The sequence below is a fragment of the Archocentrus centrarchus genome, chromosome 14, assembly GCF_007364275.1.
Source record: "Archocentrus centrarchus isolate MPI-CPG fArcCen1 chromosome 14, fArcCen1, whole genome shotgun sequence".
NCBI lineage: Eukaryota > Metazoa > Chordata > Actinopteri > Cichliformes > Cichlidae > Archocentrus > Archocentrus centrarchus.
Window position 1 is genome coordinate 21,038,334 of NC_044359.1, and position 102,977 is coordinate 21,141,310.

A 102,977-nucleotide genomic window follows, 5' to 3' on the forward strand; every position below is an offset into this window, starting at 1 on the left:
TTCTTCTGGTACAGATAATGAAAAGTGTGGGCTTAGACAGAACAAAAAAAATCAGTCACAGAAAAACAGCATAATATTCATGCTCATCATGTAAATGAGGAGAAAATATACATCTTAAAACCAAAAAGAAAAACCCCAACAAAAAAAAAAAACCTTTCATTGCCTGTGCAACACCCACACGCACAAAGGCACACACACACTTACACATGCACATGCTGTTAAAAATATATCATGCTAGAAGAAGCAAAGAGAAACACCTCTCCCCATGGACGCGTTTGAATACTGAGAGCATTTCCACTGATGTACATCCACAAACCTCCATTATAATAGTCCTTTAATAAGACTTAAAAAAGCACTCACCCAGAAATATGTCGTCTCCATCCTGCTGTGCTGCTCAGCTTAAAGTCTTTTGGATCTATGGTATGCCTCTGACCAAAAGTAGGCCAAGGACAAGCACTGGTCATCTAAACAGGCTAAACCCAGGCAGAACATCCAGATCATGGGGCTGCTGTTTGGACAGTCGCCAGATCTACTTCTAGTCAGAGGGCAATGGAATATTTTTTCATGAGGTCATCTTTATTCAAGTTAGAGTGTATTTTTCATGCAATTTGCTGCAGTATTTTTTTCTGTTGGCTAGGTAATAATATACATTATAGAATATAATAATATTCTTACTGTAATCTCAAACATTTCACATTCAAGAATCTATACAGAGACTCTTTTAAACGTTAATATCAGTCAAGTGATGTAGGCTTTGTTTTGCTTTCATATTACAATGTAAAACTTGTGATTTGCTGGCTTTTCTCTTGCCAAATCTCCCTGTCTCTGCCGAAAAACATTCAGCTGACTTGAAAACCGAAACCCTAGCTGTCAAAAACATGAGACACCCACAGGTGGCTTAAAACTTACACAGGGAAGTGTCATTTTGGGGGTTATTTATGGCCATCATTGTGACTGCTGGGCCTGTCTGCTCTCACTTTGACTGCAGCTTCCCTAAAGTATAATATCTGTACTGCAGTCGATGTGCACAATGCACCATGTGTGCGTTCCTCGGGAAGTAGGCTGCAGTTTGGATTCTGGGATTTTTGCATGTCCCAAGGCAGCTGTTCAGCAATTTGGCTGATGTCTGCAACATTTGCTTCTGATGGAAACTGTCACACTCAGATTGCGTTTGCATGGCCTGTGCGGGTACATGATAGTGAGTTTTAGGGTTTATAAGACAGTGTAGGTACTTTACACCTTTCAAGCTTCAACAGAGGTGAAAATGAAAGTCTGAGTCTGCACTCACAAGAAACACATTTATTTCTACTGGTGTTAGTGCAAAAAAATTTGGATTAAACAAGCTGTACTTTTTCAAAAGCTAGAGGCTTTTTAGGGCATAGTGTACTTCTTTTTTTCTGTCTTTCTTTTTTTTTTTGCTGCTTGTGACATTTTGAAAAGGGAGATTTAAAGACCTAATGAATAATGATTTACAAAAAGGTGTTTACTGTGGGAAAGAATTGCATAATGTCTTTGCAACTCAAGATTTGAACTTTAAATATTTCTCATATGTAAATCATTTATTCATTAATTATTGTTTAACTTTGTTTGGAAGTATGAAACATTTGTATTAATAGTTTAAAACTCAAAAGCTCATCCAGTCGTCTTTGTTAGGACTGTGGTGAACACATTTCTGATGTACAGCATCTGTCAAACACATAGACAGTATGAAACATGAATATAAAGTAACTTCAAGGTTAGTAAAATTAAGCAGTACAGAAGTGCCTTAAACTTACATTCTATCTGAAGGCCACCAGATGGCAATACCTGTGGTTACAGAAAGACTTCAGGTCCTATAGAAGTGGATTGGAAAAGAGCTTTCTGACATGACCTCTGTAAACACTTTCCTGGTGAGCTAATGGGCTCAGTCACTCATTTTGGGCCATATAGAGAGAAAAAAGTCTTGTTTGTGAATATTTGTGATACTGTTTCAGAAGAGAGGATTATCTGTGGCATGCTCACTGGTTAACTATTTGGGATCGACAAGTTGCCAGCCAGTGAGCAAGCGGATTTCACAGTCAGACCCACCCCTCCTCATCATATCCGGTTTTATCTCGAGGCTTCAGAAGCTAGTGGATGACACAAAGGTGCTTAAAGTGGACCTAAGTAAACTTTTTCCTTATTTTTTAATTTATACAGTTACAGTGATGGATGCTTATATTAAATATGTGTGAAGTTTCAGATAATGAGGTCAGGGTAAATAATTACATAAGCAATAGGGATTATGAGTAATTTCAGTAAATGAACTGGTTCTTACATAGCGTTGTTTGACTCTACATGAGTACTATACAGCATGTCTCATTCGCCCATTCACACACACATTCATACAAGCACTTTCTAAGTGTTTTCTAACTAGCATTCACACACATTCACGGTCTGATGAATATACTGAAGATACTAAAACCTCGGGGTTTAGTATCTTGCCCAAGAACAATTTGGAGCAGCCAGGGATCGAACTACTAACCTTCAGATTAGTAGATGACCTGCTCCACCTCCTGAGCCACAAAGCTCCAGCTTCAGACTGTAAAGACTTGGTTTTTTTTTATTCTTATCTCTGTATGATGTCACTGAGAGCAGGTATCCTTAAAATGCTCATCTGAGGCACATAGCTCAGGCTGTGAGCACAGAAGGCCCACCCACCCGTTCTGCAAACCTTCTGTTTACAAGGGTCAGCCAATTACAAAAAAGTTTTAAGGGATAGTTGACCCTAAGGGTGGTAAAACAGCTTGTTTTAGACTTTGGATGAACTGAGTGGCTGCAGCATGTTTGGGTATAAGACAAGGGTTAATTTGAACTGTGATGCATGCAAAGGTATTCTAGTAGAGTCCAAGAATAAAGATCTAAAGAAAGAGCTACCATTTTCCAGTTCAGCCCCAGACACTTGAAACTAGAACCCAGTAATTAAACACCAGTAAAGAAATTCCTTTAAATAAAACTATTATAACTTTGGCAGAAGAGGTATTCATGTAGGTCATCATTGCTCAGAGTAAGCTTATTGTGAAAATTAGTTTTCATGGCCTAAAGGTCCCAATTAAAGGAAAATATTGCTGCTAATTATGTGGACACATTGTACCACTGGTCTCTGTAGTCTACTGAGGGTACAGTACGATGAAATGCACACTATCATTTGCCATCCAGGCAGAGAATTATTTGTTCTCCAGCTCAGTCTGTCTCACACTGCCTACATGTACCAGCATGCATCACACTTTAGTGAGGAGTCAGTTGTGAGTCATCATACCTTTTTTTAAAAAAAAAATCAAAGTTGCTACCATTGCTTAACATGTTTCAGGATGTATAATTAAGTGATGCATGTGGATGCATATATTTGTGTGTGTGTGTGTGTGTGTGTGTGTGTGTGTGTGTGTGTGTGTGTGTGTGTGTGTGTGTGTGTGTGTGTGTGTGTGTGTGTGTGTGCTTCTAATCACTCTTGGTGTGTTGAGCTGTGTTTGTGAGAAGCCACTTCTTTGTCATCTTGTTGATTTAGTTACTCAGAGTAAGTAGTTCAAAAGAAAAACTCTTCATCATCATTGCTTACTTAGCACTGCTCATAGTGCCACTGAGTGGTAGAATGACTCTCAGCCCCTCTTTATTGTGTTTTCTCAACGATGGATCTGCGACTTTGACAGCATGTTATATACTTGCAAATATTCTGTAATTTTCTCCCCTGCCTATAAGCAGAGAAGCTGTCTGACAATCAAACTGCTCTGTGATACCACCAGGCGGAATGAAAATGAAACTCAAACCGTCCCTGTAGTCCTTGAGACATCAGTGGCTGGTGGAAGTCAACCAGGCTGCTACAGAGAACATTGGCACAGTGTTGTGGGCGTTATATGCATGCCAGCGCCATGACTAATACATGAAAATAAGCCTAAAAAATCACTGGAGGAATTTATCGTTTACGTTTCAGGGTCTTTGCTCATCTGCCTGTGAAATACGCCCAACAGAATACAAACAAAACAATCATACGTGTATTCACAATTTGAAGCCAGATAGCTCAGTAAGCAGAAAGCACATTTCAAATACCTCACAACAACACTGCTGTATGATTAGCCAACACTTCCACTTGTCGGTGCATGCCGTCTGCTTAGTGGCCAGCCTGGTTAAATGGCATTTGGCACACTGATAAAGCAAAACCAGACACACATTGAACAAGGCACTTCCCTGACTAACACTAGCATAGCTTGCTAGCTTGCAGTAACCTTTTCTTGCTGATAATTCCCACCAGCCCACAGCTTGCTAATTAATAAGCAGCTGGGGAATTCTAGGGGTGCTAATGCATTCACTTGTCCACTGCAGCATGTAATGATATAGCTCACATTCCCCCTCTTGGCATATGAGCCTGAGTAACAGAGCTGGTAGTGGGAGTAAAACCCTAATGTTAATCTGAAAAATACTGTACACACGACAATAGAAAGTGACTGGGATATAGAGCCTTGTGGGAAAAAATGGATTTTGGTTGGTTAGGTGGGAAGCTTGCATGCATTAATTATACCCACAAAGTTGGATAGATAGACAGACAGACCTACAGATAGATAGATAGATAGATAGATGTTACTTTTCAAGGCTCTTTAAAATGTTACCTAATACCCAGCTGTATTTGATAATTTGGTGTCTTATTACACGGAGTTGAACACCATCTGCTGGTAAAATTCTGTAGTACTACTACTAAGAAATCAGCCTGAAGTACATGTTACATATATGCCACATGTTTGGGAAACAAATTACTGTAAGTGCTAATATGGCACCACATTATGAACTGGCTATGTGACGGGCTTTTCCCTGTCTTTTGTGGAAAAAAGTGCCTACTTGCGCAATAAGCACAGTGACATTTGACATGTTTGTTCTGACAGTGTCAGTGGTCAGGAACACAATCAGTAATAAGGAAAGAACAGTAATAACTAAATGTATCCTGCAGATGACATTCTACCCTTATTTATTAGTTGGGCGCTAATATCATCCGATACTGAGTTTAACTTTGTGCCCATGTGAAACTTGCCCTCAAATTTTGTGCTTGGATTGCCCGTGTGCAGAAATAGAAAGCATTCTCCCTTTCAAAGCCCCCAGCAGTTGACAGCAGGACAAATGGGGGATGTCAAACTCTGAGCTTTGAGAGCTCTGACATTCCTTCTTGTGCCCACTACCACCTGCCATGGCTTTGACTGCCAGTCGGTCACCTGTATGGTCATTCAAGGTCTTGGCCAAGCTTCTGACGGAGCAGTCATTGAAGGATGAATGTCCGCGCCTCCTAGGGAGAGGCCAAATTATTCAGACACTTTTTTGACGCCAATACTTGGAATTTGGTCACTTGAAGAATAGTCGTGTCCAGCTGAGGAGCTTCCCAAGGCCTTCAGAGACTCAGCTGCAGCTCTGTATTGGGGTACTTATCATCATCAGCTCATCTGTGAAAGCTCTAAAGAGACTACTGAAAGACGGACGTCACCGGGAGTGGGGGATATCATGGCATATAATTAACATCTATGAATGAAAACAAATCAGCACAACGACTAACCTCTTTCATGGAACTAAACCTCCCATTTTGTTGATTGCGATGTGCCTCCAGGCATCTTAAAGCAGTCTGCGTGTAATAATCATGGGAGCGAAAGACTTTTCAACATAACAGAAGGGCTAAAGTCGTCACTATCTTATAACATTTTTTTGAGTCACTACTTTGCTCCGCTGGTGGCAAATAGAGGTGAGATGAAATATGAATCACAAAACAGAGAGTTGAGGGAGAATCTGTGGAGACCAGTGGCACGTTATTCTCATATCTCAGCTACAAGGCTGACACAGAGAGGGGCCCTTGAGAGCTGAAAGACAAGTAAAGAAGCCTATTAATCATTTATAACACTTGGACTGTGTTCTCGAAAAGACAGCATTGTGGTAACTCATTTATGTTACCTCAGCTGCCTTTCTGAGGCAAAAAGGGGACATGTGCAAGGCGCACGTTTAATGTGCTGTCTTTTGTTTGAGTTTGCCACAGGTTCGAGGTGAAAACAAGAAGAAATTTTGAAGATGATAACTGTTTGATTTTCCTTTACTGCTACATTATTTTTTGCTTCGGAATGACTAATACTCTACAAGCAGTGCTTGTTTTGGAAAGCCTGCGCTGCATCAGATCTCTACAGTTCTATCCAAACATGTAAATCTTAACAGCATGGTGTAGCACAGTACTGTCTATGCATGTATTGTAAGTGCACAAATATTTCCTCGCTTGTTCTGTCAAAGAAGAACAACTGCAGTGCTAGTAGCACTCCAGTAAGTGAGGCTAAATCATTGCTGGTAAAGGGTTAAACCAGAGGATAAATCTACTGATTTTAGACATTCTTCTTTTTCCCTTTTGTTTGGTTTAGTTTTTCTCTAAAAAATTGTTGTTGTATGACTCATGGAACAGTTGGTGCTTGCAAAGAGCAAGGAGGTACAGTATTTGCCTTGCCTCACACATGCAGCACAACCTGAATAAGTGCAGTTTTACAGTTTCTGCAGAATCTAATCACACCAAGCTAGAATCAGAGAGAAGCCCCAACCAAAAAGGAGTGAAAAAAAAAAAATCCACACTTGTTGTGATGTGAAGAGTCTTACTTTGTGTCACATCTGGTTTATCTCTGATCATATCTTGTGAGTTTCAATAAGACATGTAATTCTAATGTTGTCAGTGACATACTGGACTACTGAAAAAAGTTATTTTAGGCCCAGTAATTGACAAATTAAGACCAAAGACCAAATAACCAAAAGAAGAAGAGAAGAATAGCTAACAAAGAGATTTTATCGTCTGTACTTGTCAACAATCTGCCTGCAGCCAGTTTTGAAGATAAGAGGCGAGAAGCTTTCTGCAGTGCAAACTTACTGTGCATTACAAAACGATGCAAGCTTTGGGTAGCTTGTAAGTTATTTTAATTTTAATGGCCATTCATTTTCTCTACCAGAAACATAAAAACAGTACAAAAGACAAGACAAAGATATTGTCTTTGCTGTTGTGCCTTTAAAGCAGAAAATTTGTTAAGCATGGGGAAACAGAAAATTGACAAGGATCACCACAGCATGTCTGAAATTTGTTTAATTTATATAATGGTTTACTGTGCAACTGTTTAGAGGGCAAACTAGGTCAGTGGGTTCACTGTGGCTGTAAATCAAGTGCATTTCTATCAGATTCCAACAGTGGCAATGAACAGCGTGCATTCATGAATACTACATGCTTCCCTTTCTGAATAACTTGGAATTATTATACTGCTAAGAGACAAACTGCGACCGAGTACTCAATGCGTGTCTCACATCCATGCATGGACGGTAGACTGGCATTCACAGATGGGTCGTGGCACGATCTAGATTTTCAAGTAGCTTTATACAGCAGAAATAAAACAAATCTACTGTGAATTGCCCACATGATGTCACAGAACAATGATATTCTATGGTGCTAAATAGAGGTTGAGAGCGGTGTGACCTTGTTGACTAGTTTAAACAGGTAGTGCCTTGACAGTGAAGAAGTTCAGCAGCCGTACCACATATAAAAGGCTTAAATCTTTACTGTTCTTGTGAAAAGAAAAAAAGGGTTCATATACATGCACTCACTGGTCACCTAAGTACATCTGTTCAGCTGCTCCTTAAAAGCAAATATCTAATCAGCCATCTAATCAGCCAGGAAGAAACTCAGTGCATTTAAGAATGTAGACATGGTCAAGAGGATCTGCTGAAGTGCAAATCAATCATTGGAATAGGGTAGAAAGTCTATTTAAGTGACTTTGAACATGGCATAGTTGTTGCTGCCACTTGGACTGGTTTGATTATTTCACAAATTGTAGACCTATTATGATTTTCACACCCAACCATCTCAAAGAATGGTCCAAAAAAGAAATGCAAACAGCAGAGAAGAATGGCCAGACTGGTTGAAGCTGATTGAAAAGCAACAATGACTTAAATAACCAGTTATTACAACCAAGGTATGAGGAAGAACATCTCTGAATGTACAATAAGCTTTTTTCAAACATGAAAATTTATGAAAAATCAGTAAGAAAATGCTGGTGGCACGACGCAAGATGATCACATGCTAGCTGTGATGACTGTGTTCTTCTCACATATGAGTAAAGTAGTGCAGCTGGATATCACACAGGCTTTGAACTGAACTGAGGAGTGCAAAGGTTAAAGAGAGTTGTAGTTCATGATGTCAAAATTGTAGTTTCATGATGTGGTTGAAGAAATCCTTCGCCGACAGTCTTAATGTATAACATAGAGTTTATTTACAAAAAAGACAATGTCAACCGATGCTTTGTAGAGCCATCGGGGGACAGGAGGCCCAATCTTCCTAACTCCCTCGAACAAAGGAGCAACGGACATTATATAGTGTTAGCAACCCCCACATCCTGCCTTTCCATATATGGTTAAGAAAACAGCTCCAGCCTCCTAACCTATAGCTAAACATCTGGACAATCCCTTACATGGAAAGCCAGAGATCCTACAAGGACATTCTATACATTCCTTCTGTGGGGGAAGTTTAAATCACATCTCCTTTGCCTGAACCTTTAAGGAAAGAGACAATACATACATTCCAGTAAAGACTTTAAGAAAGAGAACACATATGCATACATAGAATTTTAGCATAGCAGTACAAACACCATATATAGTATTTTCTGAAAAACCAGGTATATCTTGTTTCCTGCATGTATGTGAGGTCATTCTCTTTTTTGGAGAGAAAGCAACAAAAGGTTACACTCTCATACCATTCACTGATCAAAGCAGCCCTGAACTCAAGGCCTTAATCCTAAAGAAGAAAACCTATACATAAATGCAGTTTAACACACAATTTAACACACAGATCGATCAGACACCACAGAGTTTAATTCCAATCTGACTGCACTGCATATTTGCATTTTCATACAGGGCAGGGTAATGCCTTCAAAAAGTTCAAGGCTGCTCTTGAAGCAAATGAGCTAGAAGCAGAAGACAAAGCCTATGTGTGCTCCTCCTTTCAGCACAGCCCATCAGAAGATTAAAGAGATGTTGTGTGGTCTGATGTGCCCCCGTTTATGCCACAGCATTTGTATGGTTGGGTCAAAATCAAGTGCAAACAACAAGAAAGCGTAGATCCATCTTACCTTGTATCAACAATTCAGACTGGTGGTGGCACCCCCCCCCCCCCCCCCCAACACACACACACACACACACACTCACACTTAAAAGCCGAGGCCTGTCTGAGAATTGTTCCTCAGCACATTTGTCTTTTCAAGCTTTAAGCAGAATAATATGCCATGTCAAAAAGTCAAAACATCTCAGGGTTATTTTGTGAACATCACAATGAGTTCACTGTTCTAAAATCGACTCCACAATCATCAGATCTCAATTGGAAAGTGGTAGAACAGGAAGTTTCCATCACTGAGGTACTTGCTAGCAGAACTGCCACAGCAACATGACACTATCACCTCAGTATAAACCAAAACACTCTGAGGAATGTTCACCACACCCTTTTAAATCTGTGACACAAAGGCTGTGGCACAGTCATTTTGAAGACACAAGGCATGTGAGCGGTGAATGCAAGGCCATTATAAAAAATGCTAGTCTCACTTAAGTGGGCTTAAGTTAGTGGACTAGTGGACTGCCTGTTCATTGTGTTTTTCCACACTATCTTGTTAGTGTTGGCGCTTGATAATATCTGTGACTACCTGAAATTACATTTGGACAAAAATGGTTTGCAGAGGTTGCAAACTGTTCAGTTTACAGCATATTGAGGATGTAAACACTTTTAAATAATGAGAAAGATTCCTGAGATGATGAGCCATTAACAGGTTTCTATTAGGTGGGTTTAAAAAGGAAGGCTTGGGAAGGTAATGATATTTTAATTGGACCACAACTAATTCCACCTATCCCAAATCAGTTTGCACATTGCCAGTTAAGATACAACCCATAATGAGTTGTCTAGACTGTCTGTAAAATGAATAGCCCGTGGCCCATTCATTTAGTGGAATGCATTAATGGAGAGCAAGAGATGCAAGGACAAGACTTGTGAGTGGACTTGTACAACACCATTTCTTGCAATACAAAGAAGTGTGAGAAATATTGATGTGCTTCCATGTTGGCTACTGAGAGACAATAACTTATCTTGCCATATTTTAAGTCACACATTACGAATCCAAACTTGTAAGATCAGCTGTCAGCTAACTGGTTACACAAAGCTGGTTTGTCAAAGGAACAAAGTTAGCAATTACGTTATTGTCTGACTACATACCACCATGAAATGGCAAAAAGGAAAGGTCATGTGCAAATGAGGTGGAATCTAAGGCTTAACTTCTATTTGAATAGGGAAAGAAGCACAAGAGATAAATAAAGGAATTAATGAATAACCAAATAATTGTCAAGTCAGAGTGCTGCCCTCTATTTGTGAAGCTGTGTGAGACCTGACCCGACCTTGTAAGAATATATAGTGTGCTCTTCTTTTACCCCAGATGACATTTTTAGTGTTCATGTTGATTTCATTGTACAATTTGTAGTACAATATTGTGGTTTTCAAAAGGTAAAGCTGAGGTTTAATCCAATCACAATTTAAAAGATGTAGTTTTCTCTAAATTATGCAGCCATTTATTTCAGTAATTTCAGACTTTTGTAAATATCTGTGGGGAAAGTGATGAGTATTCATCAGTAATGAGTTAAGGTCTTCAGGGGCTCAACAGATGTATTAACCTTGATCTTATTTAGTTGTGAAATTGGTCAAATTTCTTAACTAACACTATTAAGCAGGCTAAGTTAGCAGGTTTGGGAATTTCCACAAATAGTTTCAGGTTATTCATAATCCTCAGGGAAGCTCTAATGAACCAAATAGTTTTATTATTTTTTAAATTGTATTATACTTATTTATTTTAAAATCTACTCCTTACTACAACACGTAAACGCTTCTTAAGAATTTTTCTATTTCTTTGTCATGCATTATTTATTTAACATCAGGGATATTTTCAGTCATTTTTTACACTATCCTTCATTTTTTAAAAATGTACTTTTATATATAATATTTGATTTGTTATTAAACTGGTACAATAAGAGAAATTAGATGTATAATTGGACATTCCACGTTTAGATTTACTGGACTATATTTTAAGTTAAAAGCACGTGTTTTAACAAGCTTTACAAAATAGCTGCCATGCCATCAGGTTCCTCAGTTAATGCCAGTTTTTGTGTTAATTCCACAAACAGGAAACTACAAATAGACTAAGCACATTTCTCATTAGATTTCTCATTGTGGGACCAACCCTCTGCCGTGAAGGCAAGTCCGGTAAAATATGCAAAGCACTTAGAGCCACCCCAGAAACATCATGTTCTCCACGGTGAATCCTCCCTGCACGTGCTGCCGGCTGAGCCGTCGTGTTAATAAAGCGAGGTATCCTAAATACTGTTCCGGGATAGGCGTGCAGTGCACGGATGTGCAATTTGTTCAGTTTGTGATCTTAAAATGTGATCATTCTGATATTTAATCAATATTGAAGGCATTTTTGTTTTCGTGCTTCATTGTCGGATTGCAACCCATCGCATTAAGGCCGGTAGTGCTCTTCCTGGTTAATGTAGGTCAAAGCAGTGACGGAAGGGTGTCCTCCGTTGAACCCGCGGTATTAATCCACTTCGCAGTCCTGCAGATGGCGCGCACAGTCAACTGAGTGCCCTGGGTGCTCACCACGGTGCTCGCACAACAATATCCGTATGGAGCCTAACCAGCTTCCGAGATGGCGATTGTCTGAAGGAGCACCTCTGTCTCTCCTGTGCAGCTGGAGGGCTGTGTAAGCAAAGTTCAAGAGTGCAGCTTGGCTTAAAGAGAGTTTTTTTTTCTTTGTTTTGCTTTTTAAAAACATCCCTTTCACCCAGCAGCTCAGCTCCAGGACGCATGACGGTTTACCACAGGGGTTAACCTTAGTTGACCTCTTTGTCAAGTAAAAGCTTGTCTTTCAAGAAGGAGGGACGCTTACACTTACCACACTGTCCACTGCACACCCTAATCACACACATACATATTTTATGTAAAGTATCTGTTATACACTACCTTCTACGCGGTTCATTATTCTGATGTGAACTACAGACAAGCGTGTGCACACACACGCACACCTGTCACTGTCTAGACAGGGAGGGGGGCATTAAGGAGGTGGGTGCGGGGGGGATCCCACATGACCCATTACTGCTTTTTTTCTAAGGCAGCCAGAATATATCTCAAGGCACTGGATAATGACAAAAAAAAAAATCAACAACAACAAAAGGAAAAAAGCAGAGGCTCAACTAAATCTGATTGGCCGGCTGAACCGACACCGTTTTTTTCCCCCTGCTCGCAAACCCGAGGTCAGCTCGGGACGTTAAAAAATAAATAAATGAGAAAATAGAAATGCGTAGAAAGTAGAAGACACGGCAGACAATCTAGCTTGTTGGTGCTGGGGATGACTGACGGCGCCGCTGTCCAATGAGAGGCCGAGGCGCAGCTGGCTCACTGTACAGGCAGAGGCGGCGTCCAATGCAAAGTTCAGACGCGTGATGGACGTGTAACCGACAATTCCCCTGTCCTTTTGATTCAAAGTGGGGATTGATTTCAGAGTCCATTCACATTTGTGAGCACAGAGATTTTAAACTGTTGGCGCTGAAACCCACTTAATAAAAATGCATGAATTAAATTTGAAAAAGGGGGAGATTTATGGGTTAAGGAAGAGCTTCGCCTGGTTTGATCAACATTGCGAGCCTGTTTAACCCTCATCCTTTACAGGCACCGCTTAGTTTCGCAGCCTGACTTCCACTTATATAAACTGCCTTACTGCTGCCTAGGTAGTAGCAAATGAGTAGGTTGAACGTTATTAGCCCGCTACAACTACTATTACTACAACTCCTACCACTTCCAGAGAGCCATAATGGAGCCGGTTTGACCATCCCACTGCGCTCCCTGCGATTGGGGCGCAATAATGTTGACGGATTTCTGATCCAACCCAAGACAGTGCACTGTTCTTCCAATAGCAGCTTTAAGTGAAAAGGCGTGCCTGCCTGCTTGCCCCCCTCCCTCCCCTCCCTGCCTCCCTCCTCCACCACCACCACCACCCCTCAAAGTACTCGATGTATAGTTAAAAAATGGGAGGGCACACTTGAACCGAGCTGCTCTATGAAGGTAGGCTGCAGCGTGTGTTTATTGATGAGATGAAAAGAAGATGGAAGTGAGAAATGAAACAAAGTAAAGGAACATATTAAAAAAAAAAAAGAACAACAACTCAACGCGCTTCGTCGGGGGGGAGCCGTGGAAACGCTGTCGCCACTTTTTGAACGAGCTTCGAAGTGCAGGTAAGAAATTGAGAAAAGTAGGAAAAGGGATGGGTCTTTACAACATCTCTGCCGCTATTATTAGTAGGGGAGAAATACAAGGAATTTCCTCTGTCGGACATTAAAACATGCTCGCTGACTTCAGGGTAAAATGCACGAAATGCCACTGACTTCCATGTAGTTGTGGCTGGCTTTACCAACCAAATCTCCACAAAATTGTAAACTTCATTCTTTAGAGGGTCACGAACATTCAATAAACGTGATGCCAGCGTACGAAATGTAGCCTAATGTAACGAGTCCCTTGCGTTGGGGGCATGGGGGGGTGTGTATGTGTGGGGGGAAGAGATTCAGTTTTGGCTGCCAGGGGGTTTTGTTGTCCATCTATATTCGACTACCAAAACGCGCTGCCCCTGGCGTGACGCAAGTTTGCCATCTGTCATTATTCTGACTATGCCCCTTTACTTTTTTAGATTTACCCGTGAGCCGGACAGGGGGGACACTTGAGAACAATACTACTCCGGTCAAAGTGTGTTCACAGGTCTGTTTCTCTCAATCAGCGAAAGCCTGAGCGATGCTCGCAGGCTGCCTGCTCACATTTTACACACTGTGAGCCCGGAACAACTGTGGCAGGCGACGTGCGCATTTGGCTTTTAGGTCAGTTATTTGAGTCAGAGGAAACACGTTTCCTTATTGCAGTTTTACCGCTGTAACATACTCTCACTAGAAAGCTGTCTTAAATACATTTCAGTTTGTTGAACTTGCCGGAGAGATGGTTTCCACGTATGAAATCTATCCTTGGAGAAGCGGCTCACACGGAGACAGATGCCTAGCCTACATTTTTTTTTTTTTTTTTTTGTTCTGTGTGTGTGTGTGTGTGTGTGTGAATTAATATCATTACGGCGTTGCATTTATGAGAAGGAGTTACGTTAAGATATGCTCAGCAGGCGAAGGAAGGGCTGGCTAATATTGTGTCTGAAGGTAAAGCAATACAGCAGGTCCAGTTTTTGGGATAAATAAGAACTGAATCCAGTGGGACTCTGGTCTGGATTTTTGGTGCCATGTTTCTCCAAAAATAAAAGCTCACTTTAACTGCAACCTGCCTTTTAATTCGTACCCTACAGTAGGTAAAAAAAATAAAAAATATTTACGATGTGAGGCTCTTTTGGCAAAAGGGTGGCCTAGATATGAGGCCATGCTCTGGTGTAATTAAAGTTGCAAGAGAGGCTCTCTGTGTTCCTTTTGAGACATTTTGTTGCAAAATATTAATGGGCAACTCGTGATTCCTTCGCTCTTCCTTGTTAGATGGCAGCACAGCGGCGCTTCGCCTCTTGAATAAAGTCAAAATAGATGTAGTGTTTGCGCAATTAAAAAATAAAACATACATATATGTACACGTATACGGGTGAATTCACTAAAAGGGCCATGGAGAGTTCATCTTGAGCAACATGTCAGTCCTTTAGGGCTCTAACCGTGCTCGATCGTGAACGTGCACGCGTGTGTGTGACTGGGAGAGGGACAGGGGCAGAGAGCGTGCGTGCATGCGTGTGTGTGGCAAACAGATGTTGTCCCAAAGCGCTCGGCTTTGTCAGATAAAGAGAGTAATACAGCGTGTTCTTGTGTCTAATACGAGCGCCGTTGATAGTTTCTATAATACAGCACGTTCCGCGTCTGATTAATAGCCACAACCTCGGCTGTAGCCCAGGAGTTGTTCCCAGGTATAAAGCTTTGCGTCAACACATTAGTCATGTCACAGGTCGGTCTTGGCGTGGTCAGCGATGCTGTTTCAGTGAATAGCCGCAAATAAGAGACCGGTCCCGGGTTTGACAGGCGCGAGAGAAACGCTGCGTCCACGTCCATAAGCGCAGACTCGATCTGTGGATGTGCACCTGTGTGTGAGTGTATGTGTGCGAGAGCGTGTGTAGGATTTTACCATTCTGCGTTTATCTCTTTTTTTCACTTTTTGTTGTGATCACTTCCTCTCCCCGCCTTCATTCAGAATATGCCTCCACAATGTAAATGATTCGCTGTCTATAGGCTTGGTTACGCAATTGGTGGCAGCACTGGATCATTTGTTTTCTGAATGGACACATTTGGAAAACACAGAGCTGAGCGTGCAGCACACTGTAGCAGAAATGCAACATTTCCCCCTTGATGCCAGACTTCAGCCAGGCATAATTGCAAGTCTGTCCCATGAATTAGAGCACACTGATTTGACAGGTTGCATGTGGGTGAGGAAATGATGAGGAAGTAAAAATTATATTGTCATAATGTGTACGTTGATTTGAACACCCTTCATCTGAAAAGAAACTCCCCAAAATAATAATAATAATTAAAAAAAAAAAAAAAAAAGGTGTGCCACCTGCATTTCTGGACATTTTATTGTTTGATGAATTGGAGGGTACTTGTCTTGTCTGTAAGTGAGCTCTCACCACAGCTTGATGTCAAAAACTCTTGTTTGATCACCACAGAGGTGTACAGTAGCTGCTGAGAGACAGTAAACCATTATGTGCCTTGGGAGTGCTTGTACTCCGAGGATCAGGTGCCCAGTTTCATCTCAGTTAAGTCAGCAAAAAGTATATTTATATGTATAAATTCCACACACATTAATATTCACAGGGTTTGAGCCATCGCCATTTGTCCACTTTCTGTGTCATGGCCTAAACCCACCAATGACTAATGAATATTTAAGAGTATGTCTGCACATCGAGAAAAGTGGTTATTGTGTGAGAAAACCCAGCAGATAAACTGTACACCTATACTCATATGAAAGAAAGAGGGTGATGCTGGTGGGGTGATCAGTTAATACACATTCAGCAGTCAGTCCCAATTTTCTTTTTGCTTCACCATCCTTCACTCGTCTGCTGTAGCTTGTCACCGTCTCTTCACATTCGCCAGTTTATTATTATTGACTACCAAACTGGCACAATGTGTGCCCAGCATTCAGTTTTGAAGTGTTTTTGACTGATTTAGTCACGCTTTCACACATTTTCTCCCACCTGATTATTTGGGTTTACTCAAGTGGAAATGTGTAAGGGTACCATGCTGTACTAATGTAATAAGTGCTTCTTTGTAAGACGCATATAACTAAGGGAAAAAAAAACAACAAAAAACAATCATCTTGTACTGTACATGCACACAGATGGCAGGTCAGGTTTCCAAAAAAAATTTAAGTGCAGTAAAGGCACTGGTGCCCAAAAAGACAAGATAGAGACATCTTTCTGAAGCCTCCGCAATGCTTCATTGGTTGTTGGTATTCCCACGCCATTCAGCTATCTTCACCAGGCTGTTACCAGGTAAACGTGGTGGTCCCTAACTGACACGATTAAATTAATAAATATTTTAAAGAATTATATTGTTTCAGTGCAGTTGTCCTGAAATATTTTTAGGCCTTGGGAGCTACACTATGTAGTGGAAAGGACGGGAGAGGTGTGGGAGAGCATGTAGTACTGGTCATGAGAGGAATTCACCTCATTCGTTTATCCGTGTGCATACTGTATTTATCATTTTATTTTGGAAAGTCTACATTTGGCTGCAAATTTTGGCATGCACAGGCAATATAATGGTAATCAAATCAACTAACAAAAAAAAATTCTCCATGCAGTAGTGGTGCGCCTTTACAGATGAAGTAAAATCAATACTGTAATTTAAACTAAAATTTCAAGTCAGGTCTTTACCATCGTATGACAACAGACTTCCACTTGAGTCCATTGTGGCAGTTTGTCTGGCTCAGTTGAACATATTTGGCAGCCATTTTGGGAATGCAGCAGAGATCCATCGATATAACAAGCCACTTTGTGGATTGCATCCAGAATGTCACAGTGCTTGTTAACTGCTTGGCCTTTTTGTCTCAGGCAGAGTTTATCTTTTCCCAGCTTTTTTTTTTTTTTCCCCCTCCCTGTATGATACTCGTTAGATGAATATTCCCCCTTTGGAGTAAGGCTCATCTTTGATGTGATTGCCAACAGAGACCGTTTTCAGGTGCACATCTTAAAGTTAATAAGTCTTGTAATTAACTACAGAGTAGCCTTTAAGCCTTTAATAGACTTTAAGCTTAAGGATTTGGTTTTGTTTAAGAAGAACGTATAAAGTTTTGCACCTCATGTTTATTGGTGAGACTTCTGTTTTACAGCAGTTGCAGCTGTAATACAACATTTGAATCCTTAGCTGCCATGGTAACCTTAAAAAAGAAAAACAAAAAACTCAGGTACCTCTAAAGTACCCGTGAATAAATTATTTCTATTTCTATTTTCTTTGTATCCCTTGATCCTAGTAAAATATAATGACAGTTCTGCCTTGCTGGATTGTTGGATTATGTTTTGCGAACTAGAAATTGTTGGCAGGCTAGCTACCTCCTGGCTAACTGGCTTGGATCCTTCTACCCACAAATAACCCTTTCCACACATAACATGCTTCTCCTTATATTATATTATTTTTATCCCTGAAAATACAAATCAATCACAAAACCTATTGACAATCTGTACAGGCTGCCTTTGTCAGCAAGGAATGAATTTTCCCCTTAGCCGCATAATGTAGCACAAAAACACTGTTACAGTTTATGGGGATTTCCTCCCCAGCTATAAAGCAAGGATTTAACACAATATCACTTGTTTAAAGGGAGGAAAATTGTATATTGTTATTGAAGATGTGGCCAAGAAGGCATAAAAAATATTTTGGAATTAAACAGGAGGCTTTTATTTATTTATTTATTTATGTAAAACCACTGAGGATATATTATCCATAAATAATATTTCCGGAATGCTTACAGCTACAGACTGGCTCATTTCCCCCTCCTTTTTTTAAGAAAAATTCATTGGGGTGGATTTTTAAAAATGATTTTTTAATGTTTGGCCTTTTAGTTAACAGGCAGTCAGAACTTGCATTAAACCTTTACCAAACCTGGTCTGACTTTATGATCATGCAGCATGTATGAAGCATAAAAACTTTATGACGTGCTTTTCAGTTTTCAAAGGACTTTTGTTTTGGAATCTTCCCTCCCTGCAAGTATCACAGGAATGCGTAATGAAAGCACAAATTGAGCCTGAATAAGTATTTGCCGGTGTCACAGCAGCTTGTCAGTAAGCTTTTGTTCGGTTCTAAAACTTTATGAAGTCTTATGAAACGCACTTACTTATCATTACTTCCCGCATAGCTTCACGGCAAATGGTTTTTTAGATTTGAGTGTTTACTTTTTCCAAAATAAATCTAAATCTAAAATGAACATCCCACCGGGAGCAGCTCATCAGACACTTGGCATTGGATAGGACCGTTTTATTTTAATGTTTACACATGAATTTGGTACAGCACCAGAATTAATATTAGCCTCCTTACACAATTAAAAATATCGTTATTATTCTCAAGATTCTTTTGTCATTTAAAGTAAAAATTTTCAACATTTTGTTTTGGCACTTACGTTCCTGTTGTTTCATATGCACATACTACATACATTGCAAACACAAACCAATGGTGAATGTGACCATGTGTTTCCATTGCACACTGTTGATTCATGCTGTTGTTTTCAAAGCTTTTACGTTTGTGCTGCAAGATCCAAATATCATGTAAGAACTTGATCAGAAGTTATTTCACAACAAGCACGGAAGAGCTTTCTTTTCCTTTCTTTCTTTTTTGAAGTCTGCCCAAACTTCTTTAGAACTCATTTTAATAATGAATTATAGAAAAGTTGATTTTGTGGTTTGCATGACCAAAAACAAGCATTTAAACCTAATTAATGTTCTTTCTCTTTAAACACACAGGCAGGCCTAGGTATTCAACTCATGTGAAAAATGTATCCTGGATTCTAATAGCAAAGTTGTATGTTTGCCAAGGTGCATGTGTGTCCTCAGTTCACCCTGCTACCCATATGGTTTTCTACAAGTCATGGTGAGATCACTGCCTAGTTGAATGGGAAAGTATCTAAAGAGAGTATGAGGGGGAAAAGTAGTGGTGTCCTTTGTAACTTTTTCAGCTTTTTACACCAATTATAATCTCTGTAAGTTCTCAGCTTCGTTCTTGGCATTGAGGAGACTTTTTAAGCCTCGTGCCACTAAACTGCACTCACACCAGCCAAAATGTTAAGATTGTGCACACTCTCACTGTAGGTACATTGGTATGCACTGTGCTTTGGGTAAACTAAGGGGGGAATTATTTTATTTACACAATAGTATTTGTGTTGTGGTTTTATCAAATATTACGTTTGCTGAAACCTTAGAGTATTTCTACATAATCTAAAACTGTATTTTCTTTCTTTTTTTTTATTGAGTAAGTCATTTGGGTTTTTTTTCTTCCTTTTTTTAAATACAGCTTCAAGAAATCGCTGTCAGGCATTTTCACGTTTTAAAGAAAATCTTTAACAAAGGAATTTTCTCATGCAATTTTCATCTTTAAAAGGAATATCTGTTTTCATGCTGTTTATGTTACTCAATTTTACTCTTTTATAAAGACAGATTTCCAAAGTCAAGAAGCTGGAAGTAATTGCTAACTTCACTAACACCTTTCTCTTTTAATGACTACCAAAGTATTAATTGTCTTTTTTTTTTTTTTTTTTTAGAGTTTGATTCGGACTGTTGGTTTAGGTGACAAAGAGAATGCATGCCTAACATGTTCAACAACAAACAGATGGGAAGGCAAATGTTCAGCTTTATCTGAGTTGCTGGGTTTGTTTACAATAAGTTTGACATTTATCAAGTGACACAGTGGGATCGTTCTACTGGTGTTCATAAAACCTGTATTACATTTTGAACGCAGATGCAGCCCATGTGTCTCCATGAGATATTTGAGTGGTTAGAAAACCAGTGTAATGGTTGCTGGTTTTGGCAGCGGTGGGACAGTGCATCTCACTGCACTTGAGAACTTCCATAAACGACCTTGTGGCAGCTACTATGTAAACTCACGTTAAGCTTCTTTTTTTTTCTTTTTATATTTTCTGTGAACAGGTTAAATTACATAAATGCAAAATGTCTTTCAGAGCCTTTAGCTATAGTTTGCTTTGCTGCTGGCTAGTGTTTCAATAATCATTCATTCATTCATTCATTCATTCATCAGGTATGTTTCTTATTTATCCTCTTCTTTAGGCTCACTCCCAACATGCATTTCTTTAAAGGAAGGGAGGTTACACAAACAGAGAAAGACACTGACCTCACAGAGGTCACAGGAGCTAGCCATTATAGATAGTAGCAAACCCCTGTGCTATGTTTGGGAGACATGGGACATACATACATACACACGTACACTACAATCATTATAGCGTGATGCTATGATACGTTATATTGTGACATAACATTTCTAATCTGACACTCTGTTCCGTATTATGACATATAACTTGGTGCTCAGTTAATGTACAGTTAATGTACAAATATATATGTATATATGTAAATATATATGTGTGTGTGTGTGTGTGTGTGTTTGTGTGTGTGTGTGTGTGTGTATGTGTATATATATATATATATATATATATATATATATATATATATATATATATATATATATATATATATATATATATATATATATATGTATATGTGGGATTTGTATAAAATATTTGTTTACACCATACAGATGTCGGCACTCACAGTGCCCTGGGCACTGTTTGTGCAAAGTTTCATCAACATCGGTCCACTTGTCTAGGAGACCAACATACATACATACGCTATGATTGTTATAGTATGATGCTATTAACTTTATTTAACACACTGTCCCATGAGAGTGAAAAAAGCATATAGGTTTCTGAACCTCTCCATCTAACCATGGCACCACAAATGACGTAGAAGTGGCACATTTGTTACATGACCTGCCAAAAATACTCACAGGCCTGTGGCATGATTTTTATAGTAATGTTACCAGAAACAGCTGATCATCTTAGGTTACACTCTAGGGCTTATGAGATATAGATTGTTACCATCAAGGATAATAATTCTGCTGCATTCAAAAGACCACACTGACCAACAATTCATGAGCATTAGCAAGGCCAAAGGGCCAGAGGATTATCATAAATGGAGCTGATATTATCTCTGTGCTTTGTGCTGAGATGAGCATGTACTAACTCTGTTTTTCTGCATAAAATAGATCTGAGAGGACAAACTAGGCTACACTAACATGTAGAAATAACAATAGGAAGTGTAGCAATGGTTAATACGTAAATATCTTGTTGTGTTGATAGTGACACATTGCACAGCAACAATGCAAGCCATGTAAGGTAATGGAAATACGTTACAAGGCAAGTGTGGTTTGCTATAATTACAGCATTGTACAGCGACACTGTTTGTTGTCTTTGAAAACATAAAGGTGTCCAATGGAAAAGCAACATTCTCAGTGTCACTTAAATGCCTTTTAAATAAATTTCCCTGCTTTAAATATGACCAATCTTGGAAGAGAGACTTTAATGCTAATAGCATTTTGGGGGCACCAAGAAAGGAAACAGTAAATGGAAAGACCAGAAAATACTCAGTGTGTTAAAAAAATCTATTAAAAAAAAAACAAAATACAGTTACCACCTGCCCATGTAGTATCTTCACCATCTCAAGATGGTTCCGTGTATTACTATTGTTTGTGTTGTTGCTTTCTCATATGCAATATGAGAAAGCAACAACAGACTCAGAAGTGATGGCAAGGAAAATTATGTTAGGGCCACCAGTTAGTTTGGTTATACGGGTCTGATAGCATTTTATAGTTTGCGCATACATAATCATTGCTCAGTCCTTGCGTGTCTGCAAACATGCTTGTGTTTTGCTTGTGTGAATGAATGCTTGGATTCAGTGTTGATAAATGTGAATGCCATGATGCTTACAAGCTATGTTTTGTCACATGTCCAAGTTTGCATATATTTTTTAAACTCAAAAGGTGTATTCACCGAGTGAGAGGGCGTGGCTTTCAGTGTTCTTCCAGTATAGGCCGTAGTTTCTTAAAATGAATGTACTCATCATAAATGCCTGATGACAGCTGATGCTCTCTTTACACGAATGATCTTATTGTCCTTTCATTTTGAGTGTGTTGCGCTGAAATTTCAGTCAGCTCAAGTGTTAAGTGCTACTTTGAGATTAACACAAAGCTGAAAGGGTGGAAATCTTAAGTTTTTGGCCTGTCCCTAGATGCTTGTGAAATTCTGTAGTTGGCTTGCTTAACAAGTTGATCTTGCAACACACTACTGTATGGATACAATTTCTTAATATGGTTAGATTGCCACCCCTTGATGGATTACCAGAAAACCTTACCTGTGTGCCAACTTTTATTTAAGTCATTAGCTCTAAATCAGATCGCACAGCCTGCAGACCACCGGATCAGACCAGCACTTGGTCAAAGTGCGTTTAGGTGACACTTGTGGTCGGCAGTGTTTCAGTGAGTCAGCATAACACTTTTAGATGGGTCATATGTCAAATGATCTGATGAGACATATATAATCATCTGTATTTACTACACAACAGCTTGCCAAACTAAAAATAAACTAAACCTTCCTAACATCCATACAGCTTAAAATAAGGACAGCGTGCTCGCATTATGTCTTATGGATTATTCACATAATGAGGAAAATGAGTGTTTGAAGACTGTATGTCGAAGATATTGCTGGTTCACCTGAATAATGAGTCCTTTTTATTTCATCCCAGTGGCATTTGTATTGTTGTTGCTGTAGCTACAGGCTGAAGAAATATTTTGGATCATGAAACCTTTTTTTTTTTTAGCAATGACCGTTTTCACCATTTTTTTTTTTCTTTTGCCAGCATGCACCATGTTAGTACCTTTATTGTAGCCCGGTGAATCTTTTTGAATGGCAAACACTGAGCGCACCAGTTTCTAGGAGAGAGGCTAGGCTGCTGACCCTTGAAGCACAAAGCAGCTAGCGAAACAGCTGACCTGCTTAAAGCACCCTTGTGCAGTTGTGAAAGTTCAGCTCTGTGCTGGACCATCACGGCACTGGCTCGTGCACCCTCGTGCAGCTGCTGGGAAAACTCATGGCACATGGAGCTTCTGAAGTTGCTGACTTTTACATGCACACGTGGTTGAATAGTAATTTAAAATCACTGTTAGCAGTTCAATTATTAGTCAGGTTAACTTACAGGTTTAAATTTTACAGAGCAAAGTGTCATTGTAGAGACACTAACTGTAACTCTAACTGTTGAAAGAAGTCTTTACTGTTTAACCACAGCACGTATGTGCGCTGCCTTTGAGAGAGAGGACACCTTGAAAGCGCAGTATATGAAACCCAGCTTTACATAAAAGTTGTGTGAGCATCTTTTTTTCTGTTCTCCTAGCTCTAAATACATATGAATGTGTGGCTTCACTCTGTTTGGTCTCTCTAGTGACAAAGATAGTGTACTCTTAACCCTAAAGACATCCAGAGGCTGCTTTGTTCATTACAGTGTAAGAACTGCATGCTTGTTCACGAAGGTCCCACACCATCCCCTCATAATTCAGCACAAAACCACTTTCTTTTTTTTTTTCCTGGTTTGTCTCTTACGAATAGAAAGCCAGGAGATGCTTTATTTTCTTTAGAAGACATAAAAGTCTCCCTCTATACTACACAGTCCACTTTTTTGAGATCTTGCCTGCTTATATATTGTCCAGGCATGAAGAGAAACACATGAATAGAGACAAACACACTCATATTTCTTGACAAGCTGAATGTATTAACTGCTCTTTACCATGATACACTACTAATTTGACAGAGAGGTCCTATATGAGCAGCTGTGTAGGTTCGTGAAGATCTCTTAATGGCCCGTGAGGTCCTTTTTTTGGAGAGGCAAAATGTCCTTGACGTGTGTAGTAGCTGTAGAGAGGCAGTTGCATTGGACACTTGTGCCTAAATGATAACTCTTGAATTTAGCATTATCTGCTTCGGGGGTTAGAGGTGTTTTGGAGACTATCATATGAGTAGTCAGATGGTTCTTTTTGGTCAAATGCTCATTAACAAAAGCAGAGCCATTTGCCAATTCTGAGATTTTTTTTTTTTTTCTGTACTATCACCAAAGTGACTGCCGTCTTTAATTTTAATGGCTGTAAGCCAGCAGTGGCTGTTTGTTCCCCCACCCCCCTTCTCCACCCGCTCTTCATAAAATACAGTATGACAAAAAAAAAAAAAAAAAAAAAATACTGATAGCACTAATTCACAAGTGTTTGTGTGGACTTTGTGTGAAAAAAGTATATTAGAAGTAGATTATCCTCCCATCTGTAAGTGTACAATGGATCTGCTATGGATAACGGGTGGCAGTGGGTGTGTTTTTGACAGAAAGTGACGAAGTTGAACAAGCTGTCCTGTCAAAAAATACTTTAACTGTCCTCTACTTGAATTGCAGTGTTTATTGTTATTTATGTGCCAGAGGAATTTATTTGAAAGCCGCACATCCTGTCATGTTGAGTGGCTTTCTGTTGGACTGAATATGTTAACACATTAATATGCCGTGCTATTTGAGACATTTCAGTGGAACTAAACATTCACGGCCTGATGAAATTAAAGCGACTGTAAAGAGTTAACAGTGGTTCCAGTTAGTGTATGATGCATGGACATGTGTGAACAATACAGTCATTCAAGTCATTTCGACTGAAGAGAGGCTATAACATTAGAGTGGTGTAATTACTTCACAGTGCTTTGTCCAAGAAGGGAGGAATTTGGAGAAGAAAAAGTGTTATAAATTTTTGAAATGGTAATTTATAGTATTTACATATTTTTAAACTGTTCCTGGTGGTAAGCCTAAAATCGAAATTACAGCTGTGAAGGAAGAATCACTGGCACTCCTTTTTTTTTTTAGGTGAAGAGGCAGTTCAAAGTTCAGAAAGGCATGCCATTGTTTCTCATATCAGATCTATTTTAAACATGTTATAATTATCAGTAATTTGCACCTAGAAACACTCAGAGTATTTCATTGGTTCTGACATGTTGCAGTGTACAATTTCAGTCCAGAGAGAAGTAGAAACGAAAAAAAAAATGTTGTGTGAAAATCTTGGCTCAACTTGTCAACAGCCTCCGTGTTGCTTGTTGATGATTTTCAGTGACTGCAATAAAGCCAAATCAATTAAATCTTAAGGCTGGGATATGTTTTCCTGCAGCTTCTCCTGGACTGTATGGGAGTTGGGGTGCATTACTTACCTGTTAAGCACTCAAAGGTAACGAGAGACACGGCGCTCCTAATTGCTCTGATTTAATTAGCCGACACAACCGTGGTTGCCCAGACATTTTCTTTTTTTGTTTGTTTGTTTTTTAATCGCCACAATCAAACTGAACAATGACAAAATAGCGTTAATGGCTAGCATTTGATTTTTCAGAAAAGTTTCAGGTGTTGACTGATAACAGTGAGCTGTGTCTGTAAACCCGTTTTGTCAAAGAAGTGAAATGAACACACTTTGTCTTTATCAAATGCACCCCTTCAGTTATCTGTTGTCACACCGACACTTACCTCTCCATTATTGCTTAAAATTTTCCCAGTGTCCTTACTACATATTTACATTGTGAACTGAATTACATTAGATCCCATATCCAAACCGTACTATTAAAGCCTGATTTCTGGCAGTTTATATGCTAATGTGCTTGGGCGGAACGGATGATTGAAATTAATAATTACAATGGTGATTGTTAAGCAGCAGAGGTTTGAGACAGACTTACTGTTAATAAGGTGTAACACAAAACACTCTCGATAAGTGCAGATCTGCAGCAGATCCATCAAGATGCTATATGCACGAGCACGGACATGAGCTTTTCATAATGCCCCGCGGCCCTTTTGTCTCCAGACTGAAATGTACCAAGGGCCTTGAATGTATGCTTGTAGTGTGTATTGTAAGTAGTATTTGCATATTCAAGATGTACATTATTCAAATGGCTGATACTACTTCTTTCATAGCCTCTTATGTCTGTTCTCAACCCCATCCCCCATTCTCACCATTTTACCCCCACCCCGCCAACACCCTCTCGCCCCACCTTGATTAACTAATGTCCAATTTGATGCAGCGTATTTCATGAGCTTGTCTCCTAACGCAGTCAGCTGATTAACCTGGAGTCTGGCTGGTGAAGTTGCAACCCTCGTCTCCCCCGTCTTAATTTCTCCTTTTTTTTTTTTTTTCCTTGCTCCCCTCTCCCTCCTCCTCCACCCCTCCCCGGTCTTTGTTGTGGCGGCAGCAGCAGAGCATGCGTTGCATTGGCGGTCTGAAGCATTGTGTCTGATTTCCAGCAGACAAACTGACCTCTGGGGATTTATTGACAGCAAACTCCACAGAGGCAGACACAGAGCTGGGGGCATGGAGGCAGTCAGAGAGGGGGGCGGAGGGTGTTGGGGAAGGTTTGTAAGGAGGAAGGAGGGAGGAAGAAGAGTGGGGGCATAGACGGATGGAGAGATAAATGGTTAGAAGGAAAGAAGGAGAGAGGTTCAACGTGGTGAAACAGGAAACAGGTAGAGACACAGATAGAAAGAAACCAATATGGGGGAGGTGGGGTATGCACGCTGAATATAGTTTGATTTAATTTTTTTTTTTCCTTGAAGTATTAGCAAGTGAAAGAAAATGGCCGCCTCCTACAAGGATCTAATTAATTTTGAAGGATCATCAGCCCCTTTAGTCCAAGGCAGGGTACAGGAGGGAGGGAGGGAGACAGACCCCTGGGCTGATTAGAATTCACTGCAGGTAGGCGCTGGCTGCTGCTCACCCACTGTGTCACGGCTAAAATGGAATCACTGTTGTGAGTGGCAGTCTGGGCAACTGAAGCCCGCTTCCCTTGGCCTACTCCTTTGTTGCCAGCGTTCACCTCACTTTCCCCATTAGGCAGGTGGATTTACATGTTTGGACTGGTAGAAGGAACATATATGTATGCATTGTCTAGCAGTAGCCACAAAACCAAAATATGGCACCTGGATACATTTGCATCTCAAACTAACCCCAGCAGGAAGAAGGAAAAAAAGGTCATATTTTTGCCATCATAATGGATACAAGAAATTTGGCACACGTGTATGCAGTGTAGGACAAAAAAAGAAGGCTTCATTCAGGATTGTTTAAGTAATGGCACTAAGTTTAAGGGGAGGGTTACACATACAACAGGCTACAGTTTGCGTTAAATATAGTTCCTAAGTTAGGCGCTACAAGCACTCAGTTTTATATATATATATATATATATATATATATATATATATATATATATATATATATATATATATATATACACGCACACAGACACACACATATATATATAAAACATCTGTGTGGGTTGTTTTAGTTTCCCTGGTTAAGTTTCTAGCGAATAGAAAACCACTATAGTTATATTTTTGATGGAGGGGGTTCACTTTAAAATAATTTTTTTCTGTCCAGATCAAAACAGAAAAACAACCAACTGAACCAACTGTTTGTATTTGCTTGAAAGCATGATCCATCTCAGTGTTGTGTGATCACCATCTGGTCCTAAACATGATATTACATGCCTATATCTAATCATCAAATTTGTTAGGTGTCACGAACATTTCTGAAAAACAAGTGCACGTCCCACTGAGTGTAGTACTTCTCTGAGTGAGGCCTGGGACCCAAGCACTTCGTCAACTCAGCTATTTCAGTTGTTACACTTTAACTGTACTTTCCGCCCAGATTTTCTGCTTCAGTGTACTCAATTATAAAGACAGTGATCATCTTTGGGGCACATTTACAGATTAACATGTATCTGTTACCTTGGCGTAGAAGAGCATAAGTGAATACAGCAAATGAACCTTCACCACGCGTGTGTAGAAAATATGGAGGTCACTGCTAAAAATCTCATAGTTTCTGTCGGTGAATTTTCCCTCAGTGTCTCAAAGTAAGAGGTGTGCTGTTTTAAAGTACTTGAGAGCTGTAAAAGAATAATTTGCGTCAATATTAATGTGCAGGTCTGGTCAAATCCTGGTCCCGTTCTGTTCATTCAGCAGCACACAGTAGTTAGTTGCGTTTTACAGAGCACTTCATGTTCCTGTTGTAGCAAGTGTGGCTGCTGCTAAACATCTTTGACAAAAAAATAAATATATATATATATATATATATATATATATATATATATATATATATATATATATAGTGTCAGAAATACCATCTACCCTCAAATTAATAATAAATATTCACATCAAAACATGCTCTAAATTTTCCAGGTACTTTAAAAGCTTCACTGGTTGCAGTACTTGATGGCACTTTGAACAGTGTGGGTCTAATTTGTTTGGTGAAGGCATTTTTTTCACTGATTCAATGCATTTTTCTCCCCCAGTTTTCCTGCTTTTAAATCATAGCATGAGTATGTGACTTCAATGTGATTAGTTTTATGTGATTTTGTCTCCAGTTTTGGGGTCAAATATTTGCATACTAAATGTGTTTTTACAGCATAAGAGCAATTGTGTCAGACATTCTTAGCATCACCAAAGCCGCTCATCACATGCTTAATGCCTTTCTTGTGTTTTCAATGAAAGCCTTGTGTGTTTAATATTTGACTCTTTTCTCTTATTACAACTGATAATGTTGCTTTACATCTGTATCAGACATTGTGTTGTTTCGTTAGCAGATTTGAAAATGACAAGGATAACAGATACACACATGGATGTGCGCGCACGCGCGCGCGCACACACACACACACACACACACACACACACACAGAATGTGACTGAGACCTTTTCCAAAATATTTCAAAAGGCTCTTTATGCAAAAAGTAGATTTTTTTTTCTTCGTAAGGGTGTGGTTTTATTGCCCAACAGCTCAGAGTGTGTCTGTGTGTGTGTGTGTGTGTGTGTGTGTGTCTGTGTGTGTGTGTGTGTGTGTGTGTGTGTGTGTGTGCAGGGGGGGCAATACCAATACCAATATTATTTTCACCCTTGTTTTGTAGTTTGCGGTCATGTGAAATCATGAGCGTCCATTCATCTTGCTTTAAAAACTCTTCACACATCTGTTGCAGCAGATACTCCTGTTAATGTGGCTCCTGGTTCATTAAGGGAGTGGCAGTATCGACGAGGCTGTATGTGGCATTAAGATTTGTCTTTGTCTTTTTCTCTCTCACTCCCCCCCCCCCCCCCCCCCCCACCCCAAACACTGTGGCAGAGCAACACATGATTTGGACAGAGAGGACTGACAGCCTTGCCTAGCACCAGGCCTCTGATCAGCCATCTCCACCAGCAAACTGAAGCTTGACCCGCACTTCATCACCAGCCACACAAGCATCTTCGTAACAAAACGTCATCTAACTGTGAGTACGGGATTGCTTTCATTTTTTTTTTTAATTCATTCTTCCTTAGTGTTTCAGTCACTGAGCTGGGAATCAGCACTAACGTTTTAACACTTTTATGCTGCTTCTGCAGTCATTTTACCTAAATTCTACTTCGCTGGTTGAAAAAAAAAAATCTAGTGTTTATTGTTTGAACCACTGTTCATTTTATTTCTATTCTGTGTATAAAATTTTAAATTATAAAGTGTTTCTTTAAATGTTTCGGCACATATTCAGCAGTAATGTGTTCAGTCCTGCCTCATACTTCATTAGCAGTATTTTTTAAATAAATCAAATTCTTATTCATTGACAGATGTAGTGTAAAAACAAAACTGTAAAATATTCAACTTGGATTTGTAGGTTTTCTGAGGCTAAAAAAAAAGAGGACAATTTTCTTGGTTTCACCATAAGTTGTGTTTGATGATCCTTCAAATAAGGTCAGTAGCTGTACTTTAAAGCACCAATTATACTTAAGTATGTTTCTGTGCTAAATAAATCAGTTTTTAAACAACAGTTCTAAAACAGACAAGTCTTACACTTACTACGTCCTCATTTTATTTCTTTAAATAAAGACCTGGAAGAAAAGCACTTTCATTTATCTCTCACACTGATCAGCCGGGTCACGTTTTAGTGTATTCCTAGGATAGTTAGGAAACGCCATCACAGTGAACACATGGCTAACAAAAGAGGCCTGTTGTCCTGTAAGCCCAGTGCACCACCTAATGGTGTTTGGAGGAATTTCAGAAATACACACTGAAAGAAACTTGGAGTAATTAGATGGGAACCATCTTAATTGTCCTTCAGTTTGGCGATGTGGAAGTAAAATCTAGCTCAGAAGCTGAAATTACTGGATTGTCTCCTAATACTATGAGACTGGACCGAAGGAAAAAAATGAGAATTAACATATTTGTCTTATTGTTTTAGGCATTCTCCAATGAATGGTATTATTTTTATTATTTATAATGGGCAGCAATATTGAATTCACATTTAAACTGATTGCTGTGTCATGGTTGATGACATTTTTACACACAGCCTGTAAAAGCAGTTTAGAAAGTCAATTTCCTTGAATAGAAAAGAGCTTCTTTTTTTCGTAATGCCTTTGGTCATAACTATTGTATTCCATTATGCACAATTTTTATTAATCCTAATTTATCAGCAGTACTGGGAACAGTGACAATGTATTGGTGCTACATGTGAAAAAAAGGACTGGAGTGTTTAGTGTTGTGTTCAGTCAGGCATGTTGCTTCCCACTTGCAGGTGACATCAGTTGCAAGGGGATGACCGAGCGCATTCATAACATCAATCTTCACAACTTCAGCAATTCTGTACTTGAGACCCTCAATGAGCAGCGCAACCGTGGGCACTTCTGTGACGTGACTGTTCGGATCCATGGAAGTATGCTGCGAGCTCACCGGTGCGTGCTGGCTGCTGGAAGCCCCTTCTTTCAGGACAAGCTGCTCTTGGGCTACAGCGACATTGAGATCCCTTCTGTGGTCTCAGTACAATCCATCCAAAAGCTGATAGACTTTATGTACAGTGGGATTCTGCGGGTATCTCAGTCAGAGGCTCTGCAGATCCTTACTGCTGCCAGCATCCTTCAGATTAAGACCGTCATTGATGAGTGCACACGCATCGTGTCCCAGAATGTTGGCCTGGCTGGGCCAGGGGGGTTCCCTGTTATACCAGGAGATTCTGGTCAGGAAACACCCCGTGGCACTCCAGAGTCTGGCACCTCTGGCCCCAGCAGTGACGCAGAGTCAGGTTATATGCAAGCAACATCACAGCAAAACATGGATCGTGCATACACATCTCTGTACTCCTACCCTGGCCTCTCTCTGCAGAATGGCACCCGCGAGCGCCCCCTTTACATTAACCCTCTGTCAACAAATTATGATCCGACTCTTAGCACTCAGAAGGACCAGCAATCTCAAGATCCACCCTGGATAAACCGTATCCAGGAAAGATCTCAGCAGGTTGACCGCTTCATCTCCACAGCAGAGTCCACTCACTGCCGCAAGCAACCACGACCGGTACGCATACAAACAGGAGGGGTGAAAGTAAAGCAGGAAGAAGAAGATGAGTACAGCTGCTATGAACCTATGGGGGACTGCCAGGATGACACTGACCAGACTGAGGGTGTAGAGAGTGAATCCAAGGTTGAAAGTTTTGACTCAGGGGTGAGCTCCTCCATTAGTACTGAGCCAGATACAATGGAGCAGCAGCCATACCTGACTGGCTTTAGCCGAGAGGGTGGCGGGGACGGGCAAATTGAAGGAGCTCCAGTGCAGATAGAGGTCAATGACTCGTCCCCTGAGCAAGTGCAAGACACAGAGGACGGGGACACATCCCACAGCACTAGTGATAGTAGCATGATGCAGCCCCTGCAAAACTCAGTCAAACTCAGCCCTTTGTCCCAGTACATGCGCCAGCCAGACACCAGCAATCTAAGGATGCCGCTCACAGTGACCAGCAATTCCCAAGTGATGGGCCCTGCTGGAAGCACCTTCCTGCCCACACTCTTTCCTACACAGCCGGCTAGAGACCACAAGCCTTTCCTTTACCTTCCTGGCCAGCAGCAACCCCAGTTTGTGGCAGTGCCGCCCCCTGCAATGCCATCATTCCCCAACCCCATTTCGGTACAGCAAACGCCAGCTCAGCAGCAACAGGCTGCAGGAGGAATTGGTCAGGGGGAAAAGAAGCCCTATGAATGCACTCTCTGCAGTAAAACCTTTACTGCGAAACAGAACTACGTCAAACACATGTTTGTCCATACTGGTAAGTCAAAATGTCTCATCAGTTGAATTTTCTTAGTTATGTAGCAATAATTCATCATTTCTGTAGGTAATAGCTCTACTTGTGGATCCTGCAGTGGTATAGAAATGTTTTTGGTTTGTAAGTAACAGGCTTCATCATCTTAGCCCTTTTTATCTTAAATTCATTCTGATTATGATATTTAGTCACAATATCAAAACTCATTACTCATAAACTATTCAGACAAAAAGGCTATATATATATGTGTGTGTGTATATATATATATATATATATATATATATGTTCATGAATTTTGTTACTGCAGTAGCAATATGCCATGTCCCATTAAGACCCAAATTACCACACAGGGTTTGCAGTTATAGTTTGTTCACACTGAGGAAACAACCAAATTATTTATACTGTACACACGCTGATATTCAATTTCCAGTCTCCAGTTTTGTGCAAAACATGTGGGTGTTACAGAAATGATTGTTTGAGTTTGGGGTTAAGGTCAAGTTTAGATTAAAGTAAGAGAGAAAAAAAAGTGATGGAGAAATAAATATTCAGCTTGAAAACTGGAAGCAAAAAATGTGCGTTTTAGGTATTTTGTAAAATTACTGTTGTTCTTTGTTTTATTTCGGATTTCTAAAGTTACAAAGTCCATCGTTATCATATACATACAGTACAAATCAGTATATTGATTTGTGAGTGGCTAATTGCATACTGCGACATAAAGATAGTTGGAAAAGCATAATGTTGCAGTATGGATTTTAGATCCAATGTAAAGCTGAGGCCTGTCAACACAGTGTGTGCGAACATTTATGCAGTCATATTACTTCCAAATAATAAATAATAAATCAGTGCCCATTGTAGCAATTTAACGAAATTACTGACTGATAAAAAACACCCTCAAATCACATTTGTTAGGTCGCAGTTGACTATTATCTTTGTCATCATTTGTATTTAACTTACAATGCCAGCAGAGTGCTTATGCAGCACATTGCTTCTCTGTGCACCGCTTTCCACCAGCACTTAGAACCTTATCAATCACATGCTGTAGAAATCATCATCAGAGAAAGAAAGAATAAAATATCTTATATAATTAGATGATCTTGTTAAAACTGCGTACTCAAATAGCCATTATTATTCATTACAATCCATTGCTTGGCCAGAACCACTTGTCACATGAAAGCTATTTGAAACTAAATTTCCTGTTTTATTCGCATAATTGTGAGCAGCAGAGTGATGACAGATTGAGAAGGAAAATAAATCACCGATCGATTAATCCCCTAGACTAGATCTGAACAACTCATGGCTGCCGCTGATGGATCACCTTTGCTAATCTCGTAAAAATTATATTTTTCAAAATCTAAAAGGATGCCAGGATGATTTAGTATAACACGGCACTGCTGTCCATATGAGAATACATCTAATACATACACGAGATAACATCTTCTCTTTGTTTATTAAGCAAGAATTACAAAGCACCTTTGCAGATGTGATATATTACACCTTCACATGGCACACTGATGTAGCACACTCAAAATAACTAAAAGATAATGATAACGTGCAGCAGAGGTAGTGTGTCATTTGCTGCAATCAAAAATCTGTCAGAGACATAGAGAAAGCTTTTCAATGGTATGAATCATTGTGCTGCAAGTACACTGCCCTGAGCTACACGGTAAAAGTACCTGCTATATATCTGTTGCTCGTGTGTTGCGACCCTAAAATCTGACCTCTGCCTGGGTCAGGTCAAGTGGAAAAAAAAAAATGATAAAGTAAAAGTAGAATTTATTAGCTTCATTAAATTAAAGCAGGTGCCAACACATTCATTTATTCAGTGCAGTAGATACACAGAACTTCATTAACTTGCTCAGTACAACTTGTCTATTTGGCAGTGTTATCAGCCTTTTTTCTCCGCCTGTTCATTTTACGTTATTATTGATATGTTAATATTTTACAGCCCATAATGTCAGCAGAGGCAATTATGTAAAATGATCTTAACATCTCAACAAAGTGGCAGAAATGCCAAATAGATGCATAATATATTGGTTTTGCAGTCATATGTAAATTAACATTTGACATTTGAGCCCAACTTTTCTGCACCGCAGTGTCATGACAGCATTATTACGTTTTTATAAAACATTTTAGTTTGATAGTTTTCTTACTGTTTTGTAAGTTGGGAATGTTGCATCAGAGCAACTATGATGTAAAACCTTTCCTACAGCGCTGTAGCATTCAGCACTAAGTAGAACCAGCGTCATAATAAAGCTAATGCAGGTTTAAATAATTCTAGCCGGAGGTATGTTCCTCTACTGGAAAAGTAACACTCCTGGCTTCAGGCATCTGATGCTGCCGCACAAGCTGAAGTCAGCTGATCCTGCCACGTTTTCTGTGTAGGGCTAAGAGTCAGTTGGCTGTGTTTCAGGAGCATTTAGTGTCAAAATTTGCCTTGATTCAATTTCCAACTACTAATTTGCTCCAATTTTTTGTAATTAATAATGGAGACATGTGCCTTCGTAATGGCAGATTTACCCACAGTAGCATGCAGACCCTGAAATCTTTCATTAAAAATGACTGCACCACACAGATCCCAGTGAATGTCCCTATCAAGGTGGATGTTTATGTGATAAACAGATGGAGCTAAATTACCCTCAGAGAAAGAAACCAGAAAAGGGTGAGACGGGTTAGATTCATAAAAATTTTTCTCTCACCATTCAGGTATTGCATGTATGGCAGCAGAGTTACATTATAGGATTTCAATCATTTTACATGTTTAGCAGTGATTTTTCAAGCTTTTTTTAGAGACCCCTTCTTGTCCATATTTCTAAACCTAATCCACAACTTTTGTTCCCCCCCCCGCCCTTAATGCTTTTGTCTTGCATGCACATCCAGGTGAGAAGCCTCATCAGTGCAGCATCTGCTGGCGCTCTTTCTCCCTGAAGGATTACTTAATAAAACATATGGTGACACACACGGGGGTGCGGGCCTACCAGTGCAGCATCTGCAACAAGCGCTTCACCCAGAAGAGCTCTCTCAACGTCCACATGCGGCTGCACCGTGGAGAGAAGTCCTATGAGTGCTACATCTGCAAGAAGAAGTTCTCACACAAGACCCTGCTGGAGAGGCACATGGCCCTGCACAGCACAGCCAGCGCCATCACCGGGCTGTCAGGGAGTGCAGGTACCCCAGGTCCTGTCTCCATTCCCATACCTATGGCTGTCCCTGAGCCTGGAGCTGGAGTGGTTGCCCTCGCCATGCCAGTAAGTGGAGGTGCTGGAGTAGGGGCTGGGGTTGGAACAGGAGTGGGTGTAGCTGCAGAAGCGAGCTGCCAAGAAGGGACCACCTACGTATGCTCCGTCTGCCCTGCCAAGTTTGACCAAATGGAGCACTTCAATGACCACATGCGAATGCATGTCTCCGATGGATAAGTACAACTAGATAAACTTCTTTCAAAAAGAATGACAAATAAAATGGCACTAGATTTTCCTTTTCTTATTTTGAGGTATGAAGAGTAATGAGTATAGACACTGGCACATTAAGTTTCCCAAAAAAAAAAAAAAGATTTTTTTTTCTGTTATTCTAAAAGAAAAAAAAAAGATGGTGGCCTTAAGGCTTAGTAGTTTGATATTGATCTACTGGATGGATCCTAACTACAGGCCTCTAAATGTATGCTTTCCTAAAATACTGATTTATGTGTTGAACACTACCGAAAGGCCTACGAAAGAAACACATACACACAAACACACCTTTTGTGTCGACATGTCTGAATGAATATACATGTATGTGTTTGAACGTTTGTGTATTTGCCTGTGTCCGTTTATCCAACTGTGTGTGTGTGTGTGTGTGTGTGTGTGTGTGTGTGTGTGTGTGTGTGTGTGTGTGTGTGTGTGTGTGTGTGTGTGTGTGTGTGTGTGTGTGTGTGTACATTGCCATGAAACATATATCATGGCAGTTGTGAACCCATATTGACCAGTTTGGAAACTATAGATGTCCAAGCTTACTGTGGTATAATTTACAACAACAATAACAAGAAAAAAAAAACATCTGGGGTTGGGCTACGTATTCCCTCTAAAAATACTGATGGTCACAAGATTGCCTTCTTATATTAAATAAAATAAAGGAGAGTAGTTAATTTGACACTGGGTTTTATTTATTCCTATTGTATTAAGGGATTATAATGCAGCCATTGTCAAGGTACCAGTTTCAATCATTTTACTGAAATGTAACTTCCTATCAATGGTGATGGGGACAAATATTTCTCACATGCTTTATAATTATTGTCCATGCATTCTGATGGTAAAGATGACTAAATTATGGTGTGTTGATGAGACAGTATTTGAGCAAAAATCTGTTTCTTTTTTTCTGAAGTTTGGAGTTTAACTCATTTGCATACACTGCCACTAATATCTTAAAAAGACTGTTAAGGCTAGTAGACCTCTTCCATGTCAAAACATAAGAAAAAAAGAAAGATTGTTTTTGCTGATGGTTTTTATTTAGCCTTTTACATTCATAGTTTTTTGGCAGGTTGGAATATGCGACTAAACTCTCTCCTTCATAATTGCTGCTCCTCAACTTGCACCTGACTGTTATGGGATATAGATTAAAAAAAAAAAAAATTGTCACTTCAACTATTGTTGTTATTGAGTAGCCTACATGGTTTTAATTTGATAATTGAATTTGAATCTTGGGGAGGGGTTAGGCTAGTTGTTGATTGAAACAGTGTTGTTTAGGAGTGGATAATTTAATTTGAATCAAATTTGAAATGAAAATAAATGTCACCCCTGATCTCAGATTACCTGTATAACCTGTTTAATAGTATTGCAAAGCTGTTTGAGCAGATGGGAGCGAAATGCATTGCTTTTCATGTTCTAGCTCTCCCTGAAGGCTCAAATAGTGCGCAATGTTTTTGAAAGGAAATACAGTCTGAAAGCAAAACAAGTAGCTCCATTGACTGATTGATATCACACTGTTTCATGATATACCACAAGTTGCAAATGGACTTTGTAGACAATAGCATACATTCCTAATTTTACTAAAAACTAGACACAGCATGTACAGAATAGATTTGGAAGCTAGTGTGTGCAAGTTGTCATCCATGCATCACATCACTTAAGGCTCATTTCTGATATTTCAAATTTTTTTTTATTGCTTTTTATCCAAAATAGGACACACACAGACACACACACACAGACACGCACACTCACAAACTCCGACACACACGCAACTGCCTGCAACTGCAATCTGAAGGATTTGCTCATTTATGTGAGCAAACACTTTCGTAGTTGTATTATTAAAAGAATAACTAACTGCATACAGGGGTCTTAAAAAGACCCACTGTCGATTTTAAAAAAAAAGTGCTATTTTGCACATTTTCTTAAAATGCCTGTGCTTGATATTTAATCATTTTCCTTAAATGAACTATGATTTTCTTTTATTCAATTTCAAAGGAAAAAAAACATTTTTTTTTTAAATCTTGATAAGTGGACTGCATTATTTTCTTGCATATATGTTGCACTGCTTAAACCAATAAGTGCACTACTGTTAAGAGAGATATTATAGTTTTAGAAAAGAGGATTTTTTTGAAATCTAACATTTGGTTGTAGAGTTCACATGTAATAGAATAGCTTTGTTTCAATTTCTTCATTAAGTAATTCAGCGATTCTTGGCTTTTGTTATTGCTTGCAGTTACCTACAGTATATACTTGTGCCGTGTTAATGCAAGCACCTATTTTTATTTAAACCTGTACCATTACGTGTGCTCATCTATGTTTTAACCTTTGAATTCACTCTTCTATGGAGTCACTTCCCTATAATAGTTTATTCAATTGCATTTCTTTAGTAACAGAGCAGAATTTTCCTATGAGAACATCAAAGCCAAACAACATTAACAGTGAAACAACAACAGTAATAATAGACAAACTCCCATCCAACGCTGTTGGCGGAGGTAAAAATAATAATAATAACTATTATTATATTATTGACATTAAAACATTTATAAAGTGTGTGTGTGTAACATAAATGATACGTGTCCTAGAACAAGTTTTTCTGTGGGTTTAAAGGTGTAGGGAGGTGATGGAATGCAGCTTCTTTGATATCTGTCCGTCAGTTGTACACAGTTGTGTCCCTACCTTAGTCTTTGTATGTCTGTGAGTGTCTGTGTGTGTGGTATATAGCCTAATCAAATTGTTGATAAGTGGAATATCTGAACTGTAGGGCTTCCTTTGCAATATGCAGCGCAGGTACTATGAGAAGCAGCTCTCCAAACATTTTTGGGCTAGTAAGGCACCTGTAACAGTCGTTCTGAGATTTTACTCAAGCTTTGGTCAAGTACTGTTGACTTCACTGTACCGGATTGGAGAAGTTATGTCAAGCATTTTTGATGCTAAATTCCATATAATTGCTACTAGATTTCACATCAGTGTGGAGTCAGTTTCAGGTGAAGTCGAGTGATGAACATGTGAGACCCGGAGAGATCAGTGTTCTGGTTTCTCCTCATCTAAAACAGAGATATAAAAAAGAAAAAGAAGAAATGCAAATATTGGCCACACCTGAGAAATACACTGAAAAACCGTGAGGTTAGTCCTCAGTAAAAGTAGCACATTATTTAACGTTTGATTGGGCCCGTCTCCTACGGTGTGCATATAAGCCTAAACTATATGGTTCCTGTTTGTAGCTGTTGTTGCCAGGATGGCAATATTGCTGCATGCTAGTGCTCTATTTGTCTCTACACAGCACGTGGAGGGTAATCTCATGCCTTAACAGACAATGCACTAAATAGAAATATGTAAGCAACTGCCGAGATCTCTTTCCAACAGTATTGCCACATGTATGGCACACAGCTCATGATGTTGGTGTTTGTTGTCTGTTCAGTACCAAGTAAACACTGCCAAACTAACATCATCACTTCTTTAACAGCAAAGGCAGACACATTAATCAAATTGTTTCAGTGTAATGTGTGTATTCAGTAATCTAGCATTCCTTCATGGCACCTAAATTTTACATATTTTGTGTGAACACATATATCAAATGCACTATTGACTGTAGCTAGATGAGTACAACCAGCTTTGTGGTATCATTGGTCTAAATAGTAGGTTAAGTAGCTTGATGTTGTTTTTTTGTTTTGTTTTTTTCCAAATATTTGATTTCAGAATTACACTATCAATCGTTTCTCTATCACTTTTTTTGGAATAACAAAAGTAGCCAATCTCAGCATTATCTGGATGAGGGCTAATAACTCGTCCCGTCGTCAGTTGACTTCTTGTATCATAAGGTGTTTGATAGCAGACCAGGCTCGGAAGGGGAAGAAACTTCTCTCCAGTGTGTCATAACGTGCTTATAGCGTGCCCAGACTTTTTTACCCCCCCCCCCTTCCCCTGTTGGATTAGCATCACATGCTCTTCACTGTCCATAGTTATATATTCCTTATACTGCTTCAGATACTCGTGGTGGTGCTTAATTCTCTTTTCTCAGTGTTGCAAAAAAAAAAAAAAAAAAAAAAGTCGGTTAAAAATTGTTGAAAAGTTGCAACATTATCCAGAAAAAAAGTCCTTATCTCAATCGTGCTTCTTCTAGTTGTTAGACTAGACTTTATGTTTGCAAAGTGTACGCATATTTTCCTGAACAAAACATATTGAAAAGTAGATAATAGTCTTGAGCCTGCAGCTGTTTGTATTGTGTTTCAGATATATTCCTGTTTATGTTTTGTTTATCGTAGTGTAGAGACACAGGGTCTACAGTACATTGTTGTCCTTCTTGCAGTAAGTTTAATTCATTGTTATACTTCTTTATTTCGGAGTTCCTTCTGCTTTTCTCTGGTGGTCATAGTGGTGTTGTTTATACATACATAGCTTCGCGCGACTGGGTAAAGAATAGTCGGTTATTTTTCACAGTGTACTATATATATGCATATATGCTTTGCATTTAGTTGAAAACAAGGAAATGGAAGATAGTAATGGTGAGGGTGATACTGAGTAAGGAACAGGTTCATTTTATTCTGATAAGCATGTGTCTGTCTTCCTGTTTGTCTTTAAGTCTGTCTCCACACATTTTAAGTCCGATTTCTGTTATTTAGGCATGAATAAAGTCACAAAGTAGAAAACACATGAACGCATTCATATAATACTTAACAGCATTTTTGTCCTTCAGTACAGTACACATAAGAATGAAATAGATAACTTCTTACAAATAAACTATATATATTTTAAGTATCACCATCTCCACACAGATAAAGAATACATTTTCAGATAGTTTGATAAAATTGCAGCTAGAATATACAATACCTTGTGTGATATAGGGAGTATGCCTATCAAGTGCCTATCAGTACATACAGCAACTATACAGAATATTCATAGTTTTTCTCTCCTACATTGCACAAATACAGAATATACACAGTGGACTAATAAAAAAAAAAAATACTATTTATACTATTACTGCTAAAACCTGGTGGTTGTGAGTGCATCCTAAGAGAACCCTTTAAATACCTGAAATGCTCTATTCATATACAGTAAAGACTACATCTGCTAGTTTTATTTTTTAACTTACATGTATACAGTTTGGAGGATGAAAAGATTTAAAATGCAATCACTTACATATCTGAATGTCTTCATAAAAATATGCAAATACTCTTAGATTGTTTAGATGGCAATTGGAAATAAAATATGAAATCTTAATATTGAATAGCCATTTGTTTTTCCTGTGACATTGCTCTCTGTCATAGATGAGGCTTTTTTTTTTTTTCAACTTTTCACATTTGCAAACAAGCCATATACTGTAATGTACTGTATGTTTGGGGAGAAAGGGCAGTGGCATTTTGTGAACAGCAGGGGGAGCCACACATCAGCCAGAAGAGGTGAAGTTTACACACTGCCTGCCACAGTGGACAAGAAAAAAAACAAGTTATATTGAATATTTTCAAATCTCTTTGTTGGTAATTATTTCTGTTAATTTTTTTATATTATAATAACATCAATAGGAATGCCAGTAGTTACCTCTGTTGGGGCTTTCTTTACATGAATGAAATGGTTTGCAGTCTGCAGGATCTGAAAGCTGCTTTAAGGTTCTTAGTTGGTTTCAAAGTACACTGTGTGCAAATCACACTAGGTGTGCTTTGACCTTGATGGCAGGCCCGTCCAAATGCAAGCCAATGCCCAATTTCCCCACAATGATCATTAAAGTTTTATCTTATCGTACAGCCTTGTTGTTGATGTACAGCTTGAAATTGTAAAGGAGCAACGAGCAATGTGGAAAAGGAAAAAAAAAAAAAAGTAACTGGTTATTAAACATTATACTGGCTGATTTTTATGACCACAATTTGGAAATAAAATGAGATTGCAAATTGAAAGTTTTGGCTACAGATAAACAGCGCTTTCCTGAACAACGGTCTTTAGGTGGTTGGATGAAAAAAAAGAAAAGAAAATACAGTAGAATAAAAAAAAAAAACACACACACACACAAATCAAGTTTCAGGACTGAGTGGCTGCTAGATAAAAGGCTTTGTGATGGCTTATTATTTTGTCCCCTGTGGACTAATTACCACAGTTTTCTCTCTAACCTTCTCCAGCCTAGTTACGGTGCCAAATTTGGGGAGGATGAGGGGAGACTTTAAATGATAAAATTATAACAGTAAGAAAGAAGCAGAGAAAAAGAAAAAGAGAAACAAATCTTTTTTTTTTTTTTTTTTTTTTTATGTGAGACATTTTGTAACATTAAATGCAGCATACCAAAAGCAAGTGATTGCCTCTATTTTGAATCTTTGAATCCTCCATAATGCATAGTTTTCAATTAAATTAGGAGAAAACAGCTATGATTAACAAAAACACACCTAGTTTCATAGACATTTACTGTTAAAATGAAGCATTACAAATATAGGCAATGTGATATAGCTAGTCCCTGTCATCCAACCGTCACACTATGACATACTCAGAAAACAGCGTCCATTTTTTTTTTTTTATTTAAGGGTTTTACAGACATAATGAAGCAGCTCTTCAGATTTTCAAGTAGGCACAGCTATACTAAGCTATTGCAATATCTAGATTTTATTTACTATTCTCCGAACATGCAGTTATTACTCTATCCCAGATGTGTTTTTTTAATAAAACATCATCAGGTAACTACCATCGAACAGTCCAAATGAAGCATGCAGTCCTGTCTACACAGCTTTTTTCTGGTGGGGGAGCACTTTGTTTTTTTAAGAGTCCCTCGATAACACACATTCGGTATCGTTTCTTTATCACACTGATGAGGGGGACTCAGACTCTGAAGACTAAACACTGAGCCTCTTTGTGTTCTCGGTCACTCTGGTCTTTTTGGCTTAGTTCAACTGGATGAGATGATTAGGTTTTAAAGTGTGCAGCAGCGTAACTAAAAACATGCATTCCTGTTTAAGACCAGCACATTCCAACTTTTAGTCTGGCATTCATTTTCCACACTTAACTAACCCGACATGAAAGAGAATTCCCAGCACTTAATTGTTTTTTACAAATCTGTTGAATAGTCAATCGTGTGGCAGCAAACGCTGCTTATCACATGTTTAGGAAAATTTACATTTCCCTAAAATTTACCCACTTTTTTTTTTTTTTTTTTAAGATCTCATCTATCTCATCATTTATTTCAAACTTTGCCATGAGATCACAAACCTTTATAAGCTTTGAGCACAGCTTACGCTTGTGTGGACTGGTTTTATAGACAACATACACAATGCTATCGTTCTGTCTCTCTCTGTGTGTGTAGGTCACACTCTAATAATGCAGAGACACACAATTAAAAAATAAAATAAAATAAAAAGCAAAAAAGAGAAGTCAAGGTTCTTCACCGTGATGTTGGCTGTGATCTCAGCCAGCACATATTCTGCCATCACCGAAGACTTAGATGAAAAGTTTCAGCACTGTATCTTCATAAAACGGGCAGGTGGGGGTAATTTGCAAAAAACGGGGGCCATGGTAATCATTAGAAGCTAAATAAGACACACACACACACACACACACACACACACACACACACACACACACACACAAAAACGTACTAGACAATGTTTGTTGACAAACCAAAGAAAGGTTAGGACAATTTTAAGTTTTTGGAGAAATTAATTTTTCTTTTTAATGTGTACGGGGCTCCTACAATTGGGCTAGATTGCCACAGTTATTATTATTATTATGATTACTATTAATATTATTGATTTTCTTTGTTTTTAATCTCATGGCAGGGTGCTTGTGAAAATGCATATATATTTTGTCACTTGTTTATAGTTTTGTGGTTGTGTTAATTTGCCTGTTGTAGACCAAAATAGTTTTTTTTTTCTTTTTTTTTTTATAAGAAATGCAACAAAACATAAAAATGAATCTGACACAATAGCTGTGATGTAAACTATTGCATGTTAAAACATGTATAAGATTGTAAATCTTGCATTGTTCCTCTGGCAAAACATATTAATTATTGGTTATGTTGTCTATACACGCATTTAGCAGATCAGTGTACACCTTTTCACCTTCACATTGGATTGTGTCTAATATATTTAAAGCTGTCCCTAGAATACTAATCTGACATTGTAACTTAGAATATATTCAGCCATTTATACTTGAGATGGACCAAGATGTTAAGTTTGCACATATTTGTAAGGTGTTTATTAAGCCAAAAAAAAAAAAAAAGAAAAAAAAAAAAGAGGAAAGCGAAAAATTATACACAACTTTAAGTCTCGACAATTCAAATCTAGTTGAGGTGCTCATGAACTATGAACAAATATTCTAGACCTTCATGTTCACTGAAAGAAAAGCATCAAAGCCATCACTGCGTCGTAAAAATAAATTCAAACCAAACTGTAAGATGGATTTAAACATGTGATTAGGTATTATTTATCAAAGCGATTCAAAGAAAGTATATTTTTGTAATAGCATCACATTGTCTGCAAGGAGAATGTAAATCATTTGGCGACAATTAGTTTTATAACTGTAAGGTCCAATTTTAGGTGAATCTGCTGTATTTGTTCATCCTGTGTATTCAAAAATAGGAAATTGAATTACTGTAATTCCGGCAGTGTTTTTTTTTTTTTTTACCTGGGCCGAAGATTTTAAATCAGAAATTACATGCACCCTATTAAAAAGCAGCTTAGCTTTGTTTTTGTTTTTTTTTCCTTCCATCATGCTTTCAGGCTTTTTGCTGCCATATCATGTACCTAGACGCTTTTGTAAACATGCACTTGAGCTGAACTTTGAGATGTGGTTATAAATATGTGTATATTTTGTCAGGCTTTTTTCTTTCTTTCTTTCTTTCTTTTTTTTTTTCTTTTTTTGCCAACCATAGCTTTTGATTTTATTATTTCCCTACAAAAATTACATCTCTTATATAGTTATGAACTTGGCAGAAGTGGAGCTGTTGTAGTAAAGTTAGTTAACATCACAACTAAGCAACCCTGAAATATATGCTGCAGTAATGTGTTCAGTTTGTTTTTGATAATTTATGCTCCAAGTTGGTTTGTATTTTATTATTATTATTATTATTGTTATGAAACAAGCTTGTTTGAAATGTATTGACTGCTGTTTTAAAATAGGGGATAAAGTTTTTGGGGTTTTTTTTTTTTTTTTTTTTTTCATGTATGTGCGAGGATGTTTTTATAATATGATTTGTCAAACACTGGACTGGAGTGAGTTTTCCAACATTTCCAAGTTGAGAGATGTATTTGACAGACATAACTGCACAGACAACACCCGTTAGCACAGATGTGAGCTGACAGACAAAGCACATCCTCCCCTCTGTACACGGGAGGGTGACTAACATGGCTGCCATCCACCCATTCAAAATAGGAGTCATTTGGATATAAGGAGTTAAGGCATTTCCTTTGTGCTGGTTAATTGCATTCAGTGGGTGATGGTTTTATATATAATAGGAATTATTTATTAGGGATTTCCTTCAAAATTGTTGTATGGCATAGACTGGTGACAGATATTTTTTTCTTTTCTGGAAAAGAAAAACCATAAAGGGATACCACTTCACAGCTTTGAGTAGTTATCAAAATCACCTGGTATGTTCTTTCTATGGTAGAGCAGACATAACAGTTGCCTCTCATCACACCTACCACCACTTCTCAAACCAGATAAGAGATTTGCACTAGACTGATTTTGGTCTTACTCTAACAAAAGCAATATAATTCACTCGACACATATTTGAACCATAGTATCGGACGTTTGTCCCCCGCAGTGGGAATGCTGAGTAAATGGTGATATTTGACGTGTTTTACTTTGTTTTTCTATTCAAAGGTACAGAATTGGTTTTTTAAATGCACACGACATCCACGTATTGCTGTTTGTAGCAGGGTTCTATTTTTTTCCTTTCTTTCTTTTTTTTTTTTTTTTAACCCAGCAGTACCCTGAGTATTAGTGTCCAGATTTGAGGGGCATTAAAACTGTTGTTTCCTCCTGTGACTGGTTTTGGACAAATCAAGCAGCTCTTACAGATCTGAAGTGAGAGTGGGGATGTTATGAGGGAAGAAATCGTTCACCATGAGTCAGTTGTCTTCATCACACAGCCAACATGTTTAGAGATAAACACAAATGCCAAAAGATAAACCCAGCTGTCCACTGTCGTGCACACCTTACCCTTAAAAACACTGGCATTCATTTTGTCACTTTCGTGATATTTTTATGGGATGATACAAAAAAAAAATGCTTTAAAGTGAAAGAATAATGAAAAAAGAAACCCAAATGCATCTTTTTTTGTTTTGTTTTTTTTGGGGGGGGAGGGGTTTGGGGGTCAATTAACACACCATCATTGGCTACTTATGTAGAGAATCTGTATCCACCAAAATGTATCATACATCATCCATTTTTCAATTACGGTCATTTCCCAACAGCATTAATTATCGACTTAAACGTCATTCTATTTTTCTGATAAATAAGTGTAAATTTTTCAAAAATTCACAGAGAGCAAAACGTGGCCATTTTATCTGGATGTAGTAGCTTTCCTGTTTTCACCGCTTTGTGGTGTTGTTGAAAGATGTTGCGGTTTGTCTAAATATGTTGCGTGTTAGAGGAAGCATAAGTATGTGCCTTCTTGTAATCTCCTTGGTGAGCTTGTTATTATTGAGAAGCTGAAGCCAGCCAATTGTGTTTGCACTAAAACCAAATTGCTTTTGTGATGTAGACTATTTAAGCAAGCTTGTTGCGTCACTTTAACCGTACAGTATGCATGAGGGTGAAATTGGTAAGTCTAGGGCTAGAGCTCTCATCTGTTGACCTGTAAACCAGTGCAGCTTAGAGGATCTTGTGAATATATCTTGGCTTAGTTTCGCATTTAGTTTTCAAATTCCATCTCCTTACTCATCGAGTTCTTCACAACAGTTAAAAGCAAAATGAAATAAAAAATAGAAAAAAAAAAAAGAATCAGATAACACATACCATTATACCGATACAATACAGCTTTTACTTTCACATGCCACAGTTAGAGTTACACAACTGCAGAAGAGATATTCATTTTTTTCTGAATCCATGGGAATGCATGAGTATACGAGGTCGCCTCAAGACTATTGGTCAAATTAATTTAGGTTGTTTTTGAAGACTTGTATTTATTACATATTTTGTTGACATCTAAGAAAGGCCTACATGCTTTTGAGTCTTACAAATGCACCTTATTCATGTCAGTCCATGTGGGGGGAAAAGAAAAAAGAAAAAAAAAAAAAAAAGGCTGGCAGTGTAATATCTCTGATTTAGCACCTTACTACACAGCATGTTTTCACTTTATGCCAGTTTAACTATTCTTCCATATGTATGATTTCAAAAATAAATCTCATTCTTTGTGAAATTGTTTCATGGGATGTGCCAAAGTTTGGAGGCGATCTCCCAAGTGTTTATGCTTATCATTTTCTTTTCCTCCTTCTTCAGTTATAGCAAGGGTATGTCAAAACTTTCCTATAACAGTGTGTGGAATCAATTTATCTCAGCAAACAGTATCATTACTTGCCATTTTACAATAAGCCCTGTATTTCACATATATTTACCAGTGATGTGTATTTGTTATTATAAAGAAAATAGCCGTAAAAGCTTCATTATGTTACATAATATTGTGACTTTTTTCGAAAAACTGTGAAGACTTATCTTGCATATACTTTATACAGAAGTATTAAGCCTTAATACAAAAGACTAAAAAAAGTGTGGAAGAATAAACTGATTGTTGCTAAGTAAGGATGATTTTTGTAAATGTTACCAGCACTTTTTTTGTAATTTTCACTCTCTGAGGTATTGTACAAGTTCAAGCTGTTTGTGAAGTTTGATTATGAAGGAATAAAAACTAGTACTTTCCTGTACTTCACAGAAAGTCTTTATGCTGTTTTCTTTTAGTGCTCTTTTCCCTGACATCTATGGACGTTTTCTAGTGAACGAATGCCCATAATAATAATAATAATAATAATATTAATGATAATAATAATAATCATATCTACAAAGGGTGAAAGTCTATGCCAAAAGGCTTCCACAGACTCCCATTTCACATCTGCGCTGCCACAAAGTGCAGTCTACCATCCAGTTTATCTTTAAAACCAGATAGATATATAGATGAAATGCTTGGAGTAAATTTATTCAAATAAATTACCCGTCACAGCTAAAATTAAGCTCATAAATAATATTAGCCTGGTGTGTTGTGGTGTGTGTTGATTCCAAACACAGTTGGAAGTGACGAGATAATGAACAACAAGCTGGAATGTATCCCAGAATGCACTGTGCAGAAGGCAGGGAACACCCTGGACAAGCTGTCAGTTGGTTACAAATCTAACAATGATTAATAAACAGTCGCAGTCGTACTTCACACCTACAGACAATTCAAGAGTACAGTCCACTTGACTCACAAGTGTTTAGACTGTGGGAGGAAACTGGCACAGCCAGTGTAGAAAGAACCACAGGGATGGTTTCAGCAGGAACCAAAGAGCAGGTTTGTCCCATTGCAAGGTGTGTTTTTATCCCCGGGGCTGCTGCAAAGTACATCACATGGCTTCATAAAGCCACAAATGATTCTTAGATATGTCCAAATCAAACTTGTTGGGTTTGGTCAGCTGATCTGGTCTGGAGCTTTCACACTGATCAACATACTGTGTGTGGACTAAGAACAACCAGAGCAAGATCAATATGAGTGTTTATTGATACTTATATTAAGACTTTGTGCTGCAAACCAGCAATAAGTGGGAAGTGGTACTCCTATTCCCACAACTAAAATGAAAAAAATAAAAAATTCCCAACCGCGACAAAAAGAAAAAATAAAGTACTTGAATAAGACTCATTAACAGATCATCAGATTTCTTTATACAGTCTGATAATATGACAGGTGTGATCTGGCAAACACATTATGCAGCAAGGGGGAGACAAAGAAGATAATGTGTGTTGTGTAAGTATTTTATGACTGCATTCAGGATGAAGGTTTTATTCAGCTGAATTAATTATTGGTGTTTTACGATTTCAGAATAAACTTGTCTAAGGAGAAACATTGCCCTACTGCCTTTGCATTTTATTCCCTGGCTAGACCCCCACTCTCAATATAAATAGGGAAATTTCCCCCAGAATGAATTGCCCTTTCTTTAATTCATATTTTTCAATAATTTAAAAATGAATCACTTGTTTATGTGAACAAACTAAAATGCATGACACACAAATCAGCAGTGTTTCATTTAAATTGATTCAAGACAGTGAGCAAAGAGTTCTGTATCTGTCCACTTTATTAGCAACTTTATGAACACTTTAATAACATTTGTTATTTTAAATGCACTGGACAAATATTCTTTACTTTGTCAGGCTCTTAGTGTGATTTGTCATAAGGTGTTGTACTACTTTTTACAATAAAATAGAGGAGCAATAACATTTAAGTTACAATACAGTCTACAGTAATACACCATCACTCTGTAATGTATCAACATCTCTTTCAGAAACTAACCATACAGGTAAGCAGGTCTGTGTTCAAACATTAAATTCAATATAGCAGTACACTGCCTGGGTGTTCGCGATGGTCATTTGTCCCACTTGGGACAGGATGACCCTTCGTTTTTGTCACAGTACTCCGATAAGATTTAAAGCTTGTTTGAGCTTTAGACACGCCTCATTGAGAAACGCGCAGTGGGAGCGCTTTAGCAGAGCTGATCTATTTTCACGCTGTAGGCTACTGGCGCCCCCTGCTGTCAGTATTCAATATCTCAGGCTAAGTAGGGGATTGGAACCAGATTGCACTTTGAAACTTGTGTATGTGCCTGTTTAATGCCGTCTTACCTTTAAAGATAACATTTTTCTTCAACATACATGTACCTGCTAAGTTTTCCTTAAACCTTCTCTCTCACTGTATGTAATATATAATATGCTAAGTTATACTACACCATAATACAGGATTTCATATTTAGGAAAAAAGTGGAATTTTTTTTCCTTCTCATGATGCTGCCTGACTGCAGATATGACTACTCAAGTAAGTATTCATCTACTTAACACGAGCCACACCTTGTAATCATGCTTGGCATTTAGGTTGGCCAAGCCCAACCAAATTCCATAACAAAACGTATGAGGGGTGTGAAACTAGATTTTCATTCAGCTGGCATCACAGAGATGCATCGTAGCGCTTCTATAATTTTCTACTAGATTTAGGGCAGTATTAATTCACGTATTTAAATGTCCAATGAGATGGATATATTTCTAAGTAAATTCTTATGTATCACCAAACTAAACTTCACAATATATTTCTCCTAAGATCCACATTTCCTCTGCTGTTTGAATAACAATCTGCAATACTGACACAATTTGGACATGCTGTGAAAGATAACCTAGAAATAAAACCTCAATAGGGTCAGAAATTTAATACAAATTAGTTGTGCTGCTAACATTTTAAGTGGCATAACAGAGGAGTATTCGTTCTACTCTACAATCCTAGAAGTGACCACGGTCAAACCCAGAAAGGCTCAGGGAGATAAGCATGAGTAAATATAGCAGTTGGGTGTAATCCACTTCGTGCATTTCATTATCCGAGTGAGTGTTCATCCCATGCTATAACAGTGTAGGAGACAGTAGACATCAATTGTTTAGTTTGTTCCCCACAATAAATTTATTCAAGTTGGGACCATACAAACCTAGTGAATGACAGGAGGAGGTATCATTTTTCTTTTTAAACAGGAATGACATTGGTAAACAGGGTGTGGAACGTTTAAAATCAAAGATGCACAACGTACAGCCATCTCTCAGTATTGGTGAGACGTTTGTTCCCATAAATAAGGCAGAACGCAGAGTCCGTAGAAATGGAAAGTTATTACATTTAGCCAAATTGGACAGTGATGTGACAATGTGAAGAATTAGATGACCTTCTTCAGCTCATCGTACAACACCAGCACGAAGGCGCCGCCCATGCCTCTGAGCACATTGGACCAGGCTCCCTTGAAGAAAGCCTTACTACCCTCATCGCGTGCGATCTTGCGCCAGCAATCAATGGTCCCACTGTACATGATTTCAGCTAAGGAAGGAAAGAAAAAAAAAAGAGTTAAATATGAAATAAAACCTAACATACAACAGACAAAATATACCAGATTACTACAAATAAATGTACCTCCTTTGCGTCCGGACTGCATCATCATACGTCTACGGACAGTATCGAAGGGGTATGAAGTCAGGCCAGCAACAGCTGTCACAGTCTGCGCAATCATCCAGCTCACCACTATATGGGTGTTCTTGGGGTCTGGAAGCATACCTGCAAGCACAGAAGGAAAAAAAAAAAAAATTACAAACCCAGTAGATGCAGATTGACCTCTTAGTGATCAGTGTGAAATGAACATACCCTTAGCTGTGTCATAGATGCCGAAGTATGCAGCCCTGTAGATAATGATGCCCTGCACAGACACATTGAAGCCCTGGTACAATCCTTTCAAACCATCAGACCTGAAGATCTTAACCAGGCAGTCACCGAGACCTGTGAACTCTCTCCCAGCTCCGGCCTTTCCCACATCAGCTGCCAGACGGGTACGGGCGAAGTCGAGGGGATACACGAAACAGAGGGAGGTGGCTCCGGCAGCACCACCAGAGGCCAGGTTACCAGCAAAGTACCTCCAGAACTGCGTGCGCTTGTCAACGCCATCAAGGAAGATCTTCTTGTACTTGTCCTTGAAGGCGAAGTTGAGGGCCTGGGTGGGGAAATATCTGATGACATTGGCAAGGTTACCTCTCCAGAAGGAAAGGACTCCCTGCTCCTTGGGGATACGGACAACGCAGTCCATGATACCCTTGTACTGCTTGTCAGCTGTGATCTGCTTACTGGCATGCTGGACCTAAATAGAAGAGAAAAACAAAACACATATTTAGATTAAAAAAATAAAATAAAATCAGGAAGCTAAAGAACTGTTTTACAATGACAATGCTAATGTCCCCTTGTTGTGACCTTGACGGTATTAACAAAAATGCTAAAAAAAAGCACAGGAGTGTAATTTTAACCGAGCTATTAGCAATTAATGACAATAATTGCTGTGCTGAATTCTGATCTGACACCGGCTAATTTGAAGCTGATCAACCACCTCTTAACTTCATCATCCTAATAGAGTAAGACAGCCAGTGATCACTAAATACAATATTACTAAGTGCAGGCCATAACACAAAATCGTTCTGCAGGCTGAACAAGAAAAGAAGCAAATCTTGCTGACCCGGCTGTAATTGCCTACCACCCGGGCTTTAGCATAGCAGTCACGCTAAATGCTGGCTAACATCCGGGGGGTACACGGGCCACCGTAATGATTCACCGCCAATTTTTTGGCGAGAACAGTACAATCATGTTATGCTCATGTAACTACACATGAAACATAAGAGCTTTAAATACACCTGAGACGCTACCGGCTGTTAGTACAAAATGTTCCCGTGTGACTACAACTGTTTGTCCTTTGTTAGCTACACCGGCTAAGGTTAACGTGTAATAAAGCTAGCGTTAGCAGCCCGGCTCGTGTAGGTCATTTCCCCATCCTGCGATGACCTCAAATCCTTGAAGCAGTCACTCTTTTACGAGTTTCACCGTTTCAACATAATAGTAAAATGAAGAAGCTATAACTCTGAGCTTAACTATATGCTACGTCAGCAGAGATCAATTAATGCTTTTAAACTGTCGTTAGTAAAGATTACATGAGCTAGCCGGCTAGCGGCTTCCGCAAGTCAATAGTGTTACCTGAAGGAGAAGCTTCACTCTTTCGATAGGGGCGACGGCTGTTTTGGAGATGGCAGCGGAAATACCACCGGCCAAGAAATCCTTGGCGAATGAAACAACTTGATCACTCATATTGCGATGTTCTTGATGTGCCTTTCAGGTAACCAGCAAATACAATAACGCCCCTCTGCCCTCTGCGGCTGATGGCCTGCACCGACAAAATGGCCGATTGTGTAGCTGCGCTGAGGATTTATTTTAAACGTTAGATCGCGATACTACACGAGAACTAACCCTCCCTCAACTCACCCACTGCTCCGCCAATTAAACGGTTCAGATTGTGTTGTCGTCACTTTACGTAGGTTTCTCGACCTCAAGCGAGTAATTCCTGAATTATAATTAAATTCACGTGAAGTGATTTAATTTTGAAGGAAAACCAAGCGAGACACTACGTGGGCTCGTTCCCGCTTTGGTTTCCCGGTCAGAATCACCACCGTGTGTAAAGAGAAAGTTGCATTTGCAAATTCGTGATCATTCGTAACTGATCTCATTCAACCAACGATCTTAAAGATGCGTAATCCCTATAATTACTGACGACTTATGATCTGTTATGGAACAGCTCTTAGCACAGCCCCTGTAGCTTTTCAGTGGGATATACAGGCCCACGCTACTCTATCAACAGAGGTTTTCACACTCTAGTTTTACCCTGGTCTATATATATTTCAACTAAACAGTTAAAATGCTGCCCCAGCCTGTGGATATTTCTCCAGATACCACGCAGGGTCAGCTGGGATGATATTAGATACTAGGTGTTTGATTTAATCTTCAAAATGGGCTTAAGCAGCATACTGTGATCACGCCTACGCTTGGGGTTTTCGAGAGAGCTGTGTGTGTGTGAGTCACTGTGCGACAATGCTGCAAATAAATATTTAACTTATCCAGTAGACAAAATCACATATGTACACCAGAGGGCGGCAAAAGACTTGGCATCACTTTAATTTGGCTGACAAATATCTATCTATCTATCTATCTATCTATCTATCTATCTATCTATCTATCTATCTATCTATCTATCTATCTATCTATCTATCTATCTATCTATCTATCTATCTATCTATCTATCTATCTATTTTTGCAATCAGAATATTGATCTGAAAGTGCCGAACATATTTGCTTTTACAAGAAGAGCTCTATAAGTTCTCAATAGGCTATTCTTGTTAATGTTTTTTTTTTTATTTTATTTGCTCATTCATTTCTATTACTGTCCACACAATATGACTGCCAGGTCTGACAGGCAGGAAGAAGAGAGTAAGAAGAAGAAGAAAAAGGTGAGAAAACAGAAGGAATAAGGGGACAGAGCACAGGTACACACATATGCACACATTTATATACATACACATATATAACATATAAACACACACACACTCTCTCTCTCTCTCTCACACACACACACACACACATACACATATACATGTACAGACACATATACATATACATACACACACACATAATCCTGCTGTGTTATGTTGTAGTGTATGTCTGTTTGCGTGCATCTATCTATCTCTCTATCTATCTATCTATCTATCTATCTATCTATCTATCTATCTATCTATCTATCTATCTATCTATCTATCTATCTATCTATCTATCTATCTATCTATCTATCTATCTATCTATCTATCTATGTTAGTGGTTCATGATTTTCTGGCAATTTATGAAGCCAGTTGATAGCTCATTACATAAAACCATAACCTCAGTAACACTGAACATATATGATTAGCTGTATTTTGAGTATTTGGATCTGTAACTTGCTCAGTTCTTACCTCTTGTGCAGTGTTGCCCACAAGGAGGTGCTGCTGTGATGCTGTGATGCCATGCACAGCAGTCAGTGTCCAGCCTTCTCTAAGAAATCCTGCCATACACCAGCTTCTGAAGGCAGATGAACTCACTTGGTACTGATGTGAGAAAATATTTGCATATTCAAAATTTCATTTATGTTAGAAGCACCTGAAGCACCCTGGAAAAAATGTTTGGTTTGCATGGAAGGTCTTGTGTCGCCCTGTGATTTTTACAGTTCCTTTTTAAATGCTTTGTTTGGCCGCATGTGCATTTTAATGCCAGTCACTGTCCACTTGTATTTCTTGCTGCCACTTGAGAATACAGTTAAACAGGATGTGTAAATTAATCCATTAATTCCTCTGCTTTTAATTACAGTAAGAACAGCAGGTCAATTGCATGCACGTTGCAATTTTTAATTGCTTTTGTTCTCTCTTATTGAGAGGCAGCTGTGGGTGTATTTAATCATACTTTGAGTGCAGTATTTTAAAAACTGGTAGGCTTGTGAACTTCATGAAACCACAAACAAATGCCTTAAAGTTAGAAAAGAAAAAAAAAAAAGTCCGTGAGCAACTTATAAAAAAAGACAACTCAGATTCTATACCAAAACCTTCACAGATGCTTTTTCTTTTCTTTTCTTTTCTTTTTTCAGAAGTTGTGAAACAATGATATGTGTAATGTGAAAGCAGTTGATGATATAATGAAATGGAGAATGGTAATTATTGCTTGCAACAACAAACAAAAAAAAAGGGGGGGGGGGATCCCCTTAGAGTCACAGGTGAGTACTTTTATTTAAGTATTTCTTAGTGTATTCCTCTGTGGATAACCATATTTCTCCCCACAGATCAGCTACAGCACTGGAACAAATTAAGATCTCACAGTTCCACTCCTGCTATAAATTGATATGAATGGGGAAAGTGCTGAAGTGCAGACTATGGTCTCAAAGCAAAGGATGAGACCTGTTTAATTTAAGGCAGCTGTGGAGGAAAAATAACCAATTTATAACCATGGACATAGGGTCCAAATGGAAACAAAGCATAGGTTTCTTCAGATTTCCACTGAATGCATTCTGGCAAGGCACAAAAACCTATTATAAGCTTCAAGGTCGAAGGCATTCATGTTCATTCAGTGGAGATTTGCTTTGAACACAGCAACAAATGAAGAGTTCAGTGGGTTCACAGCATAGTGTTAACTTTTCTGATTATAATGCTGTACTCAACCTCAATAGCTTAATGCACTTTGTTGTCCATAAAGTTGATGCCCGGATTTTCCTTCTGCAACCCAGCTGTTCTCCCACTGGAAACATTTTCACATCCTCGTGGGCATATTCGCTCGCTGCACGGGCCAATCACATTGCGCCTTTAACAGAGTTGCGCCGTGTAGTCTCAACAGTCTGCTCTCAACTCTGGCTGGACAACTGTGGAGCTGCCAGGGCGACAGAAGCGCAAACGCTCGCACTTGGAGGCTACAGTACAGTGTCTGGCTGATGGGAGCTTTCTCGTGATCAGCTGCAGAGAAACTTTTTTCTTTTTCTTTCTTTTTTCTCTTTATGGATAAATGATTTTGGAATCGGATGAATGCTTCCGATAGAGATCAATTTCACCGGGATCCGAAAAATAAATGGGACAACAAAAATCGCGAGAACTTGAATCGCTCCTGTTCAGTTTTGCCAACTTTGTATAGGCTACTAGACCATCCGATCAGCCTCAGTCCGTGCGGGCGCAGCGGCAGGGGAGGCTGGATGTGGCAGGAGTCGGGTCACTGAGCTGCAGCGATCCGGGTGCGAGTTTCCTAATCTCTAACTATCCAATGTCACCGGACAGGATGATAATCGTTGGACTTCTGCTCAATGTTTTCTCTCATGGTAAGCAGCACATTTCTGATTTGGAACAGCTGAAGAGAATAAGTGAGATTTTTTTCACCCATTTAGACTGACATGTGGTAGTGTATGATTCACAGTTATGATGTTTCAAAAGGTATATTTTCTTTCAGTACCCACAACTTCGAGAGGAAATTGTGTGTGTTCTTGTGTATGTTTCATGTAAATGTATGAATGAATAACAGCATATTAGAGACCATGAAGCCACAAGCCCAGACACACATGAAGACACAGGAATTAAATTAATTTTATTGCTGTTCCGTTATTATTTTTTGTATAGTACTTATATCCACCTTATCTATGTGACCTGAATAGTAGTTGGCTTGTTGGTAGCTGGGGTGGGAAACACTTTGTGTCCACGCATAAGAAGGAGAATCAACATTGGATGGACACAGATTCATAGATAATCATATTGTATTTAGGTTTGAGATTAAAAAAAAAAACTTTTGGGACAGCCTTCAAACTAAAACCAGATAGGTCCATGAAATAATGCAAATAATAGCAGAAGTTCAGATATTACATGTGGATAATGTGTTCAGGTCTGTTCTTTCTGAGAAAGCTGATTTGGTATGTCACATATCACATGCACTGTTGAACTGGTGTCCTGGAAAGGCTGAAAATGTGCCCTTTTTTCTTTCTTTCATAAAATGCGCATTGGAAGTGGTTAGGTTGAAGGGTTAAATTTGACAGATGACATTCACAACTTCATAGAAATAACAAAAGAGACCATTTAGTGTCACTGCTTCAGCAGTCATTGTCTTTTGTGAAGATCAAATAGAGAAAGCCCTCCCTCTAATATCTGACATTTCAGTAGGATCCGTGGATTTACAGTGTGAACACAAATTAAGCTTCTCACAAGTGAGTTACATTGTCTGAAGTCAGTAATGTGGTCAGCCGTCTCGGTGGAGCATAAAGCTTGCTGGTCTGTGGTTACCCATTTAGAGTTATGTCCATTTTGATCATTTTTTTTCATGTGTCATGTACATCAGCGCTTGTGGTTCTTTACATGTCATGTACCTTGATCTATTGTTAATATAACACAGACCACATGAAACACAGCTACCGCCCACCCTGTGCTATTCACTGCAGAAATTCATGCAATTACTGTAATTGTTGGATTATGCCAGAAGAACAGGAGGTGCAGCCTTCTCCGCATCCGGGAATGTTCAGATAACATCAGGTGAGGCTGCCCATTAGAGATTAGTATCATTAGATGATAAATGCTTTCTCGTGAATGTCAAAACCTGCACACACACACACAGAATATCATAAAGTGTGTCAGACCCACCTGCCAGGCACTAAGGTGGAATCACACCAAGAAAAGCAGCTATTTTCAAGTGCTAATTAATCGAAATCTGAATCATTACACATGCAAATTAGTCTTCACTGATGTTCAGTTCTGACATTATACCTGATTGCAAAAGAAATTATTAGATTTTAATTTTGTTAATCAACATCATTAAAAAAAAAATCGGTGCAGAATCTGGTCTCAGTGTTTTGGACAAATTTGTTGCAGAGCTGCTTTGTTTTTTTCAGACTGTTAAATGTTAGTATAATGACATTCCCTATAGCTACATCTATAGGTACTGTATAAATAGTCTAGCCCCTCTGAACTCTATTCCATTTCATGCAATGCTATTTTTACCTTGCAATATATCTGACCTTGTGCAACTTGAGGTCTCAACACTGGCAGTGAGAACAGGAAGATGACACTGGCCTTCCCAAAAGGTTTGTCGGCAAGATTGAAATGTTCAAAATGAAAGAGGAGAATAAGATCTGTGTGTATAGGTTAAAAATTTTCTCCCCTTTGAACAAAAGTCCTAGCTTCAAGATTTCATTCTTAAAAAAAAACATTACTCTGTAAAATTGACTTTGAAGCATATAAGCTATCGGTCGCGTATATGACCTAATACTCAAATGAAATATCAGTTATTCTTTCAGTTATTGTTTGCATACACTGTTGAATCCCTGCTTCTTTCCCAAGGTGAATAGTGTGGTGGAAAGAAATCCCACAAATAATGCATGTGATCACTTTGAATGTGGAAACAGTATGTTTGCCAGCTATATCAGCAGAAATCTGGCTATTGTGGAGTGATATTTAACCTGACTTTGACCCTTTGCTGCCAGGCCCCTGAGGATTATCGCTAAAGTCCCAGTAGAGGCTGCAACTGCTGATTGAGTGTTGCTATTTTCGTAGCTCATTTAGTGGACGTGATTGAGCCATAACACGGTTGTCATAAATTTATTAGAGCTCATTTTCAGGCTGTGTAAAGTTACACACGTCATATGTGGACTAGTCTTTCTGGAGTTTCTATTTGGCTATTTGACTTCACCTCATGCACACTGGTTTATCCAATTCTCAGCCTCTTTATCTTTCTCTCTGTGCCAAAGGCATTTCTTTTTCTCCCTCTAAACGCTGAGGCATTGTCTTGATGTTCTCTGTGCCTGTAATTTAGTTTTGTTTAGGGTGACAGCACACAAAAATTAAATTGGCAAGAAGCCCATTGAATATTCCTTAGATAAAAAATATGAAATGGCCCTTCTGACTATGCAGGTATTTGGTATATTGCATTAAAGGAGTCATTTTAATTAGAATGATCAGATCAAGGATAGCATTTAAACGTAGGTCTGAATGACACCTGCTTTCTCACTGTCAAGCTAAAAGCATGAAAAACACTTTCTTAAATGTTAAATTGTATCACTTATATGTCTGACTAGCTATTATAGTCAATTTGTTGGTGTGTGCACTGCATCTTGATTGCTGCTCGCACACACTTGATGGCACAAACAAAAATCCACAGCCTGATGGAAACTGCCAGTGTGTGTGTGTGTGTGTGTGTGTGTGTGTGTGTGTGTGTGTGTGTGTGTGTCTGGCCAAGAAAATTTTTGGCACATTGGAATTTAGAACTGCATCAGGCAGCAGAAGGCAGAAACCTGAAATATTCACACGGATCCAGACACCCTAGCTGGCTGATGCGGCACCTGATGCATTTTACCTGGAGTACAGTGGAGGGATGCTGCCTGCGTGATGTGGCTGCACAATCCACTGGCACGCCTCATTAAGTGAGACATTATCCATGTACTAGATGCACTGGGTAGCTGTTGATTCCAAAGATGAAATGATGATGTTTTTCCTCACTAGCAGAGCTGTCACCTCTGGATTCAGACAGCTTTACCTGCTGCTTCACCAACTCTCTATCGAGCAGCTAATACTGAGAAAGGTCACACATTGATTCACTTACTCCTGACTCCATTTTACTGGGGGCTGCATAGCACTGGCACATAACCCCAGGGTTTGAGTCTTCTCTCTGGACTGTGTATATAAAAAGTGGTTAAGCAAGTGGATCTGTATATAAGTTTTCAGCACCGCAGTCACACAGAGATTCAGCCCTGTTATGTTGCACTGGGGCAATATGTATGGGTTTGCCCATACATGCAAGGTAGTTTTGGCAAGTTATATAAGGACACGTGAAGGGCTGTTCCACAATCAAGTTTTTGAAAAGAAGTTGGCAAGGAATCAGCTCTTTCTGATGATTTTTTTTTTAATGATATGACAAGTAACTCAGTGTTGTCCTCATATGGTCATGTGAAGAAAGCTGCTACTGGTAAAAAGATGGCGCTTGTGCACCTTAAGTGTGGAGAGATTTGGATGAGCTAATTTCTAAAAGAAAAATGAAGGAAGTTGAAGAGAATAAATAAATCCAGCAGGAAGACCTCGTGACATGACTGAGGAGGAAGATGCTTGAATGCAGAATAGAGAGAGGTCATATAGGTATGTAAGCGCAATGACAAGGGAGAACAAAATTTAATGCAGTATATTGTAGCTATTGTTTGATTGCTAATGTATGATGTTGTGTTTTCTTGATAAATACTAACTTTGTTTTCTGTTTCTTTTGAAAAATTTTCTTTGAGCACTAATAAGTCCAGAATACCCAGCACATCTGAAGGAAATGCATACACTTTGAAATAGCATGTTAAATAAGAGTAATCTCAGCAGGAGTTCACACACTAAATAAGTCAGCTTTCTATTATAGAAAAAAAAAAACTTTTCCCATTTCTTTTAAAAGAACTGCTCGACTGAGGCTGCCCAGGGCAGTAGCAAAACTTTTCTTATAACAAAGAGAATATGTGCAAACTGTTAAGCATATGTTTAATGTTAAAAGAAGGCTTAATGCCAGAGGACGCTGAGCCAAATGTTTGAATTTACATAATTCCCAGTGGAAATGATTGTGTCAATAAGGAGCCACTGAAGCCTTAATCAGCACTGATCAACCATCTGTGTCCTTCCTGAGGAAACAACTCTGACCACACTGCACGAGGAACAGTGTTCAGATTACACATTTTGATTTGGGCATAATGTTCTGCGGGATATTTGCTCCCATTTATTAGAAATTTCTTTTTGTGTGTGTGTGCCTTGAGGTCAATTGGTGGGTTAATTTCATATAAATACAATATCCCAATGAAGTCTCAATACAGTCATAGGTCAGCTCTGGGATGCCAAAAGTGTAGTCCCTTTAATGCGCCACTAATGAACAAAATAGGGCTACAGGGATATTGAACATTAGCCTCGTCAAAGTTTAACATTTTCATTGGGATTTCAGCTTAAAGCCACAGTTGAATATAAATCTGTGTTTAACTGCTAATAATAATATTTACCCAAACACAATCTGACATCTTCAGGCTCCTTATTTTGTTTGTTTAAACTCTGGTTTCAATTCATATTTAGTTAATATACTCATTAGAAGACCCAGAAGAACAGTAAGTATTCATATTTTAAAGCTTGCAAGAAGTCCTTTTTAATTATAGCTCCGCTTGAAATGAAAAATTCCCTGACACAAAACTGTAGCTACTGATTGTCAGCAATTCCAGTCAGATTTAAATGCAGATCTTTATGTGAAATGTTTTACGTGCACGTAAAGACTCAAATTTATGAACAGCCCAGACAGGAATCCCACTGGTTTGCCGATGAATGAGTACACGTAGTAACACTTCGTGGCTGCCATGAGCATATTTCTCCTTTTGCTCCATCTTGTTGCCGTGCTTCCATTTGCTCCTTGAGTCTGTGACTTCTTTCCAAGAAGTCCCTTCTGTCACAATTTCTGAGCAGATTTCACATCAGAGTCACACTCTCCCGCCACGGTCTCCTCTCAAGTCAAATTACTGCCCAACAATCTGGGCGCTCTACAACCCATCCCGTGTGTTTGAAAGGACGGAAGAGAAAATTGCCAAACCAGTTGGTCCCTCTGTGAATGTCGGTATGTGGTGTATGGTTTGACGTTTATGACTTCAACGTTCATCAGCTCGCAGATTCCATTAATCAGCCCAGTGAGAAATCAATAGAGTGCATTATGGCTCACATATCACAGTAATTAATCTCCCACTCACTTTTCTTTGTTTTCTTTTATCTTGAAAAACATAAACCCCATGCTTATGCCAACAATTCCCTTAATGCAGACTTTTACTGTTGCAATTTGTTGCAAAAAAAAAAAACAAAAAACATAGCGTGGTCCCACCGCTTCTTTATCATCATAGCATTAAATAATGTTATTAAAATGAACTTCTGACCTGCCTGCTGGACAAGACATAAAAGAGCTGCTTTGCACTTCATAGAGGTTTTTGTTATCTCTGATGTATACGTGTGTTGGTATGTGCATGTGTGAGCTTACACAACGAAAGGTTTTCACAAACTAAAACTGCTGATAGTCTGTCTTTATGAAGTGTAAGCCCGAAGGAGCAAACACAGAGAAAGAATAATGAATAAACTGGAGATTACATGAAGCCTACTTAGATTGCAGCTAAAAATGGTGGGAGGTAATACTTTGGTAGGATTATCGTGGTGTCATGATGCACAGATAGACAGGTAATCATCACCTTTACGTATCTTAGGATGCTGTAACTGTGAATAGGACTGATTGCCCTGTGTGTTACTATTTCTCCCCCCACCTCACCCTATGGAGTCACAGCAGTAGCTTTGGAAGTTTTCCTGCTGCGGCAATGAAGCATGGCTTCTGTTTATGATATGTCTCATGCCAAAGTGAGACGTGGACCTCATGTGGCGCCTGAGATTGCAAAACATGCAGCAGCAGAATTGGATTGCAGCCACGCTTTGTGCCGCCAGTCAGCAGGAGCTTAATCGAAGTGTGTGACCAATCTAACACAATGCCGCGTGTGTTTGCATATGAGCTTATGTGATGTAAATGTTAATGTACTGAATCATAAGTATATGTGAGGATGAAATAGGTACAGAGATTTGTTAGCAGGCGTGCATTAGTTTAAACATGATGATTTACTCAATATATTCCTGTACAACGTCATTTTATGTCTGCCAGCCTATTCATTATATGCACTTAAAAAGTGACAGGATATAGAAAATTAATGAGCTTAAGTGGGAAAAGTGAGTGCATATTGCCTACCCAAGCTATTTTCCTTCTAAGTCTGGAATTACTGTGTATCAAGTGTAATTTGTGGGGACAATAATGTGTCACATTTGAGAAAATTAATTTCCTGAAATGCTTCTTCAGATACATTATTTTTTTTTTTGAAGAGGACTTTTCCCCCCCCCCTCTCTCTCGTCTCCCTCGGGCTGCCTCTGGCCTTCCAGCATTGTGGGGTTTTTTTTGTTTTTTTTTTTATTGAGCAGCAATCAGCATTAAGAAATGATTTGTAGTTTATCACTCGTAGTCATTCTAGGCAGAACACTGCCAGTCAAAATATGCTTCATGCTTAATCACAATGGACCCACATGTTTTTCTAGAGAGAGATGCAGTGAAAATGTGGTTGGTGATATGCAGTACATTTGTACAAATACATATGCGACCTTTAGCATCCTTAAGTCGCATATTTTGCAGGGGTAGCTGTATTTATATGTGCGTAAGTAGGGGAACATCCTCAAGGTGGACATTTCAATTGAGTCACTGTCTGAGTTTGATATCCAGATTGAGTCTGTGTGTGAAGGTAAAACTGGAAGTGAAAAGGGAAGTGCTGAATAGTGCTGAATAAATTGGTTTTGTCTGTGGCATTACATGTGGAGACTGTGTCTGGCATTGGTAAAAAGCTTGTTCCAAATGGAAGGAACTGTGCTGAAAAGGATTTGCCCCTAGCTGTTCAAGTGTCTTGCAATAATAACAGCAGTGCTTTTTTTTTTTGCAAGACATTCGTGAGCACATGTATCTGAACATAGCCTAATAAATACCAGTGTGACAGATGTAAGAGAATGACAGCCATTTTTTAAAACGCATTTATATTTAAACTTGTAGATTTTTATTATGTTATCAGAGCCTCTCATTATTTTTTTTTAAAAACAAACGATCTATGCATGTTTGCTGATTTCTAGATAGCTACTGGCTTTTACTTTTTGGCCAATTACTGTGACATAGGAGTGGCCAATTCCGGAAATGCTCTCTTGGTGGTGATTCAAGTATTTGCAGAGCAAAGACGCATCCAAGTCTTGAGGGCTGGCTGTTGAATGGCATCCCTTCTAATGCAGGAAACTAACAGATTCTTTTTTTTTTTCTCACCACATGCCTAGTTGTCTTTTCGGCAGAGTTTCCTTCCTAGCTTCTGAATGCAATGCTGACTCCTAAATCTTTCAAAGAAGCACTTGAACAGACAGTGTGGACAGATTTCTAATATGGTAGTAAGATTGATTTGACACAAAAATAAAAGAGACAAAATGTTCGCTGTGAGAACATCCTGTGAAATCAGAAAAAAGGTAGGAAATCAATCTTAAAATTACACTTTGGAGAGATGTCAGCAGTAGTAATGCTGCACTTAATGGGATACATCAAAAAGTAGATGAAGAAGTAGTTAATGGGATGAATCATGAAAAACATCGGTGGATCCTCCACTAAGCGGTTTAATCAAACAGTATGGCAGTGCTAATTTAGTGACTAAAATCTTTTTCTGGGGGGGGTAGCAGATGAGGACATATATGACTAAATATTTGGCCAAGCTCTATGCTCATCTTTCTCACCGAGTTCAAAAACAAAATCAGTTTACTGTTTAAACTGAGAGATGAAGCTAACTCATAATACCTGGCTCCATCGTACTAAATTGTGAGGTGAAGCATTCTAAAAGTTTATAAGGACATGGTGCAACTCCCATTCATACAAATACTGTGCTAAACATAATAATAAACTTATAAAAAAAAAAAGTCACAAGTGTTATTTAAAGTTGCATTTAAAAAAAACAAACAAATAAGAAAATTCAATTAGGATGCCCACTGGGAAGATGAGGAAATAATTTGAAAATTATTATAGCCATAACATACTCCTGTAGTGTTGTTAAATTATTCTCCTTTGTCTCTTTGATGAGAACTAGAGGTTTTGCTCTATTACACTTTTCGGTTTTCAATTTAATCTTCCTTTCTGGATATGATCATAACCTGTTTAGGTCTTATGGGGTGCACTCACCTTGCTCTGTTGCCTTAATTAAAGCCTATTTAGTCCTGACTGGTGGGATAATAAATCCAATTATGTTGGCAACACACAGTTTTCACCACTTACAACATTAACCTTTCTTGCAGGTGGTGTAACAGTATCTGCATCCTTAGACTGTTTGGTGGCTGAGCAGGGATGCATCCAGGAGCAGTCCTGCATGGTCATCTATCGATTGCTAGAGTACTGTGCGGCTGAGGAAGCCGTGGCGCCCCTCGGCGCAGATGCACGATTGGAGTGCTTGGAGGCCCAGAACTCCTTGCAGCGTTATCGTCCCCTTCAAGTTTGCAAGTGCCAGCGGGGCTCTCGCAGGGAGGAACACTGCCTCAAGGTCTACTGGACTGTGAGATTTGCAGGTAGGCTTTAGCATTATTGTCTGTGTGTGTGTGTCTCTGTGTGTGCTGAATTCTCAGCTGGATTATGCATGTGGTCTTTGTTATGCTTTTTTTAGCATATGATGAGTATGAAGTGTCTCCATATGAAGAACTGAAGTTAAACCTGGTGAGAAACATAGAGATGTCACGTATGGCCTCCATCATGTCAGGTAGAGTATATCTGTTGTGTGGTTTTGTTCTCAAGATACATTTAGGTCCCAGTTTTTATTTCCTGGTGTGTATTGCTCCCCCAGCTTCCTCTATTACTGTGGATGGTCAAAACCAGTGTTTGAAGGCTGCTCAGGACTGTGGCCTGTACGAGAAATGCGGCTCCCTGCGGTCAGAATATGTTGTAGCCTGCACCAAGCGAGCAACAGTCTCTGACAACAGCTGTAACCGCCAGAAATGCCACAAAGCCCTGCGGCGCTTCCTGGAGCGTGTGCCAGAGGAGTACAGCTTTGCTTTGCTCTTCTGTCCCTGCTCTGACACTCTGTGTGGGGAGCGCCGGAGGAAAACCATCGTCCCGTCATGCTCCTATGAGGAGAATGTGCGAGGGGAGGAGAGAGTGGGCAAGCCCAACTGCCTCAGCCTGCAGAACTACTGCTCCAGAGATGAGCTGTGTAGGTAAGATGGCTTTTTGAGTGTATTGATACAGAACATTAAGTGCTCTTTGTATGGGCCCAGAATAGAAAAAGCATCCAAAGATGTGCCACAAATTTTGCAAAGTTAACCATGAGGAATGACTTACAGTCCTCCAAATGGCAACATTAAACACACAGTACCATTTTTTAAAAAGCTAGTGGCACTGTTGAGCAACATTTAGATGAGCGTCTCCCATTTTGTTAGTTTTCATTACTGACTTTATTCTTAATTAAAAAAGAAATACGGGCATCATCTTTTTCTAGAGCTCAAAGTGAGATACAATTTTGTATCAACTAAATCCAGGATATTCAGATTACTATTAGGGCAAGAAAATCATATTAACACATTTTAACTAAAATAACTTAAATGATCAATCAACAGAAGTGGTGCAAATGAATTTTCCTTTCACTGATGAATGAGTTAATTAAAAAAGCTTGTTCTTAAAGCACAAACATGTAGGAGTTTAAGGGTGACGTGTGAGCTACACATCCCAGATGACTAGTGTGGGAATAAATCTAAATCTCCAGTGAGTGCAAGCTGGTTCTAGTACTGAATACTTTCTCAAACTTATTACTGATAATGTAGCAAGGCACAAGCAAATGGAAAGATGATAACTAGGCGCTGATATGAATGCAGATGTAAACAATTTAAATGCCAACAATTTAAAAATCATCTTTGTAAATGCTTCATGGCACTTTTCTCAGATGTGCTTTAGCATGTCAGTAAAATTATACAATCCAAGATATCCTGAACATAACAGATCCAGTGCACATCACACGCTATTAGCTTTAAAGTTTAATTACAATCTAATTAAAAACTAATGTTATGTCCCCTCGTGCCACCAAATCAGCTCTGACTGATCAGTGCATGAACACAGGATATTTGGGGTGTCCTGTGGTGTTTGCATTGGGATGTTGTCAGCACTGCCTTTGAGTTCTTTAATGGGGTGGGGTAAGACTTGATGCAGTGCATCCCCAGATCCCAATTTCAATGCTTCATTGAATTTGGATATGGGAGGTTTGGAGACTGGATCATCAATTTTAGCTCTTTATAGTATTCTAAGCAGTTTTGTGGTTTATTGGAGCATTGTACTGCTGCTAACAGGGAGTGGTGTTGCCATGGGGGTGACTGGTCTGCAACAGGGTTTAGGCAGGTGGTACATATGAATGTTACATCCATATTAATGCCAGGACCCCATGGGTTTTCAGCATACCATTGCATTGTAACTCAAAGATTAAAGTCTTAGAATATAAATATTTTATGCCTTGAATGTACTGTATCCTTTCTTGTCTGCTGGTAGGGAAATATAAGCAGGTGACAGCTCCTTTGAGGCCACAACCACTGAGGCTGCTTTTTACAGACACAGGAGTGGGAGCAAAAGATCAGACCAGTTTGCTTTCAATGACCCAGAATTCATAGCTTCTGGGTCCTGCTCATCAGGATGATTTGTGAGGCCAGTTTTTGTTCAAGCTCTGTCTACTTATTGTTCATAAATGGATATAACGACACTCACTGGGCACTTTGTGAGGTATACTTGTTTACCTGCTTGTTAACACAAATAGCTAATCAGCCATACACATGGTAGCAACTCAGAGAAATTTATATTAGAAAAAAGCTGCCTGGTCTGTTGAGTCTCAATTTCTGCTGCGACATTCATAAATCAGGGTCAGAATTTGGTGTAAACAGCTTGAAAGCACAGCTCCATTATGCCTTGTAGCAACAGTTCAGGCTGCGTCTGGTGGTGTAATGCTGTGGGGGATATTTTCTTTGGAGTTTAAACACCTCAGCCTGCCCTTATATTGTTGCTGATCATGTCCATCACCTTATGTATTCACCTTCTGATGGCTGCTTCCAACAGGATAACGCAATATGTCACTGAATTCAAATCATATCAAACTGGTTTCTTAAACATGACAATGAGTTCCCTGTACTCAAATGGCCTCCACAGTCACAGGATCTCAATCCAGTAGAGCACCTTTAGGATGTGGTGGACTGGGAGAGTCAAATCATGGATGTGTAGCCGAATCTGCAGTAACTGTGTGATGCTGTCATGTGAGTATGGACCAAAATGCCTGAGGAATGTTTCCAGCACTTTGTTGCATCTATGCTGTGAGGAATTAAGGCAGTTCTGCAGGCAAAAGGGGGGTCCAGCCAGTACTAGCAAGGTGTACCCAAAAAAGTGTCCAGTTAGAATGTAGTGTGCATTTGAATATCAGAAGTTAGTAATGATAAAAGAGAAAAAAATACTTGAGAGTTAGTTGAAAGTAAGAGGGTGATGCAACACTCACACTTTCATCATGCGGCATTATGAGCTTTTTTTTTTTTAACCAAAAAAAGATATGAGGTTCTCCTGTTTCACTCCTGTTGCCATGTGTTACTATGCCAAAAAGTGTGGGAACAGCATCAAAACACATATCACAGTTATTTAATGTACAGTGCATGTATAGCTCCACTGATTATTGATAAACTCTTTGAATGATTCAGCTGCAAATGACTAAATGTGTGCATATTTAATACGTTAACGTCATAAGCCCTAGGCTACTCTTTAAAATTAAAGCCTGGAAAAAAAAAAAAAAGACTCAGTTAGGAACACCTACACAGCTGCGAGGCCAAACACCACAACCTTGGGCTCTATATGTAAGAGACACTTTTTGAACTACAAAAAGTTTTCATCACGAGACCAGACCGAGATTTGAAAAACTCCAACAAAGATTTTAAATTTAACTCCAGCCAGAAATGAATGACTCAGTAGACTCTGCTGCTGTTGACTGTAATCCAAAAATTCTGATAATTCCGACAACCCAGATTTTATACAAAAGTAGTGAACCACAACAATCCCTCATTAGTCGTAATTGTTGTAGCATCCAGCAGTCTTTTTGTTTAGTGTGCAGGTTGTGTTTCAGCGATACAAATTGTATATGTACCTCCGAGTGGAAAGGGTTGATTGTAAACCTCAAAGACATCATCTACTTTTAAAACATATGATTTGCACACCTTTCAAATGACCGGTGTCAGCACTGACAATGACAGTGTGTGCGTTTCCACAGAAATGAAGCCGGTGTTGGTGTGCAAGAAAACGTCATTTTCTGAAGTTTTACTAAAGTATCAGGCGGTTTTCATGTACATGCACAGCTATCTCTTTGTGTGTTGGGCTCCTATACTATGTTGTTGTTTGTGTGGCTCTTGTTGTTTTCATTCAGCAAAACCCTGAATCCCAAAATGGAATTGTCAAAACACTTTTAAAATGCACACTCTGTTTCTCTGTGCTGACACATGAAAAACTGTTTTCTCTTCTTTGCGTGTGTGTGTGTGTGTGTGTGTGTGTGTGTGTGTGTGTGTGTGTGTGTGTGTGTGTTTCAGATCCCGGTTTGCTGATTTCCAGCACAACTGCCAGCCCTCCCCTCTCTCTGCCTCTGGCTGTATGCGAGAGAGCAGAGCCATGTGCCTGAAGGCTTACGCTGGACTCATAGGTGAGGTGGAGGAAAAACAAATTAAAGTGGTAGAAGAGGCTGAAAGAGTGTATTGTTCAGAAAAAAAAAACCTGACAGAATGCCACACACAGAACTCATTGTAATAGTTGTTTAGCAATGATATTTGATATGTATAATGTTTGCTATGCAAAATAAATCTACAGTGGTGCACAAATGGTCCTCAGCTGCTGCTCTTTTTTAGCATCATTTATAAGCAACACATTCAAAAATTGTGTTTCCAGCAGCTCAACAAAATAATGTGGGGAATATTATTTTCACTTGCGCTTCACACGAAAAATGTAATTTTGGATACCCCAAATTATCAATATCTAGAGCTGGAAAGCTGGTGACACCATATCTGCAGGGCATCTAATACTTTAGTAGTCTGAGTTTTACCTTTCTTAGAGGTGTGTGCTGAAAATAAAATTCTGAGGCAAAAGGAAATATGATTTTATAAGTTCATAAAGTTGCACCTGCAATATGACTCCTGTCTTTTTCTATAACCAGGAACTATCATGACTCCCAACTATGTGAGCAACAGCAGCACAGAGGTGTCCCAGTGGTGCACATGTGAAGGCAGTGGGAATGAATGGCAGGGCTGTCAGCGCATCCTGCAAATGTTCACCAACAATGTTTGTCTGCGTGAGTATGATGTAAAAGGTTAGGGAAGGCAGCCCAGAACAACTTTAGGGCTTTTTATCCGAAGAAAAAAGGAATGCCAAAAATGTTCTAACGAATGCGGTGCTCACAGCAGCTGTTAGAACGGCTCAAGACAAATAAAATTTAAGGTCTCGATTTTTCCTTATATCTTACTGTAATACAGCTGAGCAGCCAAACTTGGCACACAGGTACATCTTTGGCCCCTTAGGGTTCTTATCTATATCAGATATTATGACGCCATCATGTTGCCTAGCAACCACCTAGCAATGGGCAAAAAAAAATTACCTCTATTTATGATTTATGCAACTAATACCTTATAAAAGGATTATATCATTTTTATGTCATGACAGTAACATCTAATTTGGTTCCACAAAATCTAAATTGTGCATTATATGTTATGACATCATGCTAGTAACTACCTAGCAATGGTCTAAAATGAAATGTTTTTAGTATTTATAAGACCTCATGTAAGCATCATATCATTTTTGTTTCACAACAATAACATCTAACTTATATTCACAAAACTCCACATATACACGATGTATTATGACACCATCAGGTTGCCTGGCAACCACTTAGCAATGGGTTGAAATGATCTATTTTAGCATTTATGCACCTGTGACACCTTATGCAAGCATCCTGTCATTTTAATTTCACAACAGGAGCATCTCATTTATATCCAGAAAACTTCAGTTGTGCGATCTATATTATGACACCATGAGGTTGCCTGGCAACCACCTAGCAATGGTCTAAAATGACCTGTTTTTAGCATTTATGCACCTATAACACCTTATGCAAGCATCCTGTCATTTTAATTTTACAACAGCAACATTCATTCATATCTGCAAAAACTGAATTATACATTCTATATTATAATGTCATCATGTTGCCTAGCAACCATCTAGCAATGAGCTAAAATGACCCATATTTTGTACTTATGCAACTACAACACCTTATTAAAGCACTGTATCATTTTAATTTCACAGCCAACAGCAGGAATAGGCCAAACAACACTGTAGCATGGACATGTAGAAAAGAAACTGTATATGACCATTCAGACAGACAGGTGTGTTTCAAAATAAAACCTCTGCAGTTTCAGGATATTTAAACTTCAGTAAAGAGGACGTAAAGTCATCATAACTTCAAGAAAGTGTGTGCACCTTTTTGACCATTTACTGTAAGCTTTTGGTTGTATATGTGCATTTCATTTTTAATATAGTTGTTTTTATTTTATTGTTTGTCTCTTTTGTCCTTTTTTTTTTTTTTTTTTTTTTTTTTTACATTTTGTGTTATTAGAATACGTTCTGGAACATTTAAGTGAAAACACAAGTAATTGATTTGTCTTGCAAATCAAAATTAAAACACGCTGCTCCTCTTTGCTAAGTGTGTCATAGCTGACAAATCTCCCTGTGTCAGCACAGTGACAGAGGAAATGTTACTTTTTAGATGTCAAATGTGAGTATTATTTAAATTAATGTAGGGATTCTGATCTAACTGAGCATTTTAAATTTGCATGAATACAGAATTCAAATTAGGTGGGTCATAATTGATGATTGAAATGGCAAACCACTGAACCGTAATGTTTTCTTATAAATAAATCAATGGCAAGAGACACTATGCCTGGTGCGTGGCTGGCTGCCAAATGTGAATCTGATTTCCAAGCTCTGTGGAGTCAATAAATCCTTTCACCAAATCTGATAAATATAATGTGGCTTTTTGTTGAACTGTTGCCAAACCAGAATGGATGGAAGAGCATCATCTCAGTTTACGGCTGTATAAGTATATAAGTATATATGTACATGTATAAAGAGAACTGTAAAATTTAAAAACATTTTACATTACAATATAGTAGAACCCATTGTTATCTATATACTATACTGTAATAAGAGTACAAGAATAAGTGTTAGAGGTCAGACAGGTTGTCGTAAGTAAACTGTAATTACACATTGTGTCGCCCAGCCACCAATCAATCAGTAAATGTCCAGCATACACTAAACATTTAATCTGTGTTTCCTTTTCTGCATCAAATGATTTGTCCTAGTCATCCAAAAGTAGGGTTCAGGGTACAATTAGCTGAGTGAACACCCATGCAAAAGGAAGATAGGGAAAACAAATGCAGCATATTACAAATATTACAATGACTCATTTTAATGACCACATTAATATTTATCTGCCTTTTATGTATCCCACCCTATTGCTAAAGTCAGACAAGTTGAAGCTAGAGTGGATCAGCAGTTCTCTTCCAGCAAAGGGAAGGGAACTGCACTTATTTGTGTTTATATAATCATAGCATTTAAAATTAAAACATCACACAGGTAATATGTAATAGTATATGGAAGTAGCATAAGAAATTAATTCAAAGTGATCAAACATTAAAATACAGTTGCCAGATTCTACGTAGTCCAGTGAAAAGATAAGAATTAAGAGGCTAATTAGCAGCCAGATGCACCTCTATAGCAGTAGAAATTTTGGCAGTTTGCTGGTCTAGAGCATTGATGTGTGTTAACACAATGCCACAATTTTCCCAGGAGTGGACATCCCAACAAATTCACCTCAAATTCAGACCGTGCAATGTTCAGAGAAACTGCAAAAACCCAAGAGCTACATCTCAGACCCTACTGGCCTCAGTCAGCATGTTAAATGTTCATTTTTTTAAAAAACTTTTTGGCCACAGCGGCTTCTATCGACAGTCTATAGAGACAGGAAATTGGGGAAGGATATAGGGCAAGCTGGCGAAGGGCCAGGACTTGAGCCCACGCCACCTCAGCGCTGCATATGTGTGCGGTCATCTGCTCCACCACTGAGCCACCCGGGTGTACTTAGTTTTTCACATAACTGTAGTTCAAATATAGTAGCAGTAGAAAATGTGTAAAAGTATTTGAAGACCCACTAATGGCTTCACCAGAGATCACAGACAGTTACAGTACTAATGTTAATATTTGAGTACTTTATTTACTGTTCTTTAACTTCCAGAACTGCTTGGCAACACGTGGGCATGGAATCAATCAGTTTCTGTAATAACTGTTCACACCAAAGCTGATATTTTCTTGTCTGTGGCAGCCAGGAGGTTCTCTCTGTGGGATTTAGCTAAAATGACATTTGGAAAGTCTGGAAGAGATTTGAAATTAAATTATTTTCATTGCATTGCAAGTATTGCAAGTATGTAGGGAACCCATAGGAAGTATTGCACAAAGTTTTGACCTAAAGGTGGCATTTGATGAAAAGTCAGAAAATTTCAGTTATTAGAACTCATGCCAAAGGATATATATTGCTCTCTCTCTGTGTGTGTGTGTGTGTGTGTGTGTGTGTGTGTGTGTGTGTGTGTGTGTGTGTGTGTGTGTGTGTGTGTGTGTGTGTGTGTATATACATCCAATGGCTGAGGGAGGAGGCTGGGACACCCAGAGAAAACTCATGTAGTTACAGGCAGAACATGTCTACTCCATGTGCAGAGGCCCCAGACTAGCAGATTTGAAATCAGAACCTTTATAATGTGAGGTGAAAGCGCTAAACACTGCACTACCATGCCACAATTTTCTAAAAAAAAAAAATAACCCAAATATATTCAAATATTCATTTCTTATGCAGTTACGCAGTATTTTCAGAACTGGTAGCTCTAACTTTGCTTAGAAAAGTCACTGATAAAATTTTTTTTGGTGATGCTTCAAGGATGAATAATGATGTGACGCTAAAGATTTCCCCTGCTGGTTTTGTTTTTAGGCAATGCCATCAGCTCCATGGGAATCTCTGTACCTCCTCCTGTGGAAAACTCTCCCGTGCCAACTTCTCAGCCCTCCCCACGCATTTACCAGGAGAAGGTCCACGTCAGTGTTAACACTCTTCCTGAATTCAACAGCGTAAGTTGTCTCGACACTCTCTCACCATATGTTGGTGGCACCAGTTCAGCTAAAGAGGCAGTTGCCTGTATATCAGGTGATAACACCAAAGTGGGACTATCGCAGTATGCTGGGCCCAGGAGCTCCTTGTATAAACTCAGATTACTTCTCTTCCCCTCTCTCTCTCTCTCTGCTATCCCCACCTCTTATTGTGGCTGAGGATTAGCCGTAGGTGTTTGCAGCAGTAGACTCAGCCCTTAATTTTAATATTCATGTATGCACACCCATCTGCTTCATATTCTCCATTCTCTCACTATTTTAATCCTCCTAATTCCGCATTTTCTTTTCCTCCTATCCCAGGCCACCCACCCTCATAGCACAGAAGCTCTGCCCCTAGTAGATTTACAAGACATTGAGATACACAGTTCATTTAAAGATGATGCACTGTAGTTTCACTGAGAAAAGTCCAGATTATGAATTCTTGTGGCTATACTGAAGTGAATGTCTACTGCAGCACTCCAAATTTCCTTTGATGCTTTCATCGATATTTTGATGCTTTGATTTGAGAAAAATCTGAAACTTAAATAAATGTATACTGAAAAATGGATGGATGACTGTACTACAAGTTTCTTCCTCTACTCTTTAATGCCAGAGAAATTTCAAGGCCATTCTGAATTCGGAAAAGTAAAAACTCAAACTAAAGTAAAGATCTGAGATAAAGTCAGTATGCCCTCACACCATCCTCCGTGCCTTTTTTCAGGAGGCTTCACTGTACTGGGGCTTTCTCATGGGAAAAATATGTAGCATATGAAGTCATTCAACAGTGAGAGATTGTTGAATGTGATATCTAGAAGGAGAAGTTTTGCAAAATCTTGTATGGATTATTAATATTAAACTTTGCTTCTTTCTTATTCGCACCAATAGCTTTAAACAAAACCACTGAAAATAAAATTTAGTGAATAACCTAATATTTTACTGAAGGCAACCTCTGATCACACACAGGTCATTAGTAGGTGTGGCTGTATTGTCAAAAAGTGTGAAACCACATCTTCTACATCACTACAAACTTGCTTTGGATTGAAGGTGGAGGCCCAGCATAGATTTATGTAGTAATATTGAGGTAATAGGGGAGTTTTCTGCCAGCTGACTTGTGTAAGTTTTCACTTTAGAGTCCGAACACCTTTTTTAGATTCTTATCCATCACACAGTTCCTTGGTGAGACATCTGATTTGTTCCAAATTTTCCTGCAACATGAGAGAAATAACCCCAAATCATATAGCCAGAGTTTTAAAAAACTTTCTTCAATGACAAGAAGAAGCAGAAGCCTGGAGACAGCTGATACAGCTCCCCAGAGCCCTGAAATACAAATGCAGTCAGAACTGAATTATATGAGAACACAGAAGACACTGGAATAGTCTAAGTATAGCAAGATCTCTATGAAGAACCTTCATCAAGTGTGGCGCAAAATGTGCACAAGTTTATCTTAGAGAACCGGTGCTCTTTCTGCTTAATTTTCTAAGCATTCTCCATTTACGTTTTCATTTTTAAAACTTTTGCACAGCAAGTTGGAGATTACTGGTGAGACTTCTAAATGTGGTTTTTAGAATTTCATTAATATTAATAATAGATCGGACTTACCAGAAGTCTTAGGTTCTTATGATCCTCATTTTTACATTTAAATTGTAATTTTTGGAGTGTTACTAATCTGTCAAGGACAGCTGGGTTGTATGCTTCATCATAATTTAACTGTCTTCTTGTACTGTAAGTCATACAAGTAGAAAGCCTTACAGGTTGTAGTGCTCCTGTGGTCACTTACTGTACAATATCTGCAACAATCTTTTTAAAAGTAGGTTCCAAAATGCATTACTTACTGTGGGATTAGAGAAAAAGCAAAAGATACAAGAGTATCAGTTTCCTTACTGAGAGCTGTCTTCTTGCTTACAATATTTTAGCCCATTATGTATTTTAACTGCCTACATTTTATTTTTAACCATCTAAATTACATCGTTTTAACACAAACAGCAAACCTAATGTGATGCATAAAAAAAAGGGCAAAGCTCAATTCTGCTGCATGCATTGTGATCCGGGGGTCTGCATTACATACCCCAAATATCATTTGTCTGGCCTACTCCAACATCGACAATCAGGCTAAGCAGTCACACGAAGGTAGTTTTCAACTCAGTAAGTCAATCCAGAGTTTCTTAATTTAGCAATGAGAGGCAGTGTTAGCAGCATGTGACCAATCAATCACAAACACAGAAAGGTCTACTGGCATAAATAAGGATGAAAAAACAGAATCCAGTTTATGAATAAAAGCAGAATTCAAACCGATAATTAGCTTTAGCCTACTTGCCAATCACAAGCCTATCTCATCTCTAACACAGAGAGACAGACAGTCATATACTCTCACACTTCACATTGTGTGAAGGACAAATATACTGCAGCTGCAATTTTACCAACTTCCTACTAGCATAACATTTATTTTGATGGTCTCATGGTCTTGGTGCAGTTGTTTATTTCCTTTTTCTATTGCAATAAACTATTAAAACAGTTATTTCAGCTGTTCTGTAATTATCTTTAGATTTCAGTAGGAATGGAGCTACAGGGCAGCACACCTCTTTTTTATATATATACTGAGTGGAGAGCAGCTAAGAGAGTGGTAAATAAAGGAATAGATGAAAAAGAATATTCACAATTAACAGGTGTAATCCAAAACAAAATTACAATAAAAAAGATAAAACATTCAAATTTACTGAAAGCCCATAGGAGAGATAGCAAAAAAAAAAAAAAAAAAAAGTAACATAAAAATGTAAAATCAAACCAAATCAAAGGGCGAGCTGAATACGGCTGCTGGGAATTTACTAGATGTAAAAACTCAAAATCACAGAACAATGTTTGTAACCATAGATGAAAAAAGCTCTTTAAAGAAGTTTCTGCGAGCTACAGCAAAGCAATAACATGTTCTGGCTTGTCTTAGCAGCTACAGCAGCACTTGTTAGTCTTTTGCCATGGGTCTTCACCCTGGGGGATCTTATTGAGGTGATGGTTACAATGATTGAGTCCTTTGCTGCAGATTTCTTGTTGCTTCTCCCATTTGTGACCCTGACCTAGCTCTTAAGTTGCCCCTTCTTTATGCTTAGCGCTGCAGCGGCTTGCCAGTGACTGTTTCCTCACCATGGCTTCCTAGTTACTAATTTTCATTTCCTTCCATGTTTCTCTCTTCTCGTGCCCTCCTATAACTGTGTATCTGTTGTCCGTGCACTTTTCATCCCCTGGGCATCCTGAGTTAGAACCTTTTTTAAAAAAATAAAATAAAACAAAACGAACAAAAAAAAAAAGCATGCAAAGTATAAAAACAGCAATAAAAACTGACTACTAAAATTGTACAATGTCTACGATAAATAGATTACTTCCATCTGATGACATGAGTGAAGCATTATCCTTTTGCTTTTTCTCCTAAATTACCATCTCAAGAAAAAGCTACAACCATTATCAGAATTAATGCCTTAATTCGTTTTCAGATCACACAAACTATGTATAAAATCCAGCACAGGCGAAGTTTACTTTGCACCGAGTCTTGCTGTGAACCCAAAAGCCATGTCTTAGCTCCAAGGCTGTTTTGGCTTTAGGATATTTTTTACATGTGGTTTGGATTCTGGGTTAATGCAGACTTTCTCTTCCTGACCTCTCCTCCATGCTCCAGCACACGTGTTAATTGAAAGAATTTCTCTTCCTGTGTATTCGCAGAGAGAAGACAGTGAAGAAGTGGAACAAGAGGAAGAAGCAAGCAAAGAATTCAACGTCATTCCGCCTTATTCCGAAAAGGACTCTGACACAGAATCGGGTGCTAGAGGGAGCCAGCGAGGAGCAGCTAACCAAGCAGTACCCGTGTACCCATTACTGCTGCTGCCTGTGCTCATCATAGACTGGAAGTGTTGGAGCTACTGAAGCCTCCATCTCATTCTCCACTTACATTTTACACTCGCTACTGCTGTCAAATCCATCTCAGCACTCAGAATGAACCTCAGAGGACAGTCATGAAGAAGAAATGTAAATACTCGTAACATTTTATTCTTTTTCTAGTTTTGTATCCTGAATTTTTTTTTAATTCAGTTTTTCCTCTTGAGCCTCCTCAGATGTTAAAAGATATCCATAGTCCTGCTGTACCCATGTTGTCTTTGCTCAACTGAAAGGAAGAGAACAACATGAGAGCATGAGTGAGTTGAGAGGTTTTCTCTGGGCAAATGCTCTATCTAGAGCCTGCTTCACACTGAAACCCCTCTTTTAACAAGAAGCACATTGCCCAAGGCTGCATACACTTTACGTGCTCCCAAAAAAACCCATAACCAGTCTACTCCACTGCAACCAGGCATGAGCATGGCTTTTGATTTCTATTTCATGACTCGTGTCACATTCGTTTCTCTGCTGCCCCTTCGGCTCTTCCTCTCCCTCCTTCATACTGTGGTAGAGTAAGATAATCCACTTTACAACAAGCTAATAAGAAACTGCGACACACTTAAGCTGCTTTGTACTACTAAAAACGAAACACTTTTTGAAATTGCTTCATTTAAAAAGTGATAAAATGTGAAGCCAGTGTGTTGTTGCATTGTACATGGTTCTCTGCATTTCGTGCGCCGAAAAACCAAGAGCAAGAGTCACTCTGCTCTCTTTCTTTTGTTAACACGCCACTTAGTATTATTCCTACCGCAATGAGTGGCTGAGAATTCAACCACGGGCAAAAGCAATGAGATCAAATTCTTTTGTAGAAATGACGAGGAGAGAAAAGCAACATAAGCAATTACAGCACAATTCAAATTGCTCAGCATGCAGGGGAAGTCTAGAGTAGGGCTCAGGGGAGGAAAAAGCCAATTTACTGCTGTCATACCCTCTCACTTCTTTTATCCTTAGGAGATGTTTTTTTAGTGCGCCTTCACCATCACGCACTGTAGATGCTGTGAGAGCGAGATGCAGCGATAGGGACGGACACAGGAGGCTGTAAAGCCTGCTGGCTGCTCTGATCATTGAGCAGCACATTGAGCCATTCTCTCTGCCTGAAATATCTTTTGCTGATGTTAATGATTTTTCCTCTTATGGCTCATTTTCTTGTGAAATTATGCAGCTGCAGGGGTGTAGGTAAAGAGAAGTATAGTGAAGCTTTTTTAAGAGGGATAAACTTATCTAATTTGATGACGAGTTTGCAAGAAATAGCTGGTCTCTCTGCAAAGAGAATTGCTTCATGTTCTCTCACATGTCATAAACTGATGTACCATCAATTCACTGTAATTACAAATTCACATTTTTAAGAAAATAATATGTAATGGAGTAACTGCATTGATGGGTGACTTGAGACTGAGTCACCCCATCTGCTGGGCTTGTTTATTAATATGAAGACTGAACTGTGGATGTGTCTTGACAGTGTAAAGGCAGAAAGATGCTGGAAGCATATGAACCCTCTTCCCCTGCCAGTCTATCCTATTTCAAAGTTTAGGGAAGTTAAAGTTGGACTTTGAATGGATGTTGTAAGGTTAGTACACCTGCAGTGACTATTGCTGACTCTAGGGCAAAATGACATCATGCAAGTTTTTGACCAGTTACTTGTTGAGAGCAAAGTTTTGAAGTATGACTTCACGGTTAGCCAAGTTATGCCAAGGGAACATAACTGGACAGAATAAGTGAAGTAATAGTCTGATTTGACACCCAGCAGGCATTCACATTTATAAAGCAACCTTGAGAGACGTGCCGCTAATGACAGAGAAACATTACTCATCAGTGTTACACTGCAGAATCAGCTGCAGCCAGTTATAAAGTATCCAGTGTCAGTAACTGCATCCTGTGCACTCTGGCCTTAATGACTTAATGTGAGTTTACATGTATGTTCGCATTTCATGAGGGTTTGTTTATATTTGTAAACTATGTAAAGTAAACATTTATGTCAGATGTGGCTTTAAAAAGCTTACCTTCCATTCATAAAACTGAGTTATTAGAAGAAACTATGTGAATATCACCAATTTACACAATTTCTATGTTATATCATGGATGTGGTGAGGCTGTGTACAGTACTGTTTCACATGCTTACCTTCTTGTAAAAACATATCAGACATGCTGAATAATGCTGACCTTAGTGTGTATTAACTGTGTAATTTTGTGACATAGCAGAAAGTGTGCCAATTTGTTTAAAAAATAAATAAATAAAAGTCATGTTGGAAATTTGAAAAGTGCCTTTGAGAAATGACTGCTGTGAATGAAGGGCTCATTTTCTGCTTTTTTTGTACATCTACAAGTGTTACATGAAAAGATCCCAGTGGGACTCCAAAGTGCTCCTGGTAATTTTGTAATGTGAATTTCAGTGAAAATTAAGTCAATTAGTCCATTTTTTAAATACATGTTTACATATACAGTCTTGGTAAAAATGAAGTACATCATCTGTCAATTCTGAGGTTTTACTTATCAGGACATAATAAAAAAACAAAAAGGTCATTAACAAGTCTTAAAATTAGGGAACTACAACCTCATATGGACTACAAAATAATTAAATGTTGCACAATGTCATTATTTATTTAACAAAAACTAAGTCAAACTGTAGAAACAGTGCGTGAAAAGTACTCCCTCACTGCTTCTACAGGAATTAAAAGGGTAAGTAGCAGCCAGGTTCTGCTAATCAAATCCACATGATTAAGTCTGAGCACCTCTTTAAAAGCAGATGTTTGGCAGTTGGCAGGTGTGACGCATTCAGGTGTGTGTTAACACAATGCCAAGCAGGGGAGACATCAGCAGTGATCTCAGCAAAGCAAATGTTGCTGCCCATCATTCTGGGAAGGCCATTTCCAAACAATTTGAAGTCCATCATTCTATAGAGAGAAACATTATTCACAAGTGGAAAACATTCAAGACAGTTTTTCCAGGAGTGGATGTCCCAACAAGTTCATCCTGAAGTCAGACTGTGCAATGCTCAGAGAAACTGCAAAAAACCCAAGACCTACATCTCAAGACTCTGCAGGCCTCAGCATGTTAAATGTTAAAGTTCATGGCAGCATGATTAGAAAAAGACTGAACAACTACAGTTTGTTTGGAAGGGTTGCCAGCAGCAAGCCCCTTCTCTCTAAAAAGGACAGACCTCTGGAACAATGTTTTTTGGACAGATGAGACCAAAGAGAAGATGTTTGTCCAGCGCCACATTTGGTGAAAACCAAACACAGTATATCAGCACAAACACATCATAATAACTGTCACGCATAGTGGTATGATGATTGGGCTTGTTTTTCAGCCACAGGACCTGGGAACCTTGCCATCATTAAGTTGACATGAACTCCTCTGTATACCAAAATATTCTTGAAAAATGTGAGGGCGACTGTCTGCCAGCTAAAGCTTTGTCCAAATTGGGTCATGGAACAGCACAATGATCCCAATCACAGCAGCAAATCTGCAACAGAATGGCTGAAAAAGAAAAAAAAATCAATGTTGCAATGGTCCAGTCAAAGTCCAGACCTCAGCCCGACTGAAATGCTTCAGCAGGACCCTAAGAGAGCTGTGCATAAACAAATGCCTTCAATGAACTGAAGCAGCACTGTAAAGAAGACTGATGAAGTCAAACAGAAAATGATGCTAAAGGTGGTTCTACAAGCTGCTGAATTGTTGGGTGTACTCAGCTTTTCACACATTGTTTCTACATTTTGTCATTATTCATTTTTGTTAAGTGAATAATGACAGAGTTTAATACTATATGTCATGTTTTGCTGTTCATCTGAGGTTTTATTTACTTAATATTAAGCCCTACTAAGGACCAGATTTAAAAAAAAAAAATCTGATATGTAAATTTTTTTTTTTACAGTGAGTGTGTAATACTATTTGCACCTTAATTAGCTCTAATTGAAAGTCAGTTGTTCAGACTAATAAGTCATTTTATTTTTTCCAGCTGATATACTGTATTGACTTTGGACTTTATATAGAGAGAGGACTCTCATTTTTACATTTCACTACTGACTGACAGAGGTGATTACAGGGTTTGGGGTTGTCTACATACAAAATGAAGCCGCTGTGACATGAACAAGCTACAGTGGAATGATTTTTAGGCGGCAATGGAAACTTTAATTACAAAAAGTACAGCACAACGGCTGTGGGCCTTTGTTGTTTATGTCCAAAGTCAGCCAGCTGTCTCCAAAGTTAAGTTACACTTTATTAATCCCCCCGAGGTAAAAATATCTTCTACATTTTGTTATTTATGACCAGTGGGAGCTCTCAAATTCTGAGTGGTTTTTCACATTTTAGCCCATTTACTGGAAACCATCGCTGGCAACGGTTTTCTACACAATGTTGCTGTTGTTATTTTTATAGCCTCGGGCATTAGTGCAGGAAGAGGGTGTGGGTCATCTGCAGCCCAGAGTGCAACACAGTGCAAATCCAATTAGGATTTTTGGTTCTTTTCTTTTAAGTGATCTCTGATAAAAATAAATAAATAACTTGATAAATAAGAAATGTGAAAAAGCATATGGTCTTCCTCAGTTCCTCGAGTGAGCATTTCACTGATGTGAGATAATTTGTCGTGCCATCAGTGTGACACTATGGTAGCAGTTTCCAACTTTTTAAAACTAAGGCAGCAATAGTGATTTTATCATGGCCACCCTCAAATTAAAGTATGAAACTAAAAATGTTTTGTTAAAGTTTGTCTGGTAAATCCTGGATTCATAGTATGAAAAATTCATCTATCATGAATTTCAGGCTTTTTTTTTTTTTTTTTTTATAACATTGGAAACCAATGGCTGACTGGAAAAGAAAAGTATATCATGATATGGAAAAAAAAAAAAGATGTTTTCAGACTGTACACAAAAACATGAGGTATTTAAGAGTAGGAAGAGTTGCAGACTGTGAAGAGGGAGCTGCAATAACAGGGATTTAACACCACACATACAGTGCAGCTCCATTTGGAATCAAACTCAGGACCCTCTCACTGTGTGGTATCAGTAATCACAGCTGAGGCACTGTTCTGCCCCAGGAGGTACTTGAACTGCCTAATATCCCAGCACTGTGCTTATAATATATAAAATATAATATATAAAAGATAAGCAGTTATGTTAATGTGGTTATTAATTAGGTAAATCAGTGCATTCATATGCCAACATACAGCACTTCTCTTCCTATATTAAGTAGCATGTATTAATAATAATATATAACTCAGGCATGAACTCAGAATCTTACAGCACTAAGCAAAATTGGATTTTCTTATTAATATGATAATTTGTGCAGCAAAAAAAAGAAAAAGAAAAGAGATTAGCCCATTGGCTTCTCTCTTATATTTAACATTGTGTGCTGTTCTTATATTTTTTCAAAACTCAGTTGCCACACAAATACAGTCAGATACCAGTCAGTACTGTAAACAAGAATTACCTGAAAAGCTCAAATGTGTGCAAAGGTGACACAGGGCCTGTAATTCCACCACCCCACTGATTCAGACTGCAAGTTCGCTACTGTACTTTACCCCGTGAACAGTAATGGAGAAAGAAAAACTGTCAGATTCTTTACTTTAAGGCCTCCTGCAGTCAGAAATGTGGTTTGATTAATGTTGTTGCTCTTGAATGTTTCGGCTTCGCTGCACCGAATTATTCATGTGTAGAGTTTGACATTAGATTGGAAGCCAATCACAAGTACAAAAAACTACAAGTGTGATGTGTAAAATATAAGTTTGCTGTGCACATACGTTGCGAGTGATCTTTCACTGATGTGAGCGACATCTTCTATCCGGCAGCTAGGCTTTTGAAATGAAAAGTAGTTGCATAGTAACAGATTCAGGATATGCAAGAATTTGTTAGAGAACTATAGAAAAACCATATCAGATGCAAATTATTATTCACAACAGAACATTTTATATGTCCTCTGAAATGTTTATGGGAAAGCATCGATATCAGAATGTAACAACAGGCCACTGCAAGATGCAATCATACTTGCAAATTGTGCAGAGCTGTCTGATCATGCAGTGAAATATTAAAAGTTACATTCTTAGATCATTTGATCGTTTGACTATTATGCAGTTATCATATGGACGCTGTAGAGGTTTTGGTGAAGAAACTTATTTAGACCTTGTACATCTTTGTCTACAGGGTAAAATACTACAAGGTAAAATTTCAGCTTCACAGACAGGAACTGTGCAAAGCTGATATGATTCATCATATCAGCATTCACTTCCTTTGGGCATGTTAGGATTAAATATAATTAAGATTTTATACTCCACTAACTTCCCTTTCACTTCAAATATTCACCATGGAACAGTGCTGTGAACAAACACTGAAAGGGCACCTCTTTACTGCAGAAATGCTAAGGTGGTGTATTTTCTGATGAGTCTGAGTTTCCTTTATAACGGCATCACTTCACTATGAAAATCATGGGAGTTAATAAAAGAAAACAGATGGAGATGTGAAAGTAGCGACTTGTGTATAGTATGAAGTGCTCCTCACAATATGGACATGACAGAAGTCACTGAGCCACTGGAAGTCTCGTTACAGCAGGAGCATTATTTATACAGTACACCCTTTTTAGTTCTAATATTTTACATATTAGGACACAATAAAAATAATAAAAACTGGTCCTTAGTAAGTTGTAATAGCAGGCGAATACAACCTCAGATAAACAAGAGCACGACATATTACACTATGTAATTATTTACAAAAACTAAGTCAAAGCAGTGTGTACAAAACAACTTCAATAGGAATTAAGACGTTAAATAAAGCCAAGTGCTGCTAATCAAATGCACTTGATTAATTGCTCATCAGGATGTGTGACCACGTTCAAAAAAAAACTGAAGTTTTGGCAGTTTGCTGGCCTGGAGCATTCAGGTAAATGTTAACGAAATGCCAAAGAGGGGCGATATCAGCAGTGATCTTACAGAGGCAATTGCTGCTGCCCATCAGTCTGGTAATGGTTATAAAGCTATTTCCAAAACATTTGAAGTCCATGATTCTACAGTGAGAATGATTATTCTTATGTGGAAAACATTCAGTGCAGTTGCCAATCTTCCCAGCGATGGATGTCCCAGAAAATTCACCCTGAGGTCAGACCGTTCAGTGCTCAGAGAAACTGCAAAAAAGACGCTGCAGGCCTCAGTCAGCATGCTAAATGTTAAAGTTCATGACAGCAAAATTAGAAAAGGACTGAAGAAGTACAGTTTTTTTGGAAGGGTTGCCAGCCGAAAGCCTCTTCTCTCTAAAAGAACATGGCAGCACAGTTTGCAATATTGCATCTGAAAAAACCAAAAGAGTTTGGGAACAATGACTCTTGGACAGACTAGACCAGGGATCCTCAAATCCAGGCCTCGAGGTCCGGTGTCCTGCAGCTTTTAGATGTGTCCCTGATCCAACACACCTGAATCAAATGGCTGAATTACCTCCTCAGTATGCAGTCAAGTTCTCCGGAGTCCTGCTAATGACTTCTATATTTGACTCAGGTGTGTTGAAGCAGAGACACATCTAAAACCTGCAGGACACCAGCACTCGAGGCCTGGATTTGAGGATCCCTGGACTAGACCAAAGTGGAGGTGTTTGTGCTGACATGCTGTGTTTGGTTTTGCCAAATATAGCAATGTGGATTATAATACCTCAGACCAACTGTCAAGCACGGTGGTTGAGGGGTGATATTTGGGCTTGTTTTGCAACCGCAGGACCTGAGCCCACTGCAGTCATTAAGATGACTATGAGCTCCTCTGTATTTGTAGAGTCAATGTGAGGTTGTCTGTCTGATAGCTAAATGTTGCACAAAATTAGGTCAGGGAACAGGATAATGATGCTAAGAACAGGAACAACTCTACCCAAGAATACTTAAATAAAGATGATTTTTTTATTTTTTATTTTTCGTCTTCTTTCACTTGATCCCTTTAGTGGTTACCCCTGAATCCTCCTATGTCACACCAACCCTCTGTATGTCCTCTGTCACTACATCCCTTTTCTCACCTCCACATTCCTCCTCTTCCTTTATCTTTGGCCAACAGTAGCATAGTTATCACAGGCAACCTGTTGGCTAACCTGGGCTCCAACCGATTCTGTATGGAAATTTAATTCTCGATGATCCGCGAGTAAAATCTTGACAAAGATTTACACCAAATGCCCTGCCTGATGCAACCCTTCCCATTTATCTGGCATTAGGATACACTCGCTTGTGGCCCCCACTCCTGTGACTGGGTTAGATGATTTTTTTTTATTATGTTCTAATACACAAAACCTTAGAATTGAAAGAGGGCATACTTTCTTTTGCACATGTTTGTATATAAACATCAGTGAAAGAGTAGTGTTTCTACTTTAAACTTGTTTATCTGAAATGTTAACAGTTGTGCTATTTTCTCTTTGTCATGTATAAAGTCTCATTATTTCATCCATTATTCATTATTTCATTCTCCTTGCCATGCTCTATTATCTTTGGAAAAAATATAACAAAATCACAGGTGTTAAAACTAATTCAACAAGAACCAAATTTCATTTTAGATGCTGCAGTTTGGGGTCCTATTGTTCAGGATGGCTCGGTGCTGGGACCTGAACAAAAGAGCACCATGGTTTAAGTTATTACATACAACTGTACTATTCCATGGTTGCTAAGCCAAATTGAAGCTCTCACCATAGTCCTGACACACCTGTTACTTTAACGCCTCCACTGTAGTTTCCAAATATCCAGGCCAAGAGTTTTTGTTTCATCTGTTACGATGCAGATTAAAAAGTAACTTATAAAGTGACGACGTTTGCATGTTCTTTCCTTGTTTTCTCCAAAACATGTCGTATGTGTTCATGAGATGTTGTTCTGTAGAAAGTGACACTAAATGTTGAAGCAATTAATTATCACTGGCCTGCAAAGTGTGAGCACTCTTGAACTATTGCCAACAAAGCAATGACCAGTAACAGCCCATCATTTTTCACTGATGGAAATATAAATGAGAGAAAGTGCATTTTAAAAACACACATTATTAAAAAGTTTTAACCAAATGTTTGTGTAACCTAACAGAATGCTTAATTTTAAACATTCTCTATGTAAGTATTTGTACATAGAGTGCTATTAGACAGTAAAGCAGACATGTGCAACCATATCCTGAGGGATCACATATCTGCAACCTTTAATTATCACAAATCACAACAATGGATGACTTTACTGATCAGTACACCTTGGATAAGGAAAGGGGGAACTATCAAGCATAAAAGGCAAGCACAGTGCTGTTTGTTGTTCAAAAAAAAAAAAAAAAAAAAAGAAAAACTCCATAATTTCAGATCTGCTTTTTATGCAAGTGTGCTCACATTTTGGAGTTTCTTTTAGCCATGGTTGAACACGCTGTGCTTTAAAAATTGTGGTCCTTCTTTTATGTAGGAGATGGATATTTTCTGTTTTGATGTGCTGCAAATGGCCTCAGAAACACGGAGTTTCCGGAGCGATGTTTCCTAAAGGGGTGCTGCATTGCTTTTACACTGGGGGTGCATATTATGAGAGTGCTCTTAGGGCAGCAGCTGAATGTTGTTTTGTTTTTAGCTTCTTTCTCCTTGTGCCACTTTAGGTTATTTAAAGGAATAGTTTCACAGTTCGTAAAATACTATGAGCCAGATGAAAATCGTGACATCATTATGTCTGCATGCTAAATATGGAGCTATTACCAGAGACTGCAGGTGACTGGAGTCTCCTGGTTAACGACAAGATTTCTTATTCCTAAATTCCTTTCTATTCACTAAGCTTCACTGATTGGGAAGGATTTTGCTTCACTGAATTCGAACTGTTTACAGGGGCATAAACAATAAGCCTTACCTGCATGTTTTTGTGCTGTTGCTCATCATGATTTCCCCTTCAAAACACGTTCAGAGTTGTTATTATGGTAATTTTCTAAAGCAGCGCATCTCACCTGACATGCTGCCTCCTACCAGTTTACAGAGCTGGTTCACCTGCTGACTCCAGAGTGCCCCATGCAGAGAGCAGCACAGATGTTGATACTCACGCAGAGCTTTTCATGCAGTCCCACTCTTTTTTTGTGCAAATTAGAAAAAAGCAATATGAGGAAATCACAGCATTCTTTTTTTTTTCTTGCCAAAGACTAAATGATATAAGTTAATTTAACATTGCTCTTTTTTTTTTCTTTTTTTTAAATACCCTATGATGTTGAATATTACTGGTAATTAGAGGGGAAAAACCTACACTCCCCTTCAGTGGTCTTATTGTTTTATGCAAACATAACAACAGTCACCACACTAAAACAAATAGTACCTCTGGAGCGGCTTTTTTTCATGCAAATATTAAATGATAACAGGCAATAATTTTCCTCCATGTGATGAAGACTTGATTGTAATGAGCTTTGGCATTTTGCAAAGAAAATAGGCCTAGTCACAGTTTACAATGATTGCATGTGATAAAGAGGGAAGGTCTGATTTGAGAGAGAAGGATGAAGGAAGGTTAAAAATCCTGTGAACTCTGTTTCATTCTGGTATTTGATTTTATGCATTATATCAATTATGAGCAAAGTGTGTGCTCTCCAGCCACAAACAAGCGACATACAATGACCGGCGTCCTTATTAGCTCAGTTGTTTCGAAGCCATAGCCTCGGCGTCATTCTATAAAAACTTTAGCATTGGCCATTATCTTGAGAATGATATCACCCAGGATGTTCAAATTCATACCATAGATGCGTCTACTAAACAAAAGTTTGAATCTTGTCAACTGTGCCTTTAAGGTAAGGGTCAGAGGTCAAGTTCCCCAAAAACTGTAATTCCGTCCATAAATCCAGAATGATGTGACCTAGGATCTTCAAATTCACACCATAGATGTGTACCGTCCAAGCTAGACCCATCAAACTTCACACAGTTCTTCACTGATTTTACAACAGCAGCATTTGGACATGCTTTGATGGTTGATTTCCCCACACAACCATATCTGGGTTTTACAGAGAAGGATCCAAAAAAACAGGAAATATCCAGTGAGCGGCAGTTCTCTGGGTGAAAATGCCTTGTTGATGTCAGAGGAGAAAGTCCAGACTGCTTTGAGCTCATAAGAAGGCAATAGTAACTCAATAGTAACCCACTTGTTACAGAAGAGCATCTCTGAATGCAGGACACACTGAACATTGAAACTGATGGGCACAAGACCACACTGGGTGCCACTCCTGTCAGCCAAGAATGGGAAACTGAGGCTAAAATTCACACAGGATCACCAAAACTGGATGATATAAGCTTGGAAAAACCTTACCTGGTTTGATGAGTCTTGATTTCTGCTGCAACATTCAGATAATAGGGTCAGAATTTTGTGGAAACAGCATGAAAGCATGGATCCATCCTACCTTGTATCAATGTATCTTTTTTGGGCAAACTTTGGAACCTTTAGTACTAACCAGGGTTATTATAGTTAACGAAAACGAACGAAATAACGAAAACTGAAATTGAAAAAACATTGTCGTTAACTGAAATAAATAAAAACTATAATTAAAAGGAAAAAACGATAACTAATTAAAACTGAATTGTGAGTTTACAAAACTAACTAAAACTAACTGAAATAATCGATAAACTTACTTTCATTTACTTGTTTTTTTGGGGGGTTTTTTAAGCCTTGTGGATTGATATGAAATCATTGTTTCCGCTCTCCGAGTTTAAGCTGGGAGCGCCACAGGACAACTGTGTGAGTGCGCATGTGCGTGCGCTCACCGCGCTGGTCCGCAAAGTAATGGCTGCGGTCTGCCGAGTCCCGTATGGAGGTTCTTTGAGTACAAACACCTGCACACGACCACAAGGTAATTAACACACACAATCCAGCTACACAAGCATAAATGCGGACATGAGGTCGGCAACTTCTGTAGGTTGTGTACAGAGGCCGCAAAGACCCTGCAGGTTTAATTAGCAGCATCTAACCAAGCTAGCTCCAAAACAGAAGCAGCTTCAGGTGGTGAGAACATCAGGATGCAGCTGGATTTGAGCTTTGACTCCTTCAAAGAGTTTGTTTTTGTTTAACACCACATGTAGGCGTTATTAATCTGCTGCACTGATGCTGAAGTTTATTGTGGAGTTTATTGTAGAATTTATTGAGTTTGGGAGTTCATGTTTTTCTTTGTTTCTCCCTGGTTATGCTCATGTGTGTCCTTAATATTACACAAATTTAGCATGTCTTGTGAACAGTTGGTTGTTGACTATATTTCTTTAAACTGTATCTTTTGTCAAGTTTTCATTACACAATAGTCACTTTTGCGCCTTGAATCTTGCACCTGATTAGGTATGAAAATACTAAAACTAATACTGAAACTAACTGAAACTAACTAAAACTAAGCATGAAACCAAAAATAAAAACTAATAAAAACGAGCAAAACCACTCTGAAAACTAATTAAAACTAACTGAATTAGAGAAAAAAAAGTAAAAACTAACTAAAACTAAACTATAATGTAAAATCCAAAACTATTATAACCCTGGTACTAACAATTGTGTTAATACCACAGCCTACCTGAGAATTGTTGCTGACAATGACCATCCGTTTATGACCACAGTGCACCCATCTTCTGATGGCTATTTCCAGCAAGCCATGTCACAAAGCTCAAATCAACTCCAACTGGTTTCTTGAACATAACAGCGAGTTCACTGTACTCAAATTACCTCCACAGTCATTAGATCTCAATCCAACAGAACAGTTTTGGGATGTGCTGGAACAGGAGATTTGCATTATGGATGTGCAGCCAACAAATCTGCAGCAACTGCACAGCAAATCTCTGAGGAATGTTTCCAGAACTTTGTTGAATCTGTGCCACAAATATCAATGCAGTTTTGAAGGCAACAGGGGGTCGAATCTGATGCTAGCAAGGTGTACCTAAAAAAAAATGCAACTGCAGTTTCTGGTTTAATTACAGAGATTTAAAGTCTGTATATGAATGAGTGTGTGTGTTGTTAAAGTGTTGAGAGACTCCCTACTTCAGACCATTTATTCTTTCATTGTTAAAAAGGTAGTTCCACCCAAAATTACATTTACATATTTTCTGCCATCCTGTAGCGCTCTGTGTGTGTGTGTGTGTGTGTGTGTGTGTGTGTGTGTGTGTGTGTGTGTGTGTGTGTGTGTGTGTGTGTGTGTGTGTGTGTGTGTGTGTGTGGCAAAAGAAAAATTCAACGAAATTGTAATAATAATGTTTGGGTCCTAAAGAAAAAAAAAACACACACACACAAAGAAACACACATCTGAAAAATTTTGCAAAAATTACTGTTTCTAAAAATTATGACCAGTTGCTCAAGAAAAAAAAATCCTTGTAGTAAACAGTTTCTGTTTTCTATTTGCATCTGGGCCCTGTGCTACAAAGCAAGTTAAACATACCCAGGATATCTTTCAATTATGTAGCTGCACTTACCCTAACATTGGCAAATCAGGCTAAGAAATCACATGAACGTGATCATAAACTCCATAAGTTAATTACAAATCAGCAGTTTGAGTGACAGCAAAAGCACTGTACAATTAAACAGTATTAAAAGCACTGTAGGAATGTATGGACTTCTGTCAGTAAGACTTGAAAAGATCTGATGCATTAATAAAGCTTAGTGTCAGTGCTCTGTCATTCAGGCACTGGAGAATCTGATGGATGGAAAACACTAACATTTAAAAGATTTACCTGAAGCAAACAAAAGCAGCAATAATGCTGGTCAATGGCAATGAAATATAGTGAGTGTATATTACTTCACAGTAATTACATGTATTTATTGTGTTCAATTGGTCTGCAAGTCAGCAAATGCTCTTGACCGTTACTATCTGCAGGAAAATCTATATTGAATAAAAAAAATAAAGACAATAAAGAATAGACCAATTCTAGCAATCTGTAGCATATTCTCTTCATTTTCTTTTGGCAATGGCAGTTTTATTTATATAGCATATTTCATTGCACATAAACTCAGTGTGTTTAACATAAAAAATAAAAACATAATAACCTATGTAGGTATGCCTTAAGGCAATAAACACAACAAAAACAAACTTTACAAAGAAATAAATACAAGCCCCCCCACCCCCACCCACACACACACACACACACACACACACACAGTTAATAAGTGTAAGCCTGTGAGAATAAAAAGGTTTTGAGTTTGTTTTTGAATCTAGACACAGTTCTAATTGACTTCAGGCCAGCAGGCAGCTTGTTCCCAGGAACAGGACCACAATAACTGAAAGCACACTCAGCACACTTAGATCTAATTGTGGGAACAGTTAAAAGATCTGCAACCGATGACCTGAGAGGTCTAACTGAGCTATAGACACGTCAGAGATGTACTGGGGAGCCAAACCACTGAAAATGTTATAAACAAAAAAAACAATTTTAAAGGTAATTCTATGTAGAATTAGGAGCCAATAAAGTGATTTTAGTACTGGAGTAACATCATCAAATTTCTGTGTACACGTAAGGACTCCAGCTGCTGCATTCTGAATAAGCTGAAGATGTCCTAATGATGATTTGGATCACCTGGCAAGTAGAGCATTACAGTAGTCTAACTTGCTTGATATGACTATATGGAATAATTTCTCAAATCACTGTCCAAAACAATGCACGACTCCTGACTGACCACTGTGTTTTGGAGAAAGGGATCATGATCTGTCACTGACTTTTTGGACCAGCAACAAATATACTGCTCAAAAAAAAATTGAAGGAACAATTTTTAATCAAAGTATAACATCAAGTCAGTTAAACTTCTGGGATATTAATGAAATTAACAACAGGTGCACTGCAGGGTTATTATAGTTAACCAAAACGAACGAAATAACGAAAACTGAAATTGAAAAACATTGTTGTTAACTGAAATAAATAAAAACTAAAATTAAAAGGAAAAAACGATAACTAACTAAAATTGTATTGTGAGTTAAAAAAAAAAAAACTAACTAAAACTAACTGAAATTATAGATAAAGTTACCTTTCTTTTCTTGTTTGTCATTTTATTTAAAAGCCTTGTGGATTGATCATTTTTCCGCTCTCCGAGTTTAAGCTGGGAGCGCCGTCGGGCAGCTGTGTGCGCGCGTGTGCACGAGAAAGCGGCAGAGTTGCTCTGAACCGACCTAACGTTCCCTTCTGGAGAAATGTGACTACTCACCAGGTCCCGCAACATTGTGATTAACCTCTTCAGTTCTTGTGCGTTTCCAGCTATTTTATCAGTCAGAGAATAACAATGAGGGCTAATAATCAAAGCATTGATATAAGGACTCACAAATGTCAGCAAGCTCCTGGAGGAAGACTGCTGAAGCTATTGGAATGGACATGAGGGAATGAAGAAAGTGAAAAAACGGGAACTAATATGTTTGCAGCCAAAAAAACTGAGCACAAAGAGCAAGGACCAAAAAAAGTCCCAGCCGGCACCAGCACAATACCACAAGGTAATTAACACACACAATCACAAACATAAATGCGGACGTGAGGTCGGACACTTCCATAGGTTGTGTACAGAGACCGCCAAGACCCTGCAAGTCTAATTAAAGCATCTAACCAAGCTAGCTCCAAAACAGAAGCAGCATCAGGTAGTGGAGAACATCAGGATGCAGCTGGATTTGAGCTTTGATTCCTTCTGTTTGTTCAGTTTGTTTTTGTCAAAAACCACATGTATATGTTATTAATCTACTGCACTGACGCTGAACTTTATTGGGAGTTTATTGTAGAATTTATTGAGTTTGGGAGTTTATATTTTTCTTTGTTTCTCCCTGTTGATGTTCATGTGTGTCCTTAATATTACACACATTTAGCATGTAGTGCTACTGTGAACAGTTGGTTGTTGAATATATTTCTTTAAATGGTATCTTTTGTTGAGTTTTTATTACACAATAGTCACTCTTGTGCCTTGAATCTTGCACCTGACAAAGTATGAAAAACTAAAACTAACGAAACTAAACTAAAACTAACCATTAAACCTAAAATAAAAACTAATAAAAACAAGTGAAACCACTCTGAAAACTAATTAAAACTAACTGAATTACAGAAAAAAGTAAAAACTAACTAAAACTAAACGAAAATGTAAAATCCCAAACTATTAGAACCCTGGTGCACTGGAGGGGCAACTATGAGACAGTCTGATTTTTCACTAGTTTTGCATTTGGCTAGGTTCACTGTCACTACATGAGGCGATACTTGTACTCTATAGAGGTTGCACAGGTAGTCCAGCTGCTCCAGATGACACATCAATGCATGCCATTGCCAGAAGATTTGCTGTCTCCCAGCACAGTCTCAAGAGAGGATGGAGAAGATTCCAGGAGACAGGCAGTTAGTCTAGGAGAGCTAGACAGGGCTGAAGAAGGTCCTTAACCCATCAGCAAGACCGGTATCTGCTCCTTTGTGCAAGGAGGACCAGGATGAACATTGCCAGAGCAGTGAAGGGGTCTGGAGAAGCCATGAAGAAGATTATGCTGTCTGTAACATCATTCAGGATGACCAGTTTGGTGGTGGGTCAGTGATGGTCTGGCAAGGCATATCCATGGAGGGACACACAAACCTCTACAGGTTAGGCAATGGCACCCCGAGTGCCATTAGGTATCAGGATTATGCACCCATTGTCAAGTCCTACACTGGTGCAGGGGGCCCTGGACCCGACAGTCCCCAGGCTTATGTGGTGAGAGTCTGCAAGCAGTTCTTAGAGGATGAAGGAATTGGTACCACTGGCTGGCCCTGACACTGACCTGACCTGAATCCAATAGAATTGAGAAGGAGTTCGGCTGCATAAATGAGTCTGAAAGAAAGAATTACAGAAGAGCACTAAGATTTAAAGCACTCGGGTTGGAGCTTGATTGGCTCACTGAACATGGGCAAGAGAATGATTGGACTAGAGCAACCATTCCCAAAGCCAGGAGTGCTGCAGCCCACTTAAAAACCAGAAAGCCCCATGGGGCCCAACCAATCTTAAATTTTCACTCTAATCAAAATACAAGAGAAAGTGATGTATTTCCTTGAAAATTTTATTCAAAAAACATAAACAATACAGGCTGTTGGCTATAAATTGCTAATACTACCCAGTCATATGTAAAGTGTTAATGCCAATATGTGACCCACTTGCCCCTGGGACACAAATTTCAACACAAGAGCAGTAAATTTGGGCCAGAGTAATGAGTAATATCACAAACCACCTCCTAGTACCAGGTTTAATTCACTTTTTATATAAATAATTGTATATAAATATGTACTGTACATACTTAAGAGTAATTTCAAACTATGAATCACTGCAGGTTAATTACAGCACATTTGAGAGAGACAGGGAAAATTCCAGTCTGCAAAGCTGCTGTTCAAATGTACAGGTGAGAATTAGACATTAAGCTCATGGCAGTAATGTGAGGCGGTGCTAGATAAATTATTACAAGAGGCTAAGCTATTACATTTAATGTTATAGACTTTACTCTGGAAGACAGTAGCAAATTTGTTACATTTAGCTATGGAAAGAAATTAAATAAGTAAAGTTTTGGAGGGATTAAGTAGTTTATCAGTGGTTGAGAATAAAAAATTACTAGATTTTGTTAATCATTTGGGCTAATTTTATTTTATTGTTGTAGCAATTTAGTGCATTTTTATAGATTTCAAAATCATTTTGAAATGTATTTATTCTATTCTATTTTTTTTTTTTTTTAAATCTCAGCCCTCCAGCAGATTCAGGAGCAGACAGGAGCAATATTTGAGAAATGTCATAGAAGTGGTTCATCTTTTCATGACATGATGTCTGTATTGGTAATGTGTACTTTGAAAATTCAGTAATAAATGTATGTGCTGCGCCTGCTTTGACATAATGCTTATTGAATAAACTGGTTGGTATTTGCTTTGACAGATGAACAAAACACAGAAAATATGCAATATTGATCACAAATGGTAATATCTACAACATCTGTGCTGTAAAAACATCAACTTGATTAATGTTGAATTAGTACATCTTGTTGTGCTCTTTAATATTGCAAAACTGCAGTAGTGCACTTGGTTTAGCTAGTTCTACTTTCATCCATAAACTGAACAGGCTTTGATTTTCCCACCTCTCCCTGCTGTTGGTCAATTTGTTGTGATGTCATAGTAGCAGGAACGCTTTAAAATAGAAATGCTCAAAGATGTCAGCGTTATTTTATTTATTCAACATTTTATTCAACATTTTTTAACTACTACCTAGTTATATTTAGGCTTGTTTAATAATGTTTTGGGTTAAAATACACTTTTTCACAAATGTAAACCATGTATTAGTACAGTTTTTTTTTAACATACACCTTACAAATTTGCCTTTAGGGTGTATGCTACAAAAACATTGCATTAGTATAAATAAATTACAAAACCAGCTTTGACATTCAGCTTTATCTGTCCATGAAGCCAGATGACGCACACCAATTAGTTAAACTGCAGGAATCTCTTAAAGGCATAAAGACCTGGATGACCTCTAATTTCCTGCTTCTAAATTCAGATAAAACTGAAGTTAATGTACTGGGCCGTACAAACATGGTGTCTAAATAGATACTTACCCTGGATGGCTTTACCTTGGCCTCCAGTAACACCTCCAGTGTCCTTCAATGCACACATTAAACAAACATGTAGGACTGCTTTCCAGAATTTTCCTAATATCTCTAAAATTAGAAACATTCTGTCTCAGAGTGATGCTGAAAAGTTAATTCATACATGTATTACTTCCAGGCTGAACTATAAACAAACAACTTTTTATTGTCACATACACATAGTGAAATTTAGTATCCGCACTTAACCCATCAAGCAAGCAGCACACATCGCACAACATGCGGAGCAGGGGGCGGCTACTGATGATTTGGATTTGAGATGGTTTTCTATTCGTTTCAGTCCATTCAAGAGTGGAAAACCCATTTTTCCAGTACATGCCAGTCTGGGGATTTGAACCAGCATCCTCACATACACAGAGCATCCTCTCAATCTTAAACTGCACTCCTCTAGACCACCACTCCCCACTATATATTATGAAATTGTCCTAAAAGCTCCCTGAAAAGCCTTCAGCTAATCCAAAACTTTGCAGCTAGAGTACTGACAGGGACTAGAAAGAGAGAGCAGATTTCTGCCATATTGGCTTCTCTTCATTGGCTCCCTGTTAAATCTAGAATAGAATTTAAAATTCTTCTCTTCGCAAGGACTTGAAAAATCTTAAATCTTAATTTTATCTTCAAGACCTAATAGTACTGTATCACCAAATAGAGCACTTCACTCTGACTGCTGGCTTACTTGTGGTTCCTCGGATACTTAAAAGTAGAATGGGAGGCAGAGCCTTCAGCTTTCAGGTCCCTCTTCTGTGGAACCAGCTCCCAGATTGGATTTGGGAGACAGACTTTGTGGCTGGATCAGGTGACCCTAAAACATCCTTCAGTTACGCTACAGTAGGCCTAGGCTGCTGGGGGCTTCCCATGATGCACTGAGTGTTTTTTTTTCACTCACCTCTTTTCACTCTGTTTATAACCCACTCTGCATTTAATCACTAGTTATTATTAGTCTCTGGCTCTCTTCCACAGTGTGTCGCCAGTCCTGTCTCTCCCCCTCAGCCCCAACTGGTCCCTTGCTGAGCCTGGTTCTGCTGGAGGTTTCTTCCTGTTCAACGGCAGTTTTTCCTTTCCACTATCACCAAGTTCTTGCTCATAGGGGGTTGTTTTGATTGTTGGGTTTTCTCTGTAATTATTGTAGGGTCTTTACCTTCCAATATAAAGCACCTTGAAGTGACTGTTTGTTGGGATTTGGTGCTATTTAAATAAAATTGAATTGAATTGAATTGAAATGCATAACAAATCTACTTAAAGGATAGTTTCTCCCATCTATGGACACATAATACTGTTCATCTAATATTAGAAGCACCCACTTTACATAAATCATGAGTAATTTTACTGTTTTCAGTTTAGGTTTTGGTTAATAAACATCAAGAATTTCTTCAATTTTTGTCCCTGAGCCACAGCTGTCTTCATGTCTGCTGTTGAAGTGTGTGTGTGTGTGTTTTACAAATTTTTAAAAAATGGTTGTGTATTTAATTTTTGGTGTGACCACATTGGAATATTGTGTGTTACAGTGAGGTAATCCATACAAAAGTGTGTGAGCTTTTGTAATGGGTAGGTCCAGTTACATGTTGTTTAAAATTTAACAAATTAAAATTCAGCAGTTTTCTATCAGAACTGTTGCTGTTATCAGTGTGAATAGTGAAATCACCTGAAATAATAATGCAGTCAAATTTTGTTGTAATTTTAGAAAAAAAGTTCCCCAACTTCTTCCAGAAACCTATAACTCAGGTTTTTATTTGTTTTTTTGTTGTTGTTTTTGTTATGTTTTTTTAAAATAGCCAGGAGTAATTTAGTTGGAAATATAGAATTTATTACTAAACCAAGATAGTCAAAACTCAGATAACTGTCAAATGACACACATTTACAACAAAAATTATTTTTATATTGAACAGTGATCCCACCACCCCTGTTTGTACCGGTGCAATATTAAAACCTATAATTAGTGGGCAATGTTTCAATCAGCATAAAATCCACTTTATTAATAATAGTGGTGTGATTAATAATAAAAGTAGTGGCATTAGTGGATTGAGACAATGTGGAATTAATGTGTACAAAAGCAGGTCTTTGAGATTTGCTGTTGCCATTGTTGATGTCTGTTTCTAGATAGATAGATAGATAGATAGATAGATAGATAGATAGATAGATAGATAGATAGATAGATAGATAGATAGATAGATAGACTTTATATTTTTTTCAATTGTGGATTTTGAAAAGAGGCTCCTGTTGTACTTGTGTAAAGTCCACATAGTTTTACCTCAGATGAACAGAGAAAATGCCTGCGGTTACAGTTCTACCAATCTAATGTTTCAGCTCAGCACAGTATTTTCCATTAGGTTTTCCTCTCTGCCAATAAAATGTGCTCATCTGTTCTGTTCTTTTCATTTTCCACACTGCTCCCAAGACAAGTAAGTTGTTACAGGGACCTTTATCTTATTACTGCAGTGAAAAAAGCTGCGGAGGAACGACCCTGCTATGACAGCCACGTAGTGTCCAAATTATTTAATTATGGCCTTTCTTGTTTGATTATTTTGGGCTGATGAGCTCAGCTGGGTGTTGTTCAGGATTGACACATCACTTCTCTATTTTTAGCCTGTGTAGTGCTACAGAGTTTTCTTTTACAGCACTGAGTTTGTGTGACATTCACAATATTATTGGGACACAAATGCTGAATGTTCACTCCTCCCACTGAAAGACATGATGAACTATTTAAGAGTTCAGACTGGTTTTAGGTTACAGAATTAAAGGTTAATGAGTTAAGGTGAGAAATGAAATGATATTATAGGAATTAATGATTCATTGTTAATCATTAATTAATATTCATCAATCTTTGAGATCTGGTTCTGGTTCTCTGTGTGTGTGTGTGTGTGTGTGTGTGTGTGTGTGTGTGTGTGTGTGTGTGGTTTAACAAAAATAACTTTATACAAAAGCCAACAACAATTTGGAATCAATGCCACTGTCGTGTCAGAGCCAGCAGATTACATGAGCTTAGCTGCACTTATGGCAAAGACTGGAAACTAGATGGCACAACCAGTCTTGCTCAATACAAATGAAACAGCATCTTGCTACCATCGCCTCACTTATAAACTTGTTTCACCTTATTCAATCTCTGCATAATTATAGTGTAAAAAAATCTGTTGTTTTGCAAGGCTTTATGTGCATCTTTTTTTCTTGTTTGTCAAAAATAAAATAAAATAAAATAAAATGAACAAGAAATAGTCCCTCATAAACCCTCCAGTGAAGCAAGAAAGGTTTGTTTCTACACTGATTTTTGCTGCTGTTTTCCTAAAGTAACACTGGGAAAACAACCTTTCATGCAAGAGTGCATTTGAAAATGTTCCACACATTTTTCCATTAGATCATTTCTTAACATCCTAATTGAAAGTGTTGCCTGTAGAGCTGTCATTTATATCAGATACCCCTGCATTGATTTTTATGCGACCAGCACTGTTTGCTATCTGCTGCTGTTTGGAAAATCAAATCTAGCAAACAATATGCAAATGCTGACAAAGAATCTCTCGCTGCCACTGCTGTATGGGTAAATGCTTGAAAATGTGACAGATTACACATTTTCTTCCACACAGACAGTTGTAACCATCATTTTAGTGACTTGGCACATAAACATTGCCCTGCAGTGATACACATCTGCTGCCAAGTATCCAGTATGACAATGCTGCAGCTTGAGGACTGCCAGGCTGAAATATACTGCTGCTGAACACAAAATTATCATGAGAAATGAATTTTTCTGATAACTTGGAAATGCAGATTTTGTTATGTGAACATCATCTTCGTCTACCATAGAAAGATTATGCGTCAATGCCTATAAACCGGACTTTGTGATAATGGCACGCTTATAAGGAGCAATATGATTTTATTGGCCATATAGTCTATATCCGCAATAACACAGGTCATTGAATTTGTGGTGCACTGGATAGTTTTCAGTGATGTCAGCATGAAGTTGGCTGCTGCATGGAAAAGGTTTGGCAGATGATCTGGGATGTTTTGACACCTCTGTATTGAAACAAACTAAAAGAAGAGAGCGACTCAGACAGTTTCTGACGTCGACTTCTCAGTGACCTGTTTGGTTTCATCTCTTCCTCATTTTTCCACAGTTTAGTCTCTGATCATGCTTTGCTTAAAAACTTGCATTGATGACACTTGCTACCTCCATCTGTATTTGTTTCATAACCACATCTTTTCGCTCTTGGCCTCTTGGCCCATGTTGCACCTGCCCTACAATATCCCATCATGTCTGAGCTCTGATTGTGCCCGCTGGCTGTGTCTTCTCAGTTTCATTTGCATCCCGCTGAAACAGTCCTGCATCTCTGGCTGTTAAATCTTCACACTCTCAAGTTTTGTTTTATTTTGCATTTTACATTTTCAATAGATTTATTTCCCCCTGTCAATACAAAGCCACACTATGAAGGCTCTTTAGCACTCTTTAGTAGTGATTGTGGGTGCAGTTTCTGTTACTTACAGTCTCCATAAACTAGGATATCATAAGTACTAATTACAAGACTAAACTAATTCCTGACATTCATGATCTAAATCAGTGTTGGTCCCCTAAATTATAAATGGGGAAAGCAAGCTGTAAGTCTTACATTTGATGATATATCCACAACCACTGCTAATTGTTTGTTATGATAATGCCGCAACATGCTTTAACAAGGTCTGGATTAGCCACCTCACATTTGACAGTCTTAACACCATCACCCCTGCAATCAAAACAGAAGATTTGGTTAAAAAACACTGTGACGTTGTACTTTAATGGGAATCTGGCTGTATGTGGACCAAATCTGTCCTCAAAACGTCAATCAAATCTAACAGTTCAGGTGAACCTTCAAACACAAGGACCCTGGTTTGATAAGAGATGGTGCATCATTATATTCTTTTGTGTCCTTGTCAGGCCACTACAATTAAGAACACTCTCACACACATTCATGTACTGCTGCACATAATGGGATACATTTTTGGAGACTTGTTTCCTATAACTATAACTGTCTACTGTCACAGCTTATGAAGTAAAAGAAGATTTTAATCAACCACTCAGATACTTGCAATGATCAGGTCCTTCTCTACTGAATAAATGTCACTGTAGTCTGTTGTTGTGATTGCTAGACAACATGATGATGTCATGCATAATTAAAATTTTGTGAGTGTGTGTGTGTGTGTGGGTGTGTGTGTGTGTGTGTGTGTGTATATACACACACACACACACAGTTTGCTTAGTAAGTATAGCTGGTCATTTGTATTTGACACATCGCACAACTTTTGTAAATAAGTTGGTATTTGTCACAAAATATGGATTTGAGTCACCCCTCATTACTTTATATTTTGTTTCCAAGTCATCATTTTTAAATCGATCTTGAGCAACATTTCTCCAGGCTTTCTGAAGGCCTTTCAAAGTATTTTTTTGGGACATTGGCTGCATTGTCACTCATTTTCACTCAGGCGCTTTGTTACTGGCAGTCTGTTGCACAAACACATAATTTGTTCCAATTTATTTAGTTGAATCTATGAAAAATGCCAAAGATAACACAGTTTGACAGGCATAAAATAGTATTTTTGCATGAACAAGGTGATTCCCAAAGAGCTAATAGCCAAAAATCTGGCATAGCTCAGCATGGTGTGCAGTGTGTCCTTAAAAGATCTGAAGAAACTGAACAAGTGGAAGACAAAAGAAGATGTAGCAGGCATTAAAAAAGCCCCACTGTACACAACAAATTAACAGTATTTGAAAGTCCTCCTTAAGAAATAGGAAAAAATCACAGGACCTGAGAGATGCAGCTGACCCTTCAGCTGATCCATCTACTGTTCACTGAAACCTCATCAGAAATGGTCTCAGTGGAAGGGTGGCTGTGAAGAAGCCATTCTTAAGGAAGGGAAACTGGGAGAAAAAGCTGAGGTATGTCGTATTACACAAGAACTAGACTCAAAGTCAGTGGCAACAGGTATAATGGCGTGATGAATACAAATGTCAGATTTTGGGTTCACATCATTGTCAATATGTACAGAGGGGCTCAGGAGAGAGATACAACAGTGAGTCTCTAACGCAGTCTGTAAAACATGGTGGAGGCTCTGTCATGGTTTGGGGTTGCATTTCAGCCAGCAGTGTTCGAGATGTTGTAAGAATTAATGAAGCCTCCCTAGAGTCCGGACCTCAACACTATTGAAGCAGTGTGGGATCATCCTGACAGAGAACGAAACAAAAGAAGAGCTTTGAATCTCCTTCAAGAAGCCTGGAGAACTATTCCTGAGGACTACTTAAAGAAATGACAAGAAAGCTGCCTCAGAGAGTTCAGGCTGTGTTGAATAAAGGCATGCATACCAAATCCTGACTTTTACGTTTTTTTAAAACTGCTTTTTGTTTGCCATATATACTGCATTCCCCTGCATGGCTACACAAGTTTTAATAAATCGATGGATCTATTTTCCATTATTTTTCTAGCAAAATATAAAGAAGTGAGTGGTGGCTCAAGACTTTACACAATACTGTAGTTAAAATACTGCAGTATGAATTCTGACCTGGAAATACAGACTGAGCATGATCACACTTCTTGAAAACAAACATTCTCAGACTTAAAAAGAATGAAGAACAAGACAGAATACAAAATAGTCCTGAAAAACACCATTTGGCGTGTTAGTTGTTAAAGGCTGAGCACATAACTAACTATAATGAAGAATAAAGATACTCGGCCTCTAATAAAGAGGCATAGCTGCAGGGTTGAAAAAAAAGTTTCTATTAGAGCAGTCTAAGCTCTGCATGTTGACCTGTTGCTCTGACCATGCTGAAATGTTTGTATGAAGATGGATAAGAGTATAGAAAAGCCCAGGATGCAGCAGGCAGGGAGAAAAAGGCAGCAAGGGGTAGATGAGCCTGTGCCAAAACACAGCTGCTGGCTGAATAAGTAAAACCACCTAGGAAGAACAGAATGATGAGAGGAAGCAAGACAGAGGAGCAATTCCCACAGACCCTTTCATAAACACAAAGATGGGAAAAAATGGGTGTAAGGGAAAGATGCGAGCAGTGCAACAAATACTTTCCCTTATTTTCCTCACAGTGCT

At 38.6% G+C, this 102,977-nt stretch overlaps 3 protein-coding genes and 1 non-coding gene across 6 annotated transcripts; 2 read left to right on the forward strand and 2 right to left on the reverse strand.

The window, feature by feature from the left end:
* Positions 1-13,085: 13,085 nt before the first annotated feature.
* Positions 13,086-47,507, forward strand: zbtb20 (zinc finger and BTB domain containing 20). 3 transcript variants are annotated; one of them, XM_030745774.1, is made up of 4 exons: positions 13,086-13,317; positions 29,302-29,446; positions 30,722-32,239; positions 35,111-47,507. In XM_030745774.1, exons 3-4 carry the CDS (start codon positions 30,742-30,744, stop codon positions 35,644-35,646), a joined length of 2,034 nt encoding a protein of 677 aa, XP_030601634.1. In that variant the 5' UTR covers positions 13,086-13,317; positions 29,302-29,446; positions 30,722-30,741; the 3' UTR covers positions 35,647-47,507. The 3 variants fall into 3 exon arrangements, with proteins under 3 accessions (XP_030601634.1, XP_030601635.1, XP_030601633.1); XM_030745775.1 differs by lacking the exon at positions 13,086-13,317 and adding an exon at positions 13,778-13,834; XM_030745773.1 differs by lacking the exon at positions 13,086-13,317 and adding an exon at positions 28,314-28,403 and having other exon boundaries at positions 29,395-29,446.
* Positions 47,508-50,242: 2,735 nt separating this feature from the next.
* On the reverse strand, positions 50,243-52,571 carry si:dkey-251i10.1 (ADP/ATP translocase 2). Its single transcript, XM_030745605.1, has 4 exons — positions 52,361-52,571; positions 50,993-51,479; positions 50,765-50,905; positions 50,243-50,671 (listed from the first exon to the last, which is right to left on the reverse strand). Exons 1-4 carry the CDS (start codon positions 52,469-52,471, stop codon positions 50,514-50,516), a joined length of 897 nt encoding a protein of 298 aa, XP_030601465.1. The 5' UTR covers positions 52,472-52,571; the 3' UTR covers positions 50,243-50,513.
* A 3,018-nt stretch (positions 52,572-55,589) lies between these two features.
* On the forward strand, positions 55,590-79,624 carry LOC115791556 (GDNF family receptor alpha-4-like). Its single transcript, XM_030745665.1, has 8 exons — positions 55,590-56,036; positions 64,576-64,842; positions 64,938-65,030; positions 65,115-65,484; positions 68,863-68,972; positions 69,480-69,614; positions 73,350-73,486; positions 77,213-79,624. The coding sequence occupies exons 1-8, from the start codon at positions 55,982-55,984 to the stop codon at positions 77,411-77,413; spliced, it is 1,368 nt and encodes a 455-aa protein (XP_030601525.1). The 5' UTR covers positions 55,590-55,981; the 3' UTR covers positions 77,414-79,624.
* An 11,566-nt stretch (positions 79,625-91,190) lies between these two features.
* LOC115792719 (small nucleolar RNA Me28S-Am2589) lies at positions 91,191-91,266 on the reverse strand. The gene has a single exon (XR_004021070.1). It is a non-coding gene; the product is annotated as a small nucleolar RNA Me28S-Am2589 (small nucleolar RNA).
* Positions 91,267-102,977: the final 11,711 nt, after the last annotated feature.

Bases quoted from the DNA above. Each gene is read 5' to 3' on its own strand.
- zbtb20 (XM_030745773.1), top strand. The intron at 29,447-30,721 runs GTGAGTACGGGA...TCCCACTTGCAG, and splicing joins TAACAAAACGTCATCTAACT to GTGACATCAGTTGCAAGGGG. The intron at 32,240-35,110 runs GTAAGTCAAAAT...ATGCACATCCAG, and splicing joins ACACATGTTTGTCCATACTG to GTGAGAAGCCTCATCAGTGC.
- si:dkey-251i10.1 (XM_030745605.1), bottom strand. From the start codon at position 52,471: ATGAGTGATCAAGTTGTTTCATTCGCCAAGGATTTCTTGGCCGGTGGT. The intron at 51,480-52,360 runs GTAACACTATTG...TCTTCTATTTAG, and splicing joins GAGTGAAGCTTCTCCTTCAG to GTCCAGCATGCCAGTAAGCA. The intron at 50,672-50,764 runs GTACATTTATTT...TTCCTTCCTTAG, and splicing joins GCAGTCCGGACGCAAAGGAG to CTGAAATCATGTACAGTGGG.
- LOC115791556 (XM_030745665.1), top strand. From the start codon at position 55,982: ATGTCACCGGACAGGATGATAATCGTTGGACTTCTGCTCAATGTTTTC. The intron at 65,031-65,114 runs GTAGAGTATATC...TTGCTCCCCCAG, and splicing joins TATGGCCTCCATCATGTCAG to CTTCCTCTATTACTGTGGAT. The intron at 65,485-68,862 runs GTAAGATGGCTT...TGTGTGTTTCAG, and splicing joins TCCAGAGATGAGCTGTGTAG to ATCCCGGTTTGCTGATTTCC.